Raw genomic sequence first — 144,179 nt, forward strand, 5'->3', positions numbered from 1 at the left:
AACGAAAAAATAATCTCAACCTGCTTGTAACCGACCAGGTTCGATTCCCAGGTACTCAATGGTCCCCAGAACCCTGTGGGCACACACAAAAGCAGCCCCCCAAAACCCTCAGAGCCAGAGGTATAGTATAGCTGGTAGGATGTTTGCCTTGCATACAGTCACCCAGGTCCAATCCCCGGCATCCCACATGGTCCTCAAGTACCACCAGGAGTAATTTCTAAGTGCAGAGTCTGGAATAATCCATGAGCATTGCTGGGTGTTACTCAAAAAGCAAAAAAAAAATCTTGACAGAAATGATGTATTTAGAATTTCCAGGGAAGGTGATCTCCCAGTCTTAGGCACATTATTCCTGTGTTAATTAAAATTCTTCTTAACACACCCCAGTTCCTCTGATGACTGTTACCTTCACTCCAGACATCTGGTGATGCCAGAGTTGAATCTGGCCTCTGCCAGTCTCCTCCATGAAGAACAGAAGACATGGGACTTCTCATGTGTACAGGAGCCCCAAAACTCAGGAGGAAAGATGGTACCCTCAGCAATGTGGAGTGCTGAGATGTGGGGACCTGGGGTCTGGAGATCTTTAGAACCAAGTTGGTTGAAGACATCGTACTGCAGAAAGGCAAGCCTGTCCTGTGTCACCCTGTTCACTCTCGGGCAGCTGGTTTTGGAGCACGGCCCACTGGGTGTCTCTCCACATAGAGGGTAAGTAGGGCAAGCCCCAGGCAGCACGGAATGCGGACACAGTTCACTAGTTTATTCTCTGACCTGAGTTCCAGAAGGGTACTACAGAGCCGGGCATTGGTGGACTCTCATCCCCTCCAGGCCTTGGCAGGTGTAAGGGAGTCGAATCTACCATAGGAGGCCTCCTCTTGGCACACAGATCCCTTGAGAATGAAGGCAGCACCATTGGGGTCGGGGTCATGCCCCACCCTCCACTCCACCCCACCTGGTCCACACCTAATCTGGTTATATGATTCAGGGGAAGGGATTCAGAGGCAGGGGTGGGACAGCGTCTGGAGTTGGGCTGAGATGGGGGGCACACAGCTCCGCCAGGGGGCCCCACATCCTTCTGGAGTCCGACTTTGGTTCCCACACTTGGGGACCCCCCACCTGCTCTGTTCCCAGAAATTTCTGAAGAATCCAACGAGCAGTCTACCTCGAATGGTAGGGAATCCAGTGGTCAACGAGGAGGTACGGAAGCACCAGATATTTGGGGGAACAGGATGTGAGGCAGGTTTAGAGGCAGGTTTAGGAGGGCTGTATCAACTCTGAGCTGGAAGCCCTTTGTATGCGGTGCAGGGGTGCTAAACTTCCAGCTAAACTTCCACTGTGCCCGCAAGAGTGGAGGGGAGAGGCTTGGTGATCTCCCTGGGGGCTGAAGAAGGAAGGAGATTCCTCTTATCTGACAGTGAGCAGTTGCAAGAGAAGAGAAATAGGGTGGCTGGAGGCCTCATCACCATTAGTGCCCCTGTGAGGCCGTCCCATCTGTCCCTCCCTCTCCTCTGTGACCCCCAGACTCTCAGCTACTGAAGCAAACGGGCCCCAATTGGAAGCCGAACTTCTGGTCAGGCTGTCCGAAACCGGAAGCCGCCACATCCAGCAGTGGGAGGACCCACCCCTGGGGGCGCTGAATTCCAGCAGGGTCTTGGCCTGGCCCCTCCCCGGTCACAGGGACCCCCTGCGCGCTCCCACCGCCTACTCCGCTGACCTAGCCATCCTAGGGGGACCATAGTGCGGCCGCCGCCATCTGGCCATCTGGTTGAGGCCCGACTTCTGGCCCGTGGCCTCCCGGAGTGCAGCTTGAGGCCCTGGCTCCCCACCGCCAAGTCCAGCCTGGCGGCATTGTTCTGGCACAGGCCTGTGAAGGACTGCCAGGTGCTGGTGCTCAGCAGGCACAGGAAGGTCAGCTGCACGCCGCTCTCCCGGGCGCCATCGGCATCCATGTAGGAGAACTGCGGGTGCCCGGGCAGGATTCGGGGGCTAGAGGGCCGCCAGTGACAAGCTGGCGAGCCCCGGCTCTTCCTCCTGGTTGCACTTGGCTTTGTTTTAGTTTTGCTTTTGCACACACGGTGGTGCACAGGGATCACTCCAGGTGGGTCACAGGGAGTACTATGGGGTGCCCGTGATCAAACCCCGGTCGTCATGTGCAAGGCCAGTGTGTCCCCGTTGGACATCACTGCGGCCCGACTGAGCCTTTTTCTCGCTCCCCAGCGTGTGCTTCTCTTTAACTCTTTCTAAGTAAGTTTCTATAAAACTAGCTTGTTGGGCCCGAGTGATGATATAGTGGGTAGGACACACAGACTTGCACAGCAGGCCCAGGTTCGATTCCTGGCATCCCATAGTGTTCCCCTGAACACATCCAAGAGTAATTCCAGGACGCAGAGCTAGCTGTCAGCCCTGAGTATCGCTTGGTGTCACCCAAAAAGGAAAAGAAAAAAGAAAACAATCTTGCTTCACACACACACACACCACACACCACACACACAAATTTTAAAAATCCAGAGGAGCCTCTGACTCTGAGCTTCAACAGTCTGTTCCTGTGGCTGGCACGCTTGTCCTTGTTCTCCCAATCACTGACCCCAGTCATTGCTCAGGCCCCAATCAGACTGAAACTTGTACCCGGGAGGACAGTGGGTCCTTCCAGAACACATGGCCCCCAAACTTCCACCATGTCTTTGGGTCCCCCGCCTTCTCTCGCAAGCCAGCCTCTCTCCTCCCGGCCCACCTGCGGCCCAACAGCATGAATGACCTTCCCTCGTTGAATGGAGCCATACTAGCAAGGCAAGTGCCTCCCCACTGGATTATCTCTCTGGCCTCACATAACTTGTTAGGACAGGACAGCCTCGGACTGGGCCAAGGACAATGAAGATAGTATAGTTTCCACTCACGCCTCTATTATCTGCTTGTTCCAGGAGGAATGTATGGGCCCCTGAGCTATGACCATATAAAGGTATAATCTAATTTCATAAAAGACCTTGTGGTTGACTAATGAAACAGTTGCCATGGGTCCAGGCTCAGCCCTCAGACCCAGATATCACGTGAAGCCCGGAGCAGGCACTTACGTAAATTGAGACCTTCAAATCCTCTGTAACGGCCAGTATAGGCCTATAAATGCTCCCTTCTGAAGAAGCTCGGGGTCTTGCCTCACCTACTGGGCCTCCGTGTCGGTGGGACGGCTTGACTCTGGCGAACCAGCTCAATAAACTGCCTGCTTGCTGATGGCATTCCTGCGTGGTCCTTGTCTGCGTCGGAGATCCCTAACAATCTTTGTTCTTTTAAAATAAAAACAGGTTTTATCTGGACGCTCTGTGGAAGGGGAAAGAGAGAGAGAGAGAGAGAGAGAGAGAGAGAGAGAGAGAGAGAGAGAGAGAGAGAGAGAGAGAGTGAGATGCGAGAGAGAACACGTTGGTCCCAAGTACAGCAGGCCCGGGACCCAAATGCAGCTATTTGGGTAGAAGTGCTTGTCCCAGGAGACCGGGGCCAGTGTGATTGCACGATCCCCAGCATCATGCAGAGTCACACAATCACTGCCAGGAATGGGCTTGATGCAGTGCAAAGGTGTTTGTATCTTTATCTCGCAGTGATTCAATTAAACACACACAGACACAAACACAAACACACACACAAAACCTTGTTGAATGTGTGAGTCTCTCTCCTTTCTGCCCCTTAAATATACCCCCGAGGACTGGAATGTTCCCTTTGATCATAAGTGTATTTCCAGTTGATGCTCAGTCACTCATTTTGGAACACTGGGCATCCACGTACAACCTCTGTCGCTGAAAAGTTATTTGAGCCCAAATCACTGTCTTCCCTCCACAGATTCACAGATTATCAGAGTAATAATGGGGCACTGCCTAACCCAACCCCTGCTCCATTTTGGTGGAAATGGAGGAAAACTATTTTCAGTACCCATCCCCCTCACCCTCTGACATTCGTTTATTCTCACATCTCACTCTGGTTGTGGCCTTCCTCACACATTCTGACTCTGCTCACAATATAGAAAGTTGCCATATAGATTGAAGTCATGGTGCAGAACTAGACATTTGCTTTGCATGAAGCCAGCTCGGTTACAATCTCTGGCATCCCATATGGTTTCCTGGGCACTGCAAGGAGTAAATCCTGAGTGCAGGGCCAGGAGAAACTTTGAGCATCACCAAATGTGGAAAGGAAAGAAAAAAATTGTCCTTAGGAAAAGGAATTAAACTCATTTTTTTTTTCATTTGGGTTGATGTAATTTTTCAGCTAGATAGAAGCAAATGTTGCACAACATTTCCAATGTAGGCACAGTCATGAGTGAAAGAGCACAGGGTTATTTAAAGAAGAATCTGTTTCAGCCAATTATTAAATGAAGTACAAAATATGCATGTAAGTAATAAACAATGTTTTCAAAATAGCATAGGAAAAGGCCTAGAGCAATAGCACCGTGAGGAGGATATTTGCCTTGTACGCAGCTGTCCTGGGTTCAATCTCGGCTACCACATATTTCCAGATGGAGTGATCCCTGAGAATGAACATAAGTATGAACATATGAACTATACTAAATATATACTACAGCTCACTTTATTCCATTGTATCTTCAATAGTATGATAAAGCAAGTAAGAAGATAAACGTTGAAAAATATAAATAATTAGATGTCTTGATTCACTGTTAATGAAGGATCTACATTGGTTAATAATTGAACTCTCCAAAGAAAACTATCATTCTGATAACACAAGTCATAAAAAATTGCAAAATTAAAGAATTTTCAGGAATCTTACTCATATAAAATAATTCTAATTGGTTCAAGAAATTCTTGGTCAAAACATTTAAATGGTAGAAAATATTTTTGATATGATTTTGCTTTTTGGGTCACATCCATCAATTCACAGGTGTTACGCCTGGCTCTGCACTCAGGAATTACTCCTGGTGGTGCTCAGGGGACTTATGGGATGCTGGGAATTGACCCCAGGTCAACCAGGTGCAAGGAAAATGCCCTACACGGTGTGCTACCTCTCCAGTCCCATTTTTGGAAGACAGAAAAAGACATTTGAGTACATAAAATATTCATGAATCAGAACATCTGGTATTGTGATAGAAAATTCTTACCAAAATTAAAAACTCTAAAATTTTTAAAACAAATCCGTAAACAACCCTAGAATCATTTAACTAATCTAAACTAGATAAGATAGTTCTAATTTTATTTTGTTTATTTTGGGGCCACACTCAGCATTACTCAGGGCTTACTCCTGGCTCTGCACTCAAAAATCAGTCCTGGAGGCTCAGGGACCCTATGGGCTGTCGGGGTTCGAACCTGCATCAGCTGCATGCACAGCAAGCGCCCTCCCCACTTCACTGTGGCTGCCTCCCCCAATAGTTCTAATACTTTGGTTATTAAATCATAGGCGCTACGAAAAATACATGAAAAAAAGGCATTTGAGAGAAAAGTTAAAAATCAATGAGGAATGCATAAAGAGATGGGGGAAGATTAATAAAAGAAAAGTGAACTCAGAAAACAAAGTTTAATCAGAGTGTAAAGGTGAATAGAACTTCTGTGTCAGTGAATGAGTGAGGATGTAAACATTCTAAGTGACTTGTTGTATGCGTTACTATAAGAACTGGTTATGCCACCAAAAAGTTTTAAAAAATACTTTAAATGAAAATACAGATTAAAAGCAATAAAAGGGGCCAGAAAGATAGTCCAGTGGCTGGGAGCTTGTCTTGCTCGTGATGGGTTTGGTATTTATCTCCAGCATCGTATAGGGTCCCCACTTGCCTTTCACACAGCCAACCCGGATTCCATCCCCAGTATCCTCTGAGTACAACCACAGTAATTCCTGCTTGCCTTGCACACAGCTGACCAGTTCCATCCCATAGGGTGCCCCAAACACCATCCGTAGTAATTCCTGTGTGCAGAGGCAGGAAGACCCCTCAGCATCACTTGGTGTGGCTCAAAAGCATAAAGCAAAACAAAGAAGAAAAAACTCCAGAGTATCATGAGTATAATGGAATGTCAGTATAGGAACTCAGGTGAGCTTAACATTCCAATGTGTGTCCCACAAAAACAGCACCAATCAAAAAATTCTCCGTTTTACAAATTTATTTTTTTATTTATTTTTGTCACATTTTGTTGGATATCAACCCTCAGTGCCCTAGGCTTCACAGAATAATTGACTCTTTCCTCCTCTCAGAGAAGCTTCCCATGCCCTTGCTAACATCCCTAATTTATTAAAGTGTATCTTCAACCTTTCCTTTGTGTTGGATATTAACCCTAAGTGCTTTAAACTTCATCAGTGAATTGTCCCCTTTATTCCTCCTAGAGAAGCTTAACAAGCTCTTGCTGGAAAACCTAATTTGGTTAAAGTACATCCTTAACCTTTCCCTTATATTTTACCTCTCTTTGTCACAAATTTCCAAGTTAGTCTTGATTATTCATAAGCCAAAACTTTCTGGTAATTCAGAACTTTGTATTTGTACTGTTTTGTATTTGAAGTGCTCTATATATCTACCTGCTTTTCTATCTCCCCTATAGCCTTTTCTATGTTTTACTATAGAGCAATGTTCTTTGGTTAAACACAGAAAGACCATTAATGCTATGCTCCTAATATTTGGGAATTGATTGATTCTAAGTTATATCTGCTCCTGGGTATAATTACTTGGTCATAATTACTTGAGTCAGGCTTCAGTTGTTGTAGTTCCTAACACCCCAAAAGGGAGGTTCCGCTGTGGGACTGGGATGAACCCGGGGCAGTGGCACAGCTACCTGGCATCGAAATGGGACATTGTAAAAGGCATACATGCATGGTTTTGATGCTAACTTTTACAACCTAAGAGACAGGACCCCCATTGGGAAGGACAAGCTCAACTGACCTGAGGACTTAGTCTGGGATTTATGGTAAAAGCCTTGCTTGCACTCAGAGCCCAGAGAACTAAGTGCTGGGATCTTTGACTCTTACTGTGTTTATCCAAACAACTGCATTTATTGATAACTTATACACTAGAGGGAAAGATAAAAAGCAATGTAGATGTCCCTTGGAGGCAGTGTCTTCTTGAGTTGATCTCTCCAAGAGAATTTCCTCTGCCAAATGTTTATCTATGTAAATGACCAATCACACCTATGTCCTGACCTCAATCCCCCTTCAGATATTCTATAAACATGCTAGCACCTCTCCAATAAAGGGGCAATTTTCACCATCAACTATGTTCCCCCATCTCCCCATCCTTCTTTCTCTCTGTTGGGGAGCCCTGGGGAGGTGGGGAGGTGGGGAGCCAGCTCTGGGCCACAGAACACAAACACACGCATCAAAGTAGCAGCCCCAGTGATTTACCTTGTGAACTCACACACTTGGTGATGTTCGGGTTACTTCTGGCTCTGCATTCAGGAAGTACTCCTGACAGTGTTTGGGGGACCCTATGGAATGTCAGGGATGTTGGAACCTGGGTCAGTTGCATGCAAGACAAACACCCTACTCCTACTCTATCTCTCCATCTCCTCCACATCCCAAGAAATGCCAGGAGGAATTTCTGAGTGTAGACCCAGGAGTGAGCCCTGAGCATCACTAGGTGTGACTTCCCAACTAAAAGCAAAACTAAAATAAAATAGGCTGAACCTTGCGCAAAAAAAATGAGATTCAAGAAAAAAAATCTCAGCACGCCGACCTTGTACTTACATTCCTACAGCTCTTGATTAGTGGCGAAAGGCTACACTGTGTAGGGCAGAACCTCTGATGAGCTGTTCCTCACTGACCTCTTGCAAGCATGGGCATGGAGGAAGGGGGAAATGAAAAGTAAAAGGGGGAAATATGTTTTTGTTATTTTGTGATTTTTTTCTTTTTTGGTGGGGGGGGCACACTTGGCTCTGCTCAGGGATCACTCCAGAGAGACTCAAGGTCCTGGAAGCATCAATTAAAATTATGTGGACAGGGGCTGGATTACTTGGACAGTGGGAAGGGAGCTTGCTTTGCACAGTGCCGAGGTCTGCCTGGGTTTGATCCCCTGCACCACTTAGGGTCCCCGAAACCCACCAGGAGTGATCTATGAGGACAGAGCTAGGAATAAGTTCTGAGTATATTATTTCGTTGCTACGTTTTGCACATCTTGGACATTTGTGTTTCTGTCACACGAATGCTGTGCAGATATTTTCTCCTGTTCATTGATGGAGTGTTTTAATTTTGGCCGCCTTTCATTGGCAGAGCAGAAGTGTTTAAGTTTGATGTACTCCTTCTGCTTTGACTTTCTTTTCCATGAAATTTAATTATCAAAGACATTTCTTTTTCTTTTCCTTTTAAAATTTATTTTCCAATCAAGACATTTAAAATAAAAAAGCACCATAATTCCAAAGTTATTCAGTGTTGAGCTTTAGACATACAACATTACAGCACCAATCCGTGCATTAGTGCCAAGTTCTCCCCACCAATGGTCTCAGACTACTGCCCATATCCCCTACCCACCTCCAGCCCTGCCCTCTGGACAAGCCGCTTTCTCGCTTTGGCTGTTACAGTTTAGGTAACTTGATTTCAGTGTTGTTGACACTGTGGTTAGGGAATTTGGTTCTATTTTTCCTTAATAAAACCTGCATCTCCAGACCTGACCCCCATTCCTTCTCCTCTGTCTTTTCTCTCCCTCCCTTCCACATTTTTTTCTTTCTCCTCTCTCTATCCTGAGGCTAAGGTTGAATAGAGCATCCTCCTCTTTAAGACATTGCATTTCTTCATCCAGTTATTCTAAATGCCTCATACAAGTGGTATCATCCTGTGTTTATCCTTCTTCTGACTTGCTTCATTTAACAATCGTCAAAGACATTTCTAAAGTAGATATGATGGATATTATTATTATTAGCTTTTGAGGTCATATCTGGCGATTCTCAGGGGTTACTCCTGGCTCTGCAGTTTGGAATTACTCCTGGTAGTGCATGGGTGGACCATATGGGATACTGGGAATTTAACCCAGGTCAGCCACATAATAGGCAAACACCCTACCCTTATCAATCTGGTCCCATGATTCACTCTCAATGTTATACTTTCTAGATGTTTGGAGAAATTCATATTATTTATCCATCATTATAATCATAGAGGAACATCACTGACCTGAAACTTCTGTGTACAATCTCTTCATTATTTCTTATTCCTTTATCACTAGCATCTTGATCACTTGATCACTTGATATACCATTACTCATTGATTCACTCGAGCAGGTGCCAGCAACCTCTCCATTCATCCCTGTCGCGTGCTAATGTAGCCCAATGGCTTCTGCTCATTCTAGGACACGAAGAGGTTTAAATCAATCTTTCAGGGTCTTGACGAAGAAGTCTGACCATCTTGTAGGTGGGCGGCCTCGTGATCTTTTGACATCCCGTGGAATCCAGTCAGTAATGGCTCTAGTCAGAGGTCATCTCCAAATCTCATTACGTGTCCAGCCCATCTGATTTTTGACGCCTTGGCAAATGAGACATGGTCTCTGATTCTTGACTGTTGACAGAGGTCAGAATTTCGAATTCTTTCTCTCATTTGAGTGAAGAGTGATACTCCAATCATAGATTTGATTTCTCTTTGGGAGACCCGAATAGCGTTCTCATCATGTTTGAGTAGGGCCCAGGTCTCTGAGGTGTATGTTAATACAGGAATAACAGTGGAATCAAAGAGATGTGCCCGGAACCAGAGGTTCTTTGTCCTCTTAGCTATTTTTTGACGTTCTTGAAGGCGTTCCAAGCCTCTCTCTTTCTCCTGTGCAACTCAGATGCCAGGTCATTAGTCATGTTGACTTCTCGACCTAGGTACACATAACTGTTGCATTCGGAGACGTTTATCCCATTGAGAGTGAATGGAACGCCTGGAGCGAGACCATTTCTCATAAACATTGTCTTTGTTAGATTCAGCTGTAGTCCGACCCTTCCACGGACGAAGTCGGCTAGCATTTGTGCCACTTGGCTGATGTTTGGTTTTATAAGAACTATGTCATGAGTGAAGCGGAGGTGGTATAGTTATCGACCGTCTATCTTCACTCCCATTCCTTCCTATTCCAGTCGTCGCATGACGTTCTCAAGGGTGGCACTGAAGAGTTTCAGTGAAATAGTATCACCCTGCAGAGCCCCTCTCTTGACATCAATGATCACCTCCCTGTGGAATGGTGAGATCCTGGTAGTGAATCCGCAATACAGCTCACGGAGGATCCTGATGTATTGACTCTGAACGCCCTGTTTGACTAGGGCCTCGATGACCACTTCAGTCTCAAGAGTATCAAAGACCTTCTCTAAATCAATGAACGTTATTCAGGACAGCATCTTAAACTCCAGAGAAACCTCAGTGAGCTTGGTTATCATGTGGATATCGTCGATTGTGCTAAATCCTTTTCGGAAGCCAGCTTGCTCGCATGGTTGTTCTTCATCTAGGGTTCCACTAATCTTATTCAAGATGACTTGAGTGAACAGCTTATAGACGACAGACACTAGGCAGATCGGGCGATAGTTGCCAATGTCGTGGATGTCTCCCTTCTGGTACAGTAGTACAGTCCTGCTGGTTGGGACGGAAACTTGCATTCAGACAGGTAGTGTATAAAGAGCTGAGCCAGTGTATTGATGAGTACTGATTGCAGGATCTTCAGGTGTTTAGGTCTGACCTTGTCTGGGCCAGGTGCTGTTTGATTCTTTAGCATCTACTGGTATTTTTTTTCCATGGGGCCACACACATATTGATAGTAGGTCACTGACTTAAAGACACAGTCTCTAACAAGAGGAAAACAGTGCTTCTGTCTCTGAGATCTAGAAGGATCCTTTGGGGTCAGGCAGAAAAAAAATCAAAAAAGCTAAACTGCCCTGGGGCCTGCAGTTGGGAAAATAGGACCAGGTGCCTCCTGGGTAAAGCGATCTTTCTCTAATTTTATTTAATCTAAATTAACAACTATCAAGTTAGTTGAATGGTCAGTGATTGGTCAGTGGTGCGGGAACTGGATAGTAGTTATGATAGAGGAGGTTCCATTATGATAACACTAGTTGGAAATGATCACTCTGGACAAGAGCTGAGTGTTGAAAGCTGATAAAGGGACATGCATTATAACATACCACATCTGTATTGCAAGCCATAATGCCTAAAATGAGAAAGAGAAAGAGAGAGAAAAAAGAGAGAGAAAGAGTAGAGAGGTACCTGCTATAGAGACAGGTTGGGGTTGGGTGTGACTTGAAGATGTGAGAGGGAAACTGAGGGCCCTGGTGTTGGAAAATTACACTGGTGGGAGGGATGAGTGTTGGAATTTTGTATGGTTGAAACACAATCATGAACAATTTTGTAATGCTCTAATGCATGCTGATTCAATAAAAATATGAATAATTCATAAATTTTGACCCCAGTTCTAACCACAGCAATGTGAACACATTGCCACTTTTACTGAATACGATCTGTGACTGTAATTGAAAATGTGGAATGGAAATCATATTACCCCTCAGAGACAAGTTTCACTGTAGAAAAAAAAAAGCAAATTATCGTCTAATGGAGGGTAAATGAAGTTTCCATTTAAAATCCTACTTAATAGGGTTTGGAGTGATAGTACAGCAGGTAGGGTGGTTGCCTTACATACAACTAATCTGAGCATAATTCTGAGCATCCCCTATGATCCACTGAGCCCTGCGAGGAGTATTTCCTGAGTACTGCCAGGAGAGCCTCAAAACAAAGGAGAAAATCCAAAGTATTATTACCACACCATTTAAAGCATGCAGTGAGTTTACTGTAGGTACTTAGTGGATTTACAGAGGGGGATCCAGCCAACAGGCTTCTGGGTCCTGCTTTGGGACCAAACACTGGACTTCTCTACTGCCTTACCTCATTGCCAGGGGAAAGAGAACAGGTTTATAAGACCTTGTCGACACACCCGTAACCAAGAGACAATTTAAACTGAGCAAAATACCACAATATATTGAAAAATACATAACTTCTCAGTCACTCCAGTAAAATACCTTAATCTTCCTGAGTATTATATTGAGGGTATTATTACACAACATGCCCAGAGCTATGAGGTTCATACAAACACTTTTTATTTGTCTCAAGAGATTTCAAGATCAAAATACAATCATGAAAGTTTGTAAGTCTGTAACTGTGTCTCATGGTGATTTGTTAAAATAAAAAAAAATTAAAGATTTTGAGATAAAAGAAAACAAAGATGAGGCGTTATATGTATTAGTTTGAATGTAAAATTCTGGTAAATGTCAGTCATGTTTTGTTTTGTTTGCCTTCATCCGTGAACCATAAATACTAAGGAAAGGCAGGGTTGTCTGAGATTCTTTATATTTGAGCGACAATCACTGGGTTTGGGGGAGCCACGTTTGTAATGGGTACATCAAAATTCACCGTGCCTGGTGCCAAGTTCAAAGTCATGGGCTGGCCACACGCAGGGCAAGTTTTATAGAAAGTTTCTCAATTAGGAAGTGCTAACCCTCGCCCCACAAATAGAAATGTGGCAGGTGGATCTTATGAAAACCTGGACAGATCTCTTGTTGGCTAAACTTAAACTTCAAATATCCTAAGATTGATCTTAATTCCTAAAACTCTGATATATAGGTTCCACTGAGGCCTTCTAATGAATTCGAGCTAAGGTTTGGGTATTTGTCCTGGGTTTTGCAAAACATGCGGAAAAGCTTATAAACAGGCACTGGATGACTAGCTCCGGTGATGAAGCACAGGATCTGTAGCCTAACGGTCAGCATCTAATGATGGGGAAGAGAAGCTGCTGGCTGGAGCCAGCTCCAGTGTCATTTGGTGGCAGGAGCACAAAGGTCTCCTGGCTAAGGAGCACACGCCTTTGAGCCCGCCCCCAGAAACCGGTGGCTCTGGGCCTTAGCAACAGCCAATGAGAGAGTAGCTGGGCAAAACATGGACCAATAGGAGGCGAGTCCATAGGTATGTCCCGGTAGGGTTTGGCTCATTGCCAGCAAATGAGAGAGAAGTGGGGCAAAACATGGACCAATAGGAGGCGTGTCCATAGGTATTCCCCATCCCTGGAACAGGGTTTGGCTCATTGCCTGCTTCAGCATCCAAGTGGTCAGTCGTGGACTCTGATTTGCTAGGATGAGGTCTAGGAAATTGCACTGGGGATCCCGAGCTTCCCAAGAATCCCAAGAATCTTCAGATGACAGGTGAGCAGGATGGGGGCTGCTCTCGCCTAGACTGGGCCAGGGAGGAAGGGTCTGGGGGGAGGGAGGGACCTCACCTCATTCAGAGGGTCCCACTGGCAGGTGGTGGATTAAGTCCTGGGGGATGAGTTGGATTTGATGGCTGGTGACCAGCGTGGTGCGGACCCGGTTGGTAGAGGCATCTATACTGCTGACATCATTTATTGGGTGCAGATATTCCTTGAGAAACTTTTGGGGAGTTTCCTTCTGACAGCTCCTCACCCTGCTCTCCATGTGCCACTAGAGCCAACCTTGGGTCAGGGTCAGAGGTGTGTGTGTGTATGAAATTTCTTTGCTGTGGGGGCAGGTGCCAGATTTGGAACTGATAACCCAAGGTGAAACACCCATTTCTTGCCTGTCCAGCAATTATATTTTTTAAAAAATTTATTTTAATTAAATTTGGGGGGGTAATTTTTTGTCATGCTCAATAGCACAGCGGTAGGGCATTTGCCTAGCATGCAGCCAGCCTGGCTGAGCAGGGTTCGATTCCTCCATCCCTCTCAGAGAGCCCGGCCAGCTACTGAGAGTATCTCCCCATCACGGCAAAGCCTGGCAAGCTACCCGTGATGTATTCAATATGCCAAACACAGTAACAAGTCTCACAATGGAGATGTTACTGAGCCTGCTCAAGCTAATCGATGAAAAACGGGAGGACATTGCTGTGCAACCCAACAGTGTCCCCTCCTCCCTCACCTCATTTGGACAAAGCGAGAACGGGAGAAATAAATGGATCAGAGATGCGTTTGTCAATTTCTTTTTTATGACGACTTCAATGAGGGGGAGGGGAGGGGAATTGAGTGACATCATATTAAAACGCTGTCCGTTTCTGAGAATTTAAGTTGGGTTATTTTTAACTTATGATGTAACTTGGCCGTGACTCTGGAGCCCAGACCCAACCTGCTTCCCCACTCTAGTGCGTTCATCTCAACTTTCTATATTTGAATCGGGGTGTCTCGATTTAAGGGAAACAGTGTATCTTGTATCTTCATTTGGCTCAAGTGGAGAAGCTTCAATTTATGCTATTTCAACTGTAGCAAATACATTCTTCACATCTAAGATGAACACCGATAACTTGGTTTATGTTTGAATTTGAAATGGTTTCAAAGCGTTGCCACAAGCCAGGGCAACATCTCAAAGGGCTGGGGGACGTACCAAGCTGGCAAAAGACCCCAAGTTTGAACACGAGCTCCCTTTGTTCCCCCCTCCCCGCGTCTGCCTCGCTGGGTGTGAAGTCAGCAGCAACAACCCTGGTTGCCCCCAACACTGAAGTTGAACACTGAACTGCACCCCAAAGCTTTGGGCCTGCATCTGGGCAGTTTTCCAGAGAGGGGGACCCTGTCAGGCACCTCTGTAGAGCTCCTCCCCAGTCTCCAGGAACTGATCAAAATAAAATAAGCTTACAGAAAGGCCCAGGGTAGAGAATACTTACTTATTTCAAGCATTTAGTGTCCCAAAACCACCAGTGTGACTGTCGTTCCACAAACATCTCCATTTTCCCTCCCAATCCCAATCTATCCCTTTTGGCACATAACAAATTTACTTTGTATTGTTTATTCCAACAAAACTTTGAGAACTACAAATAGAAGCATCAGAAAATAAATCAGCAAGGACTAATTAGTACACATCTGAGTCTTTTAGAAATTTTGTTTGTTCATTTAAATTTTTATTTTAATTTTATAAGGTAGTTGACAATATTTGACAACTGCTTTGTATTTGAGAATTACACTTAACATTTGAACACCAATTCCACCACCATTGTAACTTCCCACCAACATAATTTAGATATGTCCATCCTAACCCTAAGCCCTGCCCCAAAGCAGAAATGAACTAACATTTTTTGTATTGTTTGTTATAAAAAACTGCTGAAAATCCTACCAAAAAGTATCCTTAGAGAAAAGAGTGTGAAGATTGTTGTATTTCAACCAGGGACCATTAAGCCCTTCTGTAAGAGATAACATGTTGTTAAAGGTTTAGCCTTCTGTGCATATACATATATATGCATATATATATGTATATAAAGAAACATTTCCCTCTAAGATTGGTTGCCTCCTACTTTGAACCCCATCAAATGCGGTGCGGTATTCTTGGAGTATGGGTAGGGTGTGTCCTATGAAGCATCACACAGCTGTGAATGTGGCCACGCAGTCCAGGAATAGGTTCACTCATGGGTGAGGCATGATATGAGCATATGGAGTGAAACAGCTCTGTGCGGGTTCTGGAAGCATTATTATGGTGAGTGTCATGTTATGATCACTTCCAGTAGAGAAAGACATGCGGAGAAGGTAATGCGATCTGGATGGTGACCAATGATGAGATTATCTGGCATCAGTCACAGTTGGCTTATGGGCATGACTGTTGAGTTGCTGGAGACAGGGGGATATGGCCAGAGGATCTCTATTCCAGTTCCCATTGAACCCAGATTTCTCAGTGACAAAATCCTGCATACCTGGGTTTTCTGGGGATCCAATCATGGGAGAGGCTCAGTCCAAATGTATGGAGAGCGGCCATGAGCATGACCGTGGTTGAGTTCTGGAGGTTTTCGGCTGCAGGGACTGGGTGAATCCCTTGGGGCGGGGAGGGGTTTCACCCAACCCCTCTGGGACGCCCAGGGTGAAACAGCCTGGCTCAGGGTCCGGTGGCATAGTTATGTCAAGTGTCATGTTATGCTCCCCTCCAGGAGAGAAGGACATGCGACTCTGGATGGTGGCCGATGATGAGATTATCTGTCGCCAACCAGAGGTGGCTTATGGGTGTGACTGCTGAGTTGCTGGAGATAGGGAGATATGGGCAGAGGATCTATTGAGGAATTTTTGATATCTTGGTTGGGTGAGGCCATGGCACGATTCATTTTTCATGGCAGAGTGTACCCAATTCTCATTGAATGACGAGGACAGAATGAGTGGAGGAAAAGCAGATTAATTGTAGTATCTGTGGAACATATCAATCCATGACCACACATTTTTATTATTATTAATTTTTAAAAAATGAATCACCATGAGAAAGAGCATTACAAAGCTGTTCATGATTGGGTTTCAGTCATACAATGTTCTAAAACCCATCCCTCCACTAGTATAATTTCCCAGCATCAGTGTTCCCAGTTTACCTCCCACCCCATACAAGTCACACGCCCCCACCCCAGCCTGCCTCTATGGTAGACACCTCTCTCTGTCTCATTCTTTTTATCTTATTTTAGGCATTATGGTTTGCTATACAGATGCTGAAAAGTTATGTATATCTCTTTACAGACTTTCAACACTCAGTTCTTGTTCAGAGTGATCATTTCCAACTATGCTGTCATGATGAATCCTCCTCTATCTTAACTACCCTCTACCCCCACACCCTTTTCGGCTGCAGGGACTGGGTGGGTCCCTTGGGGCGGGGAGGGGTTTCACCCAACCCCTCTGGTACGCCCAGGGTGAAACAGCCTGGCTCAGGGTCCGGTGGCCATTCACCAGTCCATGTGGCCCCTGTTTCCACTGGCCTCGGATATTAGATTATTTTAAAATTGTTTAAATTTTATGAATTAGTTCACAATATTTGATTACATTTAATATTCAAACAACAATTCCACCACAATTACACATTCCCACCAACATATTTTGGAAGGTTCCATCCCAAACCCCAACCCCTGCCCCAAAGCAGAACTGAAATAATATATTTTGTATTGTTTGTTATGAAAAACCAGTGAACATGATACAGAAAGTTTCCTTAGATGAAAGTATGTGAGGATTGTTGTATTTCACCCACAGGCAATTAAGTTCTTCTATAAGAGATCATTCACATGTTGTTAAAGGTTGAGGCTTGTGTGATGTGATATATGTATGTATACATATATATATATATATTTATCTATGAAAAAAATTTCCCTCTAAGATTGGTAAGATTGGTTGCCTCTTACTTGAAGACCATCAAATGTAGTGTGGTACTTTTGGAGTTTGAGTGGTGTGTGGTATGAAGTGTGGCCGTATGAAGTGCGAATGCAAATGTTGCCGTGCGGTCCAGGAATAAGTTCACTTGTGGGTGAGGCTCAGCCAGATTGTGTGGAGAGTGGCCATGAGCATGGTGTTGGTTGAGTTCTGGAGGTTTTTTGGTAGCAGGGCTGGGTCCCTTGAGGTGGGAAGGGGTCTCAACTGGCCGCCCTCTGGGATCCCCCAAGTGAAACAGCCTGGCACGGGGTCCAGCGGCATGGTTATGGCAAATGTCATGTTCTGCTCCCTTCTGGGAGAGAAGGACATGTGACTCTGGATGGTGGTCGATGATGAGATTATCTGGCACCAGCCAGAAGTGGCTTATGGGTGTGACTGCTGTTTCTGGAAACGGGGATATGGGTGAAGGATCCCCATTCCTGGTTCCATCAAACCCTGAGTTCTCTGTCACAAAGTCCAGCATACCTGGGTTTTCTGGGGATCCAGTCATACGTGAGGCTTGACCCGAGTGTACGGAGAGTGACTGTGAGCAGGGTAGGGAGAATTTCTTGGATCAATTAGAATTATTTTATATGAGTAAGACTGTTGAAAATCCTTTAACTGGAATTCTTTTATGACTTGTGTTATCAGAATGCTAGTTTTCTTTGGAGGTTTCAATTATTAACCAATGTAGATCCTTCATCAACAGTGAATCAAGACATCTATTTATATTTTTCAACGTGTATCTTCTTTCTTGCTTTATCATACTATTGAAGATATAATGGAATAAAGTGAGCTTATGAGAAGTTGATAAGTTCATACTTATGTTCATATTCAGGGATCACTCCTGCTGGGGCTCAGGTGATATGTTGTACCAGGGATCAAACCCAGGACGGCTGTCTACAAGGCAAGTATCCTCTCGGTGGTGTTATTGCTCCAGGCCTTTTCCTATGCTATTTTGAAAACATTGATTATTACTTACTTGCATATTTTGTACTTCATTTAATAATTGACTGAAACAAATTCTTCTTTAAATAATACAGTGCTCCTTTTCCTCATGACTGTTCCTACATTAAAAGAAATGTTGTGCAACATTTACTTCTATCTACCTGAAAAATTACATCAACTCAAATGAAAAAAAATGAGTTTATTCCTTTTCCTATTGACAATTTTTTTCTTTCTTTGACACAGCTGGTGATGCTCAAGGTTTCTCCTGGCGCTGCTCTCAGGAATTACTGCTTCCAGTGCCCAGGGAACCATAGGAGTTGCCAGAAATTGTACCTGAGCTGGCTTCATGCAAAGCAAATGTCTAGCACTGCACTATGACTTCAACCCGAATGGCAAATTTCTATATTATGGGCAGAGTCAGAATGTGTGAGGAAGGCCACAACTAGAGTGAGAAGTGAGGATTAACGAATGTCAGAGGGTGAGGGGGATGAGTACTGAAAATAGCTTTCCTGAGCATCACACCACCAAAATGGAGCAGGGGTGGGTTAGGCAGTGCCAGAGATCAGAATTTGTGGAGGGAAGACAGTGATTTGGGCTCAAAAACTTTTCAGTGACAGAGGTCGTAGTTGTATGAATAATGTTTCAAAATGAGTGACTGAGAATCAACTGGAAATAGGCTCGTGATCAAAGGGAACATTCCAGTCCTCGGGAATGTATTTAAGGGCCAGAAAGGAGAGGAACTCACACATTCAACAAGGTTTTTTTTGTATGTGTGTGTCTTTAGTTGAATCACTGTGAGATATAGTTACAAGCACCTTGGCACTGCGTCAAGACTCACTCCTGGCAGTGCTTGCGGGACCTGTGGGATCCTGGAATAAAACCCAGGTCAGTGGCATGTACGGCCAGCGCCCTCCCCTCTGTGACATCGCATTGAGCCTTCCCACGGCTCCTGAGACAAGCCCTTCTACCCGAATAGGCACATTTGTGTCCTAGGCTTGCTCTACTTGGGACCAACGTGTTCTCTCTAGCATCTCTCTCTCTCTCTCTCTCTCTCTCTCTCTCTCTCTCTCTCTCTCTCTCTCTCTCTCTCTCTCTCTCTCTCTCCCCTTCCTGAGAGCGTCCAGATAAAACCTTTTATTTTGTTTTAAAAAGAACAAACAAATGTGAGGCCAGAGAGCTAGTTTAGTGGGGAGGTGCTTGCCTTGCATGCAGATGGTCCTAGTTGGATTCCCAGTACTCTGAAGGGTCCCTTAGACCCGCCAGGAGTGATCCCTGAGCACTGCCAGGTTGACCTGCAAACAAAATTAATACTAATGATAATTCTTAGTCTTCAGATCACATGTAGCAATGCTCAGGGATCACTCGTGGCAAGGTTCTGGGAAACCTCTGAGATACTAGGGATGGAACCCGGGTCAGCTGTGTACAAGGCAGGAGTCTCCAGTATAATCTACCCCCGAGGGCAAGAGGGGGATGGTGGGTGGTGACAAACTGAGAGAAGTGGCCCCAAGGGAGCTTAGGTACATTGTCATCGTTGGGTGTACTCAGCTTCACTGGGGACATCTGAGAGAAAGTGTGAGGCAGACAGCACTTGGGAATTGCTCGACATAGGCATAGAGCAGGCCGAGAACTAGGGGCATTTGCCCACAAGCTCCATCTGTCCATCATTGCTTGAAGAGTGTGTGCTGGATCGAACATTTCCTGAAGCCCACTAGCACGATGGGAGACCCAGATGCCTCCAGTTTCCAGCCTGGGATAACAAGGCCACAAGGGCCAGGGCAGGGTCTGGAGAGGTAGTTCAGGAGGTGGGGCACATACCTTGCACGTGCAAATACTGAGTTTTTTCCATGGAACCACATGTCCCCCACACACAGGTATTACACTGGAGGCCTTCAGCACCTCAAGGTCTGAACAACCAATTCTCACCAGGAGGGGCCCACAAACCCCTTAGCATTGCATAGGAATTGACCACCCTCATAAAAATCATGCTGATAGAGGCAGCCAAAACCTGTGTTCCGCTGACTCCCTCTGTCCCCCAGGTGAAACTGGCCTCATGGTCCAGGGAGAAGCCAGGAAGCTGGTACAGCTCCTTCCGTCGAGGGAAGAAGGTCAGTCATGTCATTAGAACTCGGGCAGGCTGGGAAGAGAGACTGGTTTGTGGGAGAGTGCGGGGAACCCACAGACATGGTGGCAGTTTGGGGGCCGTATGTGCTGGAAGGAACCAAAGGCCTGGGGACAAGGTGCAAACTGACTGAGGCTTGAGTAATGACTGGGGTCAGTGACTGGGAGAACAGGGACAAGTGTGCCAGCTGCTGGAACAGACTCTGCTGAAACTCAGAGCCAGAGAGGCTCAACTGGATTTTTTAAAATTGTGTGTGTGTGTGTCTGTGTGTGTGATGCAAGATAGTTTTCTTTTTTCTTTTCCTTTTTGGGCTACACCAAGCTATACTCAGAGCTGACTGCTGGATCTCTGTCCTGGAAGTATTCCTGGCTGTGCTCAGGGGAACACTATGAGATGCCAGGAATCGAACTCTGGTCTGCTTTGTGCCCTACCTACTATTTCATTACTCGGGCTCCAACAAGATAGTTTTTATAGAAAATTACTTAGAAAGTTTTAGAAAGAAGCACACGCTGGGGAGAGAGCACAGGTGTCTCCAGTGGGAAAAAATTTCAGCCAGGCCCCAGCAATGTCCAACGGGGACACACTGGTCTTGCACACATCAACCGGAGTTTGATCTCAGGCACCCCATAGTGCCCCCCGAGGCGTGACTGGAATGAGCCCTCAGCACTGCCAGGCGTGCAAAAAGAAAACCAAGTGCAACCAGGAGGAAGAACCATGGCTGGCCGGCCTGCCCCTGGTGGCACACTGCCCCCGGACTCCTGCCTGGGCAGTTCTCCTAAGTGGACGCGATCGGTGCCCCAGTGAGCGCGTGCAGGTCACCGTCCTGTCCCTGCTGATGGCAGACCTTTGCCTGCCTGTGCCAGAACTCGGCCACCAGGCTGAGGCCACTGGGGGCCAGGGCCACGAGCTGCACTTGCGGGGGTCTGTGGGCTAGGAGCTGAGCTTAACCAGATGGTGGTGGCCGCACTCCGGTCCCCCAGGACCACTGGTGGATCCGTGGAGCAGGCGGTGGGAGCACACATGGGGGTCCCCGCACCTGCTAGCTGTGCCCCTGACAAGCCCTGCCCACACCCCCAGAGTTCTGGGGGGGGGCCGGCAGAGACCCTGCTGGCATTCAGTGCTCCCAGGGACGGATCCTGTCGCTGCTCGATATGGCAGCTGCTGAATTCAGACAGCCCGACCAGAAGTTTGGCTTCCAACAGGGGCTCTCTGCTTCAGTAGCTGAGAATCTCGGGGGTCGTGGAGGTGAAGGGGGTACAGGTGAGACACCCCCAAGGGGGCACTAATGGTGATGAGGCCTCTAGCCACCCCATTTATCTTCTCCTGCAACTTATTCATGGTCAGACAAAAGGAATCTCCTTCCTTCTTCAGCCTCCCGGGGGACCCCCAAGCCTCCCCCCTCCTCTCTTGGGGGTGCACAGTGGAAGGTTAGCTGGAAGTTTAGCACCTCTGCACCGCATACAAAGACTTTAAGGCTCAGAGCTGATACAGACCTCTTAAACCTGCCTCCCATCCTGTTCCCCCAAATACCTGGTGCTGCTGGACCTCCTTGTTGACCACTGGATTCCCTCCTGTTCCAGGTAGACTGCTTATTGGTTTCCCCAGAAATTTCTGGGAGAAGGGCAGGTGGGGGGTCCCCGAGTGTAGGAGCCAAAGTCGGACTCCAGACAATGTAGGGCCCCCTGGACGCGTTGTGTGCCTTCCCACCTCAGTCCAACTCCAGATGCTGCCTCACCTCTTCCTCTGAGCCCTCCCTGTATCATATAGCCAGAAATGGAGGTGTGGACCAGGTGGGGTGGGGTGGGGGTTGAGGGATACATGTCCCAAGAGGAGGCCGCCTCTGGTGGATTCGACTCGCCAAGGGCTGGAGGGGATGAGAGTCCAGCAACTTCCGGCCCTGCAGAGCCCTGCTGGACCTCAGGTCAGAGAATAAACTGGTGAACTGTGTCCGGGTGTCTATGCTGCCTGGGGCTCACCCCTCTCATCCTCTGCATGGAGAGACACCCAGTGGGCTGTGCTCCAGAGCCAGCTGCCCGAGAGCGAACAGGGTGACACAGGAGAGGCTTGCCTTCCCGCAGTATTATATCTCCAACCAACTCGGATTTAAAGGTCTCAAGACCCCAAGTGCCCATATCACAGCACTCCACATTGCTGAGAGTGCCATCTTCCATACTGAGTTTTGGGGTTCCTATACACATGACAAGTACCACGTCTTCTGTTCTCCATGGAGGAGGTTGGCAGAGGCCAGATTCAACTCTTGATTTTCCAAATGTGTGGGGTGAACGTAACAGTCATCAGAGGAACTAGGTTGTGTTAAGAAGAATTTTAATGAACACAGGAATAATGAGCCTAAGTCTGGGCAATCCCCTTCCTTGGAAATTCTAAATACATCACTTCTGTCAGGGAATTTTGTTTTGCTTTTTTGGTAACACCCAGCAATGCTAAAGGGTTACTCCAGGCTCTGCACTCAGAAATTACTCCTGATGGTACTTGGGGGACCATATGGGATGCCGGCAATTAGACACGACTTGACTGTATGCAAGGCAAATATCCTACCAGCTATACTATAGCTCTGGCATCAAAGGTTTTTTTTGGGGCCTGCTTTGGTGTGTGCCCACAGGGTACTGGGGACAATAGAGTACCTGGGATTGAACCTGGTCGATTACAAGCAGGGTGAGATTATTTTGTCGTTGTTCTATTCACTTTGAACAAAAAAAGTTATATTCCATCTTTGCTCTGTCTGTGACCCAACTCTTTGAAAGGTTTCCAGTTATAGTCAACCCCATGTGCAATCACCCCGCGTTCTGAGGATGCCCCAACCCTCTTCAACAAAGAATAGGGGTCAGTGATACAGCAAGATACAGCTCAGAACCGACCACGTTGGGGTGGGGGAATCTTCCATCAAGGGACTGAGGCTGTTTTGGTTTTATTCAATTTCTTCATGGTTTGGGGGACACAAATCCAGCAGTGTGCAGAGGTTCTCCTGAAGCTGCATTCAGAAATCACTCCAGCATGATGGTGGGGCTGCATGGAGATTCAGAGAAGAACCAGGGGCCTGTGACTGCAAACCAAGAGAACTAACGGCTCTGCTGCCACTGCAGCGACTCAAGCAGCTGCTTGATCCTTAATGACCCTATACCTAACATTGAAGCAAAGAAATGGGCTGAAATCTTAAGCGTGGAAAAAATCGGGCCGCGGTAATTCCACCGAAACGCCACGAGATGGCACTGTGGACGTTTCTGTTCCCCTCCGGACTGGTTTCTAATAATTTTCCACCCTTGTGTTTGCTTCAGTGTTCAGTATGGGGTAATTAAGGACCAAGAAAGCCACTTCCACAGGTGCAGCGGTAGGGGAGGCTGGGTTGCTTGTCTTTCACTTGAGTAATCTGGGTTCGATTCCAGCCTTCAGATCTTTGTGGGTTGGATAGCTGAATCTCCACGGGGGTCGACTGGTTTGCCCTAGCTTTATCTCTGAACCTAGAGGGGTTCAGAGGATTGAACTGAGCCGTTAATGAGCAAGGCACAGTGATTTTCTTACATTTTTTGTTCTTTTCTCTCTGTAAAAGAAAAGTTTTGAACGCACCTTGTGATGCCTGTGACCGAGCCCTTTGAATGTTTCCTGTTATGGGCAACCCACACCCTATCACCCAACATTATCAGGGTACTCTAACCATCTTCTACACCAACGTGGGGAATGGAAGATTATACAGTTCTGACAAACTCAACTCGCGGTAAGAGAGTTCGCCATCAAGGAACTGAAGCCCTATGTTTTACTTTTCTTTCTTGTTCATTCCTTTATGGTTGTGGCCACACCCGGGTATGCTCAGGGCATTCTCCTGGCTCTGCACGCAGTAATCACTATGGACATGACTGAAGAACCGTAGGGGAAGTCTATGACTATACCCGGGTCCTATGGATGCAAGGCAAAAGCCCTATCCTCTCTGCTCCCGTTGCAGCAGTCCAAGCTGCGTGCTGGATCCTTAATAAGCTCATACTTAACATTTAAGCAAAGAGAACTGCTGAGAATCTTAAAAGCTGGGAAAATTGGACCACGGAAGTTAGGCTGAAACGCCATGAGATGGAGTTGTGGGTGTTTCTGTCCCTCTCCAGGCCCGTTTCTCTAAGAATTTTCCACCCTTAGATTTTATTCTGTGTTAAGTATGGGGTGATTAAAAGATCAAGCACAGAGCTTCAAAGGGGCAGTGTTAGGAGAGCCTTGATGGTGCTAGTCTTTCACACAGGTGGCCAGCATTTGATTCCTGCCTTCAGATCTCTGGGGTACATAGCTGAATCACCTCAGGGGTAGTGGGCTGCTCCATCTTTGCATCTGAACCACGAGGGGTGCAGAGGATTGAACCTGACATGGGCAGAGCAAGGCAAAGCTGCAAGGCTGGAGCAATAGCAAAGCAGATAGGGCATTTGTCTGGCATGCGGCCGACATGGCTGACCTGAGTTTGATTCCTCCACTCCTCTCGGCAAGCTACCGAGAGTATCTCGCACACAGGGCAAAACCTGTTAATCTACCCGTCACATATTCGATATGCCAAACACAGTAACAAGTCTCACAATGTTACTGGGCCCGCTAGAGCAAATCCATGAACAATGGGAGAACAGTGACAGTGACATTCTGAGCTAAAAAAAACATCTGAAGCTACTTTGTTACAAAGTACTTTGTCTGTGACAAAACCATTTAAAAATATTTCCTGCTATAGGCAACCCACACCTCATCACCCCATGTTCTGAGGGTACACAAACCTCTTATACGAGGAAGAGGCAGCATGGATACAGCAAGATACAGCTCAGAAACACCCACGTTGTGATGATGGAATCCTCTACTGAGGTTGTTTTGTTTTTATTTGGTTTGTTCCTGGTTTGGGGGCCACAAATCGAGCAACGTGCAGAAGGTCTCCTGACTCAGGAAGCATTCCAGCATGAGGGTGAAGCTGTATGGAGAGCCAAAGATTGTGAGTCCTTTCTTTCATTTGGGTAACCTGGGCCCGATTCCAGACTCCATATCTTGTGGGGTACATAATTGGACTCACTATAAACAGTGCTCCTCTCCCACAGTCCAGGGGCTTCTCACCTGGGGCTGTCTGGAACCATGGACTGAGCAGAACAGTTTCCGAGAAGCTTTACCCAGGGGAGCGCTACCCTGCAGTGTGGGAGCTCACTTCCTTCTAGTCGCCCACAGAAGATATCCCACCTGTTTTGGCATCCTCATGGGGCTGAGGGCATAACTGCTCACTTGAGCATTTGTCACAGTGCGCATGATCAGAAAAAATCCACCTGGGCTGGCTGCTACCCTAAAGAATAGCAGAGAAGGATTCCAATGACTGTGCTGTGCCTGAGAGTCTCCTTGTCCAGAAAATTCTAGACCTGCAGGTTGGGTTCTAACATTTACCCAACCCGATTGCAATTTGGGCATGTGGATGGATTTTCCAGGCAGCGACCTAACGTTTCAGCAAGATGGACAAGCAAAATAGACCGACGGCAGGTCACATAGCTGTGTAAATTTTTTTCCAACTCAAAGAACAGACACAGTAAGTGGAAATAACTCCCTCTGCAGAAAATTGAGGCAGCAGTTTAGAGTGAAAATAAAAGGGGCCTAAGACATGCACAGAAATCCACACATAACATTATGTGAACGTAAGACTGTATGACTGAGAAGGCGAGGCTCTCCAGAGCAGGAAGGACAAAACAGAGGAAAAGCAAGTCCTGGAGCCCAAGTGACTGTAGTTGCTAGTGCACAAATGGGGCCAGCGCACCCTAGGGTGTTCTGATGCCCATCAGTTGTGAATCCAGAGCACAGAGTCAAGAGGATGGCTGAGTATAAAAACAATGCAAAAGAAAAAGAAGCAGCAGTTTGGTGTAACAGGACAGCTGTTCCGGGGACTGTGTGTAGGACTGGTGATCCCCGCCATCCCATATGGTCCCACAAGCACTGCCAGGGACAATGCCAGAGTGCAGCACAAAGAATGATTGTGAGAATCCTTTGCTCTGCCATCCGAAATAAAACAGAAAACCCAAGACAAAATCTTTGGTCCTCCAGCATCCCATTGGTCACCTAGACATGTCAGGAATGATCACTGAGCACTGAGCTTTGAGTACTCCTCATGCACCACTGGGTCAGTCCCAAAGCCAATCATGGGGCATTCGATCGGAAGTCTCATCTTGGAATCCGTCCAAAAGAAACTCAAAACAGATTGCCCAGGAAGCCCGGGTTCTCCTGGCACTACCTCATGCCATTCTGTCCCTCTACTCCTACATTTGGACCGTTTATCAGAATCCGAGCCACCATCTTCTCCTGCCATGTTGTTCTGAGGATCAGCAGGAGGCTCTGTGCAAAGTCCTGGAGAAGTCAGAACAGTGAGCACTAGAGAGGAGCACCTCCTCCCACCCCTGAGCTCAGACCAGCCACAAACTCACAATTCCACCTCAGGGAAACAATGGCAGAAGCTCCTGTCTCAGCTGGGGATGCAAATTTTGTTGGCACCTGGGGAGGAAACGACAGCCTTCTCTGATCCCCGGATTCCTCCTTGGATTGCACAAGAAAATCCCTACAGGCCCAGCCAGTGGCTGACTCTGAGTTCCGTTACTCCCGAGTACTAGTGCTCCTGCAGCTGGCAGCAGTGCTTCCCCCTGGGAACTATAGCCTGAATGTGGCTCTGCCATGGGGAAAGCCACAGGGACAAGAAGTGGACAAAGCTTCAGCCACTCTCTTGCAGAAGGGACAAGAACATGCACCTGGGAACTCTGTCCCGGGGACCGAGATCACTTCTGGGTAAAGTTGGGTCAGAGGCACAGCCCTGCTCTGTCCCACTGGAGCCCTTATGGGTCCTGATTTACTCTAACCCTGAAACGGCACATCTGCGTGAGCCTCAGCCAACAGTTGCTCCTGTTGTGCAAGAATACATTGGAAAATTGTGCAAACAGTCGTTTGTATAGCAAAATAATTCAAATAACGAGGGTTTTTACTAAGGACCATAATATGAACTGTCAGAAATTAAGACCTAAGTACTGTAGATTATACTGCAACAAGAAGGCAAATACGAAGCACAAGAAACAAACAGAATTCTATGTGCAAAATAAGAGGGAAGAACATTTATATAGTCAAATAGCAGGTCCTTAAAACCAAGTGTTTCTGAACGATTTTCCATGAATTCTTATTATTCTCTTTTTCTGTGATCACACGTTTTCTCTGTACACGTGTATGTGTCTGTGTGGGTGTGTGTGCGTGTTTTTTTTTCTTTGAGTCAGAACCAGCATTGCTCAGGGAGTATTCCTAGCTCTGCACTCAAGTTTCACTCCCAGCAGGTTTGGGGACCAGTGGGATTCAAGACACAGAACTTGGGTTGGCTGTGCGCAAGGCAATCACCCTACTTGCTGTACTTTTGCTCCGCCCCTTACTATGTAAATTTCTTCCAAAAATACCACGAGTGAGTCATGAACACAGCTCTCCCTCCCCACCCACACACAAAAATCTTCTTTCAAAAGATAAACATTAAAAACCCCTTTACCCTCAGTATTTACCCCAATTCCAGGGGTTGTCTGCTCAGGGAGAGATGAAGAGTCAGGGCTGCTTTACAGCTTGATGTGAGGGAGGTGAAATTCATGATCTGGAAAAAGATACACCAGTATTGTTGTTGGACAGGCAGTAATGTGAGTTGGGCATTTGACTAGATCAACCGATCAATCTTCTGCATCCCATATAGCCCCCAGCAGTGCCAGGGATAATTCCTAAGCTTAGAGGCTAGAGTAGTCATAAGCATCTCCGGGTGTATTCCCCCTCCCCCCAAAAATCCAAAGAATCAAAAATAGCCCCCAAATACATTTTCATTGGCAAACCTCAGTCACCTGCAGGCCCCCTCCCCCCCCCCCCCCCACATAACCCGCATGACCCCGGCTATCACGGCAGACAATGAAGATGACCAGCAAAGGATCTCCTGCCATTAAGTGGAGGGGCTGAAGCTCTGCCCCTCAAATCTGGAGATTCTACAGAAGCGAGGTTAGGACTATGGTTCAAAAATGGGACTGCTGGGAGGGTTGGGACGGCCAAGCCCCCGGCTGATTCCCGCATTCACCCACTATTGCCCCATCCTGGAGCTGGAGACGATCGTGGCGAAAGAGGCCCCCGAGGATCACAAACTCACAACTGCCACCCCTGAACCCTGATACAGCCCCCACTGCACCCCCAAAGCTCTGGGTCCCACTAAAACCTTGACCACACTTCAGGATCCACCTGGACGTTGGGGAACAAGTGAAAAACCAGCGCAAAATTGCCCCCCACAAGCTGGCTCAGCCCCTCAGCTCATAGTGTGAAAACGGCATCGTGCGGGGTACTCACAGGAGGTTGCTCGAGTCCTAAAACTAAATCCTTCTTCAGAGTCCCCCTTCCAGGATGGGGCACAAATTTACTTGTCCTTTGCCAAGTGAGCAGCAGCCCCAGTGTCAGTGTCAGGGATGGAAATTGAACCATGACATTTATGACATCACTTATGACATCACTTCCGTTTCCATAAGGTGCCTTAAAGAGGGAGAGTCTAGGCACTGAGAACCTTTTTTTTTTTGCCACACAGCTGAATCTGTGCTGCAAGGGAGATGGACCCGAATAAAGGAGTGGAGAGGCAAATGCTAGAGTGGTGGGCCACACATTGAGGGACTGGGGTTAAGAAGAAGAAGGAGAAGTAACCTGATCCTGCAGTTGTCACCAAACATTGAACCAATGATATCTAGACACACAATGTTATCCTGACTCTTACCAAATGATCCCTGAGCTCAGACACAAGAGTAAACACTTAGCACTGTAGACTGTGGCGAAAAATATACAAAAAAAACCCCCAAAATTCAAATATTATCAAAGGGGGGGAAATGATGTACAAAGACAATTCTAGAGTGATACATTTAAAGAGTCAAATTACTGATCCTTAAAAATCCCCTATTATTGATCTTTCCCTGCTACAGAATGTCACAGTTTCTTCTGAATCCCTATTGTTCTTTCTCCATTTTGCATTTTTCTTAATTATACGTGCATATAAGTGTGTATACACAAGTGTGTCTTTGTGTGATTTTTGTTTGGGGACCACAACTGGCAGATTCAGGGCTTACTTCTCGCTTTACACTCAGGAATCACTCTGGTACGGACCATATGGGATGCAGGGGATGGAACCTGGGTCGACTGCTTGGTTAAGTCCTTACTCACTGTACTATGGCTCCGGCCCTAAGTAAATGTGCACCCAGGGTGATCCCTGAGTAAATGTCGTTACTCCTGAAAAACCAAAACTTTCCTGCTTAAAAAAACCTTTACCCTTGTTGGATTAGAGTTCTAAACAATTTAGGTTTAACATTGGTCCACCATTTCTCCTCTGCTACAAGGAGCTTAGGCTTACTGAGTAATGGCTATCTCAATGCTAGTGAATCACTCCCATTTCCTTAGTATTCATCTTTATCTTTCAGGTGCTCTGCTTCCCCTATGCATTAAATACCACTTCCCTAACCAGAACCTGTCAATTGTAAAGTCAGATTCTTCAGAGATCTCAGGATTTTGTATTTGTAAATCAAATTTTGACTTTCTCTTTTCTTTATGTCCTCTACAGTTTACTTTAGACAAATATCCATTTTGCTCCTAGACAAGGACAAATTCAGTGGCATGTTGGGAAGATTGTGCTGGGAGGATCAGGATGGCCATGACCCCCGCCCTCAGCTTTGTAGAGACAAAGGAATACAACGTTATGCTTTTGTAACTTCAGAGTCAATTGACTACAGATACGATTTACTCCTGGGCATTGTCATATTTATGAGACTTAAGCCTCAGCTTAACACAGACATGTGGTCCAGAGGCTGAGATCTCCAAACCTGATCGGATCGTGGCTGAGTATCCTCCACCCAGATCCTGCACCCAGAATCCTCCACCAAGTCCCAGAAACTATAAAATCCTGCTCCCAGAAGTGGAGCATCTTATCTCGTTCTTACTTTGGACAACCAGTCAGGCTACCGAACGTAACCTGCCTATAGGGCAGAGTCTGGCAAAGGACCCGTAGCATACCCAATATGCCAAATATCAGTAACAATGATGGGTCTCATTCTACTAACCCTAAAAGAGCCTTGAATATAGCACTTTTTAAAATCTCAGGGCTAGGACGAAGGAGACGTTACTGGTACCTGCTCGAGGCAATCCACGAACAACAGGATGATTGTGATTGTGACTGAAGCCTCAGCTGCCCTATGTTTCTAGCACCCCAAAAGCAAGACACTGGATAGACCCAGGATAGCTGTGAGCTACCCTGGCATTGAAAAGGGGCAGGTAAGCACCATAACAAATTCCATCATGACCCAAACATAAGCAACTGGATAAGGATCCTGCTGGGGTTAGGAAGAACTAACCTGTACTGAAGAGTGTAGTCTGGGTGCTATAGTAAATATCCCCAACAGGTCCACCCTTTAAGGTTAATAGATCTCTTACTGTGTCCATTCAAAATGATCAGAAAGATGAAGTGTAAATTTAAGATGATTGTTTCAATGAATATGAACTAAGCAAAGAAAAAAATATGTCTGTAGAGAAAATCATGCCCTTGAGCTGACCAAGCAAAGAAAATATATGTCCGTAGAGAAAATCATGCCCTAGAGCTGATCTCTCCTTCCAAGTCAGATTTTTGCCCTAGAAGATTCCCCTGAAGGAAGAAATTTATATCCTTTGATTGTACAACCACATCTCTGGGTATTTGCTACCCCTAACTCTGTGGGATTGGCTGGAGAATAAAAGCTGTGGGAGACGAGTGAGGAGAGGGGATGAGGAGCAGTGGGCGACTGATATAGTTGCACAGGAGTATGGAATAAAGAGCAACAGATCACTGTGCTTTCACAAAGTAAAATGCGAGGGTGCGGTTATGTGTTGGTGGTCCAGCGCTGCCTCCTATCTCCTGAGCACCTCCCAACAGAGACAGAGAGACAGGAAGACAGAAAACCACAGCCTGATGGTGAAAATGGCCATTTAATGCAGAACAGATACAACACTTGTAAAACATCTGAGGGGCATGAGGTAAGGACATAGGAGTGACTGGTCATTTAGAGATAAACATTTGGCAGAGAAAATTCTCATGAGGAGATTCACCCAAGGAGACATTCTGTCTCCCAGGGACATCTAAATTGCTTTTGCTTTTATCTTTTCCTCTAGTTGTATAAGTTATCAATACTTGCAATTGTTTGGATAAACAGCAAGAGAGAAAGATCCCAACACTTAATTCTCTGGGCTCTGAGAGCATATAAGGCTTTTAACACTTGATGCTAAAACTTAAATGCTAAAATTTAAAACAGTTAATGCTCTGAGAGCAAGCAAGACTGAAAATCCCAGACTAAATCCTCAGGCCAGTTCAGCTTGTCCTTCCCCGTGGGGATCCTGTCTCTAACGTTGTAACAGTCTGCATCAAGACCATGCATATCTGCTTTGAAGAATTTTCCATTTCGAAGCCGGGGTAGTTTTACCACTTGCCCCAGGTACATCCAAGTACCATGGAAGAACCTCCCTTTTGATGTGTTAGGAACTACAGCAACTGTAACCTGAGTCAAGTAATGATGACCAAGCAATCAAGCCCTGGAGTAGATAACTTCAGAGTCAATCAACTCCCAATTCTTAGGAGCATGGCATTGATGGTATTTCTGTGTTTAACCAAACAAATTGTTGTATAGTAAAAACATAAAAAAAATCTAAAGGGGAAATAGAAAAGCAGGTACAAATTCACAGCACTTCCACTACAAAGAAGTACAAATATGAAGTTGAGAATTAACAGAAAGTTATGGCTTTAAGTAACCAAGACTGACTTGGGAACTGAGACAATGAGAGGTAAAATAGAACGAAAAGGTTAAAGATAAACTTGAACTAAATTAGGGATGTTAGCAAGGACATGATAAGCTTCTCTGGGAGGAGCAAGAGGGGCAGATGAAGCCTAAAATACTGTAAGTTAATATCCAGCAGGTCACCAAGAGCCTGGCCCCTGTTTCCTTCTTTGATCCTCTGTCACCCTTCACTGCTCAGGGTGGGGAGACCAATCATGGCCACCAAATGCATGCAGCACATGCCCAGACATTATTTGAACACAACTCTCAGTACTCAGTGTTACAGCCGGGTTTTGCCCTGATCAGGGAGAGATAAAGAGTCGGGGTGCAATTTTCAACTTGATTTTAGGGTACAGAAATTCTATATGTTAGAAAAAACAACAATGTGGAGTCAGAGAGATAGTAAGCTGGGAGGGGTGCTTCCCATGCTGACCCAGATACTCGGTATCTCACATGACCCCCTAAAGAACTGAAAAAAAAAAGAATTCCAGAGTACTGCTCCTGAAGTAAGCCCTGAGCTTCCACATATGTGCCCAAAATACAACCAAAAATAGCCCAAAAGTAAATTTTCATTTGCAAACCACAACCACTACTAGGACCACGGCCCCAGAATGGCCCTGGACATCAAAGCTACTAATGACTAGTGACCGAGGGCTACAGTGTCATTTGCCATAAGGGAGTGCCCCCCCGCCCCCCGCTCAAAAATGAACAGGCTTTTTATAGTTTTGGAGGCACCAGCGGCGATCGGGATGAGAAACTTCTGACTGCGCTCAGGAACCCAATCTAGTCGAGCTTGGAGATCGAACTTGGGTGGGCCAGATGCAAAACAAACGCCATAACATCTGTGCTATCTCTCCAGTCCTCTAAGTGAATCTGCAGGTTCTACAGCTGTGAGGTAGGGGCCAAAGCATCCAGGACAGGGCCCAGTGCAGTCCCGTGCTGGGAGGGTCAGGACGGCCGAGCCCCGACAGCCCCGACGCTCTGCAGCCCCTGCGCTCAGCCCCAAGCCAACCCGCCACTGCCCCATGGCGGAGCTGAAGGCGATTGTGGCTGCAGGGGATCCCAGAACCACGCACTCACACCCCCGACCCCTGCGCCCCAGCACAGCCCCCACTGCACTCACCAAAGCTCCGTGTCCCCCACCAAACCCCTCTGTGGGAACCACCTGGATATCGGGAACCGATTGAAAAAGGAGCCCGAAAGCGTCCTCCCAGGTGACTTGGCCCCGCCTCTCAGTGCGGAGACCGGGAGGCACGGGTGGAGCGCTCACGGGAGGCTGCTGGTGTCCTGCCATGAAACCGGCCTTCACAGACCCCTTGCACGAGGGACAGCCACTTGGCCCCACACCTGCGTAACAAGTGGACGCCGATCCAGCATCTTGCACGTAAACACCTAAGTGACCTGCTGTGATGTCACTTCCGCTTCTGCACACAGCCTTAAAGGACCAGACACCAGCTGCGCAGAAAACAACTGGGAAAATGCAGGTAAATGTGTAAGGCTGGTTGGCTGGAGCGGAAGCACAGTAGATAGGGTGTTTGTCTTGTACGCAACTGACCCAGGTTCAATCATCTGGATTCTACATGGTCCCATTTTGGTCTATAATGGATTGTTAGGATTTTCCTGCTTCCAAAGTAAAAGTCTCAAAACATTTGCCCTCAGTATTTGTGGAAATCCAATGGAAAGCTGAATACAATGAGTGCAGATATGCTACAGCGAGTTAAGTGCTTCCTTGCATGTGAGTGACCTGGACACAAATTAAGGACAGCACAGTGGTATGTGGCTCCCAGAATATAACACAGAAGGGCCTGAAGAATGGAGGTTTGGCTGTCTATTCATTGTCAAAAGGGTTCACCGCAGCATCGTGGTTGATGAACCCCGAAAAACAGGGACTCTGAGCCAAGCCAGAGTCACAGCAAAGAATGAAACCAAGGTCAGTCTTGACAGCACCCACCAAAATGCAATTTTGTACCTATTTACGTCTTATTTAATTCCTTCCACCCTGGTTTATTACTAAGAACCATTATTTACCAGTTAACATACTCGGGAGTCCACATATCAGGATGTTATCACAACCAGGGTCCAGGTGATAAGCAGCAAGTACCTTTCACTTATGTTTCTAGTATCACAGGAAGCTGTCACACGTACCAGGATTATTTCCTTCCTTACTGTACTTTTGTATCAATCCCCCATCCACTTGTTGAAACTAAAATTGTTTTATCCAAGGTCCCTGTACTGACCCCGGTCACTGTTATTATGGAATTGATGGATCCAGCATAACTTTTATATTTACTAAAGCTTGACGGAACATGATGGCCTTCCTCTATTCCTTCCCTAAAGGATTTTCTCCAGTATTCTCTTTAAAGGCCACATGGGCGAATAATGGGCTTTCCATGTTTGTACATATATATAGTTTCTCTCCAGTGTGAATTCTCCTATGCATAATAAGGCCTGAGGATCCAGGAAAGTCCTTCCCATACTCCTGATATATATAAGGTTTCAGTGCAAAATGACCTTTCCCATGCGCAGGAAGGGCTGAAGACAAACTAAAGACCTTTCTACATTCCTTACATATGAAGTTTCTCTCTACTGTGAATTTTCTTCTTCAGAAAGCTATACTTAACTTCACTTAATCACTTAACTTCCCGTTAGTCGTCGATTTGCTCGAGCAGGCGCCAGTAACGTCTCCATTTGTCCCTGTCGCGTGCTAGTGTAGCCCAATGGCATCTCTTCGCTCCGAGAACATGGAGGGCCTCAAACCGATCGTTCATGATCTTGACAAAGAAGTCTGACCATCTGGTAGGTGGGCGGCCACGTGGTCTCTTGACATCCCGTGGATTCCAATCAGTAACAGCTCTAGTCCAACGGTCGTCTTTAAATCTCATTACATGACCAGCCCATCTGATTTTCGACACCTTGGCAAATGAGACAGCGTCCCTGATCCTTGATCGTCGACGGATGTCAGAACTCCGGATTCGTTCTCTCATTTGAGTGAAACGTGATATTCCAAGCATAGCTCTTTCTATTCTTCTCTGGGAGACCTGAATGGCGTTCTCATCTTGTTTGCGTAGGGCCCAGGTCTCTGAGGCATATGTTAATGCAGGATGAACAGTGGAATCAAAGAGATGTGCCCGGAGCCGGAGCTTCTTCGTCCTCTTAGCTATTTTATTGGATTCTAATCAGGAGCCCCACCCTACCCTGCCCTGTCTGCTTCCATCAACCACCCAGGGATCGGATTGTGCACAGGAGACCCACCCTACCCAGATAAATACCCCACTGGCAGACTTCCACTCTCGACACTACTTCCACTACCCAGCCATCGCCACACTCCAGGATGCTTTCTGGACCCGCGCGGCAGCTCCGGCCGAGACCCACGCACAACTGAAGACCCACAGAACAAGGTAAGCGGAACTCTCTGAGACCTTGGACTCCAGGCTCGGCGGACCCAGGGACAGAGCTTCTCTGCTTGCTCCCACCACCACAGGTGACAAAGGGATTCTAATCAGGAGCCCCACCCTACCCTGCCCTGTCTGCTTCCATCAACCACCCAGGGATCGAATTGTGCACAGGAGACCCACCCTACCCAGATAAATACCCCACTGGCAGACTTCCACTCTCGACACTACTTCCACTACCCAGCCGTTGCCACACTCCAGGACGCTTTCCGGACCCGCGCTGCCGCGCGACACATCATAAGACACTAAATACCCATCTTCTGGAATTGTTGTACCATATTTGATAGGGTTCAAATATGGTAACACCTACAAGGGTGATTAGAGGTCACCCCAAAAGCCTCTATACCTCTCGGAAAGACTGGCAAGCTACCGAGAGTATTCCGCCCGCACGGAAGAGCCTGGCAAGCTATCCGCTGTGTATTCGATATGCCAAAACCAGTAACTACAACTGGTCTCATTCAAAAGGTATGCTAATTGCATGAAAATCTTCCTGCAGTCCTTACATATAAAAGGCCTCAATCCAGGATAAATTTTTCTACACACAGCAAAGCTTGAGGATTTAGTAAAGTTCTTCTCACACCCTTACATATGTTTTTTTCGAGTATGAATTTTCCTATGTTTAATAAGGTGTTGGGGGGAAGTGAAGGCTTTGCCCAAGTCTTTACAAAAATAAGGTTTGTCTCCAGTATGAAATTTTCTGTGCCTCAAAAGACTTGTGAAGTAAGCAAAGGCCTTGTCACACTCCTTACATATATGTGGATTCACTGCAGTGTGTTTTCTTGTGGACAAAAAGTTTGAATAGAAAGTGAAGACCCTTCTACAGTAACGACACGAATAATGTGTCATTGTTGTAAGAACTTTCCAATGCTCAGAAAGATATGATAAGAAATGAAAGGCCTTTTCACCTACCTGACAAATATAAGGGTTTTCTCCAAAATGAAAATTGTGAAAACTAAGACTTCAGGAATAACCAAAGTCTTTCCTACATTGCTCACATGTATAGGTTATCTCTTCAGTGTGACTTTTTTCTCTGTACTAAGGCTTGTGGAATAAGCAAAGACTTCCCACTCCATACATGCATATGGTTTCTTTCCAGTGTGACTTTTTCTGTGCATACTAAGTTGTAAGAGTCAGGTAAAGGCCACGACACATTCCTTACATGCATACGAACTCTCCAGTATGAAATCTCCTGTGTGTAAGGTATTATGATGCTATGAAGGCTTTCCCACAATCTTTACACTTAACCGGTTTCTCTCCTGTGTGAATGTTCACATAGTCCCACCGGGGTGACACTGGACTCAAGTTTGTCCTCATTGCTTAAATTTCTGGGGATTCTGTCCATCAGAAGATCACCCTTGGAAAACATTCCACCTGTCTCAGCATCCCCATGGGAATGGGGGATAAATTGCTCACTTGAGCCTCTATCACAGTGTGCAGGAAGAGATATTCCACCAGAGCTGGCTGATTCCTTGTAAAAGAGCAGAGAAGGATTCTAATTAGTAGTCTATGCCATGAGAGTTTTCATGTCAAAAGAAATCAAGCTCTGCAGGTAGGTAGCTGGTGGGGCATGAAACAATGAGTTTCTTGGGGGAAGTAATAAATCCAGATGGGGGTGAAATTAGTTATTCCAAAGTCAGCCCTGGGCTTAAGAGAGGAATTGGTCTAGTAGAAACCCAGAGAGTTGGAGACATGGAACAGGATTAAAGGCTGGTAAGAACATCAGAGAGCACATTCTGGACAACGCTCTACCCTTTGACAACACAAGAAGTGGACTCTCAGCTATAAGGAAAACCCCAGGAGGCAGTTTCAGAAACATGATTTTAAACTGAGTATCAGGCTAGTACAGTAGGTTGTATGCAGTCAATCTAGGTACAATATCCAGAATTCCAAATGTTCCCCTGAGCACCATCCATCCTGAGACGGATGGGATTTTGCTCTATCCAATCATAAATGTTGCACTTTTTTCTTCTAATATTAGTAAAGTGACATGGGTGGAATCCAGGACTGTGACCAACCTTGTGAGTAATCACAGGTAAATGGAATGGCCTGATGGCATGTGTGGATCTTGGGAGCTGACCCATATTCCCACTTATAAAATATTTCATCAAGGGGTCCCTACCGTCCTTTCAAACGACATTCTGTGCACAGTAAAGTTCATCTAAACTGTCTCCAATCGAGACCAGAGCAACTGTAGTTCAGGGTAGGGTGTTGCTTTCACACGGCCGACCTAGGTTCAACCCCCAGGATCCTGAAGAGTCTCCCGGAGCACCAACTGAGTGAAAACCCAGGAGAAACCCCTGAGCATCACCAGGAATTGTAGGATAATATTGGTTTGCCCTTCCTCCCTGGTCTCTGGGAGCTTGTCTTTGTTTATTGCCCCCAAACCTTTCAATTACCTTCGTCTCCTGATCAGACTTTTACTTGAAATATTGTCTTTCTCTTCTCCTTAATGTCCTTTGCGTGATTAGCGATTTCAGAGCAATTGCATTTTGTATGCATATAGGAAGATAGTTACAAAGATAAGCCTGTGGCTTGGGAGTTGATTGTCTCCAGATAATATTACCTCCTGGACATCTGCTCTCTTGACTTAAGCCTCAGTTGCCCTTACTTCCTTGATCCCCAAAATTAGGGTCCCGATGAGGGACTGGATGGACCCAGGGCAAGTGGTGAGTTAGCTACCCTGACATCGAAATGGGCCTGGTCAATGTATCATAATGCTTATATATAAGTTAAGAGCATGGACATGGACAAATTCTGTCATAAATCAAAAAGTAATAACTAGAATTGAACCCTGCTGGGATTAGGAGTGATTGAAACGTCCTGAGCACTGTAGTCTGAGTTTGTGGTGAGTAGTCCCCAGGAGTGTCACCTCACAAGCCTAAAAGTGTCTAATACTGTGTCAATACAGAATGATAAATATTATGAAGCAAAACAGTCACTGTCACTGTCACTATCCTCCCACTGTTCATTGATTTTCTCGAGCGGGCCCAGTATTGTCTCCATTTTGAGACTTGTTCTTACTGTGTTTTGTATATTGAATATGTCACGGGTAGCTTGCCAGGACTTGCACAAGGCAAACGCCCAACTGCTGTGCTAAATATGTTAAGTTATTAAGTTATTTACTGGTCTAAGGAGAGGAGAAACACACCTTAAGGTGTGCTTTGCTCCCGTGGGCTTCAGGTGATGGGGAAGTCTGTAAAAACATTTTTCATTACGCTTCCCCTGGGGAGGCACGGTTGGGGAGGCATGGTGAGAGGAGGAAAAAAAGCAGCTTCAGGGAGACAGAGGGATTGAAGGAGACTGAGAGAAGAAGAGACACAGAAATAGAGATGGTTGCAACTTAGAGAGAAGGATGAGAGCTGAGAGTAAGAGTGGCTGGGGAGATTGGAGAGGAGTCACAGAGAGCATCGTAGGGAGAGTTAGAGAGATGGATGGATAGAGCTGGGAGAGTCAAGGGATTTAATAAACTGCAAATACTCAGCAACCAGCTTAGACCTCATTCTTCTTTCGCCAGTCCAAAGCAACAGCTGTCCGGGGTGATAAGTGGCTTGAGAACACCAAATGCGGACAGGTAGAGGGAGCCACTGAAAGTCCGGGAACATCTGTTAACATGGCAATCTGGTTCAACCCCCACTTCCCATAGGTACCCCAAGCCCCCCTGAAGTGATTCCTGAGTGCAGAGTCAGGAGTAATCCCAGTGTACTTTTGCTGTGACCTGAAAACAAAAACACACAACAAGTGAATTGTGGGGGGCTGGAGCGATAGCACAGCGGGTAGGGCTTTTACCTTGCACGCCACTAGCCCACATTTGATTCCTAGCACCCCATATGGTTCCCCAAACACCGACAGGAGTAATTCCTGAATGCACGAGCCAGGAGTAACCCCTGTGCATCACCAGGTATGACCCCCCAAAAAAAAATAGATTGTGTAGTTAATCAGGAAAAAAAGACCACGACTTTCTCAAATTAGCATAAAAGCATTTTTATGATCGCCACAGAGATAGCACAGGCCATTAGTTGCTTGTCTGGCACATTGCTGACCACGGTTCAATCCCTATCACCTCACAGGTTTCCCAAACCTAGCATTATCAATGAGAAAAGAGCCGGGGAAAACTCTAATCTTCATCGGGTGTGGCCAACCAAAAATAAATCCACAAATGTAGGTGCCACAACTATAGTCTGGTAAGTTACTGGCCTTGTACATGACTGATTTGTATACCCTGGCACCACACAACACTAGGTAGATTTTGGTATCTTTTGGCAGAGACCACAGGGTATGACATTAAATACATAAATATATGTGTGTGTTTTGTGTGTATAAATATATATATATATATATATATATATATATATATATATAAAATTTGTTCACAAGTCAATCTCCTCCACCACCCAGTTTTGTAGAATGCAGGTTTGGGTTTTGGGGCTACAGGTGGCAGAACTTTGGGCCTACCTGAGTGGTGCTTGGAGAATCCTGTGTTGAACAGTAGACTCTACTGTGGACGACTGCTTGCAAGGACAGGTCCTGCACTCCTGGACTATCTCTGATCACAGGAATTCAAATTCTATACAAATAATGCGAACCTTGTGAGAAGGATACAGACAGGGGGCAGGGATCAGGCCCAGCTGGGAGAGGTCAGGGCAGGGCTGCTGGCACCTGGGGCCTCCCAGTGCAAACTTGAGCCAGAAGTACAGGCTGCAATTTCAAAGGTTTGCAGGGGCCTTAAAGAGCTGACAGTGAGTGGCAGGGCACTTGTCATGAATTCAGAAGACTCAACGTCACATCCTGAATTGTCCCGGAGCACTGCTGGGTTTGGCAAAAGCCCGCGTATCCAATCCTCCTTCTGCCCAAATAAAGGCAATGAGAAGTTATCTGCCAACAGCAGCAGTGTGAAATCTGTAATATGTTCTCAAGGGTCAGTCCACTGGGTTTGTTATTTTGTTTTGGGACCACATCCAGAAGTGCTCAGAGTTCACAAGCCAGGTTTTCAGACTATGATTTTACTCCTGCGGGTAAGTGATTTTATAAAAGAAAAAGAGGATGAAGAATTACACTTGGAGCGAGAGTGATAGTACAGCAGGAAGGGTATTTGTTCAGTACCCGGAATGCCATCCGGTTCCGCAAGCACCGCCAGGAGTGATTCCTGAGTGCCAAGCCAGAATTAACACCTGAACATCACCACTGTGTCCCAAAAAAAGATAAAAGAAAAAAGAAAAGAAAAATTACGCTTATTCCAAATGAGATTTTAAAGTCCATAATGTTGCTCAGAGCCTCCAACTCCTTCCTTTCCTCCTAATAGCCACTTGTTTAAAGGACTCAAGAATGTTCACATCTAAGAACTTTCAATGAAGTTATGAACACAGGGGCAGGGAAGAGCACACCAGACTGAAGCAGATACTGGCCAAATGGAAGCCCAGAGGGCCTTCCCTGGTACCCAGTATCCACTCGTCCCCTGAGCACAGAGCAGGGAACAGACCTCAATCACTGCCAGGTGTGGCCCCAAATCTCACCTCATCTGCTCGCCAAGTAGTGAAATACACCTAAGGAGAGGAGCTCAGATGACTGAGCACCTGATGTAACTTTGGGGGACATGGCATGGCTCCCCCTACATCTCAGACACACAGACACAGAGGGGGAGAGTTGTCTCTGACTATCTCCACGTTTGTAGCAAATGGAGCGGGGAAGACAGGAGATATACTCCAACACCAAAACGATGTTCAAAGGATGCTCATGCGTCAAGACAAATTCTGGAGTGGGAGAGTTGGAGTCATACCTAGTGATGCTCAAGGGACCCTATGGTGTGGCAGGGATAACTCTGGTCATGGCAAGAAAGACAAACACCTTCCTGGCTATACTACTGCATCAGCCCCCTAAAAGTAAGACGTTTAGAACCTATTGCAGTTGGTCCCTGGAAAACCCCTTTCTGCAAGTACTCACTCAACAGAAGGGCACTCCTCTAGTCTGGGAGTGATGGACAGTGGAGGATGATTGGAATCTTGACAGTTGAGGCAGAAATTCTTTTTTTTTCTGAGGAAATATAATCATATAGGGTTAGCAAAGATAATAAGTTGCTGGGGTGCTTTTCTATCAAGCAGCTAAGCCAGGGTCAATATGCAATAGTACATAGACTCACCCACCCCAGCACTGCTAAAAATGATACCTGATCTCAGAAAAAGGAGTAAGCCCTGAGCACTGAGTGGTACTGTAGCCTCAAAAAGTACAATAAATTAAATAATAAAGAAATTTCTGTGAAGAAAGATTGGAGAGATAGTAGAGCAAGTGAGATGCTTGTCTAGCACACGGCCAAACCAGGTTTGAATCCTGGCATCCCATATGGTGCCCTGAGCTCATTCAGGAGTGCTCCATGTGTACTGAGGCAGGAGGAGTAAATAAGTCTTGCAGTTGTACTCCTACAGACTAAATAATTAATTCATTTAAATCAACCAAGGTTTGGTGGCCAGTAGTGACCCTAAATTGCATTATTAGAGGGTTTAGGGCACACTCTGAAGTGCCCAAGCTACTTCCTGCTAAGATTTCATATTTGGTTGCAAGACCCACGGTGACATAGCACAATCCTTATGCACCCCTCTGGACCTACGCCCCAACACTGAGTTGTCTTAAAGCTCTACACCTTGGGGACTGAGTGATAGCATAGACAAATATGCATTTGTTTTGACGGTGGCCGACCTGGGTTTAATTCTGGGTATCCCTGACACCACTAGGAGTGCTTACTGAATGTAGAGACAGGAGTAACCAACCAGCATCGCTGGGTGTGACCCAAAAAGAAAAATAAAAAAAAATAAAAAGAAGTAAAGAGACGCTCCCCACCTCCCTGTACTCCCAGGACCCACTGAATGTACAAGGAACAAGTGAAAATCAAAGGCTCTGCCAAATGCTTTTGAGCCCCAAGCATATAAAGAATATGCCCAGCTCCTCCACCTGCCCGACTCCCAGAAGGAATGAAAGGACAGAGGGGAGGGTGTTTTTTCCTTCATGCTGCTGACCCTGATATGGGATACTTGAGCAACCTCAGGAGTGATCCCTGAACACTACCAGGTGGGACTCAAAAACCCCCAAGAGGAAAAAGAATGCCCCGCAGATCCCTTTGATGAGGGAAACCCACACTTTAGCCCTACTCCACAATCAGCCTAATGAATGAAAGGGGGCCAGTAATGGGATGTCCTGCAGACACTGCTGAGATAATCCACCAACCCCTTTGACTGACCAGGTGCTAGGAGACGCCCCGAAACTAAGTTAACACTGAGGTGCCCTCATGCGCCTCATCTGATCTGGGGGGGTAGACTGACGCTCCCTCTAGCTCTGACACTTTCTGCTTTGTAAGGGGCCCAAGCAATGGTTCAGCAGGGAGGGCGCTTGCCTCTCATCTTGGCACCCCAAAGGGTTCTCGGATCCCCAGGGAGGGACTCCTGAACACCACCAGGTAAAGGCCTAAAACAGATAATGATCACAATCATCCTGTTGTTCATCAATGGTATCGATTTCCCCAGCTTCCCCTGGATGCCCCCTCATCCGCGTCTCACCTTCTGCAGACCACTGGCACTTCCACCCAGAATGCCAAATCTCCTCTGATAAAGAACCCGGATTATGTTACGTCACCTGCACGGTTGCCCAGAGACTTAAAGGGCCAGGCTTCAAATATTACTGGTCAGAAAGTCATTTTTCCTCATTTCTGGGATAGGATCAGGTGACCCAGACATCTGGGGGTCGCCAGGTCGGAATAGATGGAGAGTGATGACTAAACAGATAACATGTCAAGTAGAGAATCTTTGTATTTACGAAGGAAGGAACATTCACAAAAATACTTTGCAAACAGCCACCAGGACCATCTCTCTGAGTCCCGACGTTCATTTATATATTCATGTACAACTCTCAGCCACATGCTAGGACCAGGCCCCCAGGATTCCTCCTGGCAGCTGCCAATGAAAAAGATGGGCTTCAATAGGGGGCCCTCTCCACTGGGGGCTGAGGAGGTGCCCCTCAAAGTGATCTGGAAATTTTACATACACATGTCTACACTGAAAGCTGCAGGACAGGGCCCGGCACAACCCCTGCTTGAGAAGGTTGGGATGGTCAAGATTTCTGCCATCAGCAGTTCCAGGGTCCTCAATTCCCAGAGCCCCTAATTCTCAGCTCCGCAACCAGGACATGCTACCCCATCGCAGAGCTGGAGACGAAGGTGCCCCCAATAAAACGCACAGACACCCGAGACCCCTGAACCTTGCTAAATCCCCCCAATCCAACTAGCAAAGCTCTACAACCTTCTAAAGCCTCTGGAGTAAGTCAGACCCAGGAACCCACTGGATATGGATGGGGGGAGTGAAAAACAACCACAAATGTGCCCCCAAATCTGGTGTGATCCCGTCAGTCACAGTACTGGCACTGAACGTGAGAGGTCCTCGTGTCCTGCCACTGATTGGCCTTCAGTGTCCCCCTTCGACTGAAGTGTCACTTTGTCCTTTAAACGCTTGCCCGTAGGAGGCCTGATACACTTGACATCATTAGGAAGTAAAGGTGCACATGGAAGACTCCCGTCTGTGACATCATCCATTTCACCAAGGAGCCTTGAAGTGCCAGGTTCCAAGTGCAGAAAGACCATTATGCAAGTGCAGGTGAATTGGTGCAAGGGAGATGAGCTCGGATAAAGAAGAGGAGAGGCAAGTGCTGGAAGGGCTGGTCACAGAGGTCAGGGCAGCGAGTTAAGGCGGAGTCCTTTGATCCTGTACTTGTCAAACATGGAACCCAGGCTCTCACACACACGTCCATCATAAAAAAGCAGGTTGATTCCAAGTAAAACAGGCAAGTAGGTTGTGAATGGCTCATGGGACAATGAGTTTCGCTGGAAAGTCATTAATCAAGATTGTGCATTGACTCTGAAGCCAGCCTTGAAGATGCAGAGGAACTGGCCAGCAGCAACAAGGAGAGCTGGAGAGACACTGGATAGGAGCAAAGGCTGGGAAGAACATCAGAGAGCACTGTACCGTGAACACTCTACCCCTTGAAAACACAAGAGCAGAGAACTCTAACCTACAAGGAAACCCCAGGATGCAGCTTTAGAAACAGGTTTTCAACCAAGAGTAAGGGGAAAGAGTATAATACTGTGGCTTAATGCTTGTGTTAAACATGGTTTTCCTGAATTCTATTCTTGGTATCCAAAATAATACAAACTCCTAAGAACTGCCAAGTATAGCATGAATTACATAAAACATACTTCAATAAATAAATCCCATGTATGAACCAACCCTATGAACGGAGGCACATAGGAGTTAAGGGGCACCAAAGTGTACCAGATCATTTTGTAGACTTGGTCTTTTTTATGTAGGAGTACTGCTATTTATTCAGCCACTGATTAGCTGATTGAATTGGGCATGAACTCAACCTTACTTTTTTTCCATAAAGTAAAGTAAAGGCCCTCCCGTTGATCGTCGATTTGCTCGAGCGGGCCCAGTAACATCTCCATTGAAGACTTTGTTGTTACTGTGTCTGGCATATCGAATAGTCTCGGTAGCTTGCCGGGCTCTCCGAGAGGGGCGGAGGAATCGAACTCGGGTCGGCCATGTTCGCCGCTTGTTAGGCGAACGCCCTACCCGCTGTGCTATCGCTCCAGCCAGTTTTATTTATTAACCCCAATATACCCCCATTCCACCCCACCCAATGTCTGTGAGGCAGATGATTTCTACTTATGTCTTCTCTACATTGGTTACATTCATCATTTCGACAAAAGATGTACCATTATTTTTTAGAACTCCCCCCCACAATCGGAATTGCTGAAAAGGCATTGTGAAATACTTTGTTTTCTATAGTTGGTTATGAGAATCATATGTTGCGTGGCCGCTATTGTGGCCCTGCAATTTTGGATTTCTGCAAAGAGCCAGATAATTTAGAGATTTTTTTTTTTTTTTGTGTCTTGTGTTATGGCTGTGCCGGAGAACTGTTCTTGGGAGGCAACTCAGGACCTGGTAGGGCGTGGAGGACGAGCCGGTACCACCCCTCTTCCCATAAGACTGCAGTTGCCTTGTCACTGCTGGCTCATATCTGGCTTTCCTCTCAGCTTTGAGGCAGTGGCCACCTTGCTGCCGGGGGTGGGGAGGCAGAAGGGAGAAACACCCTTTCCCTCCCGGGGAGATATGAAAATGTAGTTTAATGCATGGTCCATTTACTTTTCTGCCTCAAGCTGCCGGCCTCTGGACTAAGTCCATTTGCCTCTGGAGCCATGTCTGTGCCAGAGAGCCGCTCGTGGGGCGCAACTTGTGACCTTAGTAGGGCATGAAGGACGAGCCAGTACCGACCCCATTCCCATGAGACTACAGTTGCCCCGTCACTGCCGGCTCATACCTGGCTTTCTAATAAAATCTGAGGCGGCAGCCATCTTGCTGCCGGTGGGGAGAAAGGTGGAAGGGAGCAACACCCTTTCCCTCCCGCGGAGGCATGATTCTGTAGTTTGATGCATGGTCGATACACTTTTCTACCACAAGATGTTGGGCTCTGGATTAAGTCCTTTTGACTTGGAGCCATGGCTGTGTATGCAGTCCAGATGCATTTCTGCCAAAAGCCGCTGGGTTTTGAGATTTGTTTCTGAGTCTCTGGGATCGTGGCCATTAGTCAGCTTGATCTGGAGCCAGAGAGGCCGCTTATAGGCGGCGACTTGAGGTCTCACTGGGATGGGGAGGAAAGGGCTGGTTCCACCCCCATCTGGTGAGGCCCTGCGTGTCTCGTCACTGCAGGCCCAAACCTGACTGTCTTGTGGCCTCTGGAGGATGATGGTCACCAGGCTGCCAAGGCACGAAACCTATTCCCACCTGGAGTGGCCCAGCCCCAGTAACCTACTGCAGGAACAGGACGCATTTTTGCCAAAAGCTTTTAGGTTCTGAGATTCGTTTCTGAGCCTCTGGGATCATGGCTGTTAAGTAGTTCGATCAGGAACCAGAGAGGCCATGCCTCCAGTTATATAGCTGACCCGGAGGTGGTTTGTGGGTATGTCTCCCACATACCTAACTTTTGGCTGTTTACTTTCTTGATAAAATTTGCCCCAAGTTTTTGGGGTCTGGCCAAAGGCACAGCAGCATTTTGGGTATCTGAAGGCCTGACAGTGCCATCAGGCTGTTGATGCACTTGCCTCACAGGTACAGATTGACCACTGGTGGCACCATACCCCCAGACTTGGTCTTTTGGAAAGACCAAAAACGGTTTTAATCATTCTGGTGGCTAGTAAGGTTGAGATTATACCACCTGCAAATGCATCGGTTTGTCGTCTTTTCTCCTAATATAACTGAAATGAGGAGAGTGGAAACTAGTAATGTGACAACCTTCGTAGTTAGTCATCACAGCTGATGTTATTGCCTGCTGAGATGGGAGTTTGACTATTCTGCCAAGTTCCCACCATTTGTAAAATATTTTGATCAAGGGGCCCGTTCCATCCGTTCATAAAACCATCAGAAATCTTTCTGTGCACAGTCAAGTCCATTTCAACTATATCTAATCCACCCTATTAAAGAACAATGGCAGGGCTATTATCCTAAACTTTTCAGAAATATTTATTCTTAATGCTTAGGGAAATCTAATAAAAATCTGAATCCTAGGAGTGCAGAGCTGATACAGCGGGAAGGTGTTTGATTGCATAAGACTGATCTGGATTCAAAGTCCAGATCCCCTTAAGGACACCTATGTTCTCTCTCGCAGGTATGGATGAGCTCAGAGCCAAGAGTACGGGCTGAGAAAAGCAGGCGTGGCTCCTCAAAATATAACAGAGGAAGGGCTGAAGTGTGGAGGTTTGCATCTTTTTCCATTCCAAAGGATTCACTGCAACGTCCTGCTTGATGTCTACTATAAACCCTGAAAACCAGGGACTCTGTTCAAACCAGAGTCCAAGCAAAAATTAGACACCGGGCTGGAGTGATAGCACAGCAGGTAGGGCAACCGCATTGCAGCTTGAGTTTGAGTTTGAGTTTTGGTCATACAATGATCGAACACCCATCCTCCATTTTTCACCATCAATGTCTCCCCCCTACCTCTATGGCAGACAATCTCCCCCATACTCTCTATTTATGGGCATTATAGTTTGCAATACAGATACTGAGGGGCTATCACCTTTGGCCCTTTATCTATTTTCGGCACACATGTCCCATCCCAGCAATCCTTCTAACTCTCATTGAATTAATGATTTCTTCTCTATTCCAGCTGCCTTCTCCCCAGCTCATGAGGCAGGCTACCAACCATGGAGTAATATTTCTGGGCCTTGTGTGTACTGCCCTTGGGTGTCGGTCTCATGTTTTTATTCCACAATGAGTGCAGTCAATGTCTGTTCCGCTCTTTCTGACTCATTTCACTTAGCATGATAACAAACAATATTTCTTTCATTCTCTTTTTTGTCATTTTTTTTCCTTTTTGGGTCACACCCAAGAATGCACAAAGAAAAAGATCAGAAATAAACACAGAGGAATGGGAACACTGTGATAGGAGTAGCCTGACAAACCAAAAAACTCTGTCACATTCCCACCTCAAGGGACTCAGGTCCGGCAGCTGAAAACCTCCAGAACTCAACCACCACCCTGCTCACTGTCACTCTCCGTACACTCGGGCCAAGCCTCACATATGACTGAATCCCCAGAAAACCCAGGAATGCGGGACTTTGTGAGTGAGAACTCAGGGTTCGATGGAACCAGGAACGGGGATCATTCACCCGTATCCCCCTGTTTCCAGAATCAGCAGTCACACCCATAAGCCACCTCTGACTGGTGCCAGATAATCTCATCATTGGCCACCATGCAGAGTCACATGTTCTTCTCTCCCAGAAGGGAGCATAACATGACACTTGCATAACCATGCCACAGGATCCTGTGCTAGACTGTTTCACTTGGGGTGCCCCAGAGGGCAGCTGGTTGAGACCCCTCCTCACCCCAAAGGACCTATACCTGGCAACCAAAAACCTCCAGAACTCAACTGCCACCATGCTCAAGGCGACTCTCCACGCACTCTGACTGAGCCTCACCCTCAAGTGAAACTATTCCTGGACTGCACGGCCACATTTGAATCCGCATGACACTTCATACTACACACCACTCAAACTCCAAGTGTTACACACCACATTTGATGGGGTTCAAGTAAGAGTCAACCAATCTTACCAATCTCAGAGAAAAAATATTTTCACGCACACACATATATACATATATATAAATATATATATATATAAATATATATATATATATATATATATATATTACACATGAATGTGCGAGGAACGCCAAGAGAGAGATAGCCACAAAAAACTCCTGTCTTCGAAAACTCTTGAGCTACTTTGCCAGCGTGGTTTGGCGCATGCCTCAGGCAACCGCAAGCTAATGTCCGAGCTCGCAAAGCAGTGCAGAGATGCGATCAAGGAAGACCTCAAAGAGAGAAGAGCAGAAGTACTGGTAGGTGCAGCAGAAGCTGGGAAAAGTATTCGTTACGCCCGCCTGTCCTTCGGCAACTACAAGACCAAGATGACTGCCCTCCAACGTCCTGATGGATCCATCACATCCTCCAGAACGGCAATGGAGAAGATTATCCATGACTTCTACTCAAATCTCTTCGATAGCCATGTCCACTTGCCGACATACCAAATTCCACAGGATGGATATGTCGTTCCCAACGTTCTCCCCTCCGAAATCCGACACGACATTTCATCGGTAAAGAAACAAACAGCACCCGGCCCAGACAAGGTCAGACCTGAACACCTGAATAACCTGCCATCAGTACTCATCAATACACTGGCTCGGCTCTTCACTCACTACCTGTCTGAATGCAAGGTTCCGTCCCAATGGAAAACCAGCAGGACCGTCCTACTGTTCAAGAAGGGAGACATCCATGGCATTGGCAACTATCGCCCTATCTGCCTATTTTCTGTCGTCTACAAGTTGTTCACTCGAGTCATCCTAAATAGGATTGGCAGAACACTCGATGAAGGACAACTATGCGAGCAAGCCGGGTTCCGCAAAGGATTCAGCACCATCGACCATATCCACACAATAACCAAACTCATTGAGGTTTCTCGGGAGTTCAAGATGCCGCTCTGTTTAACGTTCATTGATTTAAAGAAGGCCTTTGATTCTGTTGATATGGAAGCGGTCATTGAAGCCCTAGCCAATCAGGGCATTCAAGACCAATACGTCAAGATCCTCCGTGAGCTGTATTATGGATTCACTACCAGGATCTCACCATTCTACAAAGAAGTGATCGTTGATGTCAAGAGAGGGGTTCGGCAGGGTGATACCATTTCACCGAAACTCTTCAGTGCCACCCTCGAGAACATCATGCGACGACTGTGATGGGAAGGAATGGGAGTGAAGATAGATGGTCGGCAACTACACCACCTCCGCTTTGCTGATGACATTGTTTTAATAACACCAAACATCAGCCAAGCGGCACAAATGCTGGCCAACTTTGACCGTGAGTGTGGAAAGGTAGGACTAGAGCTGAATTATACAAAGACAATGTTTATGAGAAACAGTCTCGTTCCTGATGCCCCATTCGCTCTCAACGGAACGACCATCTCCGATTGCAACAGCTATGTGTACCTAGCTGACAACATGACAAATGACCTGGCACCCGAGCTGCGTAGGAGGAAGAGAGCGGCTTGGAACGCCTTCAAGAACATCGAAGAAATAGCTAAGAGGACGAAGAACCTCCAGCTCCGGGCACATCTCTTTGATTCCACTGTTCTTCCTGCATTAACATATGCCTCAGAGACCTGGGCCCTATGCAAACAGGATGAGAATGCTATTCAGGTCTCCCAAAGACGAATAGAAAGAGCTATGCTTGGAATATCATGTTTCACTCAAATGAGAGAAAAAATCTGGAGTTCCAACATCCGTCGACGATCAAGAATCAGGGACGCTGTCTCATTTGCCAAGGTGTCAAAAATCAGATGGGCTGGTCACGTAATGAGATTTAAAGATGACAACTGGACTAGAGCTGTTACTGACTGGATTCCACGGGATGTCAAAAGACCGCGTGACCGCCCACCTACCAGATGGTCAGACTTCTTCGTCAAGATCATGAACGATCGGTTTGAGGCTCTTCATGTTCCTAGAGCGAACAGATGCCATTGGGCTACACTAGCACGCAACAGGGACAAATGGAGACGTTACTGGCGCCCGCTCGAGCAAATCGACGACTAACGGAAAGTTAAGTGATTAAGTGATATAGTACACAAGGCTCAACCTTTAACAACATGTGAATAGTCTCTTATAGAAGGGCTTAATGGCCTGTGGGTGAAATAAAACAATTCACACATTCTTTACTCTAAGGAAACTTTTTGTATCATGGTCAGTGGTTTTTCATAACAAACAATACACAATATATTATTTCAGTTCTGCTATTGGGGCCCGGGTTGGGGTTTGGGATGGAACCTTCCAAAATATGGTGGTGGGAAGGTGCCATGGAGGTGGAATTGATGTTTGAGTATTAATTGTAATCAAATATTGTGAACTACTTTATAAAATTAAAAAAAATTAAAATAACCTAATATCCGAGGCCAGTGAAAACAGGGGCCACGCGGACTAATGAATGGTTGGGAATTACCACAAAGGTTTGGAGATAGAGGGTAGTTAATATAAAGGAGGATTCATTATGACAGCATAGTTAGAAATGATCACTCTGGACAAGAATTGAGTGTTGAAAGTATGTAAAGGGATATACATAACTTTTCAGCGTCTGTGTAGCAAACCATAATGACTAAAAAGAGAATGAGAGAGAAGAGAGGTGCCTGCCATAGAGGCAGGCTGGGGGGGTGACTTGAAGTGGTCGGAGGGAAACTGGGAACACTGGTGGTGGGAAATTATACTGGTGGAGGGATGGGTGTTAGAACATTGTATGACTGAAACCCAATCATGAAGAGCTTTGTAATGCTCTATCTCATGGTGATTCAATTTAAAAATTTTAAATAATTATAATAAAAAATAAAAACTTGCATGGTAATGCATTGATATTTTCCACAGGTACTATAATGAATCTGCTTTTCCTCCACTCATTCTGTCCTCATCATTCAATGAGAATTGGATACACTCTGACATGGAAAATGAATCCTGCCATGTCCTAACCCAACCAAAATATCAAAAATTCCTCACGAGATCCTCTGCCCATATCTCCCTATCTCCAGCAACTCAGCAGTCAAACCCATAAGCTACCTCTGGTTGGTGGCAGATAATCTCGTCATTGGCCACCATCCAGAGTCGTATGTCCTTCTCTCCTGGAGGGGAGTGTAACATGACACTTGACATAAGTATGCCACCAGACCCTGAGCCAGGCTATTTCACCCGGGGCACACCAGAGGGGTTGGGTGAAACCTCTCCCTGCCCCAAGGGACCCAGTCCTGGCAACCGAAAACCTCCAGAACTCAACCACGGTCATGCTCATGGCCACTCTCAATACATTTGGACTGAGCCTCTCCCATGATTGAATCCCCAGATGCAGGACTTTGTCACTGAGAATTCTGGGTTCAATGGGACCGGGAATAGAGATCCTCTGGCCATATTGCCCTGTCTCCAGCATGTCAATAGACATGCCCATAAGCCACCTCTGACTGACGCCAGATAATCTCGTCATTGGTCACCATCCAGATCGCATCTCCTTCTCTCCTGGAAGAGATCATAACATGACACTCACCAGAAGCATGCTACCAGACCCCGCACAGAGCTGTTTGACTCCACATGCTCAGGTCAAGCCTCACCCATGAGTGAACCTATTCCTGGACTGCGTGGCCACATTCACAACCGTGCAACACCTCATAGGACACACCCTACTCATACTCCAAGAATACCACACCACATTTGATGGGGTTCAAAGAAGGAGGCAACCAATGTTAGAGGGAAATATTTCTTTTACATATATATGTGTGTGTGTATATATATATATATGTATATATGTATATGTACAGAAGGCTAAACCTTTAACTACATGTTATCTTCTTATAGAAGGATTAATGGTCCCTAAGTGAAATACAACAATCTTCACACTCTTTCCTCTAAGGATAAGGATTTCTGTAGAGTTTTCAGCAGTTTTTTTTATAACAAAATACAAAATATATTATTTTGTTTCGACTTTGGGGCAGGGGTTGGGATTCGAGATGGATAGAAACATCTGAAATATGGTGTTGGGAAGGTACAATGGTGGTGGGATTAGTGTTGGGATAGTCAATGTAATCAAATATTGTAAACTACTTTATAAAATAAAAAATTAACAAAAATATAGCCCTCAATAATGTGAAGTTCTGAATGTGCCACTAACATCCTCAAGAATTTCTCTCTTTGGGAAAAGTTGGGAGTCAGGGGGATGTTGGAGCACATCTGGCAGTGCTCAGGCTATTTCTGATTTAGTGCTCAGAAGTGCTCAAGAATAAAATGTGGCCAGATAATCTCATCAATGGACGTGATCCAGAGACTCACTGTCCTTCTCTAATGGAAGACAGCATAAAACAACACACGCAATAGCCATGCTGCTGGACCCCAGGCCAGGCTGTTTTGTACAGGGTACCTGGTAAGGGGGCAGGGGAAGCTCCTCCCCACCTCAAGGGACCCAGACCTGGCCACTGAAATCCTGGACTGTGCAGCCACACACTATCACATACCTCACACCACTCATATTCCAAAAGTAGCACACCACATTAAATGTGGTTTAATTTAACAACATATTAGTCATCTCTTATAGAAGGGTTTAATGGCCCTTGGATGAAATACAATAATCTTCACACACACTACCCTAAGGAAAGTTTTCTGGAGCGTTTTCAGTGATTTATTGCTAACAAACAATAGAAAATAAATTACTTTAGTTCTGCTTTCGGGCAGAGGTTGGGGTTCAAAATGGAAACATCTAAAATATGGTAGTGGGAAGGTCCATTGGTGGTGGAATTGGTGTTCAACTATAAAGTGTAATAGTCAAATATAAAGCAGTTGTCAAATATTGTCAACTACTTTATAAAAGTAGTTGTCTTCGTTGTCTACGCACCAACATCCAATTATGATGAAGGAGAAATTGAGAAGTTCTACAGAAAGCTGAAAAAAGTTCTATAAAGAAGACCACACCTTCTACAAGATCATTTTGGTGATTTTAATGTCAAGATAGGATCAATAAGATCGGACGAAGAACTCAACATTGGGACCCATGGCCTAGAATGGAACAGACAGGGTGAGAGACTGTCTGAGTTCATCAAGTTGACCAAGACTATCCATGATAACTCATAGTTCCAGAAGGCCGAAATTAAAAGTTGAACAAGGGAGTCTCCCAGTGGATGGTTCCACAACAGAATTGACCATATCATATTCAATTGATGCTTTTGCCTGATGTCGCTGTTGTCCCAAAATTCCATACAGGATCGAACCACCATCTCCTTCATGCAAAATTCTACTTCACAGAATGGGGAGAAAGGGCTGCAAAGTTTAAGAAGAGAACTCCCAGAACGACCACCAACTGGGAGCTCTTTGGCACTATTGCGGCAACATGGGAAGATGCCATCATAGAAAACATTGACAAGGAATACGATCGATTGGTTCAGCACCTTCATGATTGTGTGAGAAATGCCAAAAGAGAGATAGTCACAAAAAATGCCTGTCTTCGAAAAATCTTGAGCTTATTTGCCAACATGGCTTGGTGCTAGCCTCAGGCAACCACAATCGAATGCCCGAGCTCGCAAAGCAGTGCAGAGAAGTGAGCAAGGAAGAACGTGAAAAGAGATGAGCAGAAGTCCAGGCAGATGAAGCAGAAGACGGGAAAAACATTCACAACGCCCTCCTTTTCATGGTCAACTATAAGACCAAGATGACTGCCCTCCGACGTCCTGATGGTTCTATCAAATCTTCCAGAAGGGCAATGGAGAAGATTATCCATGACTTCTACTCAGAACTCTTTGATAGCCACATCCACCTACACACATACCAAATTTTGCAGGATGGATATGTCGTTCTCAACGTTGTCCCTTCTGATATCTGACACGCCATTTCGTCGGTAAAGAAGTGAACAGCACCTGGCCCAGACAAGGTCAGACCCAAACACCTGAAGAATTTGCCGTTAGGACTCATCAATACACTGGCTCTGCTCTCCACATGCTACCTATCTGAATGCAAGTTTCCCTCCCAGTGGAAAAGCAGCTGGACTGTACTACTGTACAAGAAGTGAGACATCCAAGACATTGGCAACTATTGCCCAATCTTCCTATTGTCTGCCATCTAAAAGCTGTTAACTTGAGTCTTCCTGAATAGGATTGGCAGAACACCAGATGAAGGACAACCATACCAGCAAGCCGCTTTCCGAAAAATATTCAGCATGATTGACCATAACCACATGATAACCAAGCTCATTAAGGTATCTCGGGAGTTCAAGATGCCGCTTTGTCTAATGTTCATTGATTTAAAGAAGGCCTTTGATTCTGTTGAGATGGAAACTCTCATTGAAGCCCTAGCCAAACAGGGCTTCAAACTCAATACATCAGGATCCTGCATGAGCTGTATTATGAATTCACGACAAGGATCTCACCATTCTAAAAAGTAGTGATCATCGATGTCAAGAGAGGGGTTCGGCAGGGTGATACCATTTCACCGAAACTCTTCAGTGCCACCCTCGAGAATGTCATGCAATGACTGCACTGGAAAGAAATGGGAGTGAAGATAGACGGTCGGCAACTACACCACCTCCGCTTTGCTGATGACATCATTCTAATAACTCCAAACATTAGACAAGTGGCAAAAAAATTCTGTCCACTGTGGTTTTCTAAGGGAACACCACGTTGCTGAGAACATGGGGAGGATCCCCCACATTCCTTAGACTTAGATGTGTTCTGCTCATGGTGACTTTGGTTGAGGGTACGTCGCTGTGAGGGTCCCACTGTAAACAGTGCTGCTCTCCCTAGACGCTGCCCCACTGGGGGATTTTCTGCCCGTGAACTGAAAACAACACACACCAAGAAACTTTTTCCAGGTGAGGGCTTCTTCAGAGTGAGGTCGCTCTCGCCATTCTGATCACTCTCAGAAGACGTCCCGCCTGTCTCGGTGTCCCCAAGGCACGAAGGGCAGGACTGCTCACTCAAAACATTGTCACAGAGCGCAGGATCAGAGACATTCCTCTCAGGCTGGCTGCTTCCCTGTAGAAAAGCAGAGAAGGATGCCAATTAACACTTATTCTCTGAGTCTCCTGTCAAAAACTTGAGTCTTTCAGATGTGTTTTCTCACATACGCATAATACAAATGCAATTACCGACATCACGTAATGACTTAACTTCCCGTTAGTCGTAGATTTGCTCGAGCAGGCACCAGTAACGTCTCCATTTGTCCCTGTCGCGTGCCAGTGTAGCCCAATGGCATCTGTTCGCTCTGGGAACATGAAGAGCCTCAAACCGATCATTCATGATCGTCACGAAGAAGTCTGACCATCTGGTAGGTGGGCGGCCACACGGTCTTATGACATCCTGTGGAATCCAGTCAGTAACAGCTCTAGACCAGCGGTCATCTTTAAATCTCATTACGTGACCAGCCCATCTGATTTTTGACACCTTGGCAAATGAGACAGCATCCCTGATTCTTGATCGTCAACGGATGTCGGAACTCCTGATTTTTTCTCTCATTTGAGTGAAAAGTGATATTCCAAGCATAGCTCTTTCTTTTCTTCTTTGGGAGACCTGAATAGCGTTCTCATCATGTTTTCGTAGGGCCCAGGTCTCTGAGGCATATGTTAATGTAGGCAGAACAGTGGAATCAAAGAGATGTGCCCAGAGCCGGAGGTTCTTCGTCCTCTTAGCTATTTCTTCGACGTTATTGAAGGCGTTCCAAGCTGCTCACTTCCTCCTGCACAGCTCGGGTGCCAGGTTATTTCTCATGGTCACTTCTCGACCTAGGTACACATAGCTGTTGCATTCGGAGATGGTCGTTCCATTGAGAGCGAATGGGGCATCAGGAACGAGGCTGTTTCTCATGAACATTGTCTTCGTAAGATTCAGCTGTAGTCCTACCTTTCCACACTCACGTTCAAAGTCGGCCAGCATTTGTCCCGCTTGGTTAATGTTTGGTGTTATTAAAACAATGACATCAGCAAAGCGGAGGTGGTTTAATTGCCAACCATCTATCTTCAGTCCCATTCCTTCCCATTCCAGTCGTCGCATAATGTTCTCGAGGGTGGCACTGAAGAGTTTCGGTGAAATGGTATCACCCTGCTGAACCCTTCTCTTTACATCAACGATCACTTCTTTGTAGAATGGTGAGATCCTGGTAGTGAAACCGCAATACAGCTCTAGGAGGATCTTGATGTATTGGGCTTGAATGCCCTGATTGGCTAGGGCTTAAATGACCGCTTCTTTCTCAACAGAATCAAAGGCCTTCTTTAAATCAATGAACGTTAAACAGAGCGGCATCTTGAACTCCCGAGAAACCTCAATGAGTTTGGTTATTGTGTGGATATGGTCGATGTGTGGATATGGGACCCGGGGCTGAGATCTCCAATCCTGCACAGTTTGGACCTGCCAGTAACTAGACAGTTACACCCACCAACTGCCGTGTAACTCCAACAACGGCCAGGATCCAGAGATTACCACACTCAGCTCCCGGGAGAGAACAAGGCAGAGTCTCCTACCCTGTGCCTGACTGTCTCCACCAGGGCCCAACAGCTGAAGACCTCCGGGGCCCAGCCAAGGCCATGCTGGGACCACTCTCCACACACTTGGATGAGCCTCACACATAAAAGAACTGGCAGAGGAACCCAGGTGTGTGGGACCTGGGGCTGAGATCTCCAAGCCTGCACGGTTAGGGACTGGACCTGCCAGTAACTAGACAGTTACACCCACCAACTGCCGTGTAACTCCAACAACGGCCAGGATACAGATATTATCACACTCAGCTCCCGGAAGTGCACGACCGCGAATGCAACATCTTATCATCTCATTCCTACTTTGGAGAAACTGGCAGGCTACCAAATGTAACCTGCCCACACGGCAGAGTCTGGCAAACTGCCCATGGTATACCCAATATGCCAAATACAAGTAACAATGATGGATCTCATTTTCCTAACCCTGAAAAAGCCTTGAATATGGCACTTTTTAAAAAAATCCCAGGGCTAGGATGAAGATGTTACTGGCATCTGCTCGAGGCAATCGAAGTACAACAGGGTGGTCGTGATCGTGATGGTCGATGGTGCTGAATCCTTTACGGAACCCGGCTTGCTCGCATGGTTGTCCTTCATCTAGTGTTCTGCCAATCCTATTTAGGATGATTCGAGTGAACAACTTGTAGATGACAGACAATAGGCAGATAGGGTGATAGTTGCCAATGCCATGGATGTCTCCCTTCTTGAACAGTAGGACGGTCCTGCTGGTTTTCCATTGGGACGAAACCTTGCATTCAGACAGGTAGTGAGTGAAGAGCCGAGCCAGTGTATTGATGAGTACTGATGGCAGGTTCTTCAGGTATTCAGGTCTGACCTTGTCTGGGCGGGGTGCTGTTTGTTTCTTTACCGACGAAATGGTGTGTCGGATTTCGGAAGGGAGAACGTTGGGAATGACATATCCATCCTGTGGAATTTGGTATGTCGGCAAGTGGACATGGCTATCAAAGAGATTTGTGTAGAAGTCATGTATAATATTCTCCATTGCTGTTCTGGAGGATGTGATGGATCCATCAGGACGTCGGAGGGCAGTCATCTTGGTCTTGTAGTTGGTGAAGGACAGGCGAGCGTAACAAATACTTTTCCCAGCTTCTGCCGCATCTACCAGTACTTCTGCTCTTCTCTCTTTGAGGTCTTCCTTGATCGCATATCTGAAATGCTTTGCAAGCTCGGACGTTAGCTTGCGGTTGCCTGAGGCATGTGCCAAACCACGCTGGCGAATTAGCTCAAGAGTTTTCAAAGACAGGCGTTTTTTTGTGGCTATCTTTCTCTTGACGTTCCTCGCACATTCATGGAGGTGCTGAACCAGTCGATCGTATTCTTTATCAATGTTGTCAACAATGGCATCTTCCCATGTTGCCGCAATAGTGCCAAAGAGTTCCCAGTTGGTGGTCGTTCTGGAACTTCTCTTTTTGAACTTTTCAGCCCTTTCTCCCCACTCTGTTAAGTAGAATTTTGCACGAAGGAGTTGGTGGTCCAATCCTGTTTGAAATTTTGGGACAACAGTGACATCGTTTAGGCAAAACCTTCGATTGACTATGATGTGGTCTATTTCATTGTGGAATCATCCACCGGGAGACTCCCATGTCCAACGTTTAGATTCTGCCTTCTGGAACTGTGAGTTACCATGAATGGTCTTGGTCGACATGATGAACTCAGACAGTCTCTCACTTTGTTCCTTCCATTCTAGGCCATTGGTCCCGATGTGAGGTTCTTCAGCTGATCTTCTCGGTCCTATCTTGGCATTAAAATCACCCACGATGATCTTGTAGAAGGTGTGGTCTTCTTTATAGAACTTCTCCAGCTCCATGTAGAATTTCTCAATTTCTCTTTCATCATAATGAGATGTTGGTGCGTAGACAACGAAGATAGAAACTGCAGGCAGTGAGCCACATCTATTCAAATGTAAACGTCCAATTCGGGTTGTTAGGCATTCGAATGAATCAATGCTCTTGGCCAAGTTTGTGTTGACAAGGACACCGACGCCTCCGACACCTCTTTTATCGCATGTTCCGAGGAACAATTCTTCTACAGTGTCGAAAACAGCATGTGAGATCCGTGCCTTCTTGTCTCGGACAGACCAATGATGTCGTACTTGATTATCCGCGTTTGTACCATCAGGTCCTCGATGGATGTATCTGATGCTAGCGTACGTGCATTGAAAGTACAGATGATCATTTTTGCCTTCCTTCATTGTGGCAGCCTAGTCCGGCCTTGAGATTTTGACATATGGATTACCGACATATGAATTCTTATTATAGAATATCTTCACGTTATTGTAAGTTGGACACACAAAATTGATGAACAGAGTCAGTAAATTCTGTGAATTCCCGCCCCCCCCAACTTAATAAAGGAGCAAACTGGAAATAATTCCTCCTATAGAAAACTGACTCACCCTTTTAAAGACAAAATGAAATACATCACATGTGGGTTTGATTAATGCTCATTGCGGAACCTGTGATGCAGGAGTGATGGCAATGCTGCATTGTCACACAGCTGAGACAGACAAAGCGGCCATAAGTGATGGCTTTCAGGATCAAAGAATTTTTTTGTTTTTTTTTCTGTTCTGTAATTTCTATTTATTGGGGGTTGTGTGGATGGAGGGGCACACCATGCAGTGTCTAGGATCAGTTCTGTGGGTTTATGGAGACCATAAGGACTGCTGGGCATGGAATATCCATCCCTGTGCAAAGCAAGTATATCTTTCACTGCACTATCTCTAGGACCCATTGTAAACAACTACCAATGTCAAGCAAATGAAAACTCACAGTATTTTATACATGGTTGATTTCAGTACCTAGTGAAGCTAAGGGTTCTCTATTCCAAGCATCAGGCTTTGGAATTCCTCCCTGCCATGCCCAGCCCTCCACCTTAACAATCACATACTTGGTCCACTGAGCTATCCCGCTGGCATAATAATATTTATTCTGAATTAGCGAATCTTACCAACGCACTCGTACTTGCAGACCTCATTCCCAAATCAAAGTGCTGTAATGCCAAATCCTGAAGCCACGGTTTCAGTTCTGGAACTGAACACAACATGCAATTCAAGAACTTGTCAGAAAAAAAAAAGTTGGAAAATGATGCCACGAATTTAGAGTACATCTCTGTAGTTCTCAAAGTCCAAAGAGTCCCACACTAAGGAAAAGATCCGGTTAGTGGAAAATTGTGAGGATCTTGGCAAAACTACACTAGGTTTTGTTTTTGTTTTTGAGCAGACCTGGTGACGTTCGTGGAACCATATGTGATGCTGGTTATTGAACAGGTCACCTACAGGCAATGCAAGGCACTCCTCCATGTACTATAGTTCAGATCCAAACTAGCTCTGTTATGTGCTCACTTATTCGGATTTAAACAAAAAGGTCTAAAAATATTTTTACAGGTATAGTGACACCGTGGTTGTGAATCCAATCAGGTAAGTCATTGATAGGGGAGGGGGTGGATCAGAAACGGTGAATCTCATTGACTGACAGAGAGCAAAAATAACAACAAAGACATGGGCGCAAATTACAGGATCATTCTGTGACAGAGAGTCACGGGGAGTGAAGAGCCGCATGACTGTGTCACAGACCCATGGATCCAGGAGTCCACCGGACTCAGCAGTGTGTTTCATACATGCTCAGCGCACCCATACACTGCACAGGGCCTGAGCTAGCAAAGGTCCTCAAACATTCACCTGCACACACGCCTCTCCTCCCCGACCTCAGGGCTCCTCCTTCCAGCCAGGAAATGACCGCAGGCTTCATCCCAGAGTGCCCTGTATCGACAGAGACAGAGGCATGGATAAGAGACAAGGAAAAGGTGACAGGTAAATCCCCGTGTTTCCCTGATATAACTTGGCAAATATCTGAAAGGCATCAGCAGAATGTCCATTTCCAAAATGCCACATATTTGTAGTTATTCGAGAGGTAAGACCCAGGTTTCAATTTAAGAGTGAAATAGGTGGACCCTGAATATACCACAATACTCTAGACCTGGCCTTGTGTATGGCCAACAAGAGGTTGATCAGCACAATATGTTGTTGGTTTTTGTCTTGTTTCGGGCCTCACCTGCCAATGCTCAGGGGTGTCTCCTAACTCTGTATTCAGAAATCACCGCTGGTGGTGCTTGGGGATGACATGGGATCAGGGATTGAACTCACGTGCGCTCCTTGCAAGACAATCACTTTCCTTGCTGTATTGTCTCTCTTGGACCAGCGCCACATGGAGTTTCCTGAGCCCCTCATGAACTCATCACGGATTTCAGTAATACTAAGTGCTTAATAAATCTGGAAATGGCCAAAGGTGGCAAGAGACCCTTATTTTTAAGCTGAAAAATGTTTCCAGAAAGAGAGAACAGCAGGAGTTTCTCAAAGCCAACCCAGTTGCGATACCTGACATCCCCTAGGATCCCTCATACCATCCAGGAGTGATCTCTGAGTGCAGAGTCCAGGAGTAAACCCTGAGTCCTGCTGAAGTCTCACAAAAACTTAGAAGTAAATCCAAGCACTGAAATAGGGCAGCAATTATGAGTTGAGAGACGAAATATCAAAGCCCCGATGGCGGGAGAGATAGTACAGCACATAGGACAGAAGCATTGCACACATATGTGGCTTTGATCCCAGGCAGCCCATATGGTCTTGGAGCAATGCCAGGTTTGGATCCTGAATACACAGGCAGGAATAATCCCTATCCATAAGAAAAAAAAAGAAAAAAGAAAAAACCCTCTGACTTGAGAGCCTGGTTGAATAGTACTGGGGGTGAGGTACCAATGTTTTAAGTTGCCAAGAGGTTTCAACCCACGATACCCCAGTTCCTGAGCACTCTTAGGAGTCATCCTTTAGCACAGAGCCAGGAGAACTGTGGACTGTGCCCCCAAACAAAGGCAACAGAAAAATCAATTAAACACAAAAAAGTTCATGTAGTACACAAGGTAAATTGATTCACCAATGGATGCAACTATTTCAAGGGACCTGAGCGATAACTGGGCAGATAGGGATTTTCCCATGGACACAGTAGAAACAGGTTGATATGAATCACCCCACAGGGTCCTGCTACTCCACCAGAGTGATTCCTGAGGACAGAGTTGAGAGTAAGCCCTGATTATCCATAGGTGAACCCTAAAAAAAAACAGGGAGGGAACAGCTACCACACGGCTGTCCAACATCCCAGCCCATCAAAATGACAGCTACTGTTGTACACACAGCTGCGGCCCATCCCCAGGAAGCCCAAGTGGGTCTGTCCAGACACGGTTGGCCCCACACTGCTCTCACCGACAGCCTGCAGATGCTGGTAGATCTCTAACATCACGTCCCTGTAGAGCATCTGCTGAGAGGCTGCCAGGCACGACCATTCCTCCGGGGTGAAGTTCACAGCTACGTCATGGAAGGTCACTGCGTCCTGAGTCAGCACACGGGGAGGGTGGGAGTCAGAGTCTATCTTAGCCTCATTCCCACTACTGTGAGGCCAGGACCCAGGGTCCTATATTGTCGCTGGGCCTCTCCCCTCCGAATGAACCAACCTCCACGCATGGCTGACGGGCCCCAGAAATCACATAAGGCAGCTGGATCTGCTAAAGTGGGAGGACGTTATACAGAAGGCTCTTGGATGTATCTGCCTTTCCTGATAACCCCAGGTCCAATTCGAGCACCAATGGTCCAGTGATCACTGTAAAGAGGATCACCTGAACACAGAATTGTCCGATTCCAAACACCATCCCTGGGTGCAGCAGAAACCACTGCCTGCCCACTGCTGTACCCCCACAGCTCATGACAACTAGGACTGAGAACTCGACAGTCCATATAGACCACTAGTCATAGCTGTGTACGGACATGTGTGCCTGTAGGAACTCACTGCTCAGGGCCGCCCCAAATTCCTCTCAAATAAGTTAGAAGTTTCTTGACCCCAACATCTCTACTAGCCTCAGAGATCCTTGGCTCTTTCTCCTTCAGATAAGCGCATGCCCAGAAATCGACATGTCTGGCAATGCCAGAGTGCAGCACATGGAATGATTGTGAGAATCCTTTGCTGTGCCACCCCAAACAAAACAGAAAACCTAAAATGAAACCCTTGGACCTCCAGCATCCCATTGGTCACCTAGACCTGTAAGGGACGATCATTGAGCACTGAGCTTTGAGTACTCCTCATGCACCACTGGGTCGGCCCCAAAGCCAAATAAAACAAAACAAACATACACAATAGCAGCTTCGAAGAGCAGAATGGGACGGTCTGATCGGAAGTCTCATCTTGGAATCGGTCCAAAAGAAACTCAGAACAGATGGCCCTGGGGGCTGGAGCAATAGCATAGCGGGTAGGGCGTCTGCCTTGCACGCGACCGACCCGGGTTCGATTCCCATCCCATATGGTCCCCTGAGCACCACCAGGAGTGATTCCTGAGTGCAGAGCCAGGAGTAAGCCCTGTGCATCGCCGGGTGTGACCCAAGAGGCAAAAAAAAAAGAAAAGAAAAAAAAAAGAAACAACCCCAAACAGATGGCCCAGGAAGCCCGGACACTCCTGGCACTATCTCATGTCATTCTGTCCCTCTACTCCTACCTGGGGACGGTCTATCAGAGACCGTGTCACCATCTTCTCCCACCACTGTTGTTCTGAGGATCAGCAGGAGACTCCGTGCAAAGACCTTGAGAAGTCAGAATAGTGAGCACCAGAGAGGAGCACCTCCTCCCACCCCTGAGCTCGGACCAGCCAAACCCTTGGGTAGAGGCTCACAATCCCACCTCAGGGAGACCGTGGCAGAAGCTCCTGTCTCCGCTGGGGATACAAATTTTGCTGGCATCTGTGCTGAACTTCAGGATAGGAGCTAGGGCCCAGGCTGCAGGGGTGGAAACGGCAGCCTTCTCTGACTCCAAAATTCCTCCCTAGATACCACAGGAAAGTCCCTACAGGCCCAGGTAGGGACTGACTCTGAGTCCAGCAGCTCCCGAAAACCAGCGCCTCTGCAGGCTCGCAGAAGTGCTGCCCCTTGAGAACTATAGCCTGGAATGTGTCTCTGCCACTGGGAAAGACACAGGGTCTTATAGTGGACAAATGTTCAGCCATTCTTTTGCAGGGTGGACAGAACCTGAGCCTGAGCACTCTGTCCCAGGAACCGAGATCACTTCTGGGTACAGTTGGGTCAGAGACACAGCCCTGCTCTTTACCACTGGACCTGAGCCCTTATGGGTCCTGATTCACTCAAACCCTAAAACGGCACATCTGCGTAAGCCTCAGCCAACTCTTGCTCCTGTCGTGCAAGAATATATTAGAAAACCGCGCAAACAGTCGGTTGTACAGCAAAATAATTCAAATAGCCAGGGAATTTACTAAGGACCATAATATGAACTGTCAGGAATTAAGACCTGAGCACTGTAGATTATGAACAAAAATACTGAAACAAAAAGGCAAATTCGAAGCACAAGAAACAAACAGAATTCATGTGCAAAATAAGAGGGAAGAACATTTCAATAGTCAAATAGCAGGACATTAAAACTTTGTTTTTCTGCTCTTCCTCTTCACCCTCCAAGCAGTCCTGGTCTTCTTCCCCACCCAGTCTTTACTCCCCCCCCACAACCGGCTCTGGTGGGGGCGTCGCCTCTTCTGAAGTGGGCGTGCCTTTGTTAGAAATGGGCGTGGCCTGATTTTAGGCAGGCGGCCCCTTAAGCAGCTGCAGGTATTTTAGACATACCAAGAAACCTAGTACCCATACCTACACAACAACATGAAGAAACGACGCAAATTCCCACTACATGCGGAGGACGATGAAAAGAGTCCAGAAGCCTCTGTAGGTGCGACACAACGAAGGGAACTCTCTGACAAAGAATTCAGATATGAAGTCATGAAGATGTTCAATGAACTCAATGAAACAGTCAGACAGATATCCAGTAAATTAAAGGAGGACATGAAAGAAACACTCGAGAAAATACAGGATGAAATGAGAGTAGAAATTGGAAAGCTATGCACAGAAATGTCACGAATTAAAGATTCCATAGATTAAATAAAAAACTCACTCTGTTCCCTCAATAGTAGAATAACCCACTGATTCTGAGGACAGAATCAGTGAGCTTGAAGATCAGCTCCACCAAGTCAACAGGCAACAACAAACAATAGCAAGGGACCTCAAAATAGCTCTAGAGTGAATCAAAGTCCTAGGAGACGATTCCAAGGGGAACATTAGAATTATTGGAGTATCAGAAGCTCAGGGAAACAATCCCAATGAAAAAGCCACGGTTAAACAAATCATTGCTGAAAAATTCCCAGAGCTTGACAATGCAGCCATTCAGGTTCAAGGAGCCCGAAGGGTGCCAGCTAAAAGAGACCTTAACAAAAACACTACAAGACATATCATAGCCAGAATGATCAATGCTGCCAATGGAGACACAATACTGCAAGCAGCAAGGTCAAAGAAGGAAATCACATACAAAGGAGCATCCCTTAGATTCACGGCAGACCTATCAGAGGAAACCCTCCAAGCCCAAAGGCAATAGGGGGATATAGTGAAAAAACTCACTGAAATGCGTCAACAGGAATACTCTATCTGGCTAAACTCTCACTCAAAATTGAAGGAACAGTACACTATTTTCTAGATAAATAGCAGCTCCAGAACTTCATAGACTCAAAACCAAACCTAAAAGAAGGGCTAAAGTGGCTACTATAAGACAAGACAAACCCTATAAGCACAACAGACCCTTACAGAAAGATGATACAAAACCCCACAACAATAATATCTCTCAATATCAACAGTCTAAATTCACCAATTAAAAGACACAGAGTGGCAAAATGGATTCAGAGACAAAACCCAACATTCTGCTGCCTACAAGAAACTCATCTCAACAGTCATAGCAAACACAGACTCAAAGTGAAAGGATGGAAAACAATCCTGCAAGCAAACAGCTCCCTCAAAAAGCTGGGGTGATCATACAAGTATCCGACAACATTAATTTCAGGCTTAAAAAGATTAGACAGGACAGTGAAAGCTATTTTCTCTTCATCAAGGGATACGTACAACAGTAAGAAATCAGATTCTTAAATGTATATGCATCTAATGAGGGAACAGCTAAATATTTAAAACAACTGCTAATTGATTTTAAGGAGGACATTGCTAGCAACACAACAGTAGTTGGAGACTTCAACATTGCCTTATCACCTCTGGATAGATCAACAAGAACAAAACTCAGCAAGGAAACATTGGCTTTGAAAGAAGAAATAGAAGAGAAAGGGCTTATAGACCTCTACAGGGCTTGACACCCAAAAAAGAAAGAATACACATTCTTCTCCAGTGTGCACGGAGCATTTTCCAAAATAGACCATGTGCTAGGCCACAAAACATACCTCAATAGAATCAGGAAGATAGAATTAGTATCAACAATCTTTTAAGACCACGATGAGCTGAGGATAGAAATGAATCACACACAGACACGGAGAACCAAATCAAACACCTGGAAATTAAACAACTCAATGCTGAACAATGAATGGGTAAGGAAGGAAGTCAAGAACGAAATCAAAAGATACCTGGAAGTGGCTGGAGAGATAGCACAGCGGGTAGGGCGTTAACCTTGCATGCGGCCGACCTGGTTTCGACTCCCAGCATCCCATATGGTCCCTTGAGCACTGACAGGAGAAAATCCTGAGTGCAGAGACAGGGGTAACCCCTGTGGATCTCCAGGTGTGACCCAAAAAGCAAAAAAAAAGGATACTTGGAAACAAATGAGAATGAAGACATGAGCTACCAGAACTCATGGGATACAGCTAAAGCTGTATTAAGGGGAAAATTCATACCTCTGAAAGCATTTTTTTTAAGAACAGAAGAAGGATGCACATAAACAACTTGATTTCATAGTTCAAGATCTTATAAAAGATCAACAGAATGAGCCCAAATCAGGCAGAAGATAAGAGATCATAAAACTTAGAGCAGAAATCAACGACATGGAAACCAAAGAAACAATCCAAAAGATCAATGAAACCAAGTGCTGGTTCTTCGAGAAAATAAACAAGATAGATAAACCACTAGCAACACTCACAAAGAAAGAGAGAGAGATAAGAGAAAAAACACATGGAGGGTGCGGGATCCCGGAGGAAAAAGAAAAAAGAAAAAACAGGTTCCAAAAAGATCACCCGCAAGTTCCAGATGGAGTAGGTGCCGCATCCCACCTCCCCCAGATGGAACCCCGGTGACCAGAAGCCCCTACAAACGCAGCTCGAGTATGCGGGAACGAGGACTTTTTCTCAAATATGCCGGACTACACCTCCCAGGTAACCTCTGATTCCGGAAGTCATGCCCACAGCCCGCCCCCCAGCGCCATCTTTGAAGCGTTCAGCATAAGAGAAAAAACACATGGAGGGTGCGGGATCCCGGAGGAAAAAGAAAAAAGAAAAAACAGGTTCCAAAAAGATCACCCGCAAGTTCCAGATGGAGTAGGTGCCGCATCCCACCTCCCCCAGATGGAACCCCGGTGACCAGAAGCCCCTACAAACGCAGCTCGAGTATGCGGGAACGAGGACTTTTTCTCAAATATGCCGGACTACACCTCCCAGGTAACCTCTGATTCCGGAAGTCATGCCCACAGCCCGCCCCCCAGCGCCATCTTTGAAGCGTTCAGCATAAGAGAAAAAACACATGGAGGGTGCGGGATCCCGGAGGAAAAAGAAAAAAGAAAAAACAGGTTCCAAAAAGATCACCCGCAAGTTCCAGATGGAGTAGGTGCCGCATCCCACCTCCCCCAGATGGAACCCCGGTGACCAGAAGCCCCTACAAACGCAGCTCGAGTATGCGGGAACGAGGACTATTTCTCAAATATGCCGGACTACACCTCCCAGGTAACCTCTGATTCCGGAAGTCATGCCCACAGCCCGCCCCCCAGCGCCATCTTTGAAGCGTTCAGCATAAGAGAAAAAACACATGGAGGGTGCGGGATCCCGGAGGAAAAAGAAAAAAGAAAAAACAGGTTCCAAAAAGATCACCCGCAAGTTCCAGATGGAGTAGGTGCCGCATCCCACCTCCCCCAGATGGAACCCCGGTGACCAGAAGCTTTTCTCAAAACCGCGCGGCCGCTTATGCGGCCGCGCGACATCTATATACAAAGTGATCAATAAGAAGTAAACCACCCAATCTTTCTCCCTGAAAGTCAGAGTTAAGTTTGGAGCACGGCCACAGCCCCAGAAACACAAGGACTTAATGCAGAACCCAGCAGCTTAGAGCAGAAAAGTGAAAGGACTATGCGTTAATCCAGGCCATCAAGTCTGCCGGAGGGGAAATGGTGTTGCCCCATTCGCCCTCTCTTCTCTGGAAAGAAGGATGGCGGCCACATGGGAGCCTTGTGGACAGCAGGTATGAGCCGGGGGTGTGGGGGCAACTAAAACCTCATGGGAAGGGGGGCGTTCCGGTCCGTCCTTCATGCCCTACCGAGGTCACCAGCTGCCCCCCACGAGCGGCTCTCCAGCACGGCCACAGACCCAGAAGCACAAGGGCTTAATGCAGAACCCAGCAGCTTGGAGCAGAAAAGTGAAAGGACTATGCGTTAATCCAGGCCATCAAGTCTGCCCAGAGGGGAAAGGGTGTTGCTCCCTTCCGCCCTCCTCCCTCTGGAAAGAAAGATGGCGGCCACATGGGAGCCTTGCGGACAGCAGGTATGAGCCGGGGATGTGGGGGCGACTAAAACCTCATGGGAAGGGGGGCGTTCCGGTCCGTCCTTCACGCCCTACCGAGGTCACCAGTCACCCCCCACGAGCGGCTCTCCAGCACAGCCACGGCCCCAGAAGCACAAGGACTTAATGCAGAACCCAGCAGCTTGGAGCAGAAAAGTGAACGGACTATGCGTTGACCCAGGCCATCAAGTCTGCCGGAGGGGAAAGGGTGTTGCCCCATTCGCCCTCTCCTCTCTGGAAAGAAAGATGGCGGCCACATGGGAGCCTTGTGGACAGCAGGTATGAGCCGGGAGTGTGGGGGCGACTAAAACCTCATGGGAAGGGGGGCGTTCCGGTCCGTCCTTCACGCCCTACCGAGGTCACCAGTTGCCCCCCACGAGCGGCTCTCCAGCACGGCCACGGCCCCAGAAGCACAAGGGCTTAATGCAGAACCCAGCAGCTTGGAGCAGAAAAGTGAAAGGACTATGCGTTAATCCAGGCCATCAAGTCTGCCCAGAGGGGAAAGGGTGTTGCTCCCTTCCGCCCTCCTCCCTCTGGAAAGAAAGATGGCGGCCACATGGGAGCCTTGCGGACAGCAGGTATGAGCCGGGGATGTGGGGGCGACTAAAACCTCATGGGAAGGGGGGCGTTCCGGTCCGTCCTTCACGCCCTACCGAGGTCACCAGTCACCCCCCACGAGCGGCTCTCCAGCACAGCCACGGCCCCAGAAGCACAAGGACTTAATGCAGAACCCAGCAGCTTGGAGCAGAAAAGTGAATGGACTATGCGTTGACCCAGGCCATCAAGTCTGCCGGAGGGGAAAGGGTGTTGCCCCATTCGCCCTCTCCTCTCTGGAAAGAAAGATGGCGGCCACATGGGAGCCTTGTGGACAGCAGGTATGAGCCGGGAGTGTGGGGGTGACTAAAACCTCATGGGAAGGGGGGCGTTCCGGTCCGGCCTTCACGCCCTACCGAGGTCACCAGTTGCCCCCCACGAGCGGCTCTCCAGCACGGCCACGGCCCCAGAAGCACAAGGACTTAATGCAGAACCCAGCAGCTTGGAGCAGAAAAGTGAAAGGACTATGCGTTGACCCAGGCCATCAAGTCTGCCGGAGGGGAAAGGGTGTTGCCCCATTCGCCCTCTCCTCTCTGGAAAGAAAGATGGCGGCCACATGGGAGCCTTGTGGACAGCAGGTATGAGCCGGGGGAGTGGGGGTGACTAAAACCTCATGGGTCGGGGGGCGTTCTGGTCCGTCCTTCACGCCCTACCGAGGCCACAAGTCGCCCCCCGCGAGCGGCTCTCCAGCACAGCCATGGCCCCAGAAGCACAAGGACTTAATGCAGAACCCAGCAGCTTGGAGCAGAAAAGTGAACGGACTATGCGTTGACCCAGGCCATCAAGTCTGCCGGAGGGGAAAGGGTGTTGCCCCATTCGCCCTCTCCTCTCTGGAAAGAAAGATGGCGGCCACATGGGTGCCTTGTGGACAGCAGGTATGAGCCGGGAGTGTGGGGGCGACTAAAACCTCATGGGAAGGGGGGCGTTTCGCTCCGCCCTTCACGCCCTACCGAGGCCACCGGTTGCCCCCCGCGAGCGGCTCTCCAGCACGGCCACGACTCCAGAACACAGAAACCAGTTTCTTAACTATCTGACTTTCAGTAGAAATACTTCCAGGGTCAATAGGTAAAATAGCAGAAAACCAAAACCAACATTTAATTCTTTAACCCAGCTGTAGAAAGCAAATCACTTCACAATGCTTTTTCAGCATGTCTGATTTGGGGGGGGGGGGTAAACTCTAAATAATAGTGGTGAATCTTTTATTGAAACAATGAATCTAATCAAAGCAGATAGAGTGTTAACTAGAATTCATCTGCCTCACAGGGACGGGGAGGGGTGGGGGGTGGGGTTTTATTGGGGTTCTTCATGGTAAAAAATAAGTATTGGTAAAGGGAAATGTGTTTGATATTTGCATTACTGAGACATAAACCTGAAAGCTTTGTAACCTTTCCCACAGTGATTCAATAAATAAATAAAAAATAAATTAAAAAAAAAAAAAAAAAAAGAAAGAGAGAGAACCCTAATAAATCAAATCAGAAATTACAATGGGTATATCATAACAGGAACCAAAGAAATTCATAAGATCATCAGAGACAACTTTGAAAGTCTATATGCCACGAAACAAGAGAACCTAGAAGAAATGGATAAATGTCTGAATTCCTATAATCTCCCAAAGCAGAATCAAGAAGATCTAGAGTACCTGAATAGACCTATGAACATCAAGGAAATTGAAACTGTAATCAAAAGTCTTCCCCAAAACAAAAGCCCAGGTCCAGATGGATTCACTAGCGACTTTTTCCAAACATTTAAAGAGGACCTATTTATTGCCAGTTCTTCTCAAGGTTTTCAGGAAATTTAAGAAACAGAAAATCTCCCAAACAGTTTCTATGAAGCCCATATCTCTCTCATACCAAAAGGAAACAAAGACAGCATAAGAAAAGAAAACTACAGGCTGATATCACTGATGAACAAGGATGCGAAGATTCTCAACAAAATACTAGCAAATAGAATTCAACAACTCATCAAAAAGATCATACACCATGACCCAGTGGGATTCATTCTGGGGATGCAAGGATAGTTTAACATTGGAAATCAATCAACATAATCTATCATAACAACAAAAGAAAAGATAAAAATCATATGATCATATCAATAGATCAGAGAAAGCATTTGACAAGATCCAGCAGTCGTTTATGATGAAAACCCTCGCCAAAATGGGGATAGAAAGAAAGAAAAAGAGAGAGAGAGAGAGAGTAAAGTTAGACATGAAAGCATGAATGTACACATCCCAAGAGGGGAGATGCGGGCAACACATGTGCTCGGGAACCACATGTGCTCGGCCATGTGGGTGTAAGCAGCACATGGGCTCCGGCAGCATATGCGCCCCCCGGGAATCTTTCTGGCAGGTGCCAATAAAAAAGACGGGCTTCAATAAGGTCCCTCACCATTGGGGGCTGAGGAGCTGCCCCTCAAAGTGATCTGGCAGTTTTACACACACATGTTTACACCGAAAGCTGCGGGACAGGGCCTGGTACAACCCCTGCTTGAGAAGGCTGGGATGGTCAAGTCTTCTTCCATCAGCAGGTCGGGCATCCTCGAGACCCACAGCCCCCCATGTTCAACTCCGCACACGGGCCATGCTGCCCCATCGCAGAGCTGGAGACGAATATGCCCCCAAGCTCACACCCGAGACCCACGTGCCGTGTTAAATCCTACCAATGCAACCAGCAAAGCTCTACATTCTTGTAAAGCCTCTGGGGCAAGGCAGACCCCAGGAACCCACTGGATATGGATGAGGGGGGCTGATAAACAACCACAAAATTGTCCTGAAAGCTGGAACGATCCCATTGGTCACATTACAGGCACTGAAGGTGAGAGGTCCTCATGTCCTGCCACTGATTGGCCTTCAGTTCCCCCCTTCACCTGAAGTATCAGTTTGTCCTTTAAACGCTTGTCTGTATGAGGCCTGATCCACTTGACATCATTAGGAAGTAAAGGTGCACATGGAAGACTCCCGTCTGTGACATCATCCATTTCACGAAGAGCCTTAAAGTGCTAGGTTCCAAGTGAAGAGAGACCATTATGGCAGCCCAGGTGAACCAGTGCAAGGGGGATGAGCTCGAATTAAAAAGAGGAGAGGCAAGTGCTGGAGGGGCTGTGCCTGATAGGCTTCTCGTCAACAAAATTTTAGACCTGCAGGTTGGTTTCTAACATTTACCCAACTCGGTTGCAATTCTGACACATGGATGGATTTTTCCAGGCAACAACCTAACGTTTCAGCAAGATGGACAAGCAAAATAGACGGACGGCAGGTCACATAGCTGTGTGATTTTTTTCCAACTCAAAGAACAGACACAGTAAGTGGAAATAAGTCCCTCTGCAGAAAATTGAAGCACCAGTTTAGAGTGAAAATAAAAAGGGCCCGAGACTAGGTTTGTTACTAGCTTAGTGTGAAGCTTAGTGGGATAGCTTAGTGGGATACACGTGCGAAGGCAATGATGCATCCCCACACAGCCGAGACAGACCTTTGAAAACATCTCACCTGAAGAAGATTCCTCTCGAGGATCAATAAGTTTTCTGTTATCTTGTTCTCTTTACTTCGGTGGGGAGAGGGTCACACCAGCAGTGCTCAGGGATTCCTGCTGCTGGGACTCTCGGGGCCGAGAGAGATAACCACGAAAAACCCGCCTTTCTTCGAACACTCTTGAACGTATTCGCCAACGTGGCTTGGCACATGCCTCAGGAAACAGCAAGCGAACGTTCAAGCTCGCAAAACAATGCAGAAGAGCCATCAAGGATGACCTCAAAGACAGGAGAACAGTGATGCTGGCAGATGTGGCAGAAGCCGTGAAAAGCCTTCGTAATGCCTGCCTGTCCATCACCAACTACAAGACCAAGATGACTACCTTCCAACATCCTGATGGACCTATCACATCTTCCAGAAGGTCAATGGAGAAGATTATTCATGACTTCTACTCAGATCTCTTTAATAGCCATGTCCACTTTCCCATATAACACATTCTGCACGATTGACATATTGTTCCCAATGTTCTGCCTTCCAAATTTCAACACGCCATCTCTTCGGTAAAGAAACAAATAGCAGCTGGCCCAGACAAGATCAGACCTGAACACCTGAATAACTTACCATCAGTACTCATCAATACACTGGCTCAGCTCTTCACACACTACTTGTCTGAATGCAAAGTTCCATCCCAATGGAAAACCATCAAGACTGTACTACTATACAAGAAGGGAGACATCTATGACATTGGCATCTATCGCCCAAACTGCCTATTGTCTGTCATCTGCAAACTGTTCACTCGAGTCATCTTGAATAGGATTAGCAGAACACTAGATGAAGAACAACCATCTGAACAAGCCAGGTCTCGAATAGGATTCAGTGCCATGTACAATATCCACACGATTACTAAGCTCATTGAGGTTTCTCAGGAGTTCAACATGCCGCTCTGTCTAACGTTCATTGATTTAAAGAAGGCCTTTTTTTCCTGTTGAGATGGAAGTGGTCATAGAAGCCCTAGCCAATCATGGTGTACAAACTCAATACATCAGGATCCTCTGTGAGCTGTATTGCGGATTCACTACCAGGATCTCACCATTCTACAAAGAAGTAATTATCCATGTCAAGAGAGGGGTTGGGCAGGGTGATACAATTTCACCAAAACTCTTCAGTGACACCCTTGAGAACATCATGCGATGATGGGAATGGGAAGGAATGAGAGTGAAGATAGATGGTCGACAACTACACCACCTCCGCTTTGCTGATGACATCGTTCTAATAACACTAAACATCAGCCAAGTGGAACAAATGCTGGCGGACTTTGACTGTAAGTGTCGAAAGGTCGGATTACAACTAAATCTCACAATGACAATGTTCATGAGAAATAGTCTTGTTTCTGATGTTCCATTCACTCTCAAGAGAATCACCATCTCTGAATGCAACATTCAGCACCCACTGAGGTTAAGGACCCTCTAGTCCCAGCATTAGGCTCCAATATTTTTCCTGTGATGCTGAGACCATAGATGTGGTTGTGGGGATGGAGCCGGACCCCACCTTTCATGCCGCATGCTCGGTCCACTGAGCACTCCAATGGCATAATAGTTTCAACAATACAATATTACAGCACACTTGTATGCAATACCCCTGTTCCTAAAGAAATTGCTGTAATGCCACATTCTAAAACTGTGATTTGAGTTCTGAAATCAAACAAAATACACAATGAGAATTAGTCCAATGTTGAATGGAATGCAGTTGAATGACCAAGCAGGAGGAGGACAACTCTATATTTCTCACAGTCCAAGCAAGTCTACAGAAAGGGAAAGTCTGAAGGGAAGTTGTGCTAGGAGGATCTCGGCAATCCCTAAAAAAGCCTTTTGGGTTTTGTTTTTAATCAGACCCAGTGATGCTTGGGATACCATAGGGGATGCTGGACATCGAAGGTAGGCGGCATCTGTAAGGCGAGAACCCACCATGATGCACTGCTGTTCTCGTCCTAATTAACTTCACTATGGGCTCACAGTAACAATTTAACATACACACAATAGGACAATTTTTGGTGTATACAAGCGTACAGCAGGTAGGCATTTGCCTTGCATGAGGCTAACAGTGGTTGATCCTTGAACACTGTCAAAAGCAACTTACGAGAACCACCAGGAATAACTGCTGAGCATTCTCAGGCCCTAAAACAAAAGAAAACTAAATTTCTTCCCATATTCAAAAAACCGTGGCAATGATCCAAAGGCAAGGATATGCATGGTGTCAGATTGACTGAGAGGAGTCCAGAAAGGGCACCCGACCCTTTAGGTGTACAGCCAGGTTAGTTATATAGCCGGGGACACAAGGGCCTTAAAACACATGGACTACTCAACATACCTTACAGATAAGGAAGTATGACAACAAAGTCAAGAAAGCAAAGCACAGGATCTATCCGTAATGAACAGCTCAGGGGAGAAGACACCCCTACCCCATGCCACACCTCCACATAACGTGGTCTAGTGATGAGAAGGGGATACTCAATGTCCAATGAGAAACTCAAAGATGTTGTGGTTTTGAGGACTCCTGGGTTGGCCACATGCAAGGCAAGCATCCTACTTTCCCTACTATTTCTCTGGCCATTTCTAAATAAATGGGAGAAAACGGGAAAAAATGAGAGAGCAATTACAAAGCTTTCAGGTTTAATTCTCGGTCATACAATGAAACACCCGTCTCTTCACCGTGCCCTTTTCCCACCACTAAAAACCCAAGTATACCACCATTCCACAGCCTCCCACTAACTGTGGGGTAGATAATTTCCATATTCTTCTCTCTACTTTGATTACATTCAATATTTTGTCACAAGACCACCAGTATTATTTGGGATTTTACCCCAGCACTCAGATCTGGCGAAAACACAACAATTGACAATTCTTTTTCGATTGCTGGTTATAAATAACATATGATTTTGGAATTCTGAAATTTTAACAACTAAATCTGGAGGGATTTCTGTCAAAACCTGCTGGGTTCTGAGATTTGTTCCAGAGTCTCTGGGGTTATGGCCATTAAACAGCTTTACACGAGCCAGAGAGGCAGTTCATGGGAATGACATAGGTTCTTGTTGGGGAGGGGAGGAATTGGCCGGCTCCACCCCGTCCTGAGATGCCCCACGTATCTTCCTGAGTGAGGGCCCAAACCTGACTTTCCAAAGGCCCTTGGAGTATGGAGGCCACCGAGCCGCCAAGTGGGAGCAGTTGGGGGGACAGCACCAATTTCCCCTGGGGTGGACCGGGAACAGTAACCTACTGCAGGGTCCAGATGCATTTCTGCTAAAAGGCGCTGGGTTTATAGATTTGTCTCTGATCTCTGCGATCATGGTCATTACGTACCTTGATCACGAGCCACAGAGGTCAATCATAGGTGCCAGACAACTCGGGGTTTCGTTGGGGTGGGGAGAAAAGGGCCGGCTACACCACCATCCAGTTAGGCCCTGCATGTCTCCTCACAGCAGTCCCAAACCTAACCGTCCAGAAGCCATTAGAGATGGCGGCCACTGAGCCGCCAGGCACAAAACCTATTGCCACCTGAAATACCCAGCTTTGGTAACCTACTGTGGGGACCAGACACATTTGTGCTGAAAGCCGCTGGGTTCCGAAGATTTGTTATTGAGACTCTGGGATCATGGCCGAGTGATCAAGAGCCAGACAGTCTGTACATGGGTAGCAACTCGGGGTCTCATTGAGGTGGGGAGGAAAGGGCAGAGACCGCCCCAATCCCATGAGGCCCCACATGTCTTGTCACTGCAGGCCCAAACCTGTCTGTCCAATGGCCTCTGGAAGATGGTGGCCACTGAGCCACCAAGTGGGATCAGGCGGAGATACACACCCTTTCCCCCTTGTGGTGGTCTGTAACTGGCAGCTCATTGCGGGAACCAGGTGCATCTCTGCAAAAAGCCGCTGGGTTCCGAGATTTGTCTCTGAGTCTCTGGGATCATAGCCTTTAAGCAGTTTGATCAGGAACCACAGAGACCTTGCCTCCAATTATATAGCTGCGCCGGAAGTGGTTTGTTGGTGTGTCTTGCACATACCTAACTTTTGGCCATTTACTTTGTTGGAAGACTTTGCCCAAAGTTTTTGTTGTCCGGCCAAAGGCACAACATCAATTTTGGAGTATCTGGAAGTCTGATGGTGCCATCATTCTGCTGATGCACTTGCCTTACAGGCACAGATTGACCTGCTGGTGGTACCAGACACCCGGGAAGTAGAAATTCCATATATGGAAAAAAACACCAATATTGGGGTTGGACTCACTATAAAGCGAGTAGGATGCTTGCCTTGCTGATCCAGGTCAAACCTCCCCATCCCATAGGAACCCAGCAGCACTGCAGAATAATTCCTGAGCTTTAGAACCAGAAGTAAACCTTGAGCATCAAAGAATCCCTTCCAACTCCCCTGAATTAAAAAAAAGCTATTAAAATTAATCCAAAGTGGGGCTGAAGTGATACCAGAGCGGGTAAGAGGTTTGACTTGCACATGACCAACCCGGTTTCGAATCCCAGCAACAATATGGTCCCCTGAGCTTTACCAAGAGTAATTCCTGAGTGCATAAGCCAGAAGAAACCCATGTGAAACGCTGGGTGTGACCCAAAAAGCAATAAATAAATAAATAAATAATAATCAGAGAGTAAATTTTCAGAGGCAAATATCTCTCACTTTTCCAAACACGCCCCAAAGTCCCAAACCCAGCACGGAAGCCAATGAAAATGACCGACGCCAAAAGTGTCCCTTTCCTTTGGGGGCTGCCAGTGAACATATCTGGAGGTTCGATAAGTGTTATGTCCAGTCCAAAGGCTCCAAACATGGTCCTCCGCAGTCTCGAGTAGGGAGGAATGAGATGGCCACGACCTCCACTCTTTGCAGGCTCCTCACACCAAGGCCTGAAGTCCATGTGCCCACCCTCCAGTGCCATCTTGGACATGGTTGCGATCGTGGGTGCAGGGGCCCTCAGGATAACGCACCCTCACCCATGGCACTAGAGCCAAAGAACAGCCCCCAATGCACCCCTGAAAAGCTCCACATCCTCTAAAGCCTGGACATCCAGAACAAGTAAAAAAAGTATGAAAGTGCCCTACAAGCTGGTGTGACCTGCCACTCAAGTTCCCAAACCGGGATTTTCAGGGTGCTCAAGCATTCCAAATTCTAACACAGGAAAGACTGAGGAATGAAGGTTTACCTGTTTTTCCATTTTCAAAGAATTCAGTGCTGCATCTTGGTTGATTTCTGCCATAATTCCCACCAAACAGCCCCTCTGGGCCAAGCCAGAAGCATAGCAAACAATAAGAGAGTAGTGAGCTGTGACAGCTCTGAGCAGGGGGGTGTTTCTATACCTGTTCATTCAGTCACCTTCCTCCTTATTTTCCTCACCAGGACCCATTATTTACAAGTTAACACACAATCAATTCTAAGCCCTAGAATACTGGAATAGGTGCAGCCCGGGTGAAAATCAGCAGGTACATTTCAATGACAAGAGAAGCCTGTTCCGAGCAGGGAGGCTTACTTCCCTATTAACTGCACTTTTTTAACACCCTTGACCATTGTGTCCAAAGGAAACTTGTTCGTCTGATTTGTCCTGTTCTGTCCTTAGAGACCGTTATTAAGGGATCAAAATATCCGGTATGAATTTTTATGTTTATTATGACGTGAGGGGTACATGAAGCCCTTCCCACATTACTGACATATATGCAGTTTGTATCCAGTATGAATTCTCACATACTGAGTAAGAAAACAGCACCAAATGAACGTATTCCCACAAGTCGGACACTAATAAGATTTCCCTCCACTGTGAATTTTCCCGTGCTTAGCAAGGATTTAAAATGGCAGAAGGCCTTGCCACATTTCTCGCACATATAAGGTTTTTATCTGGCGTGCTCGAACACGGACACAAAGCAGTGCAGCTCGCACTTTGTCGGGGCTCGCAAAGCTGTGCAGAGATGCGATCAAGGAAGACCTCAAAGAGAGAAGCGCAGAAATACTGGTAGATGCGGCAGAAGCTGGGAAAAGTATTCGTAAGGCCCACCTGTCCTTCGCCAACTACAAGACCAAGATGACTGCCCTCCGACATCCTGATGGATCCATCACATCCTCCAGAACAGCAATGGAGAAGATTATCCATGACTTCTACTCAAATCTCTTCGATAGCCATGTCCACTTGCCGACATACCAAATTCCACAGGATGGATGTGTCGTTCCCAATATTCTCCCTTCCGAAATCCGACAGGCAATTCGTCGGTAAAGAAACAAACAGAACCCGGCCCAGACAAGGTCAGACCTGAACACCTGAAGAACCTGCCGTCAGTACTCATCAATACTCTGGCTCGGCTCTTCACTTGCTACCTGTCTGAATGCAAGGTTCTGTCCCAGTGGAAAACCAGCAGGACAGTACTACTGTTCAAGAAGGGATACATCCATGACATTGGCAACTATCGCCCTTCTGCCTATTGTCTGTCATCTACAAGTTGTTTACTCGAGTCATCCTAAATAGGATTGGCAGAACACTAGATGAAGGACAACCATGCGAGCAAGCCGGGTTCTGCAAAGGATTCAGCACCATCGACCATATCCACACGATAACCAAGCTCACTGAGGTTTCTCGGGAGTTCAAGATGCCGCTCTGTTTAACGTTCATTGATTTAAAGAAGGCTTTTGATTCTGTTGAGATGGAAGCGGTCATTGAAACCCTAGCCAATCAGGGCATTCAAGCCCAGTACATCAGGATCCTCCGTGAGCTGTATTGCGGATTCACTAACAGGATCTCGCCATTCTACAAAGAAGTGATCGTTGATGTAAAGAGAGGGGTGCGGCAGGGTGATACCAATTCACCGAAACTCTTCAGTGCCACCCTTGAGAACATCATGCGACGACTGGAATGGGAAAGAATGGGAGTGAAGATAGATGGTCGGCAACTACACCACCTCCGCTTTGCTGATGACATTGTTTTAATAACACCAAACATCAGCCAAGCGGCACAAATGCTGGCCGACTTTGAACGTGAGTGTGGAAAGGTAGGACTACAGCTGAATCTTACGAAGACGATGTTCATGAGAAACAGCCTCGTTCCTGATGCCCCATTCGCTCTCAATGGAACGACCATCTCCGAATGCAACAGCTATGTGTACCTCGGTCGAGAAGTCAACATGACAAATGACCTGGCATCCGAGCTGCACAGGAGGAAGAGAGCAGCTTGGAACGCCTTCAAGAACGTCGAAGAAATAGCTAAGAGGACGAAGAAACTCCGGTTCCGGGCACATCTCTTTGATTCCACTGTTCTTACTGCATTAACATATGCCTCAGAGACCTGGGCCCTACGCAAACAAGATGAGAACGCTATTCAGGTCTCCCAAAGAAGAATAGAAAGAGCTATGCTTGGAATATCACGTTTCACTCAAATGAGAGAAAGAATCCGGATTTCTGACATCCGTCGACAATCAAGAAATAGGGACGCTGTCTCGTTTGCCAAGGTGTCAAATTCAGATGGGCTGGTCACATAATGAGATTTAAAGATGACTGCTGGACTAGAGCTGTTACTGACTGGATTCCACCGGATGTCAAAAGACCCCGTGGCCGTCCACCTACCTGATGGTCAGACTTCTTCGTGAAGATCATGAATGATCGGTTTGAGGCTCTTCATGTTCCCAGAGCGAACAGATGTAATTGGGCTACACTAGCATGCGACAGGGACAAATGGAAACGTTGCTGGCGCCCGCTCGAGCAAATCGACGACTAACGGAAATTTAAGTATTCTCTGGCGTGAATGCTACTTTGTACACTAAATCTGAGGCTTCTCAAAATGCGTTTCCACATTTCTTACATGTATATGGTTTCTCTCCTGTGCATATTCTCCTATGTACATTAAGTATTGAGGACAAACAGAGGCCTTCCCACATTCCTTACATATAACGTTTCTCTCCAGAGTGAATTTTCCTATGTACACTAATATTTGAGGCTGTAGCAAATGCCTTCCCTCATTCCTTACATATATACGGTTTCTCTCCACTATGAATACTCCTATGTACAGTCAATTGCGAGGAAGAAGTAAAGGCCTTTTCACACTCCATACATATCTAAGACTTCTCTCCAGTATGAATTCTCATGTGCAGAGTAAGGGAAGAGAACCGTGTGAATGCCTTTCCACATGTCAGACACTGATAAGGTTTCTCTCCAGTGTGAATTTTCCTATGTTCACGAAGTGTTGAGGCTTCAGCAAAGGACTTCCCACAGTCCTTACATATATACGGTTTCTCTCCAGTGTGAATTCTCCTATGTACACTAAGATTTGAGGATTCAGCAAAGGACTTCCCACATTACTTACATATATACGGTTTCTCTCCAGTGTGAATTCTCCTATGTAAACTAAGTCTTGCGGCCCAAACAAAGGCCTTTCCACATTCTTTGCATCTATACGGTTTCTCTCCAGTGTGAATTATTGCATGTCTACTGAGGCTTGACAACTGAGTAAAGGCCTTGCCACACTCCTCACATATATAAGGCTTCTCTCCACTATGAGTTTTCATGTGTCTATTAAGATGTGAGGTCTGAAAAAAGGCCTTCCCACAAGTCTGACATTTATATGGTTTCTCTCCTGTATGAATTCTCCTATGCAAAATAAGATTTGCTGATCTACTGAAGGTCTTTCCACATTCTTCACATGTATAAGGTTTCACTCTTGCATTAATATTCATATGGTCATGATGGGGTAACCCTTGACTCACACTTTGCTCTTGGGGCTGACATTTCTGGGGATTCTGTTCACTGTGGTTTTCTAAGGGAACAACACAGCGCTGAGAACATGGGGAGGCTCCCCCACATTCCTTACACCTAGATGGGTTCTGCTCACGGTGATTGTGGTTGAGGGTATGTTGCTGTGAGGGACTCACTATAAAAAGTGCTCCTCTCCCTAGCAGGTACCCCGTTGGGGATTTTTTGCCTGTGAACTGAGAATAACGCACTCCAAGGAACTTTTTCCAGGAGAGGACTTCTTCAGAGTGAGGTACCTCTCACCATTCTGATCATTGTCAGAAGACATCCCGCCAGTCTCGGCGTCCTCATGGGGCTGAGGGTAGGATTGCTCACTAGAGACATTGTCTCACAGTGTAGGATCAGAGACATTCCACTTGGGGTGGCAGTTTTCCTGTAGAACAACAGAGAATTCTAATTATTGACTTATTCACTGAGTCTTCCTGACAAAAAACTGAGCCCTTCAGCTGTGGTTTCACACATATGCACCACACAAATGCAATTTCCGACATACGAATTGTCTTACAATAGAAAAATTTCATGTAACTGTAAGTTGGACACACAAAATTGATCGATGCAGAGTCAGTAAATTCTGCGGCTTTCTCCCCTTTAAATTAATGAAGGAATACAACTGGAAATAATTCCTTCTATAGAAAATGGAAGCATCTATTTCAAGAGAAAATGAAATAGATCCACATGCGGGTTTGGTTAAAGTTCCGTGTGGAACCTGTGATGCAGGGGTGAAGACAACGCAGCATCGTCATGCAGCTGAGACAGACCACGTGGCCATTGCAAAGCTCTCACCACAAGTGATGGCTTTCAGAATCAATGAAGTTTTTTGTTCTTTCTGTTTTGTAGTTTCTATTTATTTGGGGTGGGGTGGGTGGAGGGGCACACCATGCAATGTCTAGGATCATTTCTGTGGGTCTATGCTGTCTATAAGGTGTGCTGGGTAAGGACCATCCATCCCTGTGCAAAGAAAGTATATTTCTCACTGCACCCTCTATAGGGCACACCAATTAGCTTTCAAAACGACTACCACTGTCAAGCAAATTAAAACTCACGGTATTTTTACACATGGTTTATTTCAGCACGTAGTGAAGCTAAGGGTCCTATACTCTAAGCATCAGACTTTGGAATTCCTCCCTGCCATTCCCAGCCTTCCACCTTAACAATCACATACTTGGTCCTCTCCTGCTGGTATAATAATATTTATTCTGAATTAGCGAATCTTACCAACTCACTTGTACTTGCTAACTCCATTCCCAAATCAAAGTGCTGTAATGTCAAATCCTGAAGTCGCGGTTTCCGTTCTGAAACTGAACAAAACATACAATTCAAGCACATGTCAAAAAATGTAGCATAATGATGTCATGTAGTTAACAGTACATCTCTGTGGTTCTCAAATTCCAAAGAGTCCCACACTAAAGAAAACATTCGGATAGTGGAAAACTGTGAGGATCTTGGCAATTCTACACTAGGTTTTGTTTTTGTTTTTGAGTAGACCTGGTAATGTTCAGGGAACCAGGTTATTGAACAAATTATTGAACAGGTCACCTTCAGGCACTGCAAGGCACTCCCTGCTGTACTATCGTTCAGATCCAAACTAGCTCTGTTATGGTCTTACTTATTCGAAAACCATGGAAGCAAATTACAGGATCATTCTGTGACTGACAGTCCAGGGAAATGAAGAGCAGCATAAGTGTGGCACAGACCCAAGGATCCGAGACCAAAGCCCTGGTCTCAGCAGCGTGTTTCCTACATGTTCATCACACCCATACACTGCACAGGGCTTGAGCCAGGAAGGGTCCTCAGACACTCACCCGCACATACGCCTCTCCTCCTCGACCTCAGGGCTCCTCCTTCCAGCCAGGAGATCACCGCAGGCTTTATGCCAGAGTGCCCTGCCCCAACAGAAACAGAGGCATGGATAAGTGACAGGGAGATGGTGACAGGTAAATCCCTATATTTTCCTAATACAATTGGGCATATATCTGAAAAGCATGAATAGGATGTCCATTTCCAAAATGGCACATATTTCTAGTTATTCGAGAGGTAAGACCCAAGAAAATACCACAAATACTCTAGACCTGACCTTGTGTATGGCCAACAGGGGGTTGATCAGCACAGTATGTTGTTGGTTTTTGTCTTCTTTGGGGTCTCACCTGACCATGCTGAGGGGTGACTCCTGACTCTGTATTCAGAAATCACTGCTGCTGGTGCTTGGGGATGACATGGGATGCCTGGGATTTAATCCACGTGCGCCGCTTGCACACATCTGCCGCCCAACCCCAGGGAGCCCACGCGGGTCTGTTTAGACACGGTTGGCTCCACACTGCTCTCACCGACAGCCTGCAGATTCTGGTAGGTCTCCAGCATCAAGTCCCTGTAGAACTTCCGCTGAGACGCCTCCAGGCATGACAATTCCTCCGGGTCGAAGTTCACGGTCATGGAAGGTCACTGCGTCCTGAGTCAGCACACAAAAAGGGTGGGAGTCAGAGTCTATCTTAGCCTCATTCCCACTACTCTGAGGCTAGGTAGCAGGGTCCTATATTGTCACTGGGCCTCTCCGCTCCAAATGAACCAGCCTCCATGCACACGCATGACTGACGGGCCCCAAAAATCACATAAGGCAACTGGATCTGCTAAAGTGGGAGGAAGTTTGACAGAAGGTTCTTGGATGTATCTGCCTTTCCTGGTAACCCCCCGGCCAATTCGAGCACCACTGTTCCAGTGAACACTGTAAAGAGGATCACCTGAACACACACTTGTAAGATCCAAAAGGCTATCCCTGGGTGTAGCAAAAACCACTGCACGCTCACCGCTGCAACCCCACAGCACATGACCACTAGGATTTAGAACACGACAGTCCATATAGACAACTACTCAGAGCAGTGCATGGCATGTGTGCCTGTAGGAACTCACTGCTCAGGACTGCCCCAAATCCTGCTCAAACAAGGTAGAAGTTTCGTGACCCCAACATCTCTACTGGCCTCAGAGATCCTTGGCTCTTTCTCCTTGGGATCAGTGCATGCCCAGAAATCCACACACAAGATTATGTGAACGCAAGACTGTATGACCGAGCAGGTAGTCTCTCCAAAGTAGGAAGGACAAAATAGGAGAAAAGCAAGTCTGGTGGCCCAAGTCACTGTAGTTTCCAGGACGCAAACGAGGCCATCACAACCCAGGGTGCTCTGAGGCCAGTCAGTTGTGAATCCAGAGCACAGAGTCAAGAGGACAGCTGATGACAAAAACAATGCAAAAGAAACTAAAGAAGCAGGTTAGCGTAACACGACAGCTATTCCGGGGACAGCATGTAGGACTGGCGATCCCTGACATCCCATATGGTCCCACAAGCACTGCCAGGGGCAATGCCAGAGTGCAGCACAAGGAATGATTGCGAGAATCCTTGCTCTGCCACCGCTAATAAAACAGAAAACCCAAGATGAAACTTTTGGACCTCCAGCATCCCATTGATCACCTAGACCTTTCATGAAAGAGCATTGAGCACAGAGCTTTGAGTACTCCTCATGCACCACTGGGTTGGCCCCAAAGCCAAATAAAACAAAACAAACATAAACAAAAGCAGCTTCAAACACCAAATGGGACGGTCCGATCAGAAGTCTCATCTTGGAATCCGTCCTAAAGAAACTCAAAACAGAAGTCCCAGGAAACCTGGGCACTCCTGATATTACCTCATGTCATTCTATCCGTCTACTTCTACCTGCGGACGGTTTATCAGAAGCCGCGTCACCATCTTCTACTGTCACTATTGTTCTGAGTATCAGCAGGAGGCTCCGTGCAAAGACCTGGAGAAGTCAGAACAGTGAGCACCAGAGAGGAGCACCTCCTCCCACTTCTGAGCCAGACCAACCACACCCTCGGGCACAAGCACACAATTTCACCTCTGGGAGACAATGGCAGAAGCTCCTGTCTCCGCTGGCGATGCAAATTTTGTTGGCATCTGTGCTGTACTTCAGGAGAGGAGCCTGGGCCCAGGCTACAGGGGAGGAAAAGACAGCATTCTCTGATTCCCGGATTCTTCTCTGGCTCCCACAGTAAAGTCCCTATAGGCCCTGCCAGGGGCCGACTCTCAGTCCAGGAGCTCCCAAATACTAGCGTCCCCCTTCAGGCTGGCAGAAGTGCTTCCCCCAGGGAACCTTAGCCTGGAATGTGGGTCCACCATGTGACTTAGAGTGGACAAACCTTCGACACTCGCTTACAGGGTGGACAAGGACATGAACCTGGGCACTCTGTCCCGGGGACCTCAGTATTTACCACAATGGCCTGTGTCGTCTGCTCAGGGAGAGATAAAGAGTCAGGGGTGCTTTGCAGCTTGATGTGAGGGAGCTGAAATTCATGAGCCTAAAAAAGATATACAAGTATTGTGGTTAAATGGCAATAATGTGAATTGGGCGCTTGACTAGATGAACCAATCAATCCTCTGTATCCCATATGGCCCCTAGCAGCGCCAGGGACAATACCTGAGCTTAGAGACTCGAGTAAGTCATGAGCATCTCCGGGTATTTGCCCTCTCTCCCCCCTTAAATATAAAGAACCAAAATAGCCCCCCCAAATACATATTCACTGGCAAACCTCAGCCACCTGCAGGCCACCTTCCAACTCACATACCCCACATGATCACGGCTCTCACGGCAGACAATGAAAATGACCAGCAACAGGTCCCCTGCCATTAGCTGGAGGGGCTGAAGCTCTGCCCCTCAAATCTGGAGATTCTACAGAAGCGAGTTTAGGGCCGATGGTTCAAACATGGGACTGCTGGGACGGTTGGAACAGCCAAGCCCTTGGATGATTCCCGCATTCAGCCACTGTTGAGCCATCCCGGAGCTGGAGACAATCATGGCAAAAGAGGCACCGTAGAATCACGAACTCAAAACTGTCACTCCTGAACCGTGAGACAGCCCCTCCTGTACCCCCAAGGCTCTGCGTCCCCCTAAATCCTCCACCACACCTCACGATCCACCTGAATGTTGGCGAACAAGTGAAAAACCAGTGAAAAAGTACCCCCCAAGTTGGCTCGGCCCCTTGGCTCAGAGTGTGGAAATGGGAAGGCGCGGGGTGCTCACAGGAGGTTGCTTGAGTCCTGCAACTAAATTCTTCTTCAGACTCCCCCTTCCAGGATGGGGCACAAATTTACTTGTCCCTTGCCAAGTGAGCAACAGTCCCAGTGTCTGATTCAGGGATGGAAAATGAACCATGACATTTATGACATCACTACTGTTTCCATTAGGTACCTTAAAGAGCCAGAGTCTAGGCCCTGAGAACCTTTTTGCCCCCCAGGTGAATTTGTGCTGCAAGGAGGATAGACTCGAATAAAGGAGTGGAGAGGCAAATGCTGGACTGGTCGATCACACACTGGGGGCCTGGGGGTAAGGAGAAGTCCCCTGATCCTGCAGTTGTCAACTAACATCGAATCAATGATATCTAAACACAGAATGTTACCCTGACTCTTGTCAAATGATCCCTGAGCTCAGACAAGAGTAAACACTGAGCACTGTAGGCTGTGGTGAAAAATATAACAAGAAAAAAGGCAAATTCTACTGAAGGGGGGGGGGGATGATGTACAGAGACAAATTTGAGAATGAAACATTAAAAGAGTCAAATTTCTGGTCCTTAAAAATCCTCTATTCTTGGGGCTGGAGACACAGCACAGCAGATAGGGCGTATGCCTTGCACATGGCCAACCTGGGTTCGATTCCCAGAATCCCATATCATCTCCTGAGCATTGCCAGGAGTAACTCCTGAGTGCAAAGCCAGGAGTAATCCCTGTGCATCGCCAAGTGTGACCCAAAAAAGAAAAAATAATACCATATTTTTGCTCTATCCGTGCTACAGAAACACACAGTTTCTCCTGAATCCCTGTTGTTCTTTCACCATTGTGCATATATATGTATATATATAAGTGTGACTTTGTGTGATTTTTGTTTCGAGGCCACAACCGGCATATTCAGGGCTTACTCCTAGCTCTACACGCAGGAATCACTCTGGTACAGACCATATGGGATGCAGGGCATAGAACCTGGGACGATTGCTTGGATGGTTCCTTACCCACTGTACTATGGCTCCGGACCTAAGTAAACGTGCTCCTAGCACACCCAGTGGGATTCCTAGGCAAATGTCCTTACTCCTGGAAAACCAAAACTTTCTTGCTTAAAAAAAACAAAATCCTTTACCCTGGTTGGATTCTAGTTCTAAACAATTTAGGTTTAACATTGGTTCATCATTTCTCCTCTGCTACAAGGAGCTGAGGCTTACTGAGTAACACCCATCCCAATCACATCCATTTCCTTAGTATTCGTCTCTAATTCCCTGTGCTCTGCTTCCCCTATACATTATTCACCCATTTTCCCTAATCACAACCTGTGAATTGTAAAGTCAGATTCTCCAGAGATCTCTGGATTTTGTATTTGTAAATAAAATGTTGACTTTCTCTTTCCTTTATATCCGCTACAGTTTACTTTAGAAAAAATATCTTTTTTTTCTCCTGAACAAGGACCAGTGTAGTCCCAAGTTGGGAAGATTGTGCTGGGAGGATTGGGATGGCCATGCCCCCAGCCCTCAGCTTTGTCTAGACAAAGGAAGGCAATATTATGCTTTTGTAGCTTCAGAGTTAACTAACTGCAGATACTATATACTCCTGGGCATTGTCATGCTTATGAGACTTAAGCATCATCTGCCCTTTGTTCTTAGCACCCCAAAAGCAAGAGACTGAATGGACCCAGGAGAGCTGTGAGCTACCCTGGTATCGAAAAGGGACAGGTAAGAGGGGTGACTGATCATTTACGCAGATAAACATTTGGCAGAGTAAATTCTCATGGGGAGATTTACCCAAGGAGACACTCTGTCTCCCAGGGACATCTACGCTGCTTTTATCTTTTCCTCTAGTTGTATAAGTTATCAACACTTGTAGTTGTTTGGATAAACACAGTAAGAGACAAATATCCCAACACTTAGTTCTCTGGGCTTTGACAGCAAATAAGGCTTTTTTTTTTCTTTTTGCTTTTTTGGGTCACACTCGGTGATACAAGGAGATACTCCTGGCTCTGCGCTCAGGAGTTACTCCTGGCATTGCAGAACGGACCATATGGGATGCTGGGAATAGAACCCAGGTTGGCCGTGTGCAAGCCAAACACCCTACCCGATGTGCTATCTCTCCAGCCCCCAGAGCAAATAAGGCTTTTAACACTTACTTCTCTGGGCTCTGAGAGCAAGCAAGACTTTTACTGTAAATCCCAGACTAAGTCTTCAGGCCAGTTCACCTTATCCTTCCCCATGGGGATCCTGTCTCTAATGCTGTAACTGTTTGCATCAAGACCATGCACACGTGCTTTCTAGAATGTTCCATTTCGAAGCTGGTGTAGTTTTCCCACTTGCCCCTGGTCCATACAAGTTCCACGGCAGAACCTTCCTTTTGGCGTGTTACGAACTACAGTAACTGAAGCCCGAGTCAAGTAATTATGACCAAGCAATTATGCCCAGGAGTAGATATACTTGAGTCCATCTACTCCGAAATACTAGGAGTATAAGCATTGATGGTCTTTCTGTGTTTAACCAAAGAACAGTGCTGTAGAGTGAAAACATAAAAATGCTATAGGGGAAACAGGGAAGCAGGTACAAATACACAGTCACTTCAACTACAAAGCAGTACAAATACAAAGTTGAGAATAACCAGAAAGTTATGGTATATAAGTAATCAAGACTGGCCTGGGGAATTGAGACAACGCGAAGAAAAGGTAAAGGCAAAGGTAAAGGCCCTCCCGTTGATCGTCGATTTGCTCGAGCGGGCCCAGTAACGTCTCCATTGGAGACTTTGTTGTTACTGTGTCTGGCATATCGAATACTCTCGGTAGCTTGCCGGGCTCTCCGAGAGGGGCGGAGGAATCGAACTCGGGTTGGCCATGTTGGCCGCGTGTAAGGCGAACGCCCTACCCGCTGTGCTATCGCTCCAGCCCAACGCGAAGAAAAATACAAATGAAATGTTAAAGATAAACTTTAACTAAATTAGGGATGTTAGCAAGGACATGATAAGCTTCTCTGGGAGGAGCAAAAGGGGCAATTCACAGATGAAGCCTAAGACACTTTGGGTTAATATCCAGCAGATCACCAACAGTCTGGCCCCTGTTTCCTTCTTTGATCCTCTGTTACCCTTCACCGGCCAGGGTGGGGAGACCAATCATAGCCACCAAAGTCATGCAGCGCATGCCCAGACATTATTTGTACACAACTCTCAGTGTAATAGCCGGGTTTTGCCTAATCAGGGAGAGATGAAGAGTCGGGGTGCAATTTTCAAATTGATTTTAGGATACAGAAATTCTACGTTAGAAAAAACAACAATGTGGAGTCAGAGATATTAAGCTGGGAGGGGCGCTTCCCATGCTGACCCTGATTGATATTCAGCATCTCACATGACAGCTAAAGAACTTAAAAAAAAAGAATTCCAGAGTGCTGCTCCTTAAGGAAGCCCCGAGATTACATATTTGTGCCCAAAATACAACCAAAAATAGCCCCAAAGTAAATTTTCAGTTGCAAACCGCAACCACCCCTAGAACCCCACCCAAGGGATGGTCTGGAAATCAAGGCTACTAATGAATAGTGACTGAGGGCTACAGTGTTATTTGCCATTAGGTAGCTGCCCCTCAAAAATGAACAGTCCTTTTATAGTTTTGGAGGCACCACCGGTGATATGGACAAGAAACTTCTAACTGCGCTCAGGGACCCGTCCTGGTCGAGCTTGGAGATCGATCTTGGGTGGGCCAGATGCAAAGCAAACACCCTAACCACTGTGCTATCTCTCAGGTCCTCTAAGTGAACATGCAGCTTGTACAGCAGTGAGGTTGGGGCCAAAGCGTCCAAGACAGGGCCCAGTGCAGTCCCAAAGTGGGAGAGTAGGGACGGCCCAGCGCCCCCCCCACCCACTCGGCACCACGCCCACCTGCCACCTTCCCACTGCGGAGATGCAGGGGATCCCCAGAACCACACACTCATACCCCTGACCCCTGCGCCCCAGCAAAGCCCCCACTGCACTCACCAAAGCTCCGAGTGCCCCACAAAACCCTGCCGGGCGGCAGGAACCACGTGGATATCAGTGGAAAAAAGCTTAAAAGTGTCCTTCGAGCCGGCTTGGCTCCGCCCCTCTGTGCAGAAACTGGGAGGCGTGGTGCGGGGTGCTCACGGGAGGCCGCTAGTGTCCTGCCACAAAACCGGCCTTCACAGACCCCTTCCACGACGGACAGACAGCCTCTTCTCCCTTCAACTGCTTAACAAATGGAGGCCTGATCCAGCATCTTGCACCCAAACATGTAAATGCCCTGCTGTGACGTCACTTGCGCTTCTGCAAGCAGCCTTAAAGGGCCAGACACCAGCTGCGCAGAGAACAACTAGGAAAATGCAGGTAAATGGGTAAGGCTGGTTGGCTGGAGCGAAAGCACAGTGGAAAGCGTGTTTGCCTTGTACGCAGCTGACTCACGTTCAATCATCTGGATTCTATATGGTCCCATTTTGGTGTATAAGAGATTGTTAGGATTTTACTGCTTCCAATGTGTAAGTCTCAAAACGTTTACCCTCAATTTTTGTGTAAATCAAATGGAAAACTGAATACAATGAGTGCAGATATGCTACAGCGAATGAAGTGCTTCCTTGAATGTGGCTCTACCTGGACACAAATTATGGACAGCACTGCGGGATGTGACTCCCAGAACATAACACAGAAGGGCCTGAAGAATAGAGGTTTGCCCTCTATACAACGTCAAAAAAGGCTAACCACAGCGTCCTGGTTGATCTATGCCATGATCTATGCAAAGCAGGGCCTCTGAGCCAAGTCAAAATCACAGCAAAGAATGAAACCATGGTGAGTCGTGACAGTACCCAGCAAAATGCAATGTTTGTACCTATTTACTTCTTATTTAATTCCTTCCACCTTGCCTTATCACTAAGAACCATTATTTACCAGTTAACATACTGGGAAGTCCACATGCCAGGACATTGTCATAACCATGGTGCAGGGGATAATCAGCAAGTACTTTTCACTTACGGTACTAGTATCACAGGAAGCTTTCACAGATAACAGGATTATTTCCTTCCTTACTGTACTTTTGTATCTATCCCCCCACCTACTTGTTGAAACTAAAATTGTTTTACCTAAGGGCCCTGTTCTGACGCCGGCCATTGTTATCAAGGAAGTGATTGATCCAACATAACTTTTATATTTACTAAAGCTTGAGGGAACATGAAAGCTTTCCTATATTCCTTACCTACAGGATTTCCTCTAGGATTGTCTTTAAAGTTGCAGGTGAGAATAATTCACTTTCCACGTTCTTACATAAATATATATATATATTCTTACTATATAAATATGTATATTTATATATAGCTTCTCTCCAGTGTGAATTCTCCTATGCATAAGGCCCGAGGATCCAGGAAAGTCCTTCCCACACTCCTGACAGATGTAATTTTTAACTGCAAAATGACTTTTCACATGCGCAGTAAGGGCTGGAGACAAACTGAACACCTTTCCACATTCCTTACACTTATGAGATTTCTCTCCACTCTGAATTTTCCTGTTCAGAAAGCTATGCCAATTGCATCAAAATCTTCCTGCAGTCATTTCATATATAAGGCCTCAATCCAGGATAAATTTTTCTCACACAGAATAGCTTGAGGATTGAGTAAAAATCTTCCCACACCCCTACATATGTCTTCTTCGAGAATGAATTTTCCTATGTTTAATAAGGAGTTAGGGGAAAGTGAAGGCTTTGCAAAAGTCATAACAAACATAAGGTTTGTCTCCTATATGAAAATTTCAGTGTCACAAAAGGATTGTGAAATAAGCAAAGGCCTTGCCACACTCCTTACATATATACGTGGATTCACTGCAATGTGCGTTTTCTTATGGACAAAAAAGTTTGAATAGTAAGTGAAGACCCTCCCACAGTAGTGACACGAACAGTGTTTCATTCACCTGTATGAACATTCCTATGCTCAGAAAGACCTGAGATGAAAGGCCTTTCCACCAACCTCACATATATAAGGGTTTTCTACAAAACAGAATTTATGAAAACTAAGACTTCAGGAAGAAGCAAAGGCCTTCCTACATTGCTCCCAAATACAAGTTAACTCTCCAGTGTTCCAGTGTGAGTTTTTCTGTATACTAAGGCTTGTGGAATAAGCAAAGACTTTCACTCTGTATATGCATATGGTTTCTTTCCAGTATGACTTTTTCTGTGCATACTAAGATGTATGAGTCAGAGAAAGGCCACAGCACATTCCTTACATGCATACGGACTCTCCAGTATGTAATCTCCTATGTATAAGGTATGAGGATCCATCAAAGGCCTTCCCACATTCCTTAAACAGTTTCTCTCCTGTGTGGATGTTCACATAGTCCCACCGGGGTCATGCTGGACTCAAAAGTTTGTCCTCAGTGCTTACATTTCTGGAAATTCTGTCCAATATGGCCTTCTATGGGAAAGTGATGGTGCTGAGGACATGGGAAGAGTGATCTTCTGATCATCCTCAGAACATATCCCACCTGTCTTGGCATCCCTGTGGGGATGAGGGCCAAATTGCTCACTTTATCACAGTGTGCAGGAAGAGACATTCCACCAGGGCTGGCTACTGCCATGTAGAAGAACAGAGGATTGCACTCATTAGTCTATGCCATGAGAGTTTTCATGTCAAATTAAATTAAGCTCTGTAGGTAGGTAGCTGGTAGGGTATGGGACAATGAGTTTCTTGGGGAAATAATAAATCCAGATGGGGATGAAAGTAGTGACTCCGAAGCCAACTCTGGTGATTCAGAGAGGAACTGGCTTAGTAGAAACCCAGAGAGCTGGAGACATGGAAGAGGAACAAAGGCTGGTAAGAACATCAGAGAGCAAGTTCTGGCCAATGCTCTACCCCTTGACAACACGCGAGCAGTGGACTCTTCAGCTTCAAAGAAAACCCCAGGAGGCAGTTTCAGAAACATGATTTCAAACTGAGAGTATCACGCTAGTACAGTGTGCTGCATGCAGTCAATCTAGGTACAATGTCCAGAATTCCAACGGGTCCCCTGAGCACCATCTGACTAATAGATGGATTGAATTTTCCTTTATCCAATCGTAAATGTTTCCTTTTTTACCTCTATTATTAGTAAAGTAACATGGGTGGGATCCAGGAATGTGACCATCCTTGTGAGAAATCACAGGTAAACGGAATGGTCTCCTGGGATGTGGAGAGCTTGGGACCTGACCCATATTCCCACTTATAAAAGATTTCATCAAGGCGCCCCTTCTATCCTTTCAAACAACATTCTGTGCACAGTTACATGTATCTAAACTCTCCAACTGAGACCAGACCAACTGTAGATCTGGGTAGGGTGTTGTTTGCACATGGCCAACCTAGGTTCAATCCCCAGGATCCTGTAGTTTCCAGGAACACCATCAGAAATAATACCTGAGTGCAGAGCCAAGAGAAACCATTGAGGATCACCAGGTATTGTAGTATAATAGTGGTCTGCCCTTGCTCCCTGGCAGGTGAGATCTTTTGTTTCTTGATTGCCCATAACCTTTCAATTACCTTTGTCAACTGATCAGACTTTGACTTGTAAATATTGTCTTTCTCTTCTCCTTAATGTCTTTTGCATGGTTAGCTATTTCAGAGCAATTGCTTTTTGTATGGATACAGGAAGACAGTTACAAAGAAAAGCCTGAGCTTGAGAGTTGGTCTCCAGATAATATTACCTCCTGGACATCTGCTGTCTTGACTGAAGCCTCAGCTGCCCTTACTTCCTCAATCTCATAAAGAAGGGTCCGATGCGGGACTAGACGGACCCAGGGCAAGTGGTGAGCTAGCTACGCTGGCATCGAAATGGGCCTGGCCAAAGTACCATAGTGCTTATCTATAAGAGCCTGGTCATGGACAAATTTTGTCACGAATCAAAAAGTAACAACTAGACTTGGACGCTGCTGGGATTGCGAGTGATTGATCCGGCCTGAGTCTGAATCTGTGGTGAGAAGTCCCCAGGAGAGTCACCAACAAGTCTAAAAGTGTCTATTACTATGTCCATATAGAATGGTAATCATTAGGAAGTAAAACTCAATATGTCAATTAAGTTGCTGGTCGAAGGAGAGGAGTAGTAACACACCTTTAGGGCTGCTTTTTCTTCGTGGGCTGCAGGTAATTGGGAAGTCTAGAAAATCATTTTTCATTGCGCTTCCCGTGGGGAGGCTGGATTGTGGTTGTGGTGAGAGAAGAAAAAGAGCAGCTTCAGGGAGACAGGGGGAATGAAGGAGACTGAGAAAAGAGATGGTCCTCCTCCACCCAGATCCCCTATCTTCCAGTATATAGGCGTTACACCCACCAACTGCCCCCGGTGCTGTGTAATCCCATCAATGGCCAAGACCCAGAGACTATAAAGCCCGGCTCCTGAAAGAAAACACGCAGTCTCCTGCCTCCGTGTCTGGCTTTCTCACTGGTGCCTTTTGGAGGAGGGTGTGTTGAGTTTCCCTCCCAACCCCGAGCAGAGCCCCAGCAGCTCAAGACCTCTGTTTTGAGCCACAGCCATGTTTAAGACCACTCTCCACAAGTTCAGACGAGCCTCACACATGAAGGAACCGGCAGAGGAACCCAAGGGTGCAGGACCTGGGGCTGAGATCTCCAAGCTGTTCGTATTGGGACTGGGCCTCCTCCACCCAGATCTCCCATCTTCCAGTATGTAGGCGTGACACCCACCAACTGTCCCCGGTGCCGTGTAATCCCATCAATGGCCAAGACCCAAAGACTATAAATCCGTGCTCTGGGAAGTGCACGGCCACACAAAATTTTATTATCTAGTCTTAATCTGGAAAAACTGGCAGGCTACCAGAAGTATCCTGCCCACACCGCAGAGTCTGGCAAACTCCCCATGGTGTATTCAATATGCCAAAAACCAGTAACAATCATAGTTCTCTTTCTCCTGACCCTGAAAGAGCCTTAAATGTGGCACTTCTTAAAATCTCAGGGATAGGAAGAAGGAGACATTACTGGGGCCTGCTTGAGTCAATCGATGAACAACAGGATGACAATGAGACAGTGAGAGAAGAGACACAGAGTTAGAGGACACGGCTGCGACTTAAAGGGAAGGCTGAGAGCTGAGAGTAAGAGTGGCTGGGGAGATTGGAGAGGAGTCACAGAGAGCATTGGAGAGTGAATTAGAGAGGGTTGGATAGAGCTGGGAGACAAGAGACTGAATAAACTGCAAGTAATCAGCAACCAGCCTGTTCCTCATTCTACTTTCATTGGTCCAAAGCAACAACTGTCTAGGGTGGAGAAGTGGCCCAAGAGCACCAAATGTGGACAGTGATGGAGAGCTACCAGGAGAGACCAGGAACATCTGTTAACGAGTAAATCCTGTTCAAACTGCCACTTCTCATAAGTTCCCCCAGGCCCCCCTGGAGTGACTCCTGAGTGCAGAGTCAGGAGTAAGTCCAGAGCACTTCTGGCTGTGATCCAAAAACAAAAACACAAAAAAGTGAACTGTGGGGGGGGGGGGGCTGGAGCGATAGCACAGTGGGGAGGGTGTTTACCTTGGACACGACCAACCCAGCTTTGATTCCCAGCATCCCCAATGGTCCCCCAAGAACCGCCAGGAGTAATTCCTGAATTCATGAGCCAAGAATGACCCTTGTGCATCACTGGGGGTGATCCAAAAAGAAAAAAAATGAAAGTGAATTGTGTAGTCAATCAGAAAAAAGAACACAACTATCTCGACTTAGTAAAGAAGCATTTTTATGATGGCTACAGAGAAAGCACAGACCACGAGTTGCTTGTCTGGCACATAGCTGACCGAGGTTCAATCTCTACCACCTCACAGGGTCCCCAAACCTAGCATTATCAATGAGAACAGAGCCGAGGTAAACTCTAATCTCCATTGGGTGTAGTCAACCAAAAATAAATCAATAAATTTAGGTGCCACAGCTATAGTCTGGTAGGGTACTGGCCTTGTACACGGCTAACCTGTATACCCCGGCACAACACTGAGTACCATTTGTTACCTTTTGGCAGCAACCACAGGGTATGAACATACATATATATATATATATATGTGTGTGTATATATATATATATACATATATACATATACATATGCACATATATATGTATATATACACATATATGTGTGTGTTTGTGTATTTGTGTATATCTATATGTCTACATATATTTATATATATATATATATATATGTAATTTGTTCACTAGTCAACCTCCACCAACCAATTTTGTAGAATGCAGGTTTGGATTTTGCTAAAGGTGGCAGAACTTTGAGCTTACCTGAGAGGTGCTTGGAGGAATCCTGCTTTGTACAGCAGACTGTATCATGGTAGACTGCTTGCAAGGACAGGTCTTGCATTCCTGGCCTATCTCTGACTGCAGGAATTCAATTTCTATCTAAATAATGTGAACCTTGTGAGAAAGTTACAGCAGGGGGCAGGGCTGAGGCCCAGCTGGTAGATAGAGGTCAGGACAGGGTTGCTGGCTCCTGGTGCAAACTTGAGCCGGAAGTACAGGCTGCAATTTCAAAGGCTATCAGTGGCACGAAAGAACTGACAGTGAGTGGCATGGCATTTGTCATGAACGCAAAAGACTTAACTTCACAACCTGAATTGCCAAGGAGTGATACCGGAGAGCTGCTGGGTTTGGCAAAATCCCACATAGCCAATCCTCCTGCCCAAATAAAGGCAATGAGGAGTTAACTGCCAACAGAAGAGGTGCAAAATCTAGTAATATGTTCTGAACGGTCAGGCCTCTTGGTTTGTTGTTTCAGTTTTGGGACCACATCCAGAAATGCTCAGAGCTTACAGGTCAGGTTTTCAGGCTATGGTTTACCTATGGGTACGTGAATTTATAAAAGAAAAAGAGGATGTAAAATTATACTTGGAGCCAGAGTGATAGTACAGTTGGCAGGGCATATGTTCGGTGCCCGGCATCACATACAGTCCCCCAAGCACTCCCAGGAGTGACACTGATATTTGTGATTGAGGGGTGGTTTTTGTACCGTTTTACTTAGTTCCTATTTAATCAGATTTCCCCTGGATTCCATCATCAAGACCCATTATTTACAGGGACTAGAGCAATAGCACAGAGGGTAGGGCGTTTTCCTTGCATGTGGCTGACCCAGGTTAGATTCCCAGCATCCCATATGGTCCCCCGAGCACAGCCAGGAGTGATTCCTGAGTGCAAAGTCAGGAGTATCCCCTGAGCATCTCTGGGTGTGACCAAAAAAAAAGGACCAATTTTTTACAGGTTAACATACAAATCAAGTCCAAGTGCTGGGACACTGGCATAGGAAATAGTAATCATTACTATTATTATTATGGTTTGCTATATAAGGAAACTGAGGAGGTTAATTCAGGTTCACCAGGAGCTCAGACCTTAGTAGGCATATGAAAATACACAGTGGCAAGAACTCTTAAGAGTTTACAGAATGGGAAGATCTTTGTGTTTCCCTGAATTGCAATCATCAGCAATTCCCTTTCCCTCATAGTACTGAAGACACCAGTTTAATTTGAACTTGAGAACTGTAACGTAAAGAATGAACTAGGAGTGTATATTTAAGACATCAAAAGGTTGAAGCAGAGTGTTTGCCACAAGATCCCCCAAGCACCACACTTCAAGAGTAATTCCTGAGTGCATATTCAGGAGAAACCCCTGAGCATCACCCAGGTGGGACACAAAAATGAAAAAAAAAATGGTCAAAGGGCAAGCCATGAGGAACCCAGAGATAATGGAAGCATTGTGTATCCCACCCAAGGGCTGGGGGAGATTGAATGATGCATTCAAGGTAAATTGAAATTCAGATTTAAGGGACTGCTGGGAGTTTGTCTTGCAGGGGATGACAGGATACAATCCCTTTCCCTCCCAGGCACACCTTGAGTTATCCTGCCTGGGGAGCCAGAAGTAACTCCATTTCTGGTTGTGCCTTATCCCCACCCCTACAAAAAAGTACTTGTTTTGTGTATTGAACAGAAAGCGCTATGTCAAGGGGATCAGGTTTATAAATTACAGATGTGAGCGATTTCAGTGATCCCTGTGATCAAGGCTTTCTCTGCCTGTAGATGGTTTTTCTGGGCTCACCTCCAGTATCACATGGTCCACTGGTACCACAGGGAGTAATCAGCTACTTGGGAATCACCGGGAAACTTAGGATTTGCATCTTTGGGGAGGGAGACATAGTCAGCAGTGCTCAGGGCTTATTTATTCCTGCCTTTGCACTCAGGAGTCACTCCTCTGGGGCCAGAATTGAGGACTCCTAACGTCCTAAGGTCCAGCAACTCCTAATGGTTTGGAGGGAAATGATGTAGGCATGCAGGCAGATAGGGAAGGCTCCCAAGGTAAAGGCAGTAAATTTCCCAGGAATAGCTCTGAAGTTGTGAAGGCCAACCTTGAAGAAAACAGAAACTAAGGCCTGATCACACCCTCACCTATGGCCAGTAACAGACCCAGAGAAGCTCCTGCAGAAACAAAAAGCCAGGAAAGGAATTTCAAAGAAGATCATCACCACTCTCAACCTGCCTAGGCAACCTCCTTAGCAACGGGACTTTGACCTAGGTAAAAGCCTAGATTGGATTCCCTTCTGTTCCAGGGAGACCGCCCATTGGCTTTCCCAGACATTTGCGGGAGCAGGGCAAGTGGAGGTTCCCCGAATGTGGGAACCAAAGTCGAACTCCAGAAGGATGTGGGGTCCCCCAACACTGGTTCCGACCCCCTCACTGAAATAATATAGTCAGATCAGGAGGTGTGGACGAGGTGGGGTGGGGTGGGGGTTGGGGGATGACCCCAGACGTCAATGGTGCTGCTTCATTCTCGAGGGGTCCGTGTGCCAAGAGGAGTCACCTCTGATGAATTCAACTCTCTTACACCTGAAAAGTAAGAGAGGGGATGAGAGAGTCCAGCATCTTCCGGCCCTGGCCGCGTCTGACTGGGCCTTGGTCAGGGAGTAAACTGGGGATCTGTGTCCGGGTGACCCTGCTGCCTGGGGCTTGCTCCACTCACTCTATGTGTGGAAGGATACCCAGTTACCAGTGCTCCAGAGCCACCTACCCGAGAGCGAAAAGGGTGACAAAGGAGAGGCTTGCCTTCCTGCAGTACGATGTGTCCAACCAACTCAGTTCTGAAGGTCTCCAGACCCCACTTCCACATATCACAGCACCCCGCATTGCTGAGGGTGCCATCTTCCGTCCTGAGTTTTGAGGTTCTTATACACGAGAAGTCCCATTTCTTCTGTTCTCCGTGGAGGAGGGTGGCAGAAGCCAGATTCAACTCCAGCATCTCTAGATGTCTGGGGTGAAGGTAACAGCAATCAGAGAAACTAGGGTGTGTTAAGGAGAATGTTAATTAACATACGTGGGGAGAGGGTCACACCAGCATTGCTCAGGGATTCCTGCTGCTGGGACTCTCGGGGCCGAGAGAGATAACCACAAAAAAACTGCCTTTCTTCGAACACTCTTGAACTTATTCGCCAATGTGGCTTGGCACATGCCTCAGGCAACCGCAAGCGAACGTCCAAGCTGGCAAAACAATGCAGAGAAGCCATCAAGGATTACCTCAAAGACAGGAGAACAGCGAATGCTGGTAGATGCGGCAGAAGCCGGGAAAAGGTTTCGTAATGCCCGCCTGTCCTTCACCAACTACAAGACCAAGTTCACTCCCCTCCGACATCCTGATGGATCTATCACATCATCCAGAAGGGAAATGGAGAATATTCATGACTTCTACTCAGATCTCTTTAATAGCCACGTCCACCTGCCCACATCCACATTCTGCACCATGGATATATCATTCCGAATGTTCTCCCTTCAAAATTCAACATGCCATCTTGTTGGTAAAGAAACAAAGAACACCTGGCCCAGACAAGATCAGACCTGAACACTTGAAGAACTTACCATCAGTACTCATCAATACACTGGCTCGGCTCTTCACACGCTGTCTGAATGCAAGGTTCCATCCCAATGGAAAACCAGCAAGACCGTACTACTATACAAGAAGGAAGGCATCCATGACATTGGCAACTATCGCCCAATCTGCCTATTGTCTCTCATCTACAATCTGTTCACTAGAGTCATCCTGAATAGGATTAGCAGAATACTAGATGAAGAACAACCTTGTGAACAAGGTGGGTTCCGAAAAGGATTCAGTACCATCCACAATATCCACATGATTACTAAGCTCATTGAGGTTTCTCAGGAATTCAAGATGCCGCTCTGTCTAACGTTCATTGATTTAAAGAAGGACTTTGCTTCTATGGAGACGGAAGCGGTCATAGAAGCCCTAGCCAATCAGGGTGTACAAACTTAATACATCAGGATCCTCCATGAGCTCTATCACGGATTCACTATGAGGATCTGACCACTCTACAAAGAAGTAATTATCCATGTCAAGAGAGGGGTTCGGCAGGGTGATACCATTTCACCAAAACTCTTCAGTGCCACCCTTGAGAACATCATTTGACGACTGGAATGGGAAGGAATGGGAGTAAAGATAGATGGTCGGCAACTATACCACCTCTGCTTTGCTAATGACATCATTCTAATAACACCCAACATCAGCCAAGAGGCAAAAATGATGACCGACTTCGACCGTGAGTGTGGAAAGGTCGGACTACAGATGAATTACGAAGCATCACAATTACGAAGACAATGTTTATTAAACAGCCTCGTTTCTGATCCTCCATTCGCTTTCAATGGAACCACCATCTCCGAATGCAAGTTATATATACCTAGTTCGAGAAAGAAACATGATGAATGACCTAGCACCTGAGTTTCGCAGGAGGATGAAAGTGTCTTGGAATGCCTTCAAAAGTGTTTAAGAAATAACTAAGAGGACAAAGAACCTCTAGCTTCGAGCACATGTCTTCAATTCCACTGTTATTTCTGCATTAGCATATGCCTTAAAGACCTGGGCCCTACGAAAACAGGATGAGAACGCTACTTGGGTCTCTCAAAGAGGAATCAAAAGAGCTATTCTTGGAATATCACACATCACTCAAATGAGAGATAGAATCCAGAGTTCTGATCTCCATCAACGGTCAAGAATCAGGGATGCTGTCTGATCTTCTAAGGCATCAAAAATCAGATGGGGTGGACACGAAATGAGGATTACAGACAAACACTGGCCTAGACCCATTACTGACTGAATTCCATGGGACGTCAAAAGACTGTGTGGACGCCCACCTACAAGATGTTCAGACTTCTTCCTCAAGACCCTGAAAAATCGGTTTGAGGCTCTCCATGTTCCTAGAACAAACAGATGCCATTGGGCTACACTAGCACGCAACAGGCAAGCATGGAGACGTTACTGACACCCACTCGAATAAATCGATGAATAAAGGGAGATCAATTGATATATTTTTTAGGTTTTAGAATTACTGTTTTTATGCAGCAACATGGTTGGAACTGCAAGATACTGTCTTGAGTGAATTTAGCCAGAAAAAGAAACAAAAACAGGATGCTGTTCACGCATCTGTGGAGTACTGAACACTGGATGTGGAAATGTAATGTAAAGGGGCTGCTTAAATCATCCCTGATTCCAGTGTTTAGGGAGAAGCCAGACAAAGAAGGAAAGAAATTTGGGGTGGAAGAGACCCAGAAGTTTACAGGGATCAGGGATTCATTTATGCCAGTGACATGAGTGAGGGGTGTAGCCATTTACCCAAAACACAGATGCAACAGAACTGAAAACAAGAGATCTAAGCTGTAACCACTGAAACCTAGTCAAGTGCTTCTCCAGATGACAGGTGGGGGCAGAGTGGGCACCTGGGTGGGGAGGGAATACGGGAACACGGGTGGAGGGAAGCTGATGCAGGAATTGGTGTTCAATGATTGTACGCCTAAACACAACTATCAATAACATTGAAAATACTGGCATTTTCATGAAGACTTTAAAAACAATACAACAAAATAAATTTCCAGATTTCAGCACCCACTGAGGTTAAAGACCCTCTAGTCCCAGCATTAGACTCCTTTATTTTTCCTGTGATGCTGAGACCATAGATGTAGTTGTGGGGATGGAGCTGGACCCCACCTTTCAAGTCGCATGCTCGGTCCACTGAGCACTCCAATGGCATAATAGTTTCAACAAGAGACTCTTACAGCACACTTGTATGCAATACCCCTGTTCCCTAAAGAAATTGCTGTAATGTCACATCCTAAACCTGTGATTTGAGTTCTGAAATCAAACAAAATGCACAATGAGAATTAGTCCAATGTTGAATGGAATGCAGTCGAATGACCAAACAGGTGGAGGACATCTCCATAGTTCTCACGGTCCAAGAAAGCCTACAGAAAGGGAAAATATGCGGGAAGTGTTGCTGAGAGGAGTTCGGTAATCCCCCCAAAAATCCTTTTGGGTTTTGTTTTTAATCAGACCCAGTGATGCTTGGGATACCATAGGGGATGCTGGACATCGAAGGTAGGCGGCATCTGTAAGGCAAGCACCCTCCGTGATGCACTGCTGTTCTGGTCCTAATTAACTTCACTATGGGCTCACAGTCACAATTTAACATACACACAATAAAACATTTTTTGGTGCGTACAAGCGTACAGTAGGTAGGCATTTGCCTAGCATGAGGCTGACAGGGTTTGATCATTACACACTGCTAAAAGCAACTTACGAGAACCACCAGAAATAACTGCTGAGCATCCGCAGGCCCCATAACAAAAGAAAACTCAATTTCTTCCCATTTTCAAAAAACCATGACAATGATCCAAAGGCAAATATATGCATTGTGTCAGATTGACTGAGCAGGGTCCAGAAAGGGTACCCGACCCTTTAATTGTACAGTCTGGCCAGTTATACAACTGGGAAAACAAGAGCCTTGAAACACATGGACTACTTGACATACCTGACAGATAGGGAAGAATCACAACAAAGTCGAGAAAGCAAAGCACTGGATCTCTCCGTAATGAACAGCTCCGGGGAGAAGACACCCCTACCCCATGCCACACCCCCACATTACATGTTCTAGGAATGAGAAGGGGATGCTCAATGTCCAATGAACAATGAAAAGATGTTGTGGACTGGAAGACTCCTGGGTTGGCCACATGCAAGGTAAGCATCCTACTTGCTCTACTATTACTCTGGCCATTTCTAAATAAATGGGAGAAAACGGGGGAAATGGGAGAGCACTTAGAAAGCGTTCAGGTTTAACTCTCAGTCATACAATGAAACACCCGTCCCTTCACCATGCCCACTTTCCATCACTAAAAACCCAAGTATAACGCCATTCCACAGTCTTCCTCTACCTGTGGGGCAGATAATTTCCAATTCTTCTCTCTACTTTGATTACATTCAATATTTTGACACAAGACCCACCATTATTATATGGGATTTTACTCCGGCAGTTAGATCTGGTGAAAACGCAACAGTAGACAATTCTTTTTCAATTGCTGGTTATAAATAACATATGATTTTGGAATTCTGAAATTTTAACAACTAAATCTGGAGGAATTTCTGCAAAAACCTGCTGGGTTCCGAGATTATGGCCATTAAACAGCTTAATCACGAGCCAGAGAGGCGGTTCGTGGGAATGACTTAGGCTCTTGTTGGGGTGGGGAGGAATTGGTCAGCTCCACACCCATCCTGCGAGGCCCCACGTATCTTCGTGAGTGTGGGCCCAAACCTGACTTTCCAAAGGCCTTTGGCGGATGGAGGCCACCGAGCCGCCAAGGGGGAACATTTGGGGAGACAGCACCAATTCCCCCTGGGGTGGACCTGGGACAGTAACCTACTGCAGGGTCCAGATGCTTTTCTGCTAAAAGGCACTGGGTTTCAAGATTTGTCTCTGAATCTCTGGGATCATGGCCATTACTCACCTTGATCACGAGCCATAGAAGTCAATCGTAGGTGCCAGACAACTCGGGCATCTGTAAGGCAAGCACCTTTCGTTGGGGCAGGGGGAAAAGGGCCGGCTCCACCACCATCCCATTAGGCCCTGCATGTCTTCTCACTGCAGTCCCAAACCTAACCGTCCAGAAGCCCTAAGAGATGGCGGCCACTGAACCGCCAGGCACAAAACCTATTCCCACCTGAAATACCCAGCTTAGGTAACCTACAGTGGGGACAGAACACATTTCTTCTGAAAGCCACTGGGTTCTGAAATTAGTTTCTGAGACTCTGGGATCATGGCCGTTAAACAGTGATCAAGAGCCAGAGAGTTCGTACATGGGCAGCGACTCGGGGTCTCATTGAGGTGGGGAAGAAAGTGCAGAGTCCAGCCCAATCCCATGAGGCTTTCCATGTCTTGTCACTGCAGGCCCAAACCTGTCTGTCCAATGGTCTATGGAAGATGCTGGCCACCGAGCCACCAAGTGGGATCAGGCGGAGACACACACCCTTTCCCCCTTGTGGTGGTCTGTCGCCGGTAGCTTATTACGGGTATCGGGCACATCTCTGCAAAAAGCCGCTGGGTTCCGAGATTTATCTCTGAGTCTCTGGGATCATAGCCTTTAAGAGGTTTCATCAGGAACCAGAGAGACCTTGCCTCCAATTATATTGCTGAGCAGGAAATGGTTTGTTGGTGTGTCTTGCACATACCTAACTTTGGCTGTTTTCTTTCTTGGAAGACTTTGCCCAAAGTTTTTGGAGTCTGGCCAAAGGCACAGCATCAATTTTGGAGTATCTGGAAGTCTGATGGTGCCATCAGGCTGCTGATGCAGTCGCCTTACAGCACAGATTGACCTGCTGGCGGTACCATAATCCCGGGTTGTAGAAATTCTATATATGGGAAAAAACACCAATAGTGGGGTTGGAATCACTGTGAAGCGACTAGGATGCTAGCCTCCCCATCCGATAGGTACCCAGCAGCACCACAGAATAATTCCTGAGATGCACAACCAGAAGTAAACCTTGTGCATCAAAGAATCCCTTCCAACTCCCCTGAATAAAAGCAGCTATTAAAATTAATCCAAAGAGGGGCTGAAGTGATACCAGAGCGGGTAAGAGGTTTGACTTGCACGTGACCAACCCGGGTTCGAATCCCAGGAACAATATGGTCCCCTGAGCTTTACCAGGAGTAATTCCTGAGTGCATAAGTCAGGAGAAATCCATGTGAAACGCTGAGTGTGACACAAAAAGCAAAAAAAAAAAAAATTATAATCCAAAGAGTAAATTTTCAAGGCATATACCTCTCACTTGTCTAAACACACCCCAAAGTGCCAAACCCAGCACTGAAGCCAGTGAAAATGACTGACGGCAAAAGTGACCCTTTCCTTTGGGGGCTGCCTGTCAACATATCTGGAGTTTCGATAAGTGTTAGGTCCAGTCCAAAGGCTCAAAACAGGGTCCTTCACAGTCTCCAGTAGGGAGGAACGAGATGACCAAGACCTCCACTCTTTGCAGGCTCCTCACACCAAGGCCTGAAGTCCATGTGCCCAACCTCCAGTGCCATCTTGGACCTGGATCGATGGTGGCTGCAGGGGCCCTCAGGATAACGCACCCTCACCCATGACACCTGAGTGACAGAACAGCACCCAATGCACCCCTCAAAAGCTCCACATCCACTAAAGCCTGGATATCCAGAACAAGTAGGAAAACACAAGCGTGAATGCTCCATACAAGCTGGCTTGACCTGGCGCTCAAGTTGCCAAACCAGGCTGCTCAAGCATCCCAAATCTTAACACAGGAAACACAGAAGAATGAAGGATTACCTATTTTTCCATTTTCAAAGTATTCAATGTTGCATCTTGGTTGATTTCTGCCATAATTCCCACTAACCAGCCCCACTGGGCAAAGCCAGAAGCATAGCAAACAATAACAGAGTAGTGAGCCATGACAGCTCTGAGCAGGAGGGTGTTTCTGTATCTGTTTATTCAGTCACCTTCCTCCTTATTTTCATCACCATGGCCCATTATTTACAAGTTAACACACAAGCAATTCCAAGCACAAGAATACTGGCATAGGTGCAGCCCGGGTGAAAATCAGCAGGCTTCAGCAAAGTACTTCCCACATACCTTACATATATACGGTTTCTCTCCACTGTGAATTCTCCTAAAAGGTAAAGGTAAAGGTAAAGGCCCTCCCGTTGTTCATCGATTTGCTCGAGCGGGCCCAGTAACGTCTCCATTGGAGACTTTGTTGTTACTGTGTCTGGCATATCGAATACTCTCGGTAGCTTGCCGGGCTCTCCGAGAGGGGCGGAGGAATCGAACTCGGGTCGGCCATGTTGGCCGCTTGTAAGGCGAACGCCCTACCCGCTGTGCTATCGCTCCAGCCCTATGTATAATCTCCTATGTGAATCTCCTATGTGAATTCTCCTATGTATAATCAATTGCGAGGATGAAGTAAAGGCCTTTCCTCATTCCTTACATATATATGGTTTCTCTCCAGTGTGAATTCTCCTATGTACACAAAGGTATGAGGCTTCAGCAAAGGACTTTCCACATTCCTTACATATATTATAGTTTATCTCCAGTGTGAATTCTCCTATGTACACTAAGTCTTGAGGCTCCAGCAAAGGCCTTCCCACATTCCTTACATATATTATAGTTTATCTCCAGTGTGAATTCTCCTATGTACACTAAGTCTTGAGGCTCCAGCAAAGGCCTTCCCACATTCCTTACATATATATGGTTTCTCTCCAGTGTGAATTCTCCTATGTATAGTAAGGCTTGAGGATTGAGCAAAGGCCTTCCCACATTCCTTACATATATACGGTTTCTCTCCAGTGTGAATTCTCCTATGTACACTAAGGTTTGAGGCATCAGCAAAGGACTTCCCACAGTCCTTACATATATATGGTTTCTCTCCAGTGTGAATTCTCCTATGTACACTAAGGTTTGAGGCTTCAGCAAAGGACTTCCCACATTCCTTACATATATACGGTTTCTCTCCAGTGTGAATTCTCCTATGTACACTAAGTTTTGTGGCCAAAATAAAGGCCTTTCCACATTCCTTTACAAACATAGGGTCTCTCTCCAGTGTGAATTTTCCAATGTTCACTAAGTCTTGAGGCCAAAGCAAAGGCCTTTCCACATTCCTTACATATATACGGTTTCTCTCCAGTGTGAATTCTCCTATGTACACCAAGGCTTGAGGATTGAGCAAAGGCCTTCCCACATTCCTTACATATATACGGCTTCTCTACTGTGTGAATTCTCCTATGTACACTAAGATTTGAGGCTTTCACAAAGGCCTTCCCACATTCCTTACATATATACGGTTTCTCTCCAGTGTGAATTCTCCTATGTACACTACGACTTGAGGCTTTCGCAAAGGCCTTCCCACATTCCTTACATATATACGGTTTATCTCCAGTGTGAATACTTCTATGTATACTGAGGCCTGAGGATCGAGTAAAGGCATTAGCACACGGCTGACATATATAAGGCTTCTCTGCACTATGAGTTTTCATAGGTCCATTAAGACTAGAGGTCTGAATAAAGGCCTTCCCGCATGTCTGACATTCATGAGGTTTCTCTCCTGTATGAATTCTCCTATGCATAATAAGATGTGATTGATCGAAGGCCTTCCCACATGCTTCACATGCAAAAGGTTTCATTCCTGAATTTATATTCATATGGTCATGATGGAGTAACCCTTGACTCACACTTTGTTCTTGGGGCTGACATTTCTGGGGATTCTGTCCACTATGGTTTTCTAAGGGGACACCACAGTGCTGAGAACATGGGGAGGCTCCCCCACATTCCTTAAACCTAGATGGGTTCTGCTCACGGTGATTGTGGTTGAGGGTATGTTGCTGTGAGGGACTCACTATAAACAGTGCTTCTCTCCCTAGCAGGTGCCCCATTGGGGAATTTTGTGTCTGTGAACTGAGAATAACACACTCCAAGGAACTTTTTCCAGGAGAGGGCTTCTTCAGAGTGAGGTAGCTCTCACCATTCTGATCACCCTCAGAAGACATCCCGCCTGTCTCGTCGTCCTCATGGGGCTGAGGGCAGGATTGATCACTCGAGACATTATCATACAGTGCAGGATCAGAGACATTCCACTCGGGGTGGAAGCTTTCCTGTAGAACAACAGAGGATTCTAATTACTGACTTATTCACTGAGTCTTCCTGTCAAAAAACTAAGCCCTTCAGATGTAGTTTCACACATATGCACCGCAAAAATGCAATTACTGACATATGAATTGTGTTACTATTGAATAACTTCATGTTACCGTAAGTTGGATGCACAACATTGATGGATAGAGAGTAAATTCTGTGACTTCCCCCCCTTTTAAATTAATGAAGGAATACAACTAGAAATAATTCCTTCTATAGAAAATGGACACATCCATTTCAAGAGAAAATGAAATAGATCCACATGTGGATTTGGTTAAAGTTCCGTGTGGAACATGTGATGCAGGGGTGAAGACTACGCTGCATCGTAAAGCAGCTGAGACAGACCACATGACCATTGCAATGCTCTCACTACAAGTGATGCCTTTCAGGATCAATGAAGTTTTTTTTTTTCTTTCTGTTTTGTAGTTTCTATTTATTGGAGGTTGGGTGGGTGGAGTGGCACACCATGCAGTGTCTAGGATCAGTTCTGTGGGTCTATGCTGTCTATAAGGGATGCTGGGTAAGGACCATACATCCCTATGCAAAACAAGTATATTTCTCATTGCACCATCTCTAGGGAGCACAAATTAGCTTTCTAAACAACTACCACTGTCAAGCCAATCAAAACTCACAGTACTTTTTATACATGGTTGATTTCAGCACCTAGCAAAGCTAAGAGTCCTCTACTCCAAGCATCAGATTTTGGAATTTCTCCCTGACAATCCCATACCTCCACCTTTACAATCACATACTTGGTCCACTCCTGCTGGCATAATAATATTTATTCTGTATTCGTGAATCTTACCAACTCACTCGTACTTGCTGACCCCATTCCCAAATCAAAGTGCTGTAATGCCAAATTCTGAAGTCGCGGTTTCAGTTCTGAAACTGAAGAGGACATGCAATTCACACATGTCACACATGTCACAATAGGTAGCAAAATGATGCCATGTAGTTAAGAGTACATCTCTGTGGTTCTCAAAGTCCAAAGAGTCCCACACTAAACAAAAGATTCGGATAGTGGAAAACTGTGAGGATCTTGGCAATTCTACACTAGGTTATGCTTTTGTTTTTGAGTAGACCTGGTGATGTTTGGGGAACCAGGTTATTGAACAGATTATTGAACAGGTCACATTCAGGCACTGCAAGGCGCTCCCTGCTGTACTATAGTTTAGATCCAAACTATCTGTGTTATGGTATTATTTATTCGAAAGCCATGGAAGCAAATTACAGGATCATTCTGTGATTGACAGTCCAGGGAAATGAAGAGCAGCTTGAGTGCGGCACAGACCCAAGGATCCAGGAGACCAAGGCCCCAGCCTCAGCAGCGTGTTCCATACATGCTCAGGGCACCCATACACTTCACAGGGCCTGAGCCAGGAAGAGTCCTCAGACACCCGCACACACGCCTCTCCTACCCGACCTCAGAGCTCCTCCTTCCAGCCAGGAGATCACTGCAGGCTTCATTCCAGTGCGCCCTGCCCCAACAGAGACAGAGGCATGGATAAGTCACAGGGAAAAGGTGACAGGTAAATGCCCATGTTTTCCTGATATAAGTGGGCATATATCTGAAAATCATGAACAGAATGTCCATTTCCAAAATTCCACATATTTCTAGTTATTCGAGAGGTAAGACCCAAGAAAATATCACAAATACTCTAGACCTGGCCTTATGTGTGGCCGACAGGGGGTTGATTAGCACAGTATGTTTTTGTTTTTTGTCTTGTTTTGGGCCTCACCTGGCAATAATCAGGGGAGACTCCTGACTCTGTATTCAGAAATCACTGCTGCTAGTGCTCGGGGATGACATGGGTTGCCGGGAATTTAATCCACGTGCGCCGCTTGCAAGAAAATCACTTTCCTCCCTGTACTGTCTCTCTAGGCCCAGCAGCACATGGAGTTTCCTCAGCCCCTCATGAACGTTTCACAGATTTCAGTAAAACTAAGTGCATAATAAATCTGGAAATGGCCAAGGGTGACAAGATACCCTTATTTTTTAAGCTAAAAATGTATTCAGAAAGAGAGCACAGCAGGAGTTTCTCACGGACAATCCAGTTGTGATACCCGATATCTCCTAGGGTCCCTCATGCCAGCCAGGAGCGATCCCTGAGTGCAGAGTCCAGAAGCAAACCCTACGTCCTGCTGAAGTCTCACAAGAACCATTAGAAGTAAATCAAAGCACTGAAATAGGGCAGCGTCTAATGAGTTGAGAGACGAGATATCAAATCCCCTGTGGTGGGAAAGAGATAGTACAGCAGATAAGACAGAAGCGCTGCACACACATGTGGGTTTGATCCTAGGCAGCCCATATGGTCTTGGAGCAAGGCCAGGTGTGGATCCTGAATACACATGCAGAAATAATCCCTAATCCCTAAGGAAAAAAGAAAATGCAAAAACCGTCTGACTTGAGTGACTGATGCGAAAGTACTGGGGGTGATGCACTGACAGTTTAACTTGCCAAGAGGTTTCAATATACGGTTCCATATGGCCCCTGAACACTCTTAGGTGTCATCCTTTAGCACAGAGCCAAGAGAACTGTGGACTGTGCCCCCCAAACAAAGGCAAAAGCAAAACCAATTAAACACACAAAATTTCGTGTAGTACACAAAGTAAATTGTTGCACCAATGGATGGAACTATTTAAAGGGACCTGAGTGATAACTGGACAGATAGGGATCTTCCCATGGACACAGTCGAAAACGGTTGATCTGAATCACCCCATAGGGTCCGGCTACCCCACAAGAGTAATTCCTGAAGACAAAGCTGAGAGTAAGCCCTGAGTATCCACAGGTGAACCCTAAAAAACACGAGGGAGGGAAGAGCTACTGCACGCCCGTCACAGAGCTACTGTTGGACACACAGCTTCCGCCCAACCCCAGGGAGCCAACGCGGGTCTGTTTAGACATGGTTGGCTCCACACTGCTCTCACCGACAGCCTGCAGATTCTGGTAGGTCTCCAGCATCACGTCCCTGTAGAGCTTCCGCTGAGAGGCCTCCAGGCATGACCATTCCACTGGGGTGAAGTTCACAGCCACGTCGTGGAAGGTCACTGTGTCCTGAGTCAGCACACGAAGAGGGTGGGAGTCAGAGTCTATTTTAGCCTCATTCACACTACTCTGAGGCCAGGTCCCAGGGTCCTATATTGTCGCTGGGCCTCTCCACTCCAAATGAACCAGCCACCATGCTCACGCAATGACTGATGGGCCCCAAAAATCACATAAGGCAACTGGATCTGCAAAAGTGGGAGGACGTTATACAGAAGGTTCTTGGATGTATCTGCCTTTCCTGGTAACCCCCCAGCCAATTCGAGCACCACTGGTCCAGTGAGCACTGTAGAGAAGATCACCTGAACACAGACTGGTACGATCCAAAAGACTATCCCTGAGTGTAGCAAAAACCACTGCACACTCACCGCTGCACCCCCACAGCTCATGACCACTAGGATTTAGAACTCGACAGTCCATACAGACAACTACTCAGAGCAATGCATGGCATGTGTGCCTGTAGGAACTCACTGCACTGGACCTCCCCACATCCTGCTCAAAGAAGTTAGAAGTTTCTTGACCCCAACATCTCTACTGGCCGCAGAGATCCTTGGCTCTTTCTCCTTGGGATCAGCACATGCCCAGAAATCCACACACAAGATTATGTGAACGTAAGATTATATGACCGAGCAGGTAGTCTCTCCAAAGTAGGAAGGACAAAACAGGAGAAAAGCAAGTCTGGGGGCCCAAGTCACTGTAGTTGCCAGGGCGCAAACAGGGCCAACACACCCCAGGGTGCTCTGAGGCCAGTTAGTTGTGAATCCAGAGCACAGAGTCAAGAGGACAGCTGATGACAAAAACGATGCAAAAGAAGCCAAAGCAGCAGGTTGGCGTAACAGGACAGCTGTTCCAGGGACAGCATGTAGGACTAGCGATCCCCAACATCCCATATGGTCCACAAGCACTGCCAGGGGCAATGCCAGAGTGCAGCACAAGAAATGATTGCAAGAATCCTTGCTCTGCCACCCCAAAGAAAACAGAAAACCCAAGATGAAACCTTTGGCCCTCCATCATCCCATTCGTCACCTAGACCTTTCAGGAATGAGCATTGAGCACTGAGCTTTGAGTACTCCTCATGCACCACTGGGTCGGCCCCAAAGCCAAATAAAACAAAAAAAACATACACAAAAGCAGCTTCAAACAGCAGAATGGGACGGTCCGATCGGAAATCTCATCTTGGAATCCGTCCAAAAGAAACTCAAAACAGATGGATCAGGAAGTCTGGGCACTCCTGGTACTACCTCAAGTCATTCTATCCTTCTACTACTACCTGAGGATGTTTTAGGAGAAGCCGCATCACCATCTTCTCCTGTCACTGTTGTTCTGAGGATCAGCAGGAGGCTCCTTGCAAAGACCTGGAGAATTAGGAACATTGAGCACCAGACAGGAGCACCTCCTCCCACTCCTGAGCTCAGACCAGCCACACCCTCAGGCACAGCCTCACAATTCTACCTCTGGGAGACAATGGCAGAAGCTCCTGTCTCAGCTGGGGATGCAAATTTTGTTGACATCTGTGCTGCACTTCAGGAGAGGAGCCTGGGCCCAGGCTACAGGGGAAGAAAATACACCCTTCTCTGATCCCCAGATTCCTCTTTGGCTCCCACAGGAAAGTCCCTGTAGGCCCTTTCAGGGGCCGACTCTCAGCCCAGGAGCTCCCGAATACTAGCGCCCCCCTGCAGCTGGCAGCAGTGCTGTCCCGTGGGAACCGTAGCCTGGAATATGGCTACACCATGTGACTTAGAGTGAACAAATCTTCGACACTCTCTTGCAGGGTAGACAAGGACATGCACCTGGGCAATCTGTTCTGGGGACCTCAGTGTTTACCACAATGGCAGGTGTCGTCTGCTCAGGGAGAGATGAAGAGTCAGGGGTGCTTTGCAGCTTGATGTGAGGGACCTGAAATTCATGAACCAGAAAAAGATACACTGGTATTGTGGTTAGAAGGCAATAATGTGAACTGGGTGCTTGACTAGATGAAGCAACTAATCCTCTGTATCCGATATGGCCCCCAGCAGCGCCAGGGATAATACCTGAGCTTAGAGACTCGAGTAACTCATGAGCATCTCCGCGTATGTGCTCTCTCTCCCCCTAAAATATAAAGAACCAAAAATAGCCCCCAAAATACATTTTCATTGGCAAACCTCTGCCACCTGCAGGCCCCCTCCCCCCCTATATACCCCGCATGATCGCGGCTATCACGGCAGAAAATGAAGATAACCAGCAACAGGTCTCCTGCCATTAGGTGGAGGGACTGAAGCTCTGCACCTCAAATCTGGGGATTCTACAGAAGCGAGCTTAGGGCTGATGGTTCAAACATGGGACTGCTGGGACGATTGGAATAGCCAAGCCCTCGGATGATTCCCGCATTCACCCACTGATCGTGGCAAAAGAGGCATGCCAGAATCACGAACTCACAACTGTCACACCTGAACCCTGAGACAGCCCCCACTGCACCCCCAAAGCTCTGTGTCGCCTAAAGCCTCCATCACACCTCACGATCCACCTGTATGTTGGCGAACAAGTGAAAAACCAGCGCAAAAGTGCCCCCCAATTTGGCTCGGCCCCTCGGCTCAGATTGTGGAAATGGGAAGGTGCAGGGTGCTCACAGGAGGTTGTTCGAATCCTGCAACTAAATCCTTCTTCAGAGTCCCCCTTCCAGGATGGGGAGCAAATTTACTTGTCCTTTGCCAAGTGAGCAACAGCCCCAGTGTCTGAGAGAGGGATGGAAAATGAACCACGACATTTATGACATCACTTATGACATCACTTCCGTTTCCATTAGGTACTGTAAAGAGCCAGAGTCTAGGCACGGAGAACCTTTTTGCCACCCAGGTGAATCTGTGCTGCGCGGGGGATGGACTCGAATAGAGGAGTGGAGAGGCAAATGCTGGACTGGTCGGTCACACACTGGGGGACTGGGGGTAAGGAGAAGTCGCCTGATCCTGCATTGTCACCTAATATCGGACCAATGATATCTAAACACAGAAAGTTACCCTGACTCTTCTCAAATGATCTTTGCGCTCAGAGACAAGAGTAAACACTGAGCACTGTAGGCTATGGTGAAAAATATAACAAGAAAAAAGGCAAATTCTACCGAAGGGGGGGGGAATGATGTACAGAGACAAATTCGAGAGTGAAACATTAAAAGAGTCAAATTTCTGGTTCTTAAAAATCCCCTATTCTTGGGGCTGGAGAGATAGCACAGTGGTTAGGGTGTTTGCCTTGCACGCAGCCAACCCGGGTTCGATTTCCAGCATTCCATATGGTCCCCTGAGCATTGCCAGGAGTAACTCCTGAGTGCAAAGCCAGGAGTAATCCCTGTGAATCGCCAACTGTGAGCCAAAAAAGAGAAAATAATCCCATATTTTAATAGCACAGCGGGTAGGGTGTTCGCCTTCAAGCTGCCAACATGGCCGACCCGAGTTCGATTCCTCCGCCCCTCTCGGAGAGCCCAGCAAGCTACCGAGAGTATTCGATATGCCAGACACAGTAACAACAAAGTCTCCAATGGAGACGTTACTGGGCCCGCTTGAGCAAATCGACGATCAACAGGAGGGCCTTACCTTTACCTTTACCATTGATCTATCCGTGCTACAGAAACTCACAGTTTCTCCTGAATCCCTGTTGTTCTTTCACCATTGTGCATATATATGTGTGTATATAAGTGTGACTTTGTGTGATTTTTGTTTCGAGGCCACAACTGGCAGATTCAGGGCTTACTCCTAGCTCTACACGCAGGAATCACTCTGGTACAGACCATATGTGACGCAGGGCATAGAACCTGGGTCGATTGCTTGAATGGTTCCTTACCCACTGTACTATGGCTCCGGGCCTAAGTAAACGTGCTCCTAGCACACCCAGTGGGATTCCTGAGCAAATGTCCTTACTCCTGGAAAACCAAAACTTTCTTGCTTAAAAAAAAAAACAAAATCCTTTACCCTGGTTGGATTCTAGTTCTAAACAATTTAGGTTTAACATTGGTTCATCATTTCTCCTCTGCTACAAGGAGCTGAGGCTTACTGAGTAACACCCATCCCAATCACACCCATTTCCTTAGTATTTGTCTTTAATTCCCTGTGCTCTGATTCCCCTATACATTATTCACCCATTTTCCCTAATTACAACCTGTGAATTGTAAAGTCAGATTCTCCAGAAATTTCTGGATTTTGTATTTGTAAATAAAATGTTGACTTTCTTTTTCCTTTATATCCTCTACAGTTAACTTTATAAAAATATCCTTTTTTTCTCCTGAACAAGGACCAGTGCAGTCCCAAGTTGGGAAGATTGTGCTGGGAGGATTGGGATGGCAATGCCCCCAGCCCTCAGCTTTGTCTAGACAAAGGAAGGCAATATTATGCTTTTGTAACTTCAGAGTTAATTAACTGCAGATACTATATACTCCTGGGCATTGTCATGTATATGAGACTTAAGCATCATCTGCCCTTTGCTCTTAGCACCCCAAAAGCAAGAGACTGAATGGACCCAGGATAGCTGTGAGCTACCCAGGCATCGAAAAGGGACAGGTAAGAGGGGTGACTGATCATTTACGCAGATAAACATTTGGCAGAGTAAATTCTCATGGGGAGATTTAGCCAAGGAGACACTCTGTCTCCCAGGGACATCTACGTTGCTTTTATCTTTTCCTCTAGTTGTATAAGTTATCAACACTTGTAGTTGTTTGGATAAACACAGTAAGAGACAAATATCCCAACACTTAGTTCTCTGGGCTTTGACAGCAAATAAGGCTTTTTTTCTTTTTGCTTTTTAGGGTCACACCCGGTGATACAAGGGAATACTCCTGGCTCTGCGCTCAGGAGTTACTCCTGGCATTGCAGAAGGGACCATATGGGATGCTGGGAATCGAACCCAGGTTGGCTGTGTGGAAGTCAAACACCCTACCCGATGTGCTATCTCTCCAGCCCCCAGAGCAAATAAGGCTTTTAACACTTAATTCTCTGGGCTCTGAGAGCAAGCAAGGCTTTTACTGTAAATCCCAGACTAAGTCTTCAGGCCAGTTCACCTTATCCTTCCCCATGGGGATCCTGTCTCTAATGCTGTAACTGTTTGCATCAAGACCATGCACACGTGCTTTCTAGAATGTTCCATTTCGAAGCTGGGGTAGTTTTCCCACTTGCCCCTGGTCCATACAAGTTCCACGGCAGAACCTCCCTTTTGGGGTGTTAGGAACTACAGTAACTGAAGCCCGAGTCAAGTAATTATGACCAAGCAATTATGCCCAGGAGTAGATATACTTGAGTCCATCTACTCCGAAATACTAGGAGTATAAGCATTGATGGTCTTTCTGTGTTTAACCAAAGAACAGTGCTGTAGAGTGAAAACATAAAAATGCTATAGGGGAAACAGGGAAGCAGGTACAAATACACAGCCACTTCAACTACAAAGCAGTACAAATAAAAAGTTGAGAATAATCAGAAAGTTATGGTATATAAGTAATCAAGACTGGCCTGGGGAATTGAGACAACGCGAAGAAAAATACAAAAGAAATGTTAAAGATAAACTTTAACTAAATTAGGGATGTTAGCAAGGACATGATAAGCTTTTCTGGGAGAAGCAAAAGGGGCAATTCACAGATGAAGCCTAAGACACTTTGGGTTAATATCCAGCAGATCACCAACAGCCTGGCCCGTTTCCTTCTTTGATCCTCTGTTACCCTTCACCGGCCAGGGTGGGGAGACCAATCATAGCCACCAAAGGCATGCAGCGCATGTCCAGACATTATTTGAACACAACTCTCAGTGTAATAGCCGGGTTTTGCCTAATCAGGGAGAGATGAAGAGTCGGGGTGCAATTTTCAAATTGATTTTAGGATACAGAAATTCTACGTTAGAAAAAACAACAATTTGGAGTCAGAGATATTAAGCTGGGAGGGGCGCTTCCCATGCTGACCCTGATTGATATTCAGCATCTCACATGACACCTGAAGAACTTAAAAAAAAAAAAAGAATTCCAGAGCGCTGCTCCTTAAGGAAGCCCCGAGATTACATATTTGTGCCCAAAATACAAACAAAAATAGTCCCAAAGTAAATTTTCAGTTGCAAACCGCAACCACCCCTAGAACCCCACCCAAGGGATGGTCTGGAACTCAAGGCTACTAATGAATAGTGACTGAGGGCTACAGTGTCATTTGCCATTAGGGAGCTGCCCCTCAAAAATGAACAGTCCTTTTATAGTTTTGGAGGCACCACCGGCGATAAGGACGAGAAATGTCTAACTGCGCTCAGGCACCCGTCCTGGTCGAACTTGGAGATCGATCTTGGGTGGGCCAGATGCAAAGCAAATGCCCTAACCGCTGTGCTATCTCTCAGGTCCTCTAAGTGAACCTGCAGCTTCTACAGCAGTGAGGTTGGGGCCAAAGCTTCCAAAACAGGGCCCAGCGCAGTCCCGAACTGGGAGGGTAGGAACGGCACAGCTCCCCCCCCCCCCCACCCACTCAGCCCCACGCCCACCTGCCGCCATCCCACGGCGGAACTGCAGGGGATCCCCAGAACCACGCACTCACACCCGCAACCACTGCTCCCCAGCAAAGCCGCCACTGCACTCACCAAAGCTCCGAGTCCCCCACAAAACCCCGGCGGGCCAGGCCGCAGGAACCGCCTGGATATCAGTTGAAAAAGCTTAAAAGTGTCCTTAGAGCTGGGTTGGCTCCGCCCCTCAGTGCAGAAACTGGGAGGCGCGGTGCGGGGTGCTCACGGTAGGCCGCTAGTGTCCTGCCACGAAACCGGCCTACACAGACCCCTTCCACTACGGACAAACAGCCTCTTCTCCCTTCACCTGATTAACAAATGGAGGCCTGATACAGCATCTTGCATGCAAACATGTAAATGCCCTGCTGTGACGTCACTTCTGCTTCTGCAAGCAGCCTTAAAGAGCCAGACACCAGCTGTGCAGAGAACAACTAGGAAAATGCAGGTAAATGTGTAAGACTGTTTGGCTGGAGCGAAAGCACAGTGGATAGGGTGTTTGCCTTGTAAGCAGCTGACTCAGGTTCAATCATCTGGATTCAATATGGTCCCATTTTGGTGTATAAGAGATTGTTAGGATTTTCCTGCTTCCAAAGTGTAAGTCTCAAAACGTTTACCCTCAATGTTTGTGTAAATCAAAGGGAAAACTGAATACAATGAGTGCAGATATGCTACAGCGAATGAAGTGCTTCCTTGCATGTGGCTCTACCTGGACACAAATTATGGACAGAACTGCGGGATGTGACTCCCAGAACATAACACAGAAGGGCCTGAAGAATAGAGGTTTGCCCTCTATACAACATCAAAAAAGGCTAACCACAGCATCCTGGTTGATCTATGCCATGATCTATGCAAAACAGGGCCTCTGAGCCAAGTCAGAGTCACAGCAAAGAATGAAACCATGGTGAGTCGTGACAGTACCCAGCAAAATGCAATGTTTGTACCTATTTACTTCTTATTTAATTCCTTCCACCTTGCCTTATCACTAAGAACCATTATTTACCAATTAAGATACTGGGAAGTCCACATGCCAGGACATTGTCATAACCATGGTGCAGGGGATAATCAGCAAGTACCTTTCACTTACGGTACTAGTACCACAGGAAGCTTTCACAAATAACAGGATTATTTCCTTCCTTACTGTACTTTTGTATCTATCCCCCACCTACTTGTTGAAACTAAAATTGTTTTACCTAAGGGCCCTGTTCTGACGCCGGCCATTGTTATCATGGAAGTGATTGATCCAACATAACTTTTATATTTACTAAAGCTTGAGGGAACATGAAAGCTTTCCTATATTCCTTACCTACAGGATTTCCTCCAGGATTGTCTTTAAAGTTGCAGGTGAGAATAATTCACTTTCCACGTTCTTACAGAAATATATATATTCTTACATATATAAATATGTATATTTATATATAGCTTCTCTCCAGTGTGAATTCTCCTATGCATAAGGCCCAAGGATCCAGGAAAATTCCTTCCCACACTCCTGACAGATGTAATTTTTCACTGCAAAATGACTTTTCACATGCGCAGTAAGGGCTGGAGACAAACTGAACACCTTTCCACATTCCTTACACTTATGAGATTTCTCTCCACTGTGAATTTTCCTGTTCAGAAAGCTATGCCAATTGCATCAAAATCTTCCTGCAGTCATTTCATATATAAGGCCTCAATCCAGGAAAAATTTTTCTCACACAGCAAAGCTTGAGGATTGAGTAAAAATCTTCCCACACCCCTACATATGTCTTCTTCGAGAATGAATTTTCCTATGTTTAATAAGGAGTTAGGGGAAAGTGAAGGCTTTGCAAAAGTCATAACAAACATAAGATTTGTCTCCTATATGAAAATTTCAGTGTCACAAAAGGATTGTGAAATAAGCAAAGGCCTTGCCACACTCCTTACATATATACATGGATTCTCTGCAATGTGCGTTTCCTAATAGACAAAAATTTTTGAAAAGTAAGTGAAGACTCTCCCACAGTAGTGACACGAATAATGTTTCATTCACCTGTATGAACATTCCTATGCTCAGAAAGACCTTAGATGAAAGGCCTTTCCACCAACCTCACATATATAAGGGTTTTCTGCAAAACAGAATTTATGAAAACTAAGACTTCAGGAAGAAGCAAAGGCCTTCCTACATTGCTCCCAAATATAAGTTATCTCTCCAGTGTTCCAGTGTGAGTTTTTCTGTGTACTAAGGCTTGTGGAATAAGCAAAGACTTTCACTCTGTATATGCATATGGTTTCTTTCCAGTGTGACTTTTTCTGTGCATACTAAGATGTATGAGTCAGAGAAAGGCCACAGCACATTCCTTACAGGCATAGGGACTGTCCAGTATGAAATCTCCTATGTATAAGGTATGAGGATCCATCAAAGGCCTTCCCACATTCCTTAAACAGTTTCTCTCCTGTGTGGATGTTCACATAGTCCCACTGGGGTCATGCTGGACTCAAAAGTTTGTCCTCAGTGCTTACATTTCTGGGAATTCTGTCCAATATGGGCTTCTATGGGAAAATGATGGTGCTAAGGACATGGGAAGAGTGATCTTCTGATCACCCTCAGAACACATCCTACCTGTCTTGGCATCCCTGTGGGGATGAGGGCCAAATTGCTCACTTTATCACAGTGTGCAGGAAGAGACATTCCACCAGGGCTGGCTACTGCTATGTAGAAGAACAGAGGATTGCACTCATTAGTCTATGCCATGAGAGTTTTCATGTCAAATTAAATTAAGCTCTGTAGGTAGGTAGCTGGTAGGGTACGGGACAATGAGTTTCTTGGGGAAATAATAAATCCAGATGGGGATGAAAGCAGTGACTCCGAAGCCAACCCTAGGGATTCAGAGAGGAACTGGCTTAGCAGAAACCCAGAGAGCTGGAGACATGGAAGAGGAACAAAGGCTGGTAAGAACATCAGAGAGCAAGGTCTGGCCAACGCTCTACCCTTGACAACACGCGAGCAGTGGACTCTCAGCTTCAAAGAAAACCCCAGGAGGCAGTTTCAGAAACATGATTTCAAACTGAGAGTATCACGCTAGTACAGTGCGCTGCATGCAGTCAATCTAAGTACAATGTCCAGAATTCCAAAGGGTCCCCTGAGCACGATCTGACTAATAGATGGATGGAATTTTGCTTTATCCAATCGTAAATGTTTCCTTTTTTACCTCTATTATTAGTAAAGTAACATGGGTGGGATCCAGGAATGTGACCATCCTTGTGAGAAATCACAGGTAAACGGAATGGTCTCATGGGATGTGGAGAGCTTGGGACCTGACCCATATTCCCACTTATAAAAGATTTCATCAAGGCGCCCCTTCTATCCTTTCATACAACATTCTGTGCACAGTTACATGTATCTAAACTCTCCAACTGAGACCAGAGCAACTGTAGATCTGGGTAGGGTGTTGTTTGCACATGGCCAACCTAGGTTCAATCCCCAGGATCCTGTAGTTTCCAGGAACACCATCAGAAATAATACCTGAGTGCAGAGCCAAGAGAAACCATTGAGGATCACCAGGTATTGTAGTATAATAGTGGTCTGCCCTTGCTCCCTGGCAGGTGAGATCTTATGTTTCTTGATTGCCCATAACCTTTCAATTACCTTTGTCAACTGATCAGACTTTGACTTGTAAATATTGTCTTTCTCTTCTCCTTAATGTCTTTTGCATGGTTAGCTATTTCAGAGCAATTGCTTTTTGTATGGATACAGGAAGACAGTTACAAAGAAAAGCCTGAGCTTGAGAGTTGATAGTCTCCAGATAATATTACCTCCTGGACATCTGCTCTCTTGACTGAAGCCTTAGCTGCCCTTACTTCCTCAATCTCATAAAGAAGGGTCCGATGAGGGACTAGATGGACCCAGGGCAAGTGGTGAGCTAGCTACGCTGGGATCGAAATGGGCCTGGTCAAAGTACCATAATGCTTATATATAAGAGCCTGGTCATGGACAAATTTTGTCACGAATCAAAAAGTAATAACTAGACTTGGACGCTGCTGGGATTGGGAATGATTGATCCGGCCTGAGTCTGAATCTGTGGTGAGAAGTTCCCAGGAGATTCACCAACAAGTTTAAAAGTGTCTATTACTATGTTCATACAGAATGGTAATCATTAGGACTAAATATGTCAATTAAGTTGCTGGTCAAAGAAGACTAGTAACACACCTTTAGGGCTGCTTTTTCTTCATGGACTGCAGGTGATGGGGAAGTCTAGAAAATCATTGTTCATTGCGCTTCCCTTGAGGAGGCGTGGATTGGAGTAGTGGTGAGAGAAGAAAAAGAGCAGCTTCAGGGAGACAGGGGGAATGAAGGAGACTGAGAAAAGAGATGGTCCTCCTCCACCCAGATCCCCTATCTTCCAGTATATAGGCGTTACATTCACCAACTGCCCCCGGTGCTGTGTAATCCCATCAATGGTCAAGACCCAGAGACTATAAAACCCTGCTCCTGAAAGAAAACACGCAGTCTCCTGCCTCTGTTTCTGGCTTTCTCACTTGTGCCTTTTGGAGGAGGGTGTGCTGAGTTTCCCTCCCAACCCCGAGCAGAGCCCCGGCAGCTCACAACCTCTGGTTCGAGCCACAGCCATGCTTAAGACCACTCTCTAGAATTTCGGACGAGCCTCACGCATGAAGGAACCGGCAGAGGAACCCAGGTGTGCAGGACCTGGGGCTGAGATCTCCAAGCTGCTCGTATTGGGACTGGGCCTCCTCCACCCAGATCTCCCATCTTCCAGTATGTAGGCGTTACACCCACCAACTGTCCCCGGTGCCGTGTAATCCCATCAATGGCCAAGACTCAAAGACTATATATGCTTATCTATAAGAGCCTAGTTATCCCCCTTTTTGATTCATGACAGAATTTCATTTCATGTATGTGTGTGTGTTAGTGTATATATATATATACACATGTATATATATATATATATGTGTGTGTGTGTGTGTTTGTGTATGTGTGTATATCTAAACCTATATGCATACTTAATTTGTTCACAAGTCAACCTCCACCTACCAGTTTTGTAGAATGCAGGTTTGGATTTGGGCGCTACAGGTGGCAGAACTTTGACCTTACCTGAGTGGTGCTTGGGGAATCCTGCGTTTTACAGGAGACTACCATGGCAGACTGCTTGCAAGGACAGGTCCTGTATTCCTGGCCTATCTCTGACTGTAGGAATTCAAATTCTATATAAATAATGTGAACTTTGTGAGAAAGATATTGCAAGTGGCAGGGATGAGGCCCTCCTGGTAGATAGAGGGCAGGGCAGGGTTGCTGGTACCTGGGGCCTCCTGGTGCAAACCTAAGCCAGAAGTACAGGGTACAATTTCAAAGGTTTGCAGCGGTCTGGAAGAGCTGAGAGTGAGTGGCAGGGCACTTGCATGAAAGCAAAAGACTTAACTTCAGAACTTGAATTGCCAAGGAATGATCCCGGAGCACTGCTGGGTTTGGCAAAATCCCGCATAGCCAATCCTCCTCCTGCCCAAATAAAGGCAATGAGGAGTTAACTGCCAACAGAAGAGGTGTGAAATCTAGTAATATATTCTGAACGCTCAGTCCTCTGGGTTTGTTGTTTTGTTTTGGAACCACATCCAGAAATGCTCAGAGCTTACAGGCCAGGTTTTCAGACTATGATTTTACTCCTATGGTTACGTGATATTATAAAAGAAAAAGAGGATGAAATATTATACTTGGATCCAGAGTGATAGTACAGTTGGCAGGGCATATGTTCGATCCCTGGACTCACATACAGTCCCCAAAGCACTGCCAGGAGTGATTCCTGAGTGCTAAGCCAGAAATAACACCTGAGCATTACCGCTGTGTCCCAAAAAGAAAAAAAAAAAAGAGAAAAATTAAATTTAACCCAAATGAGATTTTAAAGTCCAAAATTTCGCTAAGAGCCTCCAACTCCAACTCCTTCATTTTCCCTTAACAGCCATCTGTTGAAAGGGCTCTAAAAATTTCACAGGTAAGAACTTTCCATGAAGGTATAAACAGGAGAGAGCACACCAGACTGAAGCAGATGCCAGTCACCTGGAAGGCCAGAGGGCCTTCCCTTGTATCCAGTGTCCACTAGTCCCCTGAGCACAGAGCAGGACACAGACCTCAAGTACTACCAGGTGTGGCTCCAAATCTCACCTCATCTTCTCCCCAAGTAGTGAGATACACCCAAGGAGAGGAGCTCAAAGGGCTGAGCACCTGATTTACCTTTGGGGGACATGGCATGGCTCCCCCTGCATCTCAGACACACAGACACAAGAGGGGGAGAGTCTCTGACTATCTCCAAGTTTGTAGCAAATGGAGAGGGTGAGGGGGAGAGGGAAAGACAGGAGAAACACTCCAACTCCAAAAAGATGCATAAAAAATTCTCATGTGTCAAGACAAATTCTGAAGTGGGAGGGTTGGAGTCATACCTAGTGATGCTCAGGGGACAATATCAACTAGTGATGTTGTGGCAGGGATAACTCTGGTAACCACAAGAAAGACAAACGCACTCCTGACTGTACTACTGCCCCAGGCCCTAAGAGTGAGACATTTAGAACCTATTGCAGCTGGTCCCTGGAAAACCCCCTTTCTGCAAGTACTCACTTCAACAGCAGGGCACACTCCTGGTCTTGGAGAGATGGACAGTGGAGATGCTTGGAATCTGGACAGGTGAGGCAGAAATTCTTTTTTTCTGAGGAAATATAATCACATAGGGTTAGCAAAGCTATTAAGTTGGTAGGGTGCTTTTCTTTCAAGCAGCTAAGCCGGGGTCAATATGCAACAGGACATAGGCTCACCCACTCCAGCACTGCTAAAAATGATGCATGAACTCAGAACCAAGAGTAACCCTTGAGCACTGAGTGTTGCTGTGGCCAAATAAAGTACAATAAATTAAGTAATGAAGACATTTCTGGGGCCGGAACAATGGTACAGCAGGTAGGAAATTTGCCTTCCATGCGGCCAACCTGGGTTCGATTCCCTAAGTCCCATATGGTCTCCCAGTACTGCCAGGAGTGATTCTTGAATGCAATGCCTGAGTAAACCCTGAGCATCGCTGGGCGTGACCCTAAAAATCTAAAAAAGAGAAATTTCTGTGGAAAGAGTTTGGGGACACAGTATAGCAGGTGAGGTGCTTGTCTTGCACTCGGCCAAATCAAGTTTGAATCCTGGCATCCCATACGGTGCCCTGAAACCCACCAGGAGTGATCCCTGAGTGCAAAGGTAGGAGAAGTAACTGAGTCTTGCAGTTGTATTTCCTATAGACTAAATAATTATTTCATTTAAACGAATAAAGGTGTGGTGGCCAATAATGATCCTAAATTGTATTATTAGAGGGGTTAGGGCACACTCTGGAAGTGCCCAAGCTACTTCCTGCTAAGATTGCATATTTGCTTGCAAGATCCACTGTAGTACCACCCTGATGCACCCCTCCAGACCGCAACCTGAGTTGGCTGAAAGCTCCACATCTTGGGGCCTGAGTGACAGCATAGACAAATGAGCATTTCTTTTGAAGGTGGCCAACATGGGTTTAATTCTGGCCATCGCTTATGGTTCCTAGCACCACTAGGAGTGCTTGCTGAATTTAGAACCAGGAGTAACCATAATTCCTCGCTTGGTGTGACCCAAAATGCAAAATAAATAAAAAAAGGAAAGAGAAGCTCCCCACCTCCCTGAACTCCCAGAACCCACTGAATGCACAAGGACCAGTGAAAATCAAAGACTCTGCCAAATGCTTTTAAGCCCCAAGCATATGAAGAATGTGCCCAGCCCCACCCCCCATCCAGACCTGACACCCCCCAAGAACGACAGGACAGAGGGTAGGGTGTTTTTTCCTTCATGCTGCTGACCCAGATATGGGGTACTCTGAGCAACCCCAGGAGTGACCCCTGAGCACAGCCAGGTGGGGCTCAACACGCCCCCCCACCAACGAGGAAAAAGAATGCGCCCCCAGGTCCCTTTGATGAGGAAATCCCATGCTTTAGCACTACTCCACAATCAGCCTAATGAATGAAAGGGGGCCAGTAACAGGATGTCCTGGGGACACTGCTGGGATGATCCACCCACCCCTGTGACTGACCAGGTGATGGTCGTCGCCCTGAAACTAAGATAACGCTGAGGTGCCCTGACCCGCCCCATCATATCTGGGGGAGACTGAGGCTCCCTCTAGCTCTGACTCCTTCTCCTTTGTGAGGGGCCTGAGCAATGGGTCAGCAGGGAGGGCGCTGGCCCCACATCCTGACACCCCAAAGGGTCCTCGGATCCGCAGGGAGGGAGTCCTGAGCGCCACCGGGTAAGGGGCTAAAACACATAAAAAAATTAAAACAACTTTTGTTTCCACTTTTCTTCATTCGGTTATTGCCCTTGTTTCTGGAGCTTTCAGAAGGACCTTAGCGCTTCAGATTCGTTTTTCTCCTGGAACACGTGCTTCCTCTACCCACCCACCTTTTTGGGGAGCTCTGCGGGGCTTTGGTCAGGGGTTACTCCTGGCTCTGGGCTCACTCCAGGCCGTGATCAGATGCTGTGAGGTGCCGGGATCGAACCCGGCTGGCCGCGTTACCCCCTTACGCATCTTTCTAAGTAACTTCTACTCAGTAAAAACGATCGTTTTCCCCAAAAATCAATTTATAAATAAGATAAACCTTTCGGCAGCAGCTCTCTGTGCGACCCGGGTGAGGGGCCGCAACCCCGGGCCACCGCCACGGAGCGACCCCGCCGCCCACAAGGCGGAGACGGCGGAGGTTCAGGCTCTCAAAGCGACCACTCGGGCGGCCGGCGGGGAAACCGACCTTCCTGGAGCCCTCTGGCCCCCTGGGTGCCCCCTCACCTGCTCCTCACCTTCCGCACCTAAGCCGCCCGCCAGCACTTCCGCCAACTTCCAAGACGCGCAGGGAAAGAGGGTCCCGACTCTGTGACGTCATAGGCAGAGCGCCCAGAGCCTTAAAGGGACAGGCTTCAAATATTCCTGAAGGTACTTGCCTGGTCAGAAAGGTTCATTTTTCCCCATTGCTGGGATAGGATCAGGTGATCGGGACATCTGATATTTGCCAGGTCTGGGATAGATGGAGAGTGACGGACTGAACAGATAGTGCATCAATCAGAAGTCTTTGTTTTGATGAAGGAAATAAAATTCACATTCTTTGCAAACAGCCACCCAGACCTCTCTGAGTCCCCACGTTTATTTATATCACACTGAAAGTCCAGGTCTTGAGTAGCTTCAACTGTTTATTTTCACAATGATAGGAGAGATTCAGAAACTAAGTGAATCACGTGGCTTAGAAAGCAGTCAGGGGTAGCCCAGAAGGGGACTCAGGGATTGGTGATGACTGGGAAGACATTTGTGTATGCAAAAATTCCTGTTTCTGTATTTGTGTGTGTTCAGAGCAAACGGTGCTCTCCAGTTATTCCTTGAGAGCTATGTGCAGAAACTCTTCAAACAGTGCTCAAAGTCTACATAGCAGTGATTCTACATGGATCAGACAAATGAATAGAAAGTCCCTTAACTGCTGTGCAGCTAAATAATCTTTTAATATTTTAGTACTTGATGATTTATTAAGCTATAATTCTTCAAAATTTGAACCAGTGGGAAAGAATAACTGTACAGTAGTAGTACAGGAGAAAGCCTCTTTTTCAGAAATGTTGATCTATTGATCCTATTGATCTGTTGTTTGGCTATGATGATTTGGTGCTTGTTACCGTAAGAATATGAAATTAATTTAGTTTACAAGTTTACTTTTTAGCGGAGTTATTACAAAAACATACTCAATTTCTTGTAACCATTCCACTAGGGTGCCAGATCGTCACAGAGTGCAAATAGGAAAAATAGGTTAGGGTCCCCCCAAAGTGAGGTAGTAAACATCAATAGCTGATTTATTTCTGTATTCGCTTTTCTTTGCTTCGGTAACTATGCTTGCCTCACTATGCTTAGATAAATTTACAGGGTACCAGGATGTGGGTCTGGTGAATTTAATTTTGTGGGTGCTTATGAAATGGACAGGTGAGTCAGGATGTGCTTTTTTCTAACCAACAGACTGTGCTTCTCTTGGGAGGCTGCTGCTTTGCCTGGCAGAACAGCCTGTAACCTGGTGTGAACAAACACTCCAAATTTTGGAGTTCATTCGAGATTTGATGGGATGGGGGCCCAGCATCCCAAATTCCTGGGATGTCCGCAGAAAGCCTTCAGAGGACCTGCTAGTACTGGCGATGTTCTCTCTGGTCCCGAGAGTCAGCTGTGGGATGGTGTAGAAGGCTGGACGCAGCACAACCTCCCCTATCTTCAACTTCCCCTATCTTCCCACTACCACACTGTCCTCCCATTTTTCATCGATTTGCTCGAGCAGGCCCAAAAGTGTCTCCATCATGATACTTGTTGTTACTGTCTTTGGCATATCTAATATGCCACGGGGAGCTTGCCAGGCTTTGCCGTGTGAGTGAGATACTCTCGGTAGCTTGCCAGGCTCTCCGAGAGGGGCAGAGGAATCGAACTTAAAGCAGCCTCAAGGGCCACGTGCAAGGCAAACGCCCTACCCGCTGTGCTATCGGTCCAGACCAACTACTACACTGTTCTGTTGAAAATATAGCTCTAAATATTTTAGGTTTAACACTGGTATGTCCATTCTCCCTTGTGACAGGGAGTTTAAGTTTTATTGGATTACACCCATACAATGCTCCTGAGGCACTCCCATTCCTCTATTTCTTGGAATATAGCTCTAAACACTTTAGGTTTAACATTGGTATGTCCTTCCTCCCTTGCCAGAGGGAGCTTAGGCTTACCACAGTGCTCCTGAGGCACTCCTATTCTTCTATGTTTCTCTGTAACTTCCCTCTCTGTGCTTTGCTTTCCCAACTGGTCTGTCACATATTTCTCCTAATCACACTCTGTTAACTTGTAAGGTCTGAATCCTCAGAAATCTGAGTGAAAAACTGCTTTTCTCTTCTCCTTATGTGCTTGGCATAATTACTTTAGAGCAACACCCTTTTCGTATACACATAGGAAGATAGTTAATACTCTGACATTATAACTTGGGAGTTAATTGACACCAAATAATACTTCATACCTGGGCATCTGATTTCTCAATCTAAGCCTCAGTTACCCTTAGTCCCTAGCACCCCAAAGGCAGTGTCATGATGAGGGACTGGATGGACCCACGGCTAGCTGTGACGTACCCTGGCATCGAAACGGGCTAGACCAAAATGCCATAAGTTAAGAGCATGGTCATGGACAAATTCTGTCATGATCCAAAGAGTAGCAACTAGATTGGTACCATGCTAGGGCTAAGAAAGACTAATCTGGCCTGAGCACTGTAATCTGAGATCTATAGTAAGATGTCCCCAGCTTAATGTATCTATTACTATGTCCATATTATATGACTACTAATTTTATTAAGGAGTAGAAATAAGATGAATGTTTATATGGTTCCTGAACTAAGAGAAGGAAAAACGCACCCATAGATGGCATTTCACCTTTAGGTGGGTCTTCTTGCTGAAAGACTTTGTCCTAGAAGAAATTTCCTCTGAGAGAGGAACCATACATCCACTGATTGTATGACCTCGCCTATGTGTAATTGCTACACCAACTCCCTCATGATTTGGGAGATAATTAATGCTATAAGAGTTGGCAAGGGAAAAAAATCAAGAAAGAATCTGAGAGGGAAAATCCAAGAGAAATGAAGGAGATTCATGGAAGGAGAATCAGAGGAGAACTGAGAGGAGATTGGAAGAAACTGCAATTGATACCAACGAGCCTGGCCCTCATTCCTTCCGTCGTCCACCCATGGTCATCAGCTGGCCAAGGGTGGGGGAAGCAGCCTGAGACCATCAAATTCAGGTGGCTGTGGGGGGGGAGAGGAGAAGAGAGAGAGAGAGGAGAGAGAGAGGGGGCTTCATATTCATTTTTTGTAAACACAGCATGAACTGACAAACCAGTTCTTTGAAACAATTAACACTTGTATTTGCTTTCAGTAGAAGGAAAAATTAAAGTACTTTATTGATATGAAAAATAATAGCATTTTTTTCAGTTTCAGTACCCAGTAAGGCTAAGTGTCTTTTACTCCCAGGATAAGACTCTGGATTTTCTCCTTGCAGTGTCCAGAGACCACAGATGTAATGGCAGGGAGAGAGCCTGGAACCCCACCTTTCCAGTCACATGCTTGTTCCACTGATCTATCCCGCTGAGTATAATGATATTCATTTTTGAATGTGTGAATCTTACCAGCTCACGCATACTCAGTGACCCTATTCCCAAGTCAGATTGCAGCTATGCCAAATCCTGAGGCTGTGATTTGAGTTCTTAAATAAATCACAGCAAGTCAGGTAAGAATTAGTCGAATGACTCTTGGGTGAACAGGCCGAGCAGGTAGATGACATCTCGTGGTTCTCACAGTCCAAACAGGCCCAGAGCAAAGGGACGATCCTTTGGGACCTGAATCAAAGGTCCTTTGGGACCTGAATCAAAGGAAACAAAGGACCCTGAATCTCATGAACACATGACTAATGAATAAGACTGGAACAAGCCAAGAAAGCAAAGCACAGGATCACCCCAGGGGAGCAAAGGGTTGTGTGAGTAGAGCATGAGTAGAGCACAGATGCCTGCATGCAGGAGCCTGAGGCCCCCTGGGGTCAGCATCATGTTTCACACACTCAGGGCACACCCACGATGCCCGGGGCCGAGCCTGGGAGGGTCCTCAGACACTCAGCTGCATACATGCCTCTCCTTCCCGGCCTCAGTGCTCCTCCTACCATCCAGGGAATTACAGCTGGCTTCACCCTAGAATACCCTGCCCCCACATAATCAATGTAGAGATTAGTGACAATGAAAAGGTGAGAGTCCTAGCCCATGTGTCCCTGATACAACCAGCCAAGTTACTGAAAGTACGCAAACAACACAATCTTCACTTTTGCTGCCTTGCACGCAACTGGTCCAATTCAATCCCCGGATCCCATATGATCCCCCAAGCAAGCACCAAGACGGATAAGTGCAGAATCCAGAGTCACCCCGAAGTATCATGGCGTGGCTGAAAAATGAAACTAAAGAAAACAAAATTGGACGCATACAAAATATAATGTTAGGTCCTTGAGAAAATTTTATTTGGGAGAGTTTTGAATTATTGAGTAAATGATGTAGTATATGTAATTATTTAATTATAATTATATATAATTATATATATTATATATACATTTTATATATATAATTATAAATAAATAATTATTTAATTATTTAATTAATGTAACATATGCCTCAGAGACCTGGACCCTACGAAAACAGGATGAGAACGCTATTCGGGTCTCTCAAAGAAGAATCGAAAGAATTATGCTTGGCATATCACGATTCACTCAAATGAGAGATAGAATCCGGAGTTCTGATCTTCCTCAACGCTCAAGAATCAGGGACGCTGTCTCATTTGCTAAGACATCAAAAATCAGATGGGCTGGACATGTAATGAGGTTTACAGACAACCGCTGGACTAGAGCCATTACAGATTGGATTCCACGGGACATCAAAAGATCACGTGGACGCCCACCAACAAGATGGTCAGACTTCTTCGTCAAGACCCTAAATGATCTTTTTGAGGCTCTGCATGTTCCTAGAACGAACAGATACCATTGGGCTACGCTAGCACGCAACCGGGATGAATGGAGATGTTACTGGCACCCGATCGAATAAATCGATGAATAACGGGGATTAAGTGATTAAATGATTAATGTATTATAAAGGTAACTTTAAAAGTATTGTGTATTTGTTTTGTTTTGTTTTGTTTTGCTTTTTGGGTCACAGCCGGCGATGCATAGGGGTTACTCCTGGTTCTGCACTCAGGAATTACTCGTGGCATTGCTCAGGGGACCATATGGGATGCTGGGAATCGAACCCAGGTCAGCCACGTGCAAGGCAAACGCCCTACCCGTTGTGCTATTACTTCAGTCCCCTGCCTTTTCTAAATAATTCAAGCACACCAGCAGTGAGCCCTAGGCAAATCTCCTATTCACCTAAAAATCAAATATCTTCCTTCCAGTATCTTACTTTATCAGCGTTACACAAAACAACAGCGAGGGAAGCCTGCTAAGGGAGAGATGAAATGAGAAAGTTGCTTTGCTCCTTAACATATTCCTATATACTCTTTTTTTTTCTTTTTGGGTCACACCTGGCGATGCTCAGGGTTTCCTCCTGGTTCTGCACTCAGAAATTAATCTTGCAGTTGCTCGGGGGACCATATGGGAAGCTGGGAATCAAACCCGGGTAGGCCACATGCAAGGCAAATGCCTTACCTGCTGTGCCCAATCAAAATAATCAAAATAAATCGCTCCAGCCCAATCAAAATAAATCTATTTTATTTTTTTGGAGGCCACACAGCTGATGCTAAGTGGTAATTCCTGGCTCTGCACTCAGAAATCAATCCAGGTTGTTGCTAGCAGGATGGAACCTCGGTCTGCAATGTGGAAAACAAAGGCTTTCAGTGCTTTGATGTAGGTCCCTCACCCCAAGACCTGAAGTCCCCCTGCTCAACCCTGCTCCCACCCGCCTCTGCCTATCACTGACCTGGAGGCGATCGTGGCTGCAGGGGCCCCACAAGGTCATGCACTCACACCCACGCACCCTGCACCCTGGTACAGCCCCCATCATACCCCTCAAAGCTGTGCACCCGAGAGCCTCCACCGCTCCCCAGGAACCACCTGGATATCAGGGAACAAGTGGAAAAAATGTGTGAAAGCGCTCCCCAAGCTGGAGCAGGTAATCCTCTTATAGAACAGAGACAGGGAATTGTGGGGTGCTCACAGGAGGCCTTGTCTCCTGCCACAAAATTGGCCTTCACAGTCAGCTTTCCAAGAAGATACTCTACTTTGTCCTTTATCCACAAGAACAGTGACTGCTGGGCCCTGTGTCCAGGACACCAGCAACTGGAGGGTCCTGAGTTCACTCTCACTGAGTGCAGAGTCAGTAGTAAACCCAAGCATCCAAGCAAGGACAATGATGGAAATCCCCCCAAATTTATATTAAGCTAAAAACAAAGGGAAAGACTGAGGGTAGCAGGTATTACAGCAGGTGGGGCAATGGTCTTGTCAATGGTCAGACCAGGTATGATCCCCGACAACCCCATACTGTCCACCACCAGTCAGGCATGATCCCTGAGTGCAGAGACAAAGATCAAACCCTGAGTCCTGCTGGTTTGGCCCAAAACAAATTTTAAAAAACCTAAAAGAGTCCGATGAAGGCGGGGTGACAATGCAAAGGATTCAGAAACATGCTTTGCATGCAGGAACCTCTGATTTGATGCTGGGCGACACCTGATCACCGAAGATCACTTGAAGTCACCCCAAGCACTGAGAATAAGAGAAGATGAGAGGGTGAGACCCTAAGAAATAAATGATCTTACGGGCTTTAATGACAGCATAGCGGGCATGGCTTGCATGCAAACCACCAGCGTTCGAATCTCAGCATCCCATATGGTCCCTGAGCACTGCAACGAGTAAATACTGAGGGAAGAGCCAGGAGTAACCCCTGAACACCACAACCCAACAACCAAAAAATAAATGAATGGAATTTAAAAGTTACAAATGAAAGAAAATAAAAATTCCTAGTGTGTTCCCGAAACAATACCAAGAGCAAAAGCAAAACACCCAAGTTAAATGTGGAAAGAGAAGCAAATTTATTTTGTTTGTTTTGAGTCACATACACAGCAATGTATAGGGTATATTCATGGCTCTGGGCTGAGGAAATACTCCTGGCCATGCCTGGGGTCCATATTGGATGTCAAGTATCAAACTAGTAGTGATTCCTGAGTGCAGAACCTGAAGTCACCATGTGCATTTCCAGCTGGACCCCAAAATGAAACAAAGTAAGAAAAATAAGTTGGACTCATAATAAATAAGACCCACAACTGGGGAGATAATCCAGCAAATTGGGGCTCACCTGTTCCTTGCACATACTTAGCATTCTCGTCCCCGTCCATTCCTCTGGGGTGAAGCTCATGGCCACATCGGGGAAGGTCACCACGTCCTGACCGACATACACAGGGGACAGGAGTGAGGCCATCCCACCCTATACTATGGTGTAGGGCCTGACCACAGCTCCCTCAGGCATAAGACAGCGAGGTGGGAAGAATGAAGAATTACCTGATTTTTGATTCACAACGATTCTCGGCAACATTATGGTTGATCTCTGCCATAAACCCCTTCAAAACAGGGCCTCTGGGCCAAGTCAGAATCAGAGCAAAGACTGAGACAATGGTGAACCTTGGCAGTTCAAAGTGAGGGGTGGTGACATATGTATGTATTTAATTTACTAAAGAGAAAAATCCCCAAATGCTAATAAAATTTTAGGATTAAAATTGATAAGAAAACAAACTTGCAATATCAATCGATGTAGAAATAAATTTATGTGAACATTGTTATATTTGATTGCAGGATTTTAAGACTCGAAGAATCTTTGAAGCTTTTTGTTGCTTCAAGAGGTTTTTACATATTGATTTTTAATTTTTATTTAGTCAGCTTTCTATTGACTTTCATTACCAAAACCCATTATTTACAAGTTAACATACACGTGAAGTCCAAATGCTGGGACACTGCTAAAGCCGAAGCCCGGGTGATAATCAGCAAGTACCTTTCCCTTATAGTACTGATGTCACTGGAAGCGTGTCCCACGCTACCTGGTTTACATCCTTCTTGGCTGCAATCCTGCAGCCCCCTAACACTCCTGGTCCAAACAAAACTTGTCTTCTCTAGGGGCACTCCTCTGAATGTGGGAATAGTTATCAGGGATCACTCATCCAGTGTGCATTTTATGATGTCTACAAGGCTTGAGACATATGCAAAGGCCTTCCCACATTAACAAACATAAGATTTCTCTCCAGTATATGTTTTGATATGGCTAGTAAGGGTCATGGATTGAGTGAAGGTCTTGCATTTTTCTTACATATTTAAAACTTCTCTCTACTATGACTTTTATTATTTTTTTACTTTTTCTTTCATAATTTTTCTTCTTATATTTGTTTATTGAATCACTGTGGGAAAAGTTACTAAGCTTTCAGGTTTGTCTCGGTCATACAATGATCAAACACCTTTCCCTTCACCAGAACTCATTTTTCCCCACTTAGAACCCCAATATACCCCACTCCCAACCCTCCCAATGACTGTGAGGCAAGAATTTCTACGTACCTCTTCTCCACATTGATTATATTCATTATTTCGACAAAAGATGCACCATTATTGTTTAGAATTCCCCCCCCAACAATCTTAATTGTTGAAAAGGCATTGTGAAATACTTTGTTTTCTATAGCTGGTTATGAGAATCATATAATGCCATGGGGCCACGATTATGTATTTATCCAAAGAGCCAGATGATTACGAGATTGGTTTCTGTGCATCTGATGTTATGGCTGTGCAGGAGAGCCACTCGTGGGGGGCAACTAGTGACCTCGGTAGGGCGTGAAGGATGAGCCGGTACCAACCCCCTTCCCATGAGACTACAGTTGCCCTGTCACCGCCGGCACATACTTGGCTTTCCAATAAGCTCTGAGACAGCAGCCACATTATATGGGATCCTGATGTATTTCTGCGAAAAGCCACTAGGTTTCGAGATTTGTTTCTGAGTCTCTGGGATCATGGCCGTTAATAAGCTTGATCAGGAGCAGGAGAGGCCATTTGTATACGGCGACTTGGGGTCTCGCTTGAATGGGGAGGAAAGGGCCGGTTCCAATCCCATCTGGTGAAGCCCCATGTGTCTCATTACTGCAGGCCCAAACCTGACTGTCCAGTGGCCTCTGGAGGATGGCAGTCACCAGGCTGCCAGGGGGACCAGGCCAACGCATGAAACCTATTCCCACCTGGAGTGGCCCAGCACCAGTAACCAATTGCAGGAACAGGATGCATTTCTGCCAAGTCTTTAGGTTCCAAGATTTGTTTCTGAGGCTCTGGGATCAGGGCCATTAAGTAGTTCAATTAGGAATCAGAGAGGCCATGCCTCCAATTATATAGCTGAGCTGGAGGTGGTTTGTGCGTGCGTCTCCCACATACCAAACTTTTGGCCGTTTACTTTCTTGGTAAACTTTGCCCCAAGTTTTTGGGGTCTGGCCAAAGGCACTGCAGCAATCTTGGGGTATCTGAAAGTAAGACGGTGCCATCAGGCTGCTGATGCACTCACCTCACAGGTACAGATTGACCTGCTGGCTGCACGATAGCCCTCTACTATGACTTTTAAAATGCATAGTAAGGCTACAGGGTAGAGCGAAGACATTCCCACATGTCAGACATTTATATGGTTTCTTTCCAGTGTGATTGTTTTCTGTGTTTAGTAAAACACCAAGCTTGAATGAAAGCCTTCCCACAGTCCTTATAAATGTAGAGTCTGTCTCCAAGACCAATTTTCCTGTAATTCTAAGGCTTGAGGGCATAATGTAGGACTTTCCACATCGTTTACACATGCAAGTTATGTGTAATAAGGAGGAGTAACTGAATGGGTTCCCACAGTCCTAAGAAATATAAAGGATGACACGAATTCATCTCAAAGATGGTAAAAGTGATTCGATCCTAAGGTTCTCTGCCCTAAATCCCTGGGACAGGCACATGCCCAGAACTGCACACACAGCATCATCTGAACATGAGACTGTGTGACTGAGCAGGTGAGGCTCTCAGAGCAGGAAGGACAAAATAGGAGAAACACATGTCCTGGGGTCTGAGACATTTGTAGCCATCAGGGTACATACATAAGTGGCACACCTGGATTCCCCTGATGCCTGTCAGAGGTGAATCTGGAGCACAGAGCCAAGAGGAAGCCCTGAGTATCTACAATGAAGCACAAAAATAAACATGAAAGAAAACAAAGCAGCAGGATGGAGTAACAGAACAGTGGGTCTGGAACAGCATTAAGGGCTGGTAATAACGCCGTCCCTTATAGTTCCTCAAGAACTGGGAGATGGAAATTCTTCGTACAGAATCAGAAATAACCTGAGAATCACTGGGTATGGCCCCTCCCCTTAAACTTCTTCCAAAAACAAACAAACAAATAAGTTTAATCAGTGTTGGACCCCTGGCACCCTATACAGTTGGTACCCCAGTCTTGAAAGGAATGATCCTTGAGCACCACTAATAGCACAGCGGTAGGGCGTTTGCCTTGCACGCAGCCAACATGACCGACTCGAATTCGATTCCTCCGCCCCTCTCGGAGAGCCCGGCAAGCTACCGAGAGTATCTTGCCCACACGGCAGTGCCTTGCAAGCCACCCGTGATGTATTCGATATGCCAAACACAGTAACAACAAAATCTCCAATGGACACGTTACTGGGCCCACTCGAGCAAATCGATGATCAACGGGAGGGCCTTTACTTTATTCAAATCAACAAAAAAATAAAACAGTGGCCTCAAACAGAGCTGATCAATCAGGCTAGGAGCCAGATCCCCAGGCTCCTTCCTAAAACAATCAGAGACAATCAGCCTGGGAAGCTTGTGCTATATGTCACTGCACTGCGTTGTCTTCTCACTCTCCTGCCTGAAGATGGTGTGGCAGAGGCCATCTCACCATCTCCTGCCTGTTTTTTCTGTGGACCAACAGGAGGCTACATGCAAGTACCTGAGCCGTGGGCACCAGAGAGGAGCACAACCAGCCCCGGCCCCCACCTGACCAGAAGTCCCTGAATTGGAGCCAGAAAGGTAGTGACCAGCTGGATGTTTGGACACTGGCTCACAGAAACATCCACGGCGAGACACTGACAGATGTTCCTGTCTCTCGGGGGAGAGAGAAATGGGTTGTGACCCAGCTGCTGTCAGGACAGGAGTGGTTGAGGCCTACAGGGGAGGAAACCCCGGTGCTGCCCAAGCCCGGGACTCTACCTAGGGAACCACACAGGAAGGTCCTAAAGGCCAGAGACTAACTCTGAGGCCAGGAGCTCTCACGTAGCTGCAGCCCCTGCAGGCCCCAGTGACCACAGCGCCATTATTGGCTCTGCCGTGGGGCCAGTCACAGGGACTTGGGGTGGACAAAACTTGAGCTGCCCTCTTGCAGAGTGGATAGGACACGGGCCTGGGAGCTCTCTTTCAGGAACCAAGGTCACTTCTGGGCTCGAGTAGGCCCCAGGCAGTCCCAGCTCTGACGCTCTGGACCTGGACCCATCCTGGTCTTGATTTACTGTAATCCCCAATCAGCACATGAGCCTCATCCAGCACTTGCTCCTATTTTGCAAGAATCACTCTGAAAACCATGTAAAAAGTGTGTTGTATCACAAAACTATCCAAATAACTAGGGTATTTACTATGACCCATGATGTTATGTGTGTCTAACAACAGGAATTTCTAGAGTGAATCTACTTTGAAACCATGAATATTATATCTTGGGCCCTGGAGTGGTAATACAGTGGATAAGACATTCACTTTGCACTTGGCTGACCCAGGTTCAATATACTAGAATATATATGGGCCCCTGATCCTTGTAGGAAATGATCCCTGACTTCAGACGCAGGAATAAGCCACGGACAATGAATGGTGATTACCAAAAATACTGCAACTCCAAAAGGTAAATATAATGAAACAAGAGAACAACAACAAAAATACCCAAGTGTCAATTCTGAGGCATACACACCAGGTCGCCAGATGTGAAGAATAGTGAGTTGGTAGGTCACATGGTAACACGTTCAGTGTTCTGTCTCTTCAAAGAAATACAGACACAGGGACCACAACAACTGATGGCCAATGGATAGTGCATAGTCAATTTTTAATTTAGAACCGAATAGCATACTTATAGAACATCTGAGGAGTTCTAAGGTACAGAACTTCACGTATTGTGATTTACCATTTACAGAGTTCAAGCGTCTCAACAGAGATAATTCTTTGAGGGGAATTAACTCAAAGAGACGTTCTGCCGGAGACTTTGCTGAGAAATTCGCTCATGGGCTATATGCATCTGTGTTGCTTTTCTCCTTCCCTGCTCGTACATACTAAACAATTAAGTTTACTTCTTATTAATATTTGAAAGTATCAATACACACAGTAAAGAAACATCCCAAAACTTACTTCTCTGGGGTCCAAGAGCTAAGGTTAAAAGCTGGCTGGGATCCAGCTTTCTGGGGTTAGCGACTACAGCAACTGAAGCCTGAGTAAAGTAATTATGATGGATGGCCAGCAGTATATATATTTTAGAGTCAATTAACTCATAAATATTAAGATCTTATCACGGATGTTTTTTCTGTTTTGAAGCAAAGAACATTGCTCTATAGTGATAGATTATAGATTATACAGGTTACAGAGGAAAGAGAAATGCAAATAAATGACTGCAGATACAAAGTCTAGAGTCACCGGAAGGTTTCACTTTATGATTTAAGGATAGATTAGGAGTGCTCATAAGAGCACTATAACCATCTTTGGGGGGAGCAAAAGTGGAAATTTACTGATCAAACCTAAAACACTTAGGGTAAAGAAAAATTCTAGAGTGAAACATTTAAAGTGGATCCTTAAGCCACTTTTTCTGTATTTTTCTATTCTGCAGAAATTCATGTTTTCTCGTGAATAATACTCCTCTTTCTCATTGCTCTCATATCCTCTCTGTGTGTATGTGTATGTGCAAGCACATGTTTCAATTTTAGACCACAACTGGCAGTGCTCAGGAATTTGCAGCTCTGGGATCAGGGTTCAGTCCTAGTGGGGCTCAGGGACCATATGGATTACTAGACATAGAGAGACCTGGGTTGGCTGCTTGCAAGGAAAGTACCCTACTTGCTGTACTATTGCTCTGGCCCTTTCTAAGTGAATTATTTCCACCACATCAAGAGTGACCCTGAACAAAGCTTCCCCAACAACACCCCCTGCCCCGAAATTTAACTATTTCTCTTAAAAAAGGAAAACAAAACTTTACCCCCAGTACTCACAACAGCTGGGGGGTCATCTGGTCAGGGAGAGAATACATGTGTGGGGTGCTTTGCAACTGGAACTTAGGATGGAGAAATTCTTTACCTAGGGAAAATACAAAAGCTGGGACCAGAGACAGTAAGTGGGTACGAACTTGCCTTGCATGCAGCCAACCAAGATCAATTCCTGGCATCCCTTATGGTCCCCTAGTACCACGAGCAGGAATTCCTGACTGCAGAGCCGAAAGTCAATCCTGACCACCACCAGATGTGGTACAAGAGCCAAACCAAAATGATAATAATGAAAAAGTTTCATTTGCAAACGCCACCCACCTGCAAGGACTGAGACACTGGGTGGCCCCACCGCATTAGGACAGTCAAACAAAGGACAGAGGACAACTGGGTCCCCTGCTGCAGTGGGGCTGGGGCCCCGCACTTCTAAGTGAACCTGAAGGTGCCACACTAAGGATGCCAGGGCCAAAGGCTCCGGACAGGGCCAAGCAAAGTCCAGTGCTAGAGGTTCGGGAGGGCTAAGCCCCACCCTCTGCAAGTCCTGCAGCCCCAGGCCCACCGGACTCTGACCCTTCCAGGAGCTGGAGGAGATCTTGGCCAAGGGGAATCCCAGGATCACTTGTTCACTCCTGCGACCTCTGCGCCTGTCACAGCCCCCACTGCACCGCCCAAAGCCTCTGGGTCCCCTATAAGCTTTCGCCTTACTTCACCTCAGGAACCGCCTGGACATCCTGAACAGAGGAAAACAAGAATGAAAGCACCCCCCAAGTTGGCGCAGCCCCACCACTCACAGTGCCAAGACGCGGGTCACTCACCTGAGGACACTTGCATTCTGCCACAAAATCGGCCCCACAGTTTCCCTGTAATGCTAGGCGCCAGTTCCTCCTCTACCCACGAGACCAATGGCGGCCAGAGCCAGGCAACCACAATTAGAACAGAAAGGATTTCTGAAGGGCCCGTCTATGACATAATTTCTGCTTCTGCCAGGAGCCTTAAAGGGCCATGGTCCAGATGCAGAGACCCTCTGTGCCTGGGACTTAGGGTAGACAAACGTTCAGCCACTGTCTTGCAGGGTGGACAAGGGCAAGCACCTGTACACTCTATCCAGGGGAACAAGATCACTTCTGGGTCCAGATAATAAGCCTGAGGCAGAGCCGTGCTCTGTCCTGCTGGACCTGGGCCCATCTGAGTCCTGATTTACTCTAATCCTGCACCAGCACATCTGCATGAGTCTCATCCTATACTCGCTCCTGTTGTGCAGGAATATATTTGAAAACGGTGCAATCACCCAGGTTTATAAAAAATAAATCCAAATATCCAAGGCATTTATTTACTAAGGACCATAATATGAACTGTGCCTGTCATTTGGAACTTCTCAAGACTACTTATACTGTAAATATTCTATTTTGGGGGTAGAGTGGTCTTACTCTCAGCTGACCCAAGTACAATACTTGGCCACGCTAGGCCCTGGCTGCAGTGATCCCTGAGCTGAGTCAGAAGTAAGGGCAGAGCACTACAGGGAGTGGCCAAAACTACAGCAACAACAGGACAACTGTCAGGAAGCAAAACAAACAAACAAATAAAAATCATGTGCAAAGTCAAACTAGAGAGGAACATTTAAATAGTAAAAGAGTGGGTTCTTAAAACTCTGTTTTCTGGCATTTCCATAAGGTAAAGGTAAGGGTAAAGGCCCTCCCGTTGATCGTCGATTTGCTCGAGCGGGCCCAGTAACGTCTCCATTGGAGACTTTGTTGTTACTGTGTCTGGCATATTGAATACTCTCGGTAGCTTGCCGGGCTCTCCAAGAGGGGCAGAGGAATCAAACTCGGGTCGGCCATGTTGACCGCTTGTAAGGCGAACGCCCTACCACTGTGCTATCGCTCCAGCCCATTTCCATAGTTTGGCATTTCCATAGTATGGCATAGTTTGGCATAGTATGGCATAGTTTAGCATAGCATTTCCATAGTTTGGCATTTCCATAGTATGGCATAGTATGGCATAGTTTGGCATTTCCATAGTATGGCATTTACATAGTTTCCCAGAATCCTTATTATTCTCTTTTCTTGCAATCACATGGTTTCCTGTGTGTGCAAGTCCGTATGTGTGTGTGTGTGTGTGTGTGTGTGTGTGTGTGTGTTTCCTTTGAGCCAGAACAAGCATTGCTCAGGGGGTATTCCTAACTCTGCACTCAGGGTTTCACTCCTGGAAGCTTTGGGGATCACTAATCACTAAGATGCAGGGGACCAAACCCGAGTTTACTGTGTGCAAGGCAAGTATTTGCTGTACTTTCGCTCTGCCCCTTCATACATAAATTTCTTCCAAAAGTACGAGGAGTCCTGTACAAAGTCCCCCCGAACACACACACACAAATAAACAAGTATCTTCCTTCAAAAAAAGGGAAAATTTTAAAAAACGACAACAAAAATCTTTACCCTCAGTATTTATCCCAATATCCACGGGTCACCCGCTCAGGAAGAGATGAAGAGTGAAGGGTGCTTTGCAACTTGACATGAGGGAGATGGAACTCCTAAACTGAAAAAAAAAAAAAACACCAATATTTTGGTTGGACAGACAATGAAGTCTGTAGGGAACTTGCCCTGAGTCAGTAAATTCTTCGCGGACCTATGTCCCACAGCAACACCAGCAGGAATCATACCTGAGTCCAGAGCCAGAGGAAGCCTTGAGCATCTCTGAGGATGCCCCCTCCCCCCCAACGCCCCCCAAAACAACCCCCAAACCAAAAACAGCCCCAAGAGAACATGTTCACTGGCAAACCCCAGCCACCTGCAGGTCCACTGCGCCCGAATGTCACGGACCAACACGGCGGCAATGAAAATGATGTACAGCAAGGGGACTATTGCCATGGGGGGTGAGGGGGGCTGTGGCTCTGCCCTTAAAATCTGGAAGTTCTACAGCTACGAGATTAGGGCCAAAGGCTACAATATGGGACTGCCGGGAGGGTCTGGACAGCCAAGACCCCTGCCCTGTGCAGTTCCAGCACCACCGAGCTTAGCCCCAAGCTCAGCCCCTCCCCCCACTCCCCGCTGCCCCATCACGGAGATAGAGGCCATCATGGCCTCAGCAGCCACCAAGGACCACGCGCTCACACCCGCAACACTGCGCCCCAGTACAGCCCCCACTGCGTCCCCCAAAGCTCCGTGTCCCCCTAAAGCCTCTGCCACACCTCAGGAACACCTGGATGTTGGGGAACAAGTGAGTAACCTGTGTGAAAGCATCCCCCATGCTAACGCGTTGCTCACAGTGCAGAGACGGAGAGTCGCCCCTCTCCTGCCCCAAAATCCGCCTTCAAGAACCATTTCCAGCCAGTTCCAGGCCGTCCTTCACCCAGGTAACAATGGTGGGACTGACTGAACCATCTCTATCAGCAAGAACACAGGTACCAGGAAGGCCCTGTCTGTGACATCACTTCCGTTTCCACCTGCAGCCTTAAAGGACCAGGCTCCAAGTGCAGAGAGATCCTTTCGGGACACCCAGGGGATCCTGTGCGGCCTACGAAGTTTCAAATCCCAGTATCCCATATGGTCCCTCAAGCACTGCTAGGAATAATTCCTCAGTGCATAGCCAGAAGTACCCTCTGTGCATTGCCAGATGTAACCCAAAAGGCCAAAGAAAGAATAAAATAAAATTTGAGATAAGATAAATATAAAGGCCCTCCCATTGATCGTCGATTTGCTTGAGCGGGTCCAGTAACGTCTCCATTGCAGACTTTGCTGTTACTGTGTCTGGCATATCCAATACGTCACGGGGAGCTTGCCAGGCTCTGCCGTGTGGGCGAGATACTCTCGGTAGCTTGCCGGGCTCTCCGAGAGGGGCAGAGGAATCGAACTCGGGTCGGCCATGTTGGCCGCTTGTAAGGCAAACGCCCTACCGCTATGCAATAGGTGGAGAAAACAAATTCATGTGAACATTGTTATATATGTTTTTAGGGTTGGTAAGATTGTCTTATTAATTTTTAAAAGCTTTTGTTGCTCCAAGAGGTTTTTCCTTTTATACTTGGTACTTATTTAGTCACTTTCCTCCTGGCTTCCATAACCAAGACTGTTATTTACAAGTTAACACACTGTGAAGTTTAAATGCCGCGTCACTGGCATAACTGTAGCCCTGGTGATAATCACCGGGTACCTTTCCCTTATAGGATGATGTCAAGGGAAGCTTGTCATGCCAGATTCTTAGCTTCTGGGCTGCACTTTTGTAGCCCCCTCCTACCCTTCCTGGTCTAAATAAAACTCATCTTCCCTAGGGAGATTGTGCTAAACTTGGGGACAGTTCTTCGGGGTCAACTCATCCCATGTGCATTTTACAAAGACTACAAAGGCTAGAGAGGCAAAAAAAGGCC

The 144,179-nt window shown here is 46.4% G+C and overlaps 1 protein-coding gene across 1 annotated transcript; it reads right to left on the reverse strand.

Moving 5' to 3' along the window:
• Positions 1-1,519: 1,519 nt before the first annotated feature.
• On the reverse strand, positions 1,520-107,736 carry LOC130022200 (zinc finger protein 239-like; the record flags this gene model as incomplete). Its single annotated transcript, XM_056112958.1, has 4 exons — positions 1,520-1,570; positions 1,821-1,952; positions 107,031-107,329; positions 107,415-107,736. Coding segments are annotated over 4 exons (804 nt in total), but the record flags the coding sequence as incomplete, so codon positions are not given.
• Between the last annotated feature and the right edge of the window lie 36,443 nt (positions 107,737-144,179).

Source organism: Sorex fumeus, unplaced genomic scaffold (assembly GCF_029834395.1).
Source record: "Sorex fumeus unplaced genomic scaffold, SorFum_2.1 ptg000019l, whole genome shotgun sequence".
In the NCBI taxonomy this organism is placed as follows: domain Eukaryota; kingdom Metazoa; phylum Chordata; class Mammalia; order Eulipotyphla; family Soricidae; genus Sorex; species Sorex fumeus.